This window comes from Durio zibethinus, chromosome 4 (genome assembly GCF_047325235.1).
Source record: "Durio zibethinus cultivar Kanyao isolate XHJ-2024 chromosome 4, ASM4732523v1, whole genome shotgun sequence".
In the NCBI taxonomy this organism is placed as follows: Eukaryota; Viridiplantae; Streptophyta; class Magnoliopsida; order Malvales; family Malvaceae; genus Durio; species Durio zibethinus.
This window is the reverse complement of record NC_143165.1, coordinates 8,312,628-8,427,486: the sequence shown is the minus strand read 5'-3', so window position 1 is coordinate 8,427,486 and position 114,859 is coordinate 8,312,628. Positions and strand designations below refer to the sequence as shown.

General features: G+C 29.4%; 8 protein-coding genes and 2 pseudogenes across 22 annotated transcripts; 1 reads left to right on the top strand and 9 right to left on the bottom strand.

Moving 5' to 3' along the window:
* Positions 1-4,790: 4,790 nt before the first annotated feature.
* Positions 4,791-21,321, bottom strand: LOC111288351 (molybdenum cofactor sulfurase-like). Of its 10 annotated transcripts, none has more exons than XR_016341475.1 (22): positions 21,055-21,321; positions 20,789-20,887; positions 20,101-20,159; positions 19,686-19,846; positions 19,291-19,448; positions 19,007-19,133; positions 18,512-18,614; positions 18,366-18,411; positions 17,714-17,752; positions 17,484-17,640; positions 16,697-16,799; positions 16,139-16,255; positions 11,216-11,293; positions 10,993-11,094; positions 10,589-10,688; positions 9,604-9,714; positions 8,955-9,019; positions 8,159-8,310; positions 6,620-6,885; positions 5,705-5,841; positions 5,182-5,461; positions 4,791-5,096 (listed from the first exon to the last, which is right to left on the bottom strand). XR_016341475.1 is itself a non-coding variant. In XM_022879214.2 (22 exons), exons 1-22 carry the CDS (start codon positions 21,161-21,163, stop codon positions 4,986-4,988), a joined length of 2,511 nt encoding a protein of 836 aa, XP_022734949.1. In that variant the 5' UTR covers positions 21,164-21,321; the 3' UTR covers positions 4,791-4,985. The 10 variants fall into 10 exon arrangements, 8 of the variants coding, with proteins under 8 accessions (XP_022734949.1, XP_022734950.1, XP_022734952.1 ...); XR_016341476.1 differs by having other exon boundaries at positions 5,182-5,465; positions 6,620-6,852; XM_022879214.2 differs by having other exon boundaries at positions 5,182-5,292.
* A 9,714-nt stretch (positions 21,322-31,035) lies between these two features.
* On the bottom strand, positions 31,036-32,617 carry LOC111287890 (scopoletin 8-hydroxylase-like). Its single transcript, XM_022878577.2, has 3 exons — positions 32,001-32,617; positions 31,551-31,902; positions 31,036-31,449 (listed from the first exon to the last, which is right to left on the bottom strand). Exons 1-3 carry the CDS (start codon positions 32,498-32,500, stop codon positions 31,198-31,200), a joined length of 1,104 nt encoding a protein of 367 aa, XP_022734312.2. The 5' UTR covers positions 32,501-32,617; the 3' UTR covers positions 31,036-31,197.
* A 16,168-nt stretch (positions 32,618-48,785) lies between these two features.
* On the bottom strand, positions 48,786-51,556 carry LOC111288239 (CASP-like protein F16). Of its 2 annotated transcripts, XM_022879041.2 has the most exons (4): positions 51,375-51,556; positions 49,680-50,162; positions 49,301-49,418; positions 48,786-49,198 (listed from the first exon to the last, which is right to left on the bottom strand). In XM_022879041.2, the coding sequence occupies exons 2-4, from the start codon at positions 49,910-49,912 to the stop codon at positions 48,926-48,928; spliced, it is 624 nt and encodes a 207-aa protein (XP_022734776.2). In that variant the 5' UTR covers positions 49,913-50,162; positions 51,375-51,556; the 3' UTR covers positions 48,786-48,925. The 2 variants fall into 2 exon arrangements, with proteins under 2 accessions (XP_022734776.2, XP_089615509.1); XM_089759383.1 differs by lacking the exon at positions 51,375-51,556 and having other exon boundaries at positions 49,680-50,377.
* Positions 51,557-51,659: 103 nt separating this feature from the next.
* Positions 51,660-52,767, bottom strand: LOC111288523 (ATP synthase subunit delta, chloroplastic pseudogene; annotated as a pseudogene).
* A 144-nt stretch (positions 52,768-52,911) lies between these two features.
* LOC111288524 (putative glutathione S-transferase) lies at positions 52,912-54,374 on the bottom strand. The gene is made up of 2 exons (XM_022879441.2): positions 53,879-54,374; positions 52,912-53,517 (listed from the first exon to the last, which is right to left on the bottom strand). The coding sequence occupies exons 1-2, from the start codon at positions 54,191-54,193 to the stop codon at positions 53,173-53,175; spliced, it is 660 nt and encodes a 219-aa protein (XP_022735176.2). The 5' UTR covers positions 54,194-54,374; the 3' UTR covers positions 52,912-53,172.
* Positions 54,375-55,994: 1,620 nt separating this feature from the next.
* On the bottom strand, positions 55,995-57,243 carry LOC111287968 (glutathione S-transferase U25-like; annotated as a pseudogene).
* A 17,375-nt stretch (positions 57,244-74,618) lies between these two features.
* LOC111287021 (putative glutathione S-transferase) lies at positions 74,619-77,146 on the bottom strand. The gene is made up of 2 exons (XM_022877169.2): positions 75,269-77,146; positions 74,619-75,099 (listed from the first exon to the last, which is right to left on the bottom strand). Exons 1-2 carry the CDS (start codon positions 75,497-75,499, stop codon positions 74,755-74,757), a joined length of 576 nt encoding a protein of 191 aa, XP_022732904.2. The 5' UTR covers positions 75,500-77,146; the 3' UTR covers positions 74,619-74,754.
* A 200-nt stretch (positions 77,147-77,346) lies between these two features.
* Positions 77,347-78,729, bottom strand: LOC111287020 (GLABROUS1 enhancer-binding protein-like). The gene has a single exon (XM_022877168.2). It carries the CDS (start codon positions 78,707-78,709, stop codon positions 77,528-77,530), a length of 1,182 nt encoding a protein of 393 aa, XP_022732903.1. The 5' UTR covers positions 78,710-78,729; the 3' UTR covers positions 77,347-77,527.
* Positions 78,730-79,072: 343 nt separating this feature from the next.
* On the bottom strand, positions 79,073-84,647 carry LOC111287018 (ubiquitin carboxyl-terminal hydrolase 25-like). 2 transcript variants are annotated; one of them, XM_022877167.2, is made up of 8 exons: positions 83,790-84,647; positions 83,145-83,220; positions 82,930-83,022; positions 81,868-81,954; positions 80,727-81,775; positions 80,019-80,147; positions 79,611-79,746; positions 79,073-79,445 (listed from the first exon to the last, which is right to left on the bottom strand). In XM_022877167.2, exons 1-7 carry the CDS (start codon positions 84,452-84,454, stop codon positions 79,623-79,625), a joined length of 2,223 nt encoding a protein of 740 aa, XP_022732902.2. In that variant the 5' UTR covers positions 84,455-84,647; the 3' UTR covers positions 79,073-79,445; positions 79,611-79,622. The 2 variants fall into 2 exon arrangements, with proteins under 2 accessions (XP_022732902.2, XP_022732901.2); XM_022877166.2 differs by having other exon boundaries at positions 79,073-79,498; positions 83,790-84,645.
* A 3,220-nt stretch (positions 84,648-87,867) lies between these two features.
* LOC111287388 (glycolate oxidase 1-like) lies at positions 87,868-93,244 on the top strand. Of its 4 annotated transcripts, none has more exons than XM_022877914.2 (12): positions 87,868-88,026; positions 88,770-88,933; positions 89,033-89,157; positions 89,614-89,660; positions 89,794-89,871; positions 89,996-90,120; positions 90,253-90,319; positions 90,438-90,500; positions 92,042-92,111; positions 92,201-92,301; positions 92,381-92,485; positions 92,830-93,244. In XM_022877914.2, the coding sequence occupies exons 2-12, from the start codon at positions 88,797-88,799 to the stop codon at positions 93,019-93,021; spliced, it is 1,110 nt and encodes a 369-aa protein (XP_022733649.2). In that variant the 5' UTR covers positions 87,868-88,026; positions 88,770-88,796; the 3' UTR covers positions 93,022-93,244. The 4 variants fall into 4 exon arrangements, with proteins under 4 accessions (XP_022733649.2, XP_089615506.1, XP_089615507.1 ...); XM_089759380.1 differs by having other exon boundaries at positions 90,253-90,343; XM_089759381.1 differs by having other exon boundaries at positions 88,753-88,933; positions 90,253-90,343.
* Positions 93,245-114,859: the final 21,615 nt, after the last annotated feature.

Genomic DNA, 114,859 nt, shown 5'->3' with positions numbered 1-114,859 from the left:
TTTATTATTTTATTATTTTTTATTTTTTTCCTTTTTGTTCTTTCCTTATCCAGTTTAGTTTGACAAAAACATGAGTGCATTAAATGCACTATCGCTGAAAGTCCAAAATCTCAGCCTTCGCCACCACCGATAGTTGTCTAACACCCTGCCTAACTTGGTAGAATGGATTTCGACTTGAAAATATGATATTTGAATTTTAAAAAATATGGGATTTGAATATGAGAAAGCTCTATAAATAGAGCTTGATTCTAGCACCAAAAGATGAAAAGGATCGAAAGAATTACCAAAAAATTTTTAAAATAAAAAAAACTTTCTATAAAAAAAAAGATATCCGACAAAAAAAATTCAAAAAAAAGTAAAAAAATCTAGAAACACAGTCCCCTGGAATGGGGAACCCAGCACCTAAAGCCCCTACAAACAAAAAGAAAAGAAAAGTCAGTAAAAAAAATGAAAGTCAAAATAAAAAAAAAAGAAGGTTTGGTTGAAAGTTTGAAAGCCGATCTAGGCCATTTGAGATACTTTTAGGTGAAATCAGGCTTAGATTTGTGCTCAGGGGGAAAAGGAAAATTTTTTAAGAGTTTTTAAATTTTTTGGTGGTCGATGAAGGCGTTGACGACTGGTAATCGATGGCCAACACAACAGACGACCATCGATCGATTATCTTAGAGAGAGTCTAAGAGAGTAAAGGAGAGGTTTTTTTTTTTTCTGAGATAAGAAAGAAGTAACCAAAAAAAAATTGAGCTTTTTATAGAAACTGCCAAAGCCAAAATGATGTCATTTCAATATAGACCAAAACGACATTGTTTTAGCCCTTGAGGATCCACGCGTCAACCCGTGACCCTACTCGAGGTTCGTGCACCCGACCCAACGAGCCATCCATCCCTCAACCTCTTACCAGTCTAGCTGAATCGACCCAGATCGAATCGAACCATCCCCGAACTGCTGACGTCGAACCACCCTAACCAGACCAAACCGCTGGCGTCGGACCAAATCGCACGTTAATCGAACCTTTAATCGGTCCGATTCAGATAAAAAAAAATTTTTTTTAAATTTTTTATATATTATTTTTGTTATTTTATTATGATTCTTAATATTTGTGTATGTTAAAATGTTTAAATTTACCAAAATAAATTTTTGTTGTTTCTATAATAATAGTTAAGAAAAATAAATTATGAAATATTTAATAAAAATTTTTGATAATTTTGAATAAACTTTATAAAATAATTGGTAAAAAATGTTATAATTAAATAAAAATAATACAAAATTAATAAAAAATAAGAAAAGAAAAATTTTATCCGACGATGAGATTCAAAGATACTCTAAGTAGTGATGCCTACGAAATCTTTATGTGAGAAAATTTTTTTTAAATGCTACCAATGTATTGGAGTATTTATAAAAAGTTTTCAATACAATAAAATTTTCCTTTTTGTTAATAAAAAATAAAAAATAATTAATTTATTAAGAATAAAAAATAAAAAAAAAAAAAAAATTTCTCCGATGATAGGATTCTAAAAGTATTCCCAGTAGAGATGTTTTAAAAAATCCTTAGGTGAGAAGATATTTTTTAACTATTACCAGTGTATTGAAATATTTATAGAAAAATTTCAATATAATAAAAATTCCTTTTTTCTTCAAAAATTTAAATTAAAAATAAAAAATCAAACAAAACAATTAATAAAATTTCTAAAAAAAAGAATAAAATACATGCATCAACATATCAACATTTTGCATTGTATGCTTAATAAAGTTTTCGTGAAAAATAAATTCGAGCCTCTGAGGATGTGATTCTAAGGTATTCAGAGAAGCGATGCCTAAGAAATCTCTAGGTGAGAAAGAGTTCTTCCAATATTACCAACGTACTGAAACATTTTAAGAATTATTTCAATAAAAAAGTTCTAATTTATTTTTCTCGAATAAAAAATGAAACAATAAATAATAATATATATAAAAAAGCTAATAAATGAACAATTAAGGAAATTATTTTTCAAACACCGAAAATAAGATTGTTTTTATCAAAATAACGAATAACATGTAATTAATTGGTACCGTTTTAAATGGGCATTATGGGAGTGCTAATCATTCTTCACACATAACTAACTCCTGAACCCAGACTATTGCGTAGACCCTAAAATCATCATTGTAATAATTTTTTTAATTTTAAGATTTTATTAAAAGGATATGTTTTAATAAGTGACCAATCGCACCTAGCCAAAAAAATATTTGTGGTGACTCTTTTTTTTTTCAAATTTGTCGGACGAACACAAAATCGTTATGACATAGTGTATTATTAATAGGAGTCTACCAAATTAAAAAATCACTTTTAATATTGTTTAAAGTTCACATTTTTTTATGTATATATCATAAATGATATATGTATTTATGTATAATAAACACACTTATAAAAGTACAAATAATTATTAAATAGATATTTTCATGATATGAATTCAAATCAATAATCATATACTTTAAGGTCATATTTGATGCATTGGATTATTAATAAGATATGATGATAATCATCCTACATCATATTTGATTTGCATCTAAGAAGAGGAATATAGATTGCAAGAAGAATTAATATCCTCTTAACATAGGATTATTCAATCCTCCTCAAGTGAAAAAGATTATTTTTAATCCATGGGATTAAACTTACATGTCCAATTATACCTTCAAAAATTATATCAATAATTTAAATTGTATAAATTTTGAATAAGGATAATTTTGACAAATAAATAAATTATCATATCATAATCTTTACATACATTAAACATAAAATAAGATGATATTATTTAATATAATCTTATTCATACTATTATCTTATCCTATCATCTCATAATTTTGTATACCAAATATAACCTAAGTATGTAAACAAATAAAATAAAATGAACTATAACATTATTGTTTCAAAGAATATAATAATTGGTTAGAGAACTAACAAAGCTTTGATTATTTAATAAAATGTGCACAATTAATCAATTTTTTTACTATCAAAACACAAAAATATGTTAGAGCATTCTTAATTGAAAAAAATAAATTTATATTTTTCAAGAAAAAATCATAAAATATATTGATAATATAATTTTTAAATTTCACAAATGAAATTAGTAACAAGATATATATACCTTTTAGGCTTTAGATTATATTAAAAAAGCTAATTGAAAAAAAAAATGAGTGATGTGTTAATTTTTTAACCTGCTAGTAGAGATAAAAAAAACTCAACTAACAGTATATTAAATAATATATTTTCTTAAAGATTAATGTTTCTTAACAATAATGTCTTTGGTTTCATAAAATTATATTGAGTATTAAATATTTGAAATTAGATATAAAAAAAATAAGGATAGATCGAAATTAACTTGACTGTAGACCAAAATTAAGTAGAGTGTAGTATAGAATCAAACTATAGAAGATAAAAATAAAAACTAAGTTTAGTAACAATTCAATGGTACGTGAGATTATGTTTATAAAGTAAAGATTCATTTAGGCATTTTAATGTTAAGGTGTGATTGCATAAAGCGATTAAAAATATTATAATCAATCACTGCAATCATTAAGCATATAAGTGTATATTTATCATAAAAATAAAAAAATAAAACATACAACTTACCATAATACGTATATTATTCTGTTTTAGTAATTTTTTTGATAATTTAATTTATAATTTTGTATGAACTTTAATTTTAATTAATATAAAATAAATAAATAAAAAATATAAGTATATTTAAGGATTCATGATATGTAACATTAAAAAAGATAAAGAATAAATTAGATTGTATCTTGAAAATGAAAAATTATATGCTTTACTTAAGATAAAGTTAAATATTTTTGGGATATAGATCTTATGATCTAATAATTTAAACTAAAACATTTAGTAATTGAGAAACACAGAAAAGATTTTGTTTATGTTTTGTTTAATATCATGGACTTATAATATGTCACAATCCATAGGATAAGAAATGTGTTTATATGAATTTAATTGAATTATTACTTAAGAAATTTAACAAAAAAGAACTAAAAATAAAAATGTGAGTAAATTTAAATTAATTTTCGATAACAGATCCACCATATCCCACAAATAAAATTTTAATGTATTTTAATTTAATATAAATTTTATTTGTAAATTTTTAATTGATTTAAATTTAAATAACTAATAAAAAACTATTTATTTAATGACTAATAATCATTATTAAATAAATAAATAATGCTAGAAATTGAAATATATATTTGTTATTTTTTAAAAATTATAAAGGTATTTATGTTATTCATTTTTAATATTTTTAGATCTAAATTTAAATAACTAACTAATAAAAACTATATATTTAATGACAAATAATGTTTATTAAATAAATAAAGAATGCTAGAAATTTAAAAGTAAATTTGTTATTAAAATTCATAAGAGTATTTATATCATACACTTTTAAGACTTTTAAAATTTATACTTTTATATATAGATATAGATAGATGATATATATAGCTTATGCTGGCATTTAACGTGAAGAACACCTTCCTTGAAAGTGTCATGGATCTTGATTAAATGATACCGAGGTCTAATAAATCAAGCATCAGTCCAATGTTTTGTTGGAATTTCACCAAATTTTATAATTTAAATTTGAATAAAGGTAAACCGAAAATCTTGTCTTCCTATTCTTGTTTGGTTAGGATTCCAACATATCTATATATTTTGTCATGGATATTACTCAACCAAAATAAGAAAGCAACAAATTACTCTAAAACGATGATAAACTTACAGGAAAAGGCTATGCAATATATCCTGTTTCAACGGCAAATCAGCATATCCGCAAATTGTTCGTTATATAAAACAATAGCTGGCTTGGCAGTTAGAGCATTCGGGAATGACACTATCATTTTCAAAGCTGAGACCCTTGTTTAATGTTGTGAACTTTGTGTATCCCACTGTTCAGGGGTATGTAATATTTCCTACACATGTATGCTTCTACAACAAATAGGTTTTTCTATGTCCATCCCTTTCATTCTGAATTTGAGTGAACTTCCTCTCCCACTGTAAGCCACGAATTTGTATCCAAGCCAGCCCTATTACCAGGATCATACCTCAGCAAAATCCCAAATAAAATCTTCCCCTGAATCAATAAAACTTAATATCACTTGCATTGCAATTTGGAAACCAAGAAAGCAACAGATTTAATTTAAATTGCTATAGCTAACTTTCACTCTTCTGTACGATGCTAGAGTTGCCAAAGGTTCACTCGTCTTCTTCACTTGCCCTGTTTGATGATAAAAATTGATCATCTGGCAGCGGTTGCAACCACCTAAAGACTGAGCAAGAAATAGTTATTTAAGAAAGTCCACGTTTGCAGTGCATAATGAGTTTATATTTATTGGCTTTTTGTAAGCAATGCATATTCCTCCAAACTAGTAAAATAAATAAGGGCCAGCAGCTTCTTCCTTCACATAATCAAATTCCAATTTACTAGCTCTTGTCATTCTGCCTACCACCCAAATATAACAAAATACAAATATATAAGTTCGGACGGTATAGCTTGAACAGAAATAGAAATTACAAGGTATAGCAGAAACCGTAAACAGCAAGCAGTAATAACTTGAAGGGTTAAAAAAAATCAGTGCGCAGATAAGTAAGCCATGTCATCTAAGTCAGCCAAAACTCTTAATTTGCCATTCCAGATAATATAGGAAAGCAGGTAAATAACGTTAAAGGTGCAGTACTTACTGTAAAATATGTGTTCCCAATTTTAAGATTTCTCCATCCATCTTCAGCGTATGGTTCACCTCCAGATATGACAAGATTGGGCCGAAATCTCATTGGGTTGACATAAGCTGGGGCACCAACAGAGTGTTTTTGAGTATCTGGTAACAAAAAAATAGTTAATAGATGTAATATCACTTTAAAGAACAGAACGAAAATAATTTATCTTATAAAACTGATTTGCAAATCTCAGAATGGATTAGCATGAACACTGCAAAAAAGCTGTTATTTAAACAGACAATTATCCATTTCCTAACATAGAGATCAGTGTAGAATCTAAAATAGGAAGCGTGCAAAAGCTGTAAAAGAGTGTTACAGCATAATTAAAGGCAAAATGTATCCAATATAAATAACATCAAACAAAATGAGCCACATTAGTGTGACCGCTACATGTGTGTGTATATTTATGTATTTATTTATTTTTTGTGGATTGGAGGGGCAGTTGAATCAATCTAACATGTTGAAAATGATATCCCAGAACTTTTTTACATGCAAAAGTCATTTGGAAGGACAGATATCGATCAACCATATGGCACAAGCTAACATTCATTGATACAGGAAATTAAATTTGAGATTATAAGGAAGCTGTATGTGTCTTAAGCTCCTGTAGAGTGTAGAATTTCAAGGTTAATCAGCATAAAAGTCACAATAGTTAAAGTAGTTGAATGATTCTGATGCACAGTAAAATGCTGCCACAAGGAAGGTATAACCTACAATTTTGTAGCAAATCCCATCGAATGCTAAAATTTGCCAAAAATTTGAACATTTCATCACTGGGTTCCAGACATCCAGGAAGAATGATGTTCACTAAAACCATATTGAGTGAAAGCAAATTTCAGCTTCTTATGTGATAGTAAAAGAGTTAGTTGAAAACCATACTTGAGCATAGTCTGTTGTTGAGGTCAGATACACTCTCCTCAGAAATCAATAAGAACGGAGCTTCATTTGCAAAATTCACCCTGCTGTCCACATCTCTGCACATTCCCATACTTCCGTTGTTGCTCAAAGTAGAGCAATACTGGGAATGGCAACATCGCACTAAAGAGCAAGGTTGACCAACAGCATTACTGAACCATTGATCGATTTCATTTTCATAACATCGGACTTCATATCTGATGATCGAGAAATAACCATTATGCTGCAATCTTTGAAATGACAGTAATGGATATGATCAAAACATTACATCTGTTACATTAGGATTCAAGTATAAAAGAAAAGTATACAGACATTTCTATAGTGTAATTAATTTTCACTCCACCATTGGATATTTGCAATATCAACCTTTTCTTGAAAGCGTGTCTAAGTGTCACACGTTTATACATGTTGCCATATTGTTGCTCATACCAGAAAATGGGTCCATGCTTGATGGTCTTCCATTCTTGCAAATAGAATCAACACAAACTCTCATTTTTCACTGAATAGCAGCCTTAATATTTTTAGGAAACATCAATCAACTAAAAACCAGTTAAACTCAGAAGTTCTAATACATTTCAGCTCTTTTAATGGGGTTCGAAATTTGATTTTCCATACCCTTGCATAAGTTACCTCATGATCTTTAAGCAATTTCTGCCTTCAACATGACTACAACAAGCACTTTCTATAGCCTGTTTTCAATACACAATGACTTGGTCAAACCAAGCCTCTGCAGTTTCAGAATATCCCTGTTGAATGGCCTATTCGTTCCAGTCTGAAAAGCAAGGTCAGTTTCTTAAGTTAAGACTGTACTTGAGAGTTTTAACCTCATACATGTCACACTCAATTCTTTGTTGTCCCATATTTGACCTTTCCATAGAGGTCAGTTTCCTAAGTTAAGACTGTACTTGAGAGTTTCTACCTCATACACTTCACGTTCAATTCCTTTTATTGTCCCATATTTGGCTTTACCATATGGTAATTGAATGAGACTTCTCATAGATCTATCCAACCAAAGCGACAACATACATCAGACTCAAACAGCATCAACTTTTAGTCCTGGATTTCTTCTACCAAATACTTGTTTACTTCCAGTTGAAACAATTTCTAGTTTCTCATATTCTAGCCACTTCTCAATATGTAGGTCTAGAGAACTGTTTTTAAATGCAAAAATTAACAGAAATATCATGTAGACTAAGAATATTTGGAAAGAAATGCATCAAATTTAGAAGATGAGTTCAATAATCAACATGCATCTTAAAACATTATTAACCTGTGTATTCACTTCATAATACTGCAAGCAAAATTTAGGAAAATTGATGCAAAAAAAAATGGGATTTTTCAGAAGTTCTACCAATCCACCATTTTCCATAAATATATAACCAACAAGTACTTTCAACAGGAAAACTTTTGGAACTCAAAAAATAAATGCACATCACATTCCAACTAAATAACATAACTTAATAATTCCTATAAAAAATGTAGATTCATATGATCATATCACACCTTTGGCTATGCAAATAAAATTCTTCTTTCCCACAAAGATAGGAATCAGAGTCTACTTTGATCTGCAGCTTCCCTTCACAACAGGGTGACTCTACAGACAATATCTGCTGATTGAGGTCAATGAAGGTGCTAATGAGGGACATTTCCGGAACCTACAAAGCAAAATAGGATAAATTAATGTTTGATCTTAAAAACCAATCTAGAAAAATAAATTCCTTTCCAAAAGTAGATAGTACAATACATTAAGGTTTTTTTTTTTTTTTAGAAAGAAAACTGCTAAACAATCTTATAGAACAAATATTATAAGGCATATGTTGTACACAAGCCAGACATAATTTCACGTTGTTCTCGTACCAGGCTCCTTATCTTCATTTAGTTGTCCACAGTCATAATATCTTCAATAAATGGAATTTCATTAATCACCACATTCCATGTCAACCAAGTGAAGCAATCAAAATATCTAGTATCCGTTTATCCTTAAAAATGGAGAGTTTTTTAAGTGAATATAGGTCCATGCTATAGCTGTTGGAAGATGAATTCTTCTAACAGCTTATTCCAAGCTGCTCAAGCACCACCTATTTAATAGTTTTAGCAAGCTCAAAAAAAAAAAATAGCCATAGAATTGCTGAGTATTAAGTATCTCTAAGAAGAATATTCTTGGGGCAGGGTGTTAGCCATCTTATTGTTCTTCACATAAAATGCACCTAAAATATTAACCAATAATAAGGATAAAATACATAAAATTACAAAAACCAACAGCATGCACACAACTCTTCTAAGCAGAGAAACCATTCACCTTCTTTTGTGTAAGAATTTCTCCAGTCCAGCTTTTAAGAAGCCATTCTCGATCATATTTCAGACCTGGATAGAAGGGTAAATAATGAAAAGATCTTTTAGATCTACATCATAGGCAGGGAGAGAAATCAGCAAGCAAAAATCTTCTGTGCATGCATACACAAAAAGGACCAACGAGGGATTCAACTTCTAGATCTAAAATAGAAAAGCAATATTTATTTTTCATTCAAAGCATAAACAAGCTTGGAAGAGATGCAATACCTCATACTATGGAAAGTGTGTGTAGATTGCGATGGCTTCAATTTTAGGTTGAGGTATCATATTTTTATTCATTTGCCTACTCAATCCTATTACAATTAGGAAAATAGTAGGCCTCAACAGAACTAAATGATGCCATGGTATACCATTTTCAAAACAATGTAGAAATTTGTGTAAACATTATGATGGTAAGCAATCATAAAGATTAAATGTTATCACCATGGGAAATAACACAAAATTTAAAAAGAGAAACAATAACATACATACATAAAAAATCATCAACTTGGTTATAGACAATTCAGTTTGAGCTTTAGTTATGAATGAAAGGAAAGAAACAAATCATGATTGTTTAACCATATACTACTACAGAAGCCAATATCCTAGCCATATACCAGCACTGCTCAGAGGCCAACTTTGCACACTGAAACCTGCGCATGATTTTATTGGATAGATGGTGATGGACTTAAGGTAGCAACCAGAACTTGATAGTCGATTTTCAATGCCTGTAGTTCAGAAACAACAAAGTGTTATTCTGCTCAAGCAGAAAAGCCAATAGTAGAATATCGACATAAATTTTGTCATTTTGACAACATGGGACTCCACGCCACATGGTTAGAGTAACATTGATGCCACTGGCAACTTTAGGTACAAAATGATGGTAGAAACAGAAGGCCAATCCTCTTAGAAGAATAGAAAAAAGGATGTGATGCACCATGCAAAACTTAACTAACAATGCACAGCAGTCCCTGTAAAATGACACAAAAAAGTACAAGCATCACAGTTCCAAATAAAAAGATTAAATGATGAATTAACATTGAAAATCAGAAGACATCTAATAGTGTACTATATGATTGAGGAGAATCATGTGAGAATTTTGGGGCTATAAATGGTTTAAGAGAAATCATATAACTATGTCATTTGGAGACTATTTCCAGTGCAGGTTTTGTTATTGAGTGATGTAGCTCCATGCAAGGTTTTTGGTGTATCTACCATGGGCAAAAGTTTGGAAAATAGAATATTATTTTATTTTCTTTTACTTAATTTTCTGTGGCCTATAAATGGTTAAAAAGAAATCATATAACTATGTTATTTGGAGAATATTGCCCGTGCTGGTTTTGTTATTGAGCATTGTATAGACTTAAGATTTTCCCCACTCTTCCTTCACCATTCTAGCTCTTATCTATTATGTCTTATTTCTCTCTCCTCTTCTTTCTGTTAGCTCTATTCTGTTTATAGTAATATAAATACTTATGGTCTTTAAAATGAACTTATAGTTGTTAATATTATTAGTCTAATAACATTAAGTGACACTAGTTTACAGTGGAAATAATTTGCCAATCGAGCCATAGGAAAATATAGTACGAATCAAACATTAACCTTCAGTTGGATATGGATTTGACTTTGCTCTGAGCAGATATCCTTTCTTGAACTCACTTGGTATTGATACAAAGGAACTTCTTATAAAATCAATAAATTTCTGCATAGTGAGGAAAAAAAGCAACAACTGTTATTACGCACTATCAAACAGAATGAATGTCAGAAAGATCCAAAAAATATATCATAACATGTTATTATCTATGGCAACCATAACATGTTATATCTGAAAATCAACAGTCCTGACAGAAGTTCTAATCGATTATTTATTCTTTTAAAATGGGAAATTAATTCTATACTCCATGTGACATAACAGCTGATGAATGGATACAATAAAAGAAAAAAGACCTATTTTCCTGGAATAGAAATAAAGGGTACAACTCATAAGATAGCAAAGAAGCAACTACCTTGGCATCTTCATAAGTTGACATGTAACCAAAAGATACTCTAACAGCTCCAGTTGGTTTTCCATTTATTACATCATTGTCATCCCAGCAAACGTGCCCAGCCTGAATCCAAAGCAAGGCTCATTTTATTTCTTTCAACTTCCAGTAAAATCAACAAAGTCAATATAACTTAAACACTAAAATATGGCCCCACAATTATGAACCAACCAGAAGAAAGGGATACCTCTAGGTTAGAAAGAAGATCTGAGTGGGACAAGCCAAGATATTTTGCACAAGCACCAGGATTGCAAAAGCATCCTGTCTAAAATAAAACAGCACCAGTAAGACAAGAATTAGTCACTGAGCTATTAAAACGACCGCAGTCACTTATAGCTTTAATCTTCCCCTAGATCGACAATCACCAGTTTCCTAGAACATTGTATAAGCAGGCATCAGATAAATTGATACAATAGCAGAAAGCTAGAAAGTTTCTTCATGCTATTAAAAAACATTTTGTGGATATGAACGATATATAAAGGTGTTTGCATACTTTCTGTTACCCAACTACGGAATATATCAGACAGAAAAAAGGCACTTTGGCAAGCAAGCACTAAACCAGAGCACAAATCACTGTTTGCTTATGTGGGAAAACATTTATTTATAGCTGGTTGTAATTTTGTAATCTGTATATTTATATTTATATCTCTAAAATTAAGTATTTGTATCCCTAGAATTAAGGACAAAATATTAGAATAGACAATCCCTCAATTATAAGATCAGTTTTTAGGAAGATTTAGTTTCTTAGTTTAACCCCTAGTTAGTTGTATACAAATCTAAGGTTCTTGTATAATTCTTAATGAGCAGTTTCTTTCAATATACATTCAGTTTTAGTTTTCTACACAATTTTATTTCTTAGTTTTTCCACATGGTATCAAAGCTTTAGCCTCTTCTTGGGAAGCAAATTTTCAGCCTTCATTACTGACTTTTATTTTAGGCCTTCATTGCCGAACCCTGTTAAGGCCTTCATAACCATTCTATTTTTTCCTTCTTTAGCCTTCATAACTAAAAGTCATTTCTGGTTATATCTTAAGACTTGTTTCAGTTCAAAAAAAGATATCACTACCATCCAATTTGAAGAAGTGTCAACTGGAAAAATCATCGGAGTACTACAGATGTCTTAGAAACAAGGAGAGTTCGACAGAGAAGAGATTGAAAAGCTGAGAAACCTATTGAAAAGCCTATTGTGGTATGTTCCTTGGGTAAGGTCTCTAGTTCAGGTAAAGCTTCTGGTTCTCATGGATTAAATATTTCGGTTAAGCCTATTATGTGTTCTTGGGTCATTGACTTAAGAGCCACAGACCATATGACACATTCCTCACAGAAGTTTAGTACGTATACCCTGTATCCTAGTAATAAGAAAATTGTTGCTGCAGATGGTTCATATACTACAGTGGCAGGATTAGGAGATGTTCAAGTTAATCCCTCGTTTGTTCTTAAAAATGTTCTTCATGTTCCTGGATTGTCTACTAATCTGATATCTATATAAAAACTTACCAAAGATATGAACTGCAAAGTGACTTTTTATCCCTCTTATTGTGAATTTCAGGACCAGAGTTCGGGGAAAAGGATTGGACTTGCTAAGGAGAAGGATGGACTATACTATCTTGAGACATCAAATAACACAAGTAATATCAAGAATAGTTTACCTTTGTCATTTCTTTCTTAAAAATCTTCCAATAAAGACAAAATCTGGCTTTATCATTTTCATCTTGGACATCTTCTTTTAGAACTTTGAGAAACATGTTTCCATCTCTGTTCAAAGGATTAAACGTCGTAGATTTTCATTGTGATGTTTGTGAACTTGCAAAGCACGGACGAGTGTCTTTTGCAATTAGTAACAAAAGAAGTTCTACTCCCTTTTACTTGATTCATAGTGACATTTAGGGTCCCTCTACAATTCCGAATATTTCTGGTGCAAGATGGTTTGTTTCATTCATAGATGATTGTACCAGGGTCTTTTGGGTTTTTTTACTTAAATCCAAATCAGATGTGAATAGTGTATTTTTAAGCTTCCAAAAAATGATCCAAAATCAATTTGGAGTGAAAATCAAGAGATTTAGGTCTGATAATGCAAGAAACTATTTCAAAAAGAGTCGATCCACCTATTTCCAAAAGGAAGGGATTATCCATGAGTCATCTTGTGTTAACACTCCACAACATAATGGAGTGACAAAAAGGAAAAACAGTCATTTACTAGCCACAACCCAAGCCTTCCTTTTTCAAGAAAATGTACCCAAATCTTATTGGGGGGAAGCTGTTCTCACTGCCACACACATTATAAATAGGTTACATTCAAGGGTTTTGGGATTTAAAACTCCTATAGAACTACTCTCACAATTCTATCCCAACCTTAATACCACAAACAATCTCACACTTGAGATATTTGATTGTACATCATTTGTTCATGTTCACAGTCATAATAAGGGAAAGTTGGATCCAAGAGCGATTAAGTGTATCTTTGTGGGGTATTCATCAACTCAGAAAGGGTTTAAGTGCTATCAACCTCCTACCAAAAAATTCTATGTGTTTACAGATGTCACTTTTGAAGAAAGTAAACCATTTTTTACTCAACCTTATCTTCAGGGGGAGACTTCATTCATGGAAGATAAGGATAAAGACTTCTTTTTGCTTGATTTGTCCTCTTCTTCAACATTTTCACCCATTAATTCTTTTGAGTCGAAACATGTTTCTACTGAGCCCAAGTCAAACACTGAATTTGAGTTTGAACCCATTCCAAACATAGAAGATGTGACAAAGGATAATATTGTTCTTGATTCTATGAAGGAATTACAGATGTACTCAAGAAGGAAAGTTCTAGATCCCGAACCAGTGCCAGTCCAAGAACCTGATCCTAACTATGGAAATAAGGTAACTATAGCTTTTGACTTTGTTTCTCAAAATGAACATGAATCTCCTAAAACTATAACTAGTGATTATGATCTGCCTATTGCCATTAGGAAAGGAACTAGAGAATGTACTAAGCATCCACTATACCCAATCTCTAATTTTGTGTCATTTGAAAAATTCTCACCATCCCACAAAAATTTTCTTGTGAGCCTAAACACTATTTATGTTCCAACTACATTATCTGAGGCATTATCCAGTGAGAAAAGAAGGCAAGCCATGAAAATAGAAATAGAGGTCTTAGAGAAAAATAAGACATGGGAACTAGTAGAGTTGCCTAAAGGAAAAAATCCAATGGGGTGTAAATAGGTATTCACTGTAAAATACAAGGCGAATGGTACTGTTGAAAGGTATAAAGCCAAGTTAGTGGCTAAGGGCTACACTCAAACCTATGGAGTGGATTATCAAGAAACCTTTGCTCCAGTTGCCAAGATGAATACAGTTAAGATTTTGTTATCATTGGCTGCAAATTACAATTGGTAGTAAAATACAAGGCAAATGGTACTGTTGAAAGGTATAAAGCCAAGTTAGTGGCTAAGGGCTACACTCAAACCTATGGAGTGGATTATCAGGAAACCTTTGCTCCAATTGCCAAGATGAATACAATTAAGATTTTGTTATCATTGGCTGCAAATTACAATTGGCAGCTTCAACAATTTGATGTAAAGAATGCTTTTCTACATGGTGATTTGGAAGAAAAAATATATATGAAGATTCCACCGGGATTTGGAGGTCATCTAGAAGCAAACAAAGCATGCAAGCTGAAAAAGGCTTTATATGGCCTTAAACAGTCTCCTAAAGCTTGGTTCTCCTAAAGCTTGGTTCGGGAGATTTGCCAAAGTGATGCTAGCAATGGGATATAAACAGAGTCAAGGAGATCACACATTGTTTATTAAGCACTCTGATTTAGGGAGAGTCACAGTTCTATTAGTGTATGTTGATGATATAATTGTAACTGGAGATGATGAAAAAGAGAGAGAATCTCTAAAACAGTGTTTGGCTAGAGAATTTGAGATAAAAGAGCTAGGGAGATTGAAGTACTTTCTAGGAATTGAAATAGCTCACTCACGGCATGGTATTTTCATCTCACAACAAAAATATGTGATGAATCTTTTGAAAGAAAGTGGGAAGCTCGCATGTAAACCTGCAAATACCCCTATAGATCCTAATCATAAAATTGGAGAAGCTAATAAAAATGTTGCTGTAGATAGAGAGATGTACCGAAGATTAGTTGGAAGACTCATGTATCTCTCACATACTAGACCTAATATAGCATATGTTGTGAGTGTAGTAAGTCAATTTATGCATAATCCTAAAGAAGTGCACCTACAGGCTGTCTACCGTGTATTAAACTATTTGAAGGCCAATCCTAGGAGAGGTATCTTATTCAAAAGAAATTCGGGGCTAGTTCTAGAAGCATATACAGATGCTGATTATGCAGATTCAGTAACTGATAGAAGATCCACCTCAGGCTACTGCACTTTCTTAGGTGATAATCTTGTGACTTGGAGGAGTAAAAAATAGAATGTGGTCGCAAGATCAAGTATTGAAGTAGAGTTCAGAGCTATGGCTCAAGGAATTTGTGAACTACTATGGTTAAAGAATATCCTAGAAGACTTGAAAATCAAGTGGGATGGACCAATGAGACTCTACTGTGATAACAAGTCTGCAATAAGCATTGCACACAATCCTGTCCCACATGACAGAACAAAACACATTGAAGTAGACCAGCATTTCATAAAGGAGAAACTAGACAATGGGTTGATTTGTACACCTTATGTATCAACCAAGGGTCAACTTGCAAATGTGTTGACTAAAGGTCCCAGCAGTGCAATATTTCAAGAAATTATTTCCAAGTTGGGAATGAAAAACACCTATTCACCAGCTTGAGGGAAAGTGTGGGAAAACACTTATTTACAGCTGGTTGTAATTTTGTAATCTGTATATTTATATTTGTATCCCCAAAATTATGGACAAAATATTAGGATAGACAATCCCTCAATTATAAGATCAGTTTTTAGGAAGATTTAGTTTCCTAGTTTAACCCCTAGTTAGTTGTATATAAACCTAAGGTTCTTGTATAATTCTTAATGAGCAATTTCTTTCAATATACATTCAGCTTTAGTTTTCCAAACAATTTTATTTCTTAGTTTTTCCACAATTTATGCAGGCATGCTTGCTCTAGACATTTCTTAGAATTTACCCGTAGCTGAATTCCAGATAAGGATGCCAATTTTTCCACCTCCCGATATCCAAACCAAGAACCATCAGGTCTTTTCAGGTTCAATGAGACAATTGAGCCAGAGTCATGACTAGAAACCTACAAGAATAGTTGCAAAACATTTAGAACAGGTTAATAATTCCAGAAAAACAAAAAAGGAAAATACTAGAATAGAAAGCACAATCAAAGCACCTTATCCTTAAGCTTCATGCATCCAAACAGACCAGGGTAAGCAATTTAAAAAAAAAAAAATTATACTGGAATCCCACACAAAGTAATATGCATTACCCAACCGGAAATGGTGATTATGGAACTGTGCATATGGCAAGTATCCAGCTGGAATATTGAAATGCCTTATTAACAAAAATGTATTTTAAACAAAAACCAAGAACCAAGTAATACGTGCAGATTCCCATCTTTTTCTTTTTTTTTTTTTTTCTTTTAACATTTGGAGTACATTTGAAGCAGTAATAACAAGCTACAACTCACACTTACTTGGGAACATCGAGTTTACATACTGCTTTAAGTTATGTAACTAACCTTCAAACTAGTATTGTCATAAAGTGTGCAGACACTTTCTCCATTTTCATGTCGGAAAGCTAAGAGCTTCTTCTTCAAAAACATGGCAAGTGACATGATATGCCTAAAAGAGAATGGAAGAAGGGGAGGGGAGGGGGAAAAATACGTAAATTGGAGGCATCCATATAAATTACTTTAACATACTATGCAAAAAGAAAAGCTCTATTATTACTTATCTTAATAGGAAAAGGAAACAATAACATAATGTAAAAACAGAGGAAAACATAATATGGCAGAGACATTTATTTGTAACCCTCTCTGAAGAGAAACTTAATCACTTTCATCATGATCAGAAAATAAAATCAAGCACATTCCGTCATGGTTAACAGACTCAAAAAGAAAAACACAATTATAATGCTGCATATCCTACGTGAACTGTAAACAAAATAAATTCAGAAAAGCATGATCCATAAATATTTAGTTATCGGAGCAAACATGCCAACTCCAGCATTCTATATTTGATCAGAATCAAGTTATTGCAAGAGGAAAGAGTAATCAAACAAAGGACCATCATTGGCCAAAAAGAACAAAGGACTATCAAATACTTATAAATAACAATGTACAGGAGACAGAAACCCAATATACATGAACAAATAGAATAGTAAAGTCATGCAATAAGCTAATGGAAACATTCCATCAGGTGAACATGACAATGATATAAGATATATAATACAAAATACACTTAAACTTCATAACTCTTATAAAATCTTTCAAATTTTCACCATTATTGAAATCAATATTTTCATACCGGCACATTGCAGAGGTAGTGAGGGTATTAAATATTTTAAATCCATGACGGATAGATGCTATGCTAAGGAATGAAATGGTGCCATCCTCAAAATGCTCCTCAACACCGTCTCGTCTTCTGACAAAGTCAATGTCAGCAATTGAAGCAGCAACGGTACCTGTAAAGTTTATGGTTAACTAACAAAATAACTACAGCATATGTGACCATCAATAAGAATTATAGGTACAAACCTCCACTAAAATAGGTCTTCTTCAATAACTTAGCAGCATCTAAAAGGAAAAGAAAAGTAAAAAGGATATTAGAAAACCATTTAAAAACATTTTCAGTTCTTAAAATTTGATTTACTTAATCAGGATTTATTCTACAGATTATGAAAAGAAAAAGAAATATAAATTAATGAAATGCTGAAAAACATTGTGCAATGAAAATGATAAAACTCATTATATCCATTTCTTTCACAACTCATCTAAACTTTCCCTTTCCAGACAATTCAAGCAAGATCCAAGTTGAAAATCAAACTACTATTGTCAAGGGTGATCCATACTTTCAGAAACAGCAAAATCAGCCCTGAATGAATTGCCAACAAATGCATCATAGTCAAAACCATTCTAGACCTTTTATGGCAGGACGACCCCAGCTTAAAAAAAAGGAAGAGGAAAGTCTATGCTACAATAAAAAAAATTAAAAGAGCAAATCAATAGTGCTTAATGAAAAAAGATTCATTTATTATTATTATTATTATTATTATTACAAGCCAATTAGGCAGGCACAGGCACATAGCCACAATATCTGACAGGATCTATCTTAGTCTTGTGTACAAAAACTCCTAATACCACCATAAGGGAATAACTTCAGAAGTAATCTACAGACTCAACCACTTACCATTCCGAATTATTAGAGCACCAAGTCCAGTTGGATAGCCAAACAACTTCAGAATAACAATGCAAAGGCAAAACAGCATTCTGTAAGATTAGTTCCTTCTGAGTCTCAGCCACCAGTAAAGTCCGTGAAAGGTCTCATACGTATACCTTATAAAATGAGATTGCAACAAAATCCACAGGATAAATTGACAAATCTGGAGGTTGTGTTGCACAGCCCTTTGCAGCATCAATTAAGACCATCCAACGTCCCCTAATCATAAAACAGTGACGATTACCTAATCTATGCTACAGCAATGCATTTAAAGAGCATCTAAACTAAACTAATGAATAACCAGGAGAAAAAAAATTAATGGGGCAAAATATCTTATTACAACAGGATTTAATGAGCAAGGAAAGCTCATTTATCCATTACAATTCAATTAAAAACCAGCCAAAACAGGCCCCTTTGTAAATGTAAGTATCAAGTTTCCTTCAGATTTTGCCTGTTTTGGTTAACTTGAACTGTTTTATTTCATTATGGTTTGTGGGTTCCACATAGAAAATTGCATAGAAAGTGAAATTTTCAGATCAGGCTCCTGCTATTAGTGGTAAAAAGCAGAAAAATATGTTTTATACAAGATGCATGGTATGAAAACTACATACTTTGAATATGGAGAGCCTTTCAAAATTTTTTCAGCGTTTTGCTTAACAATATTCACCAAATCAAGACTAAATCTCACTCCAGAGAAATTGCACTCTGAGGGGTAGGCAAATAAATTATAAGCATCACCTGCAATAATAAAAAAAGAAATGAAGCTAAAGAGTGGTAAGGACTCCATATGATTTCCAAGGAAATGAAGCTACAATCATGAAATAATTATAATGATTATAATTTAAAAAGAAAGAAAACATGAATGTTGTTTTTGAAATATTTATCAAAATATTACCTGTAAGCTCCCCTTCCAAAACTTCAGCTTCATTTCTTCTCTGTACTGGATGCTGTGATACCTTAACTGAATTCACAGAGCTTCTAGATGCTCCATCCTGATCCACAGCCTCTTTTATATCTACTGCAAAGGCTGCAGCTCCTTGATTGAGAGCATATCTATAAATTACTAAGGACAAATAAACTCATAGATTCAAGATTACTACAAGAAGGAACAAGAATGTTGATCCTATTCAGCCATATAGTATACAAAACAAAATATAGTATAACTAATATCACTATGGAAATAAGATGAATTTAGAAAAAAAAAAAATCATAGCATGATTGGACTAGCCACTATATACACTTATACACCCAAAAATAGAAGTGGGCAAAAATAAAGAAGTGGTAGGATACTCTCTAATACCAAGTACACTATTATGATTTTCCATTGTGTACATAAAGGTGCTCTTACAGCTCCATGGAAAGTTCTCCCCTACAAGTTTCAATGCAGCTGTTGCCCCAGAAGTGAATATGCATTTATAATCCTTTGGAGAAGCATTGCAGTAATCAAGGACCTATATATCAAGGAAAAAAAAAGATAATTATTGATACCACAGACAATAAAAGATTATTAACTTGTGGGCACAAATCAAATTAGAGCACAACTACCCATATCTATGAACTACTCATTTAAGATTTCATAGATCATGGAAAACCAGGTTAATTGAAATCTATGAATTTTAAAACAGAACTGAGCAAAGAACGAAGAACAAGAAAAGAAAACAGAGTAAAGTAACTTTCATCAGTCTTGATAGCAAGTATATAGTACCTGTTGGCGTGCTTCCCTTACAATGTCACTAGTGGTTGAACTAGAATCACTTTGGCTATCTATATTCAGATTAAGGAATTTTCACTTGATAAAAGGTAGCCATAAAAGAAACCAAGTATGCAACAAATTTCCATTTAAAAAGAAAAGAGTATAAAAATAGTCAAGGAGAACATAAGATATAGGTCCATACAAGACCTCATATTTCTCAAGCACGAGTAAGACAATACAATATTGACCAAAACGGAGAAACAACAATAGAAATCTCTAGCTTTTCATCCAAAAACACTGACCATACCCAAGTTAATACATTGTAATAATCGAAACAAACAAACACAATACCGGATATCACCAAAAGGCTCATATTTTCTGGGAATGGGTGAGACAATACTGACCAAAAGAGATCAACAGAATCAATCTCTAGCTTTTCTTCCAAAAATACACCACCAACTACACGAATTAATGCATTAGTAAAATGGAAACCAACCAATGCAGTAGCAGATATTGCTAAAGGTTTTACGCTCAGTGCTTTAAAGAACTCAAGTCATGATCATTTGTAAAATCATTAACAGACAATATGGAAGATATTAGTCGAAAAGGAAGATATAGAATCATTGAATAAAACATAAGAACAGTTTGAATTTGACAGATTCAAAGCGAAACAATACATGTTTTGGAGCAAAGAGGATACGGGGATTTCCATAAACACTAGTAGTAAGATCTTTGAAGATAGCTTCCATCTGCAACTCGGAGTAAAGGGTTGCTCCGGCATGGTCCAAATACACAGTATCTATAATATCCAAAGCTCAAATAGCTAATCAAAGTATCCAAAGCATCAAAATTCCTAACTTTTCATTTTATCTTCTCAAAGTTCAATTATTTATTACTTGGCAACAATAAAAGGAATATAGATATCAACAAAAAAGGGGGAAATTTTCAAAGAAAAACAAAGTTGACCTTTTAATCGCTTGAACTCGGTGGCCCGAATTTCGTTGATGGTTTTTGGGCCGTTGGGATAACCGTAATAGTCACCGAATTCCTTGAGAAACTCTTCCTTGTCTTCCATTTGATAATAATAATAAAAAAGAAAAACTTTGCAGGGAACTTTCAGGCGGAGATGGCCATAGATAGCAATGTTGACCAGCAAAAGACTTGGATTGATGTGGGGTTGTCTGTCCTCGAGTTTCTTTTTTTTAAGGGAGAAGTTAAGAAATTTTTAAGATTGGCTCTAATATTTTTTTTTAACCTAATATATATTATATTACATGTTGCAAAGTTATCCAATAGATGTGTTGATATGACGTGAATAATCTCTTTTCATGATACATAATATTTATATTATATTATTTATCATGTAATTCTATTTAATAAATTATTTAAATTTAATATGTTTGAATAATTATATAAATTTAATAATTATTTAAATTTAAATCATAATCTAAAACATATTAAAATTTTTATATAAATTTTAAATTCAAACATATTAAATTATAAATTATCTTTTTTAATTTAATTATAATTCTAAATATATATAAGCTTAATAAATTTTTATTTGCTGTCAAATAATTTTATTTAATAAATTATATAAATTAAATATTTTTGAATAACTATTTAAATTCAAATTAAAATTTATCAAAAATTAAAAATTTTACATAAATTTTAAATTTAAATATATAAAATCATAATTTATTCATAGCTTTACATATATATATATATATATATATATCCAAAGTATATTATATTATAGGACATAAAATTATTGGACAAAATGTATTGATATAGACACATATGTAGATAATAACTCTTTATGACACATGGGATAATATTTATAGTATATTATTTATTAAGTAACTCTATTTAATAAATTATTTAAATTTGATATGTTTGAATAATTATATAAATTTAATCTGTTTGGATAATTATTTAAATTCAAATCAAAATCTATAAAATATTAAAAATTTTACTTAAATTTTAAATTCAAATATATTAAATTATAAATTATCTTTTTTTAATTTAATTATAATTCCAAACATATATAGGCTTAATAAACTTTTATTTGCTATCAAATAATTTTATTTAATAAATTGTATAAATTAGATATTTTTGAGTAACTATTTAAATTCAAATCAAATTTTATCAAAAATTAAATATTTTACATAAATTTTGAATTTAGAAATATTAAATCATAATTTATCTTTTCTTTTCAAATTTAATCATTGCATTACATATATATATATATATATATATATATTATATTACAAGATATAAAATTATCGAATAAGATGTGCTAACATGGATGTTATGTGGATAGTCTCTTTTTATGACAATAGAATAATATTTATATTATTTTATTTATTAAGTAATTCTATTTAATAAATTATTTAAATTTAATATGTTTGAATAATGATATAAATTTAATAATTATTTAAAGTCAAATCACAATCTAAAAAATATTAAAATTTTTATATAAATTTTAAATTCAAATATATTAAATTATAAATTATCTTTTTTTAATTTAATTATAATTCCAAATATATATAAGCTTAATAAATTTTTATTTGTTGTCAAATAATTTTATTTAATAAATTATATAAATTAAATATTTTTGGATAACTATTTAAATTCAAATCAAAATTTATAAAAAATTAAAAATTTTACATAAATTTTAAATTTAAATATATAAAATCATAATTTATCTTTTCTTTTCAAATTTATTCATAGCTTTACATATATATATATATATATATCTAATATATATTATATTATATAATATAAAGTTATTAGACAAAATGTGCTGATATGGACACCTATGCAGATAATCTCTTTTTATGACATGTAGGATAATATTTATATTATATTATTTATCAAGTAACTCTATTTAATAAATTATTTAAATTTTATATGTTTGAATAATTATATAAATTTAATATGTTTGGATAATTATTTAAATTCAAATCAAAATCTATAAAATATTGAAAATTTTACATAAATTTTAAATTCAAATATATTAAATTATAAATTATCTTTTTTTAATTTAATTATAATTCCAAATACATATAGGCTTAATAAACTTTTATTTGCTATCAAATAATTTTATTTAATAAATTATATAATTAGATATTTTTGAGTAACTATTTAAATTTAAATCAAACTTTATCAAAAATTAAAAATTTTACATAAATTTTGAATTTAAAAATATTAAATCATAACTTATCTTTTCTTTTCAAATTTAATCATTGCATTACATATATATATATATATAATATTCTAATATATATATATATATATTATATTACAGGATATAAAATAATCGGATAAGATGTGCTAACATGGATGTTATGTGGATATTCTCTTTTTATGACACGTAAAATAATATTTATATTATTTTATTTATTAAGTAACTCTATTTAATAAATTATTTAAATTTAATATGTTTGAATAATGATATAAATTTAACAATTATTTAAAGTCAAATCATAATCTAAAAAATATTAAAATTTTTTTATAAATTTTAAATTCAAATATATTAAATTATAAATTATCTTTTTTTAATTTAATTATAATTCCAAATATATATAAGCTTAATAAATTTTTATTTGTTGTCAAATAATTTTATTTAATAAATTATATAAATTAAATATTTTTGGATAACTATTTAAATTCAAATCAAAATTTATAAAAAATTAAAAATTTTACATAAATTTTAAATTTAAATATATAAAATCATAATTTATCTTTTCTTTTCAAATTTATTCATAGCTTTACATATATATATATATCTAATATATATTATATTATATAATATAAAGTTATTAGACAAAATGTGTTGATATGGATACCTATGCAGATAATCTCTTTTTATGACACGTAGGATAATATTTATATTATATTATTTATCAAGTAACTCTATTTAATAAATTATTTAAATTTTATATGTTTGAATAATTATATAAATTTAATATGTTTGGATAATTATTTAAATTCAAATCAAAATATATAAAATATTGAAAATTTTACATAAAATTTAAATTCAAATATATTAAATTATAAATTATCTTTTTTTTTTTAATTTAATTATAATTCCAAATACATATAGGCTTAATAAACTTTTATTTGCTATCAAATAATTTTATTTAATAAATTATATAATTAGATATTTTTGAGTAACTATTTAAATTCAAATCAAACTTTATCAAAAATTAAAAATTTTACATAAATTTTGAATTTAAAAATATTAAATCATAACTTATCTTTTCTTTTCAAATTTAATCATTGCTTTACATATATATAAATATATATATATATATTATATTATAGGATACAAAGTTATCGGATAAGATGTACTAACATGGATGCTATGTGGATATTCTCTCTTTATGACACGTAGAATAATATTTATATTATATTATTCATCAAGTAATTCTATTTAATAAATTATTTAAGTTTAATATGTTTGGATAATTATATAAATTTAATAATTATTTAAATTCAAATCAAAATCTATAAATATTGAAAATTTTACATAAATTTTAAATTCAAATATATTAAATTATAAATTATCTTTCTTTTTTAATTTAATTATAATTTCAAATATATATAGGCTTAATAAATTTTTATTTACTATCAAATAATTTTATTTAATAAATTATATAAATTAAATATTTTTGGGTAACTATTTAAATTCAAATCAAACTTTATAAAAAATTACAAATTTTACATAAATTTTGAATTTAAATATATTAAATCATAATTTATCTTTTCTTTTCAAATTTAATCATAGCTTTACATATATATATATATATATATTATATTATAAGATATATTATCTTATAAGATACAAAGTTACTGGACAGATATGCTGACATGAATACTTATGTGAATAGTCTCTCTTTATGAGATATAGGATAATATTATTTATCAAGTAACTATATTTAATAAATTATTTAAATTTAATATGTTTGAATAATTATATAAATTTAATAATTATTTAAATTCAAATCAAAATCTATAAAATATTGAAAATTTTACATAAATTTTAAATTCAAATATATTAAATTATAAATTATCTTTCTTTTTTAATTTAATCATAATTCCAAATATATATAGGCTTAATAAACTTTTATTTCTTGTCAAATAATTTTATTTAATAAATTATATAAATTAAATATTTTTGGGTAATCATTTAAATTCAAATCAAACTTTATTAAAAATTAAAAATTTTACATAAATTTTAAATTTAAATATATTAAATCATAATTTATCTTCTCTTTTCAAATTTAATCATGGCTTTATATATATATATATATATATATTATATTTATATGTGTAAGCGTCATAAATTTTTATTTGCTGAAATCAAAATCATAAAATGAAAATAAAGAGCTCATAAAATAAGAGCATCATCCCTTAACCAATGTTATTTTATTTGTTATTATTATAATTAGAAATTGAAGAACAAAATCTTTTTTTTATTTGATTATTATAGTTTATGAGTTTTGACATGAATAGGTAAAAATTAAAAAGAATAATAATCACATCATACTCATGAACAAATAAATTCATTTTATGCTTTTTATTCTTTTATTTCTTTTATTATTATTTCTTTAGTTTTAAAAATAAATTTGTGATGGTGTTGCGTTGTTTTTTCTTTGTTTTTATAATATATTATTATTTTTTTTAGATTTCAATAATAAAAGGAAAATAAGCACACATTTAGATTGGTTTCAATTAGGTAATAAATATAATTCATTATTTTTTTATATTCTATTTCTTTTTTTTTTTCCTCTATTTGTTTGTTTCTTTCAACTTTTTTTTTGGTTTTATTTATATTATATGATATAATTATTTAGATTTGATTTATTATAAAAAAATTGGTTCATATGTTTGTTTATATATATATATATATATATATATAGTTAAATTGGATATTTACTATGTATGAGTATAAGAGATTTAAATTATATATACGCTCTCAATTTACATATTTGGTCAAATCAAAATCTATAAAATATTAAAAAATTTACATAAATTTTAATTTTAAATATATTAAATTATAAATTACTTTTCTTTTTTAATTTAATCATAATTTCAAATATATATAGGCTTAATAAACTTTTATTTGCTGTAAAAAAAATTTATTTAATAAATTATATAAATTTAATATTTTTGGGTAACTATTTAAATTCAAATCAAACTCTATCAAAAGTTAAAAATTTTACATAAAATTTGAATTTGAATATATTAAATCTTAATTTATCTTTTTCTTTTAAATTTAATCATAACTCTCAATATATATATGTGTGTGTGTGTGAACTTAATAAATTTTTATTTACTGAAATTAAAATCTCAAAATAAAAATAAATTCATAAAGTGAATACATCACCTTCTAACCAATGTTATTTTATTTGTTATTATTAGAATTATAAATCGAAGAATACAAATTTTTTTATTTGACGATTATGGTTTATGGGTTTTGACAAAAATGGATAAAAGCTAAAAAGAATAATAACCACATCATACTCATGAATAAGAAAATTCATTTTATGCTTTTATTATTTTTATTTTTAATTTTAAAAATAAGTTTGTGATTGTGTTGGATTTTTTTTATAATATTGATTTTTGTTTTTTTTATATTTCAATAATAAAAGGAAAATGATAGTATATTTGGCTTGGTTTCAACTAGGTAATAGATATAATTCATTACATTTTTATATTATATTTCCTTTCTTTTATTATTTTCCTCTATTTGTTTCTTTCTTCAAACTTATTATTTGGTTTTATTTGCATTATATGATATATGCATCTAGATTTGATTTATTATAAAATAAATTGATTCATCTGTTTATATATATACATATATATATATAGTTAAACTGGATATTTGCTATGCATAAGTACAAGAAATCTAAATTATATATAATTCTTAATTTGTATATTTAGTTTATATTCTAATCAAGGTTGTTAATATTGTACAAGATAACATTTTGATTTAAAAAATAAAAAGTATATACCGATACCAATTGTTTCGGTATATTATTTCAGATTTTTCGATTTAGTACAAATATATTTATAAACATATATGAACTTGTACATTATAATATTATTAATAATCTACAAAATAAATATCCAATATATTCAAAAATCAAATAAATAAGTTTAAAAGCATAAGAGATAATATCATAAAATTTTCATGATATTTTTAAACACTTAATATGATCATATAATATTTAAATAAATATTTTCATATAAATATTAAGATAAAAACAAATAGATAAAAAACATTAACTAAGACTTTATGATTGTTAAACTTTATAAAAAGAGTATAATTATTTTCTTGAAAAAAAATTGAAATACTTATAAACTTTGATTTAAAAAAATAAAATATAAAAAATAAAAAACTCAACCTTTAAAGATTATTTTGTTAATTAATTTTATTTTTATTAGGTTAAAAATAATTAAATAACAAAAAATAAGTTAAAAATTACAAAATATATTTCACATTTACGTACTAATCAAAACATGCTATTTCATCGAAATTCACAGAAATAAGCTGAAACTAACAAAAACAACTATTATTACTCGGTACTAAATTCGATATAAAAAGTCATCCTTAGGTGTATCATATTTTAGTATAATTGAAGCGTATCAATCGATACAACCAGTACCGAAATGAAATTAGTAACTATGGTTCTAATAAAAAAACAACTATGTATGTTAAAGTACATATGTAAAAAAATAAGAACTAAGAAAAAGCAAATGGTTTTGAGCAAATTAATAATTATGTTTTGTAGTTCAATCATATATTATTATTATTATTATTATTATTATTATTATTATTATTATTATTATTATTATTATTATTATTTGATGTTTTATTTTTTGTTTAGTTTTATAAGATTTAATAATTTAAGAATATTTTGCTAATATAAATGTCTTTTACAATTTAATCAAATGATATATTTTTTTATATATTCATATCAACATATAAACAATTATTAATCTTGACTATTTTCTTTCTAATAAGCCAAAGTAAAATTTTATTAAAAGTACTGAAATTGTTATAAATATCCAACCATAATTAAGAGTACAATAAAGCACGAAAAGAATATAAACCCTAAAAAAATTGTACCAACATCATATGAGGAATCCAAAAGTGTAGATAACAACGTTTTTAACACTAAAAAAAATATATATATAAACCAATAATAAAAATCTTGATTATTTAAAACTGAACTTTGCTTTTTTGATCGAATAAAAAAAGTGAGTAGCAAAATTTTTATTGTTTAGTAAATGAATTGAAAAAATAATTTTTATGAAAATTTTTTTTTATAATTCTTTGAAATTTTACAAAAGCTTTGACTTTGGAAAAGTATTATAATATGTATAAATTCTTATTTAATTGTATCTTAACACTTATAAATGTATGATTATATATAATAAATCAATAAATGTTTGCATTTTTTTATCAAAGTAATATAAAAAAAAATTAAGATTAATAAATTTATTTTAATTATTAAAAATAATAAAAAAATCCCTTGCACGGCACGGGTTAAAAAACTAGTAACTATATATTTCACACATCATGTACGTGAAAATAAAAAAAAAATTGAAAAAAAGAAATTATATTTAAAAAAAACTTTATCTAAGAAAGTCAACTTATGCATAGTTTTTTCTTTTTTTTTTTTTTTTGAAGGAAATTATATGATGTGTGATTTAGTGTTTTAAAAAATTGATCCACATATATACCCTTTAATTGTATTTTATATTAACATTAATTTGTTTTAATTTTATCAATGAATTGATATTCATTTAACTTATGATATCAACTTCAATGCTTTAATTAATATTTTTTATAAAATTATAAGTATAAAAAAATTACAATCACAATCATATGTAACATTCATATAAAAAAATCACTTAATAAAATATATAAGCCAATCAACAAATCAAATTATAACTAAACAAATTATTATAAAAAAATTGATAGTTAACAATAAATTTTTATATAATGCTGAAAATTTTTAAGATACAAAAAATTTGTAACCATTTTAATATATATTATAAATGCAATTTATAAGTAACGTGTAATATTATAGTTTTATGTTGTGAAATGGTTTTTGATAATAAAATCTATAACAATATATTAAAAATAGCCTCCAAATTAGTTACTATTTACTACAATTTTGCGTCAAGTGTCACATAATGATTGACTTTTTTTTTTTTTTTGGTTGGTGAAAAAAAAAAGGAAGAAGAATTTAGATAAAAAAAAGTAGATGAAAAAAGAGATTGAGAAGAATCTAGAAAGGATAGTTATTAAGAGTTTGGAGACTATTAGTGGTTGTCTCTTGCCATTAGGGTGTTGCTGGATCTAACTTTGGGAAAGCAATGGCAACGTCGAAAGCAACGGATGATGAAGAAACGGCATTTTGTCAAAGGAGGAGTTCCTGCTCCCACTTATAGTGTTCTTTCTCGACCAATCAATTCTCAGGTTTTTTTTTTTTTTTTTGGGTTTATTATGATAGTTGACAATATTTTAAATTGCTATTTTTTTTAATTTCAATGTTGAATTTTGAATTTCTTTTTTTTAAGAAAAGAATAGATCCTCCACCAAATAAAAATCATTTTTTACAATTTATATGACAAAATGAAAGTAAAAATTGCCAATTCCAAGTGTCTAACAATTTACGTTAAATATTGTTTCGCAATTAGCAAGATAAGAATTTTAAATTTCTTTGATTGTCAAGCTAGAAGTTGAAAGCAATGTCGTAGGTGGCAAGGCTTACTTTCATCTTTCACCTCTATGCTTGATGTGTTATAATTTTTTAATAAGTGAGTTACTTTTAATTAATAATTTTAATATTTAATAAAATAAGTTTATAAATTTAATTCTAATATGAGATAATTATGAAAGTTCCAATAGTTAATTATGATCACTTACGTATGAATTTTACACGTCTTATTGAATAATCTAATTTGATGGTTATGTTGGCCCGATAAATCTTTGATGTAGAGGTTTATATGGATTTAATGTAAATTGATTAAGGTCTCTTATTTATTTTTAAATAACGATATCTACCCATTAAAAGTCGTTAGTAAGAGAAGAGCGAAAAAAAAAGACTTTGTTTCTTCATAAAATTGTAGTTACTTTTGCTTGACGATTATGTCTATTTAAACAGATACACAAATAGATTGATTGGTATTCTAATACTTACATGTGATTTTGAGATTTAAAGAGTATTATACTTACATATAATATTAGAGCCTAATTATGTGATATTAAAACTCAAATTTATATTTTTAAATTTTGAGATGAAATTTTGTAATTGACGCAACTCTAGCTTTTCGATTTTATTTTTTCAAATTTAATTTGAGCCTCTTGGTCTTCTCTACGAGAATATTGAAACCATATATGAAATGTTTCTTAATTCATTTTGTAGAGTAATTAAGAAATCAAAATTTAAAAATTTGAGTTCAAGATTTGAATGAAATTCAAGGTTTTTTAAAATATCAATGTTTTACGTATTTAAACTCGAATTGATTCTTGAATATTGTTATACATACGTTTTAAAATTGAAACGTGTTTTAACTATAGGTTAGAAAAGATAAACTAGTAAACAAGGTTGCAGCTCTTGAGAAATTGGTGACAATTTTGACAAGGTATATTTCATTCTATACATGTTACTTCATTCTACTTCATTTTTATAGATGCTTTGCTTGATTATCGAGTAGGCAATAAGAATTCACACTTTAGTAATAATTTGAGGTTGTACTCCCGCAACGTAGTGCGGGCAATTATCTAGTATAACTTATTGTAAGGTGATGCAAATGACAGAATCACAAAAGTATTTGCAACAATTGTTAATATGTTTTTCTTGTAAGATATTGTTTTTTTTTTTCGCCAAGTATTGTAAAATATAGTTTAGGATAGCTTGTAAATGCTAACATAATACTTTATATTATTTTTTTACATAAATCATTATTTTATTATTTTATAAAGTTATTATTATTGTTATTTTACACCGGTGTATAAACCATTAATAAGTGCACCAAAAGGACATGCAAGCCAAAATCAAGTGAGGTACAAAATTTTCTGCATCAACATCAAGCAGAAGTAATTTGAGCAAAGTCAAGGGATTTCTTGCCATCATGTGCATTTCCAAAGAAGTTTTTCATGTAGTCTGCAAAAATGAATTCTTGGTAATGAGTCACTCCATCTTTCTCCACAACTTGAGGAAGTGGTGCAATTTTCTCTGCTGGTTTCGGGGCTGTAAATATTGGAATTGACACTCTTGATTTTGTGTTTGTGGTGCGAACTCTATGTTCTGCACTTTTGTACCTTCCATTACTTAGTATCTACATAAAAAAGAAAAGACATTGAAAAGTTAGTAACCTTTTTCAATATTCAATAAATTAGTATTTGATTGAGACTTTAAGGAGAGTTATTTGATTTGTACCTGTAATGTATCGCCAATATTGATGACCAAAGCACCTGGGATGGGAGGGATTTCTACCCACTCCCCTTTCTTGCCAATAATATTCTCTATGTCTTCCGCAACTTTCACGTATAAACCACCAATTCCATCTTGTAGTAAAATCGTAAGAGTACCAATGTCTGAATGGCGTCCAACACCAACGGTGAGGTCTGGATTAGGACATGTTGGATAAAAATTCATATTAACCATTTTCATGCCAATGAGTGCATCAATCTTTGAGTCATCTAGTTCGGCTCCAAGATTTCCCATCAAAATTTGTAGCAATTGCTTCACCATGTTCATCGATGTTTTCAAGTACTCAAGTGCCACTTCCCTGGAATGATGATAATTTGTTAAAGAATCAAAATTAATGGTAATACACATTATGCTATTTCTGAAGATGACCAATGAAAATGTATATTAATTTCTCACCTGCACTCTTTAGGCCATTGATCAAGAGCTTCGGCATCATTGGTATAGACCATGCTAATATAATCCTTCCACTCCAATGCTTTCTCTTTCTCTGGGACAAAGCTCGTCCCATACTTCACCAACGGGCTTGGACTCACGTCTTTGCGATAAACAGCCTTCTTTTCCGATGGCAGGGCAAAGAAGTTATGCGCCGCTGCCTTTAGCGTCTCCAGTAAATCAACAGGCACGCCATGGCTAACGAGTTGGAAGAAGCCAAGAGTTTCAGCAGCTGTGACAATTTCCTTGACCACTTCGTCATGGTCAGGTCCATTTAGCCTGGAGAAATCAATCGGTGACTGCTCATGTTTGGTTGCCTTTTGCTTGTCTATTCTCTCTTTTGGTGGTTGAATGTAAGCTTCTGGCACCTTTGATAAGCCTAAATCGACCATTCCTTTGACTCCGTTCCCATCTCGGACAACAAAGTTAAAAAGAGAGCTACCATCATCTAAACTTGGGGCCATTTTTGTGTAAGTTAAAATGTAGCTAGAACTTCTTTTGTATGTGAATTGAGAAGGTTAAAATTTGGTAAAGAAAACTGATAGTGCAGTGCAAGTACCAAAAGGAAGGCAGCTATATATATAGTAAGAGAGTTGCTGAAATTTCTAAATTGTGTTCAAACTATATAGATTGCCAAAGCAGTGGGAAAAAATTGGCTTCGTTTGACTCTTCCGTCCTATAAGAAGAAAGAACATAAAATATTTGGGTATACAATATTTGGGTATAAAATATTTGGGTAGGTAGCGGACAAATGTAGAAAAAAAAAACCCATTCCCCACTCAAGAATTCTTGTATGACTTTTGAATGGAAAATCATTACTTTGATAATTTCATTTGTCTTTCCCATAGCCCCAACGGCGGGACGAAGTGGGGTTGAACGTACCCATCACTCCCTATTGGCCTTTCCATAAATTAATTTCTCTTAATTAACCACTTTAACTTTCATTTTTTTTTTTTTTTGACTAAAAGGCCGGTATCATTAACTAATACTAATTTAATGCTAATAAAATAAAAATAATAAAATAATAAAAAGAAAAGAATCATCCTTTTTATATATATTTTCTCCAACTATGATATTATCATAAGTTTTATGCAATTGATTGAATCATATAAATATCTTTTAATGCAATATATATCGATGAAAAGATCTTGAAAACTAACAAAAATATAAAAATCAGGATCTTTCAAGAAATAAATTTCTATTCCAAAAGTGTCCACATCTTATAAATATCTCATACTAATATATTGATTTGGATGCAATTAGAGATTTTCTTTGGGGCTTCACCCTCGTAATTTTCTAACTCCTTTAACGTTTTTAACCGTTTATTAGAAAAATATCTTCAAGTCTTTCGTAACGTTTTTTTAGATAATCCAATACATTAATTTCAAAGTAAAATTTAAGAAACTTTCAGAGAATGATTATTGGTTTGAAAATATTAACAATAATCAAATTGTATGGAAAGAATCTTTTTTTCCTAATCTGAAAGGGTAATATGTATTTTATCGCCTTAGCTCCAATTTCTTAACTCCGTGTTGTGCTTTGGGAGAAAAGCAACAACTCGGTTGTTGCGCTGAGTACCGACCTCCCTTCTTTCTCACCTTTCGCCTCATCTTTAGAGTTTAAAGGAGCAAAATTACAATTGGAATAAACGTTAAAAAAACTTTTAAACAAAAATTTAATGATTTTTTAAAATTTTATTATAATTATTCAAATTTTAATTTTTTTATTTTAAATCAATTAAACTTTTAAATATCTATTTTTACTAAATTAAACTTAGATTGGACGAAAGCAAATAATTATTTTTTCTTTAACCAAAATTGATAAAAATAAATATTTAAAGATTTAATTATTAATTACAAAATAAACTATAAAAAACTTAGATAACTATTAAATCTTAGTTCTGAGACTTTTTTACCCTTTTATCAATTAAATTTCATGAATGTTTTAGTCAACCCATCATTAAGATGCTTACTAAATAAATTATTAAGATGCTGAATAAATAAAAAAAATTAAAATATTAAAATGGGTTCATTTTTTTCAACCTTGCAACATGCGCGGATGGTACCCTGCCCCCCAAGATTTTTGAAAATATTCTTTTTATTCATATATAGATATATATATATATATATATATATTTGTGTTAAATAAATTTAAATTAGAAAAAATTTTAATTTAGATTTTTTAAATTAAAAAGATAAAATTATATTAATATTTATCTATTTATTTTAATTACTAATCATAATTGACAAATATTTAAAATCGATTAATTTGTAACAAATATTAAGTCATAATTCATGTCAATTTTAAAAAAAATTCAATTTAACTTTTTAAATTCAAGTTTATATTGAGTAAGATAAATTAAATTTGAAATTTCAATTCAAATATTTTGAGTGTGATGCATAATAATGTGAAACATCAAAATTTATCTTTTTTGTCATAATTATGCCTTATTTTGATAAAAATTGAAAAATAAAAAATATTTTATCTCATTAATATATTGATCAAATTTAGTTTAATTCTTTTTGGTATCTAAATAACTAGTTGATTAAACGAATATTTTTAGCTATAAAAATCATCAAAATAAAACTATGAAATAAGATAGAATATGAGTTTTTTTATGAATAATTTGGTTGTCAACATAAAAAGAAATATTTAATTTCAGATTCAATTGTTGAAGATTTTATTTTATTTTTCAAAAAGAACATTGCTCATAATTTTAAATAAAATTATTTATTTGTTATATTTTATTTTTTATACTTTTAATTTGAGTTAATAAAATTTAAGATTTTATAAGTTTGTTATTTTTTTAATATATTATTACATTTATGTTAATAAAATATACAGCAGTATAACTCAAATGAAAAATATATAATTTTAAAATTTTAATTGACTCCCTTAAAATAAAACACTAAGATCTGTCACTGCCAAACAACATAAACACACGTTCGAATTTAAAGTTTATTTGACAGCATAATGAAAGAAAATTTTTCTTTATGGTGAAATTGTTTTAAGTTAGACCCCAAAGGGATCCACTAAAATTTTCAATAGTATACACTGATGTAGGCAGTAATATAAACACGAGTACCCAACCAACCTGAATTTGCCTCGTAATTAAGTTCACACGTAAGGTTGAAGATTTATTAAAATTTCTTACAACAACCATAAAAGTAGACTTTTTTTTTTCGAAGCTCATTTGTTTATGCTAGAAAATGGTCATGTAATCGTCATTAACAAGTTCTCAAAATGAAATGCATGTGGCCCATTAAAGACTTAAGAAAGTGCAAAAGTTAGCACAAAATTCACAAACAAAAGAAAAGAAAAGAGCTTGCATCTTCGTGGAAAGAAGTAGGTCACCACTAATTACCCTTTTTTGTTCCTTTGACACGAAAATGAAGCACAAGAAAAGTGAAAATCCCCTCTTGTCAAATTTGTTTTGATGTCTCATTAACTGTAACTAAGTTTAGTCAAGAAGAAGTTTGGTAAAAGAACACGTTTTGAGAAAAAGAAGAAAGAAAGAAATACGACAAAGAAAATTTGGTAGTTCAAATTTGTTGAGCCAGGGGGGAAGACTCAGAGTTTCTACAGGTTTTAACCCCAGTGACATGACAAGTTGGTAACATTGCAAATATGATGAAGGTAAAGAAAAAGAACAAAGCAGGACTTCGTATCAATGTGTCATTTTTGGCATTACACAGAACAAAGTGATACAACATACGAGGGGGTTTGAGACAAGCAGTCATATTAGCATAAACGGGTTGCTTGTTGAGGTAAGAAAACGTTGCAAACAAATAAAATAAGACATATTGAGAGATGGTGAAGATTGGAGCAGATTTTGAAATATTGACTGTAGTGGTAGATGGTGATAAATGATAAAGCAAGGTTGAGTAGAGAAAAGAATAAAACTAAAAAATGATTTAGAAAGAGAGAATTGTAGAGAGGATTGAGTGAATTTGCTAAAGCTCCAAAAGGCTCTCTATAAGTTGTGGAAACTCCAATTTATAGGTTTAGAGTTTCATATTTTCAATATTAAATAAAAATAATGATAAAATTGACATTTACAAAAGGTGTTAATGCATTGTCTAATGGGCATTTAATTAGGTTATGGTGATAACTATAATAAACATAAAGTTCACTATTTATTATGAAAAAAAATGAGAAACACTTGTACTTAAAAAAAATGTTAAAGAAATATCTCTTGACTATCTTCATATATAATTCATAAGCTAAACTCTCCTAAACATCCCAATAGTGAAGTTAACCCAAGAATTATGTCATATTTCGAGGTTATTTTCATTTGTTTCGGTGAAGTAACATTTGATGAAACATCTTTTGTAAAATAACTTTTAGTAAAGTAACTTTTAGTCAAAGAGCTTTTAGTAAAAGTGTTGGTATTGTTCGATGAATAGTTTTTCTAAGAAGGTGTTATTCGGTGAATGGTTGTTCTGTGAATAGTTATTTTGTAAAAGAATTGTTTCATAAATAGCTGTTTTGCAAATGAGTTATTTTGAATAACTGTTGTAGACACCCAATTTGATCCAAGCTCGGATCAATTGGGCCTAGCCTAAATGGGCAAGATGGGCCCATTTATTATTATTATTTTTTTTGTTTATTATTTTTTTTTATTATTTACTATTATTTATTAGTTATATTATTCTTTATATTACTATTATTATTATTATTATTTATTTTTGATTTTATCTTTTCTTGATTAATTAGGTGATAATGATTAGATTAATTAAAAATAATCCAAAAAAATGGTGAAAGTGGATTTGGACCTGAATTTGGGAGCTGACAGAGTTGGGATTGGATTCAAAGTTTGAATCTTAATCCCAAATGAAATTGGGATTGATCAAAAACTCTTCTGATCAATCCCTATAAATAGATGATGAAGCGTACAAAGAAAAAGACAATAGAAAGGTGAAACAGAAGCAAAAAATGTTTAGAGGCAGTTTAGAATTTTTAGAAAATTTTTTCAAATTTTTTGGAGTTTTTTTTTTTGGAAAATTTTTGAAAAATTTCTAGATTTCGAGCAATTTTTTGGGTCAAATTCAAGTTTTTCGATGACTTTTTCGACGAAAAACCCAATTTTTGAAGGAAAAACTCAAAAATCGATGAGAATCCTATCAGTGTTCTTTGCGGGTAGAGAGAGAGGGAGAGAAAATTGAGAGGAAAAGAGAGGAAGGAGAGAAGCATATGGTAAAAAACATGATTTTTTACCTTTTATACTTGCTCAAGACGACGTTGTTTTGACGTTAAATCAGCTCCGAGGATCCGCACATTTTTGTTTGGCCCGACTCGACCCGAGCGTCAACCTGTTTTTAATTCGAGTGTCAGTCAACCCCTGGAGTCGAGCCGTGCACTCTCGAGCTGCACCTTTAAGCCATTTTTCTTCTTGGAGTCGAGCCGATTCCAGCCGCTAAGCCGAGCCACCTTAAGGTTTTTTTTCTTTTATTTATTTATTTATTATTATTATTATTATTATTATTATTGTTGTTGTTGTTGTTGTTATTATTATCTCTAAATTAGAATTATTTGGTATTCCTTAAAATTTTTTTTAAATTTAAAATTTAAAATTTTAATTTTAATTTTAATTTTAATTTAATTTAATTTAATTTAATTTTTATTTTTAATGATTTTCCTAAAATAAAATTTCTAAAAAATAAAAAATATTTTTGAGGAAAAGTTGAAAGTATCAATTTTCCTTGAAAATAAAATTTAAGGAAAAAATCTTTTGAAGAAAAGTTGAATGTATCAATTTCTTTTGAACATAAAAATTTTCAAAAATATTTCGGGAGAAAGTTAAAAATATCAATTTTTTTGAAAATAAAAAGGTTAAAAAATATATTTTTAGGGAAAACTTGAAAGTATCAATTTTTCTTAAAAATAAAATTTCCAAAATAAAAATTATCAAGAAAAGTATTTTGAAGAAAAGTTGAAAGTATCAATTTTTCTTAAAATTGAAACTTCAAAAAAAATATTTTAAGAAAAAGTTGAAAGTATCAATTTTTCTTGAAATTAAAATTTTAGAAAAAAAAAATTTTTAAGGAAAAGTTGAAAGTATCAATTTTTCTTAAAAATAAAAATTATCAAGAAAAACATTTTAAAGAAAAGTTGAAAGTATTAATTTTTCTTTTACAAAAGCAATGAGTTTTTTTTTTTTTTTATGAAAAGAAAAAAGATTTATATCATTATTCCTTTTTTTATTTTATTTTATTTTTTTGATTTTTTTAATGTTAAATAATCCGACGATAGAGTCTCTGTAAGTGAATAGTAGTTTTCTTGTATACTTTTGAGGTGAGGGAATTTTTCTTAATTTTTTGTCAAAAGTATTAGAGTTAATTAAGAATAATTTTTAATAATTAATTACTTGATAAATTTTTTAAGGTTTATTAGATAACACGAATTTGAGTTGGCATCATCTTTTGATGGGCGTTGTGAGGGTGCTATAACCTTCTTCAGTTGTAACCGAACTCTCGAATCCTATACTGATTAGTATACCTGAACCTATTCTTTTAAGGACCCTTAAGCTTAAGTGTTCCATAAAAAGATAGATTCTTTAGGTGGCTAATCGCACCTAAACAAAAAAGATTGGTGGCGACTCATTAAGTCAATGTTTAGCGATAGATCCTCGGATCTAAACGTTATGACCGTTTGACGACTCTGCTGGGGATAAGTCAAGAATTAGGCCAACAAATAAATTTGTGTTATCCAAAAGCCTAATAAAATTGAACCTTTTGTATAGATTTTTTATTCATTTATATTTATTTACTTTGTTAATTATGTCATTTATATGCATGCGCATAACATGAGCTCTATACCCAAGCTTCGTCCTTTTAGGAAAGAGTAAAGTACCTATTGCTTTTGTGAGGTTTTAATGCCTCCGTAGTGGCTAGTGAAATACTCTCACTCAAATTGAATCTTTTCGTTGGTAGCCTGTGATGGTTGAGGATTTGATTGCCTTACTAGTTTGTGATGGACGATCATGTAAGAAATAATTTGGGAACCTTTAATAGTCAAAATCACCTAACCCTGCATATAATTCATCCTTAAGTGGCCAACCTTAAGATAGAACCATTCCTCCCCATCCATAGATACAACTTAAAATTAGGATACAAGAAGGAACAATTTGTATTTTGTTTATCTAACCCTTCTATTTGTTTAATTCTGTGAATCTGTAACATTTTCATATCATCATTTCATTATATGCATCATTCTCATGTTCACATTATCATTTGCATCATTCTCATATAGGAAGTATTTACCACTTATCAGTTATTGATAAATCAGATCTCTCACTTAAATCCATGGAAAGTCAAACGTAATCAAAGTTCGCATCAGTTCATTATGAGTCTGCTCATCAATTAAAAATCAAGTCAGAGGAAGGTCAAAGAAAACAAGAAAATTGTTTTCCTGAAGGGTTTATTTCATCATTGTCCAAGAGTTCATCTCGAGCTACAACAAAATGATCTAGCTGATGTAAGCAGTATCTGAAGATGCATGAGTATAATAAGGCAAAAGGCATTTGAGAATAAATATGGAGACATAGCATCACTACTCCAAGTGAAAGTGGATGATAATTTGATTAAAGCCATCGTTCAGTTTTGGGATCCTTCTTATAGATATTTCATTTTCAATGAAGCAGACATGATGCCCACAATTAAAGATTATATGATCCTACTTCGCTTCGATTTACCAAACCCAGACAAGATTTACTGGTCTAACAAGGTGGGCTATCATAAAAAGTTAGTGCAAATGCTTAGACTTAGTTTGCTTCAAGTCAATACATGTGTTAAGATAAAAGGTGAAAGTAAGGCTATTCCATAGAGTTTTCTTTGAGATTTCATCTAAGGATATAGATGATGATCAGGGGTTAGTGACTATAGCTATAGCTTTATATGGACTGGTGATCTTCCTAAAAGTCATCAGGTATGTTGATGTCACAATAATAGATTTTATGGATTAGTTAGCATACCAGGTCAATGCAGCACCAATCATTTTAGTAGAAACTATTCGTTCTTTAAACTTTTATGCAGAAATGGTAAAGGTCGATTCAATGGATGCTTACCGTTGTTTTATATCTGGATGAAGAGTCATATAAAATGTAAAAAAAATCAATTTTGTAAACTATACCTTCGTTTTAGCATATCAATCAAGGAGTTTTATTGTAGCACATGGCTTTAAACAAAGTCAAAAGAAGTATGAGTTTCTTATTTTTGAGCCCTTGATAGTTAAGAAATAGTTTGGAAAGCACCTTGGATGTGTCATGATACAGTACTATACAGTTGTGAAAATCAGTCGTGGGTGTTCCTATTAGGCCTATGGGGTTCTGTTACTTATGCCCCAACTTTAGTAAGAAAATAATCTAAATGTGAGCAGTTCATTCTAGAAACTTATGGACTTAATCAGTGAAAACTCTCTTTCACTAATAAAAGGGCATATGGCATGGTCGAAAGGGTTAAAAAGGCATGGAAGCAAACCACCAGGGTTAACCAATGGAGGCTTACTTATGATGTCACCCTAAAATATAGTGTGTGGCACGTAATGAGGGGAAATGACAATATGATTCTTAGTGAATAGTTAAGGCATCCCCCAAAGCCTATTCTTCAAGATTCTTTGCTTAAAATGGAAACAACTAAAAGAAAACTCCAATCCGAAAAAGATGAGTTGGAATAAGAAAGCAAGCGATTGAAGTTAGAAATGAAAAAATGTTCACGACTTTAAGAGCTAAAAATCCAGAGTCTCATTAAGCAAAAAAATTAGTGGAGAGCCTTATTTAATGATCTAGATATGACACATTTGTCAGTCACACCCAAGCTTGCTCGACTCTTAAAAAAAAAATTACTAAAAGCGAGGGTGCAAGAAGAATAAAAAGCTACTACTAAGGCACACAAACACAGTCAGATGCTACAAGAGGCAGTGGATCAATGCACAGTATAAATAAAAGCCTTGTCTGATGAATGCAGAAGGTAAGCTAAGCAGAATGAGCTATGGAAAAACATGTGCACTAAAAAATAAATGAATTGAAGGCATTTGTTCGATCGGTTATGCGTTGCCATGGATAAAGCATCAGAAATGGAAGAAAATGTGGAAGACTTGAAGGTTATGGTGTAACTAGTGGGAGCTCATGGGCGATGATTGCTAGATTTCTTAGACGAGGCATAAAATCATTACCAGCAAACTAGGAAGTTTATAAGGAGGCATTAAAAATAAGGAATGATGTTTAGCATTTTAGAATATTGCTTTGACTTTATTATGATGTAATTTTGAAATTTTATTTAAAAAAGTTTCAAATGGAGATTTCTTTTATCAATATTGGCGATGTGGCAAATATTAGTATATTTTCGTGCATACATTTGCATATCATACATAGAATTCATAATTTCTAATAATCATATAATTATGGTACTCAAGGTTCAAGAATAGCTCCATCCAGTAAAAATCTCACTCATCTATACAACACTAGAGCTAGAGCCAGATAAATGGAGCAAAAAAATTCTCACCGATTTGAAAATTTACAAAAAAGCACAGAAAAAGATTGAAAATGAAAATTTTAGATGCTCTCAACAAGTTAAATAAGGGAAAAAGAGTAAAAGAGAACACAAGCCAACAAGGTCTTACATTACAAGAAATGATTGACCCCTTATACCCATATGATTTTGGTCCACCTCAAGCTCAACCTACACAAGAGGCCCTACCTCAACAATTTACATATCCTACATATCTTAGAATACCATCTGTCTCTAATTTAGGACATTACCATAGCTATGTGAATCCTGTCTTTACTGAAAAAGTAGTAGAACCAATCCAAGTTCCAGATTTGGATGAACTAAAAGGAAAAGAGAAGGAAAAGACAAATGTGGTAGAATCTTAGGAAGATTCAAAAATTAGTATGCTTGAATAAATGTTACGAGTTGTAGAAAGAATTAGGTTTTATGGTTTTGTCGATGCTGCTGGGCTATGCTTAGTCCCAGATATGGTTATTCCACCAAAGTTCAAAGTACTAGAATTTGAAAAATATGATGGTACAAAGTACCCTAAGACTTATATCACCATGTACTATCGGAAGATGACAGCCCATGCCTATAATAAAAAATTATTAATGCATGTTCTCTAATATAGTCTTATTGGCTCTACTGCTAGGTGGTATGTCCAGCTGAATGAAATCGTATTCATTCTTGAAGTGATATGACCCATGACTTCATCAGTCAATACCGACATATCATAGACTTAGCTTTCGATCACTTTTCTTTATAAAATATGAAAAAAAAATGACTGAATCATTCAAAAAATATGCCCAGAGGTGGAAAGACATGGTTACTTAGGTGCAACCTCCTTTAACTGAAAAGAAAACTATAGTACTGTTCATCAGCACTCTAAAATCTCCATATTATGAAAAGATGATAAGAAATGCAATCAAGAATTTCATCAACATGGTGATTTCGAGAGAAATTATTAAGAGTGTCATCAAGAATGACAAGTTTAAAGGAAGAGAAACTAAGAAGATGTTTGACAATAAAGAGATCGAAACTCAAGCTATGAGTTTTGACAAACAGTTTAGGGGTTATCAATCCTATCCACTATAGGGTTACTCCTCGTACTATCCAACTGTGAATAATTCTTCATCCTACCCATACCAGTTCATACCACAACCATCTTACCCATCCACATACCAACCTATTTTTAGCCTCTTAGCTTTCACATATAGCCTTAACATTCAACTTCCAGCAAGATTCCAAACTCTTTCTGCTAACCCAACAAGCATGAGAGCAATGGACTATTCGAGAAAAGTTTGTATTTGATCCAATCCACATGACTTATACGGAGTTATACCGAGAGTTTTATAATAGCCACTTGATTGCCCCTATCTGTGTGAAACCGCTCAAGCCACCCTATCCCAAGTAGTATGATCTTACATCCCACTGTAACTATCACTATAGAATTATTGGCCATTTCACTAAAAATTACACTACTTTGAAACATAAAGTGCAACAGTTAATCAATAATGAGATGATAAGTTTTGATAAAAAATGAGTAACAACATTTAATTTTAGTGGCAATCTATTGCCTAATCACAATGTCAATGTTCTGAGTGAAAATTAAGAACACATTGATCAGAAAAAGCCTAAAAAATTACAATGAATTGAGGGACAAAATGTGAATAAAGATCCTTCACCTGATTATACAAGGACATACTTTTGAAAATGTTGTTCAGGCTGTTGGAAGCTACTTGTCATTTTAAGATTTCTTTCATGTTAGTGTTAGGAATTCTTTTTTGCAGTAGGATTTCATTTGTTATCATTTCAATAAAAGGTAATTTAATGCATTTCATTACATTTTCTTTTTCATTCAACTACTATTCTATGCTTTGTCACATTTCATAACTTTTATTCCCATTCTTAAATTTCAAACGATGACCATTTAGACAATGATAGTAATAATTTTGGGATTTAATTTTGAGAACTCATTCACATTGATTTAAGAAGATTATTTCAGCAAAAAAAGTCAGCTGCTAGCAGATGTGAAATTAATATGACTAAAAAAAATGTAGTATCTTATAAAGATTCATGAGCTTATTTTTGTTTAATAGATGATGTTCAAAGAAAGCATTCACATTTGAGATAAAAATGGCCATTTTTTTTTTAAAAATCATTCATCGTTACTCCTTTGAGCTTATTATAATTTTTTTTAAAGAACCCTACCTAAGGATCATTCTCTATCCTAGGGGTAATTTTTGAAAAAAAAAAGAGCCTAAAGATCATAAAAGATCTTAAAAAAAAGAAAAAAAAGAGAAAAAATGAATGCCATAACAAGTTGGGACAAAGTAATGAGAGTCTTTTTGTGAAAAATGAGATGAAAAATGAAAAGTAGTGAAATAATGTGGAATGGGGCAAAATGCCAAGTTACAAAATGATCTTTTGGTTTTGAACCCTTTAAACACATGTTTTGAGCCTATTTTATCTATTTTTTTTGTGACCCCTCGCAATGGCTTACATTATAATTTTTAAAAATTCATTTGGATCAAATGTGAGTGCTTAAATTGAATGATCATATATTGGGTTAAAGCATGCTCGTGATGGAATGATAGAATTATGCTTCATTGCTCTAGAGATTGATATGAAAGAGATATCCATAATGGGTGAAAGAATGAAGAAAATGAAAAAAAAAGGAAAAAAAATAAATGAAAAAAATGAAAGAAGAAAAAGAAAAAAATGACAAAAGATGAAAGAAGAAAAAGGAATACTCAAATTAAAAACTCAAAAGAGCGATTTGGGTAGACAAATCTTTAAGCTAAAACTTGGATGAACAATTCAAATATATAGAAGATCAAAGCATCTAAAAAGCTAGGGCAAAGTTTGATGAGCTCAAAATGATTTTGACAGTCAATGGAATGAGTTTTTAAAAAAAAAATCTTGGATTAATGTTCAAAATTGTCTGAATATACTACTCATCCCAATGACATGCATCCAATTTGTTTCTTTCTCCATTTGTTTTTGTACCAAATTTGTCTTCACTGATTACCTTTCTCCTAATTCACCTAATGCTCTTTTATTTTCACATCTCTTGAATGAATCAAAAAAATATATGATTGCATTATCTCTATCATGATTTGAAATGATGATGAATGATTGATAATGTGCATAAAAGATTCTTACATTTCTTTGAAAGAAATCCAAGATGATAAGGTAAAAATGATGAAGAGATGGCATAAACTTGAAAAATGACACATGGGATGGCTAAATGATGAACATGTGGATGGATTGCTTAACAAAATAGAGGGCAAAAATCTAGAAAGATGTGATCCAAAAATGTATATGGTGATGGATTGGCTGACATAACTTATGAGTTGTGGTCAAATTATGAGAATAATATAGGTTAATGGGTGAAATTTATGCTAAAATTACTAGTACTGAAGAGCTTTTGAGTCATGATTAAATGATATGGGGCAGTGGATAGAACTTGTTTTGGAATTGTTAGTGTTGAGAGGCTTATGAATGATGATCAAGTGATGAAAATGACAAGGATCAATTGATGAAACTTATTCTAGAGTGCTAAGAAGCTAGGGTTGGAAAAGAAATATAAGAGATGATGGAGTCTTGAGGACCATATTACCACGTTTTGATTAGAATTTCATGACATTGACATCCATATTACATGCATTACGTTTGTATTGCTGTTTGGAGATTGTTTGAAACTTCAATTTGGATATGCATTTGCATCAGCCAGTAAGCATTTGGATTATGGCTTAGAATATGGCATTATGAGAATCTAGGTTGTTGCATTTATATCATTGATCATGACATTTAGTACACATAAAGTTTTGACTTTGGTGAAGGTTTGAAGCTCATTTGAAAAAAAGTTTTGAATATTAAATAAGAATCTTTAAATCTTTGAGGTGTGAAACCCAAAATTTATCGAATGTGAATCTTCGAACTCAAATGAGAATCTTTAAGATGTTTTTAAATGAGAATCTTTGAGGTGTGAAACCCAAAAGTTATCGAATGTGAATCTTCGAACTCAAATGAGAATCTTTAAGATGTTTTTAAATGAAAATCTTTGAGGTATGAAACCCTAAAGTTCGTTGAATGTGAATCTTCAAACTAGAATGAGAATCTTTGAACTTTTGGATGTGAATATCTAAAATTCAAACAAAAAGCTTTGAACTCAATTTTTGGATGCAAATCTCTAAATTTTTGAGTGAGAACTTTTGAACTTTGATGTGAAACTTTAAGTTTTATTACATGTGAGCCTTTAAACTCGAATGAGAAGTTTAAAACTTTTGGATGTGAATCTCTAAAATTCAAATGAGACTCTTTGAATATGGATGCGAGTCTTATAATTTGCGAATGTGAATCTTAAAATCTTGCAAATTTGAATTCTTGTGAAACCAAAATTTTAAGAATCAAATTTCAGTGAATTTTTGTAAAGTTGAAAGGTTTTTGTGAATTTGAACCTTTGACTTTTGAACTCAAATTACGAATCTTTGAGTTTTCATTACAAATTTCATCATACATGATTTATGATTCATTTGGTCATGATTGATAAGGAGCAATTTATTTTTTCAAAAGTCGTGGTTGCCTCTGTTTGGAGGAGCAATTTATTTTTCAAAAATGGTAGTGCCTCTATTTAGAGGAGCAATTTATTTTTCAAAAGTTTTAGTGCCTTTGTTTAGAGGAGCAATTTATTTTTCAAAGTTGTGGTGCCTCTGTTTAGAGGAGCTTTATTTATTTTTTCAAAGTCGTTAAGCCTCTGATTAGATGAGCTTTGTTTATTTTCCAAAGTCGGTGAGCTTCTGCTTATAGGAGCTTTGTTTATTTTTCAAAAATCGTTGAGCCTTTGTTTATATGAGCTTTGTTTACTTTTCAAAAGTCATTGAGCCTCTAATTAAATGAGCCTTATTTATTTTTTTCAAAGTCGTTGAGCCTCTGATTAGAGAAGCTTTGATCAAGATTTTAATAAAAAAAAACAAAAAGTGTCGAGTTGAGTCTTGAATGGGTATCTACGTCTTTACATAATTCATGTTTCATAGAAAATAGGCAAAGAGGGGCGACTGTAGATACCTAATTTGATTCAAGCTCGGATCAATTGGGCCTGACCTAAATAGGCAAGATGGCCCATTTTTTTACTTTTATTATTATTATTATTATTTTGTTTTTTTCATTTATTATTTATTTTTATTATTTACTGTTATATTATTATTTATATTACTATTATTATTATTATTATTTATTTTATCTTTTCTTGATTAATTAAATGATAATGATTAGATTAATTAAAAATAATCCAAAAAAAATGGTGAAAGTGGATTTGGACGTGAATTTGGAAGTTGACAGAGTTAGGATTGGATTCAAAATTTGAATCTCAATCTCAAATGAAATTGAGATTGATCAAAAATTTTTCTGGTCAATCCCTATAAATAAATGATGAAACATACAGAGAAAAAGACAACAGAAAGGTAAAACAGAAGCAAAAAGTGTTTAGAGGCAGTTTAGAATTTTTAGAAAATTTTTTTGAATTTTTTTGAGTTTTTTTTTGGAAATTTTTGAAAAATTTTCAGATTTTGAGCAAATTTTTGGGTCAAATTCAAGTTTTTTGATGACTTTTTCGACGAAATACCCAATTTTTGAAGGAAAAACTCAAAAATCGATGAGAATCCAATCGGTGTTTTTTGTGGGTAGAGAGAGAGGGAGAGAAAACTGAGAGGAAGAGAGAGGAAGAAGAGAAGCATCTGATAAAAAACATGATTTTTTACCTTTTATACTTGCTTAAGACGACGTTGTTTTGACGTTAAATCAACCCGGAGGATCTGCACATTTTTGTTTGGCCCAACCTGACCCGAGTGCCAATCCGTTTTTGACCCGAGTGCCAGCCGACCCCTGGAGCAGAGCACTCTTGAGCCGCACCTTCGAACTATTTTTCTTCCTAGAGCCAAGCCGATTCCAGCCGCTGAACCGAGCCACCTTAAGGTTTTTTTTTTTTATTTTCATTTTTTATTTGTTTATTTATTATTATTATTATTATTGTTGTTGTTGTTGTTGTTGTTATCTCTAAATTAGAATTATTTGGTATTCTTTAAATTTTTTTTAAAATTTAAAATTTAAATTTAATTTAATTTTTTTAATAATTTTCCTAAAATAAAATTTTCAAAAAATAAAAAAATATTTTTGAGAAAAAGTTGAAAGTATCAATTTTCCTTGAAAATAAAATTTAAGGAAAAAATATTTTGAAGGAAAGTTGAATGTATCAATTTTTCTGAAAATAAAAAGGTTAAAAAATATATTTTTAGGAAAAAGTTGAAAATATTAATTTTTTAAAAAAAAAAAATTTCTAAAATAAAAATTATCAAGAAAAATATTTTGAGGAAAAGTTGAAAGTATTAATTTTTCTTGAAATTGAAACTTAAAAAAAAAATATTTTAAGGAAAAGTTGAAAGTATCAATTTTCTTTAAAATTAAAATTTCAGAAAAAAAAACATTTTGAGAAAAAGTTGGAAGTACCAATTTTCCTTAAAAATAAAAATTATCAAGAAAAATATTTTAAGGAAAAGTTGAAAGTATCAATTTTTTTGTACAAAAACAATGAGTTTTTTTTTTATGAAAAGAAAATGATTTATATCAAAAGTTGAATCATTATTTTTTTTTTCTTAAATTTTTTTTAATGTTAAATAATTCGACGATGAAGTGTTTGCATGTGAAACAATAGTTTGCTTGTATACTTTTGAGGTATTGAAATTTTTTTAATTTTTTGCCAAAAGTATTGGAGTTAATTAAGAATAATTTTAAATTATTAATTACTTGATAAATTTTTTAAGGCTTATTGCATAACACGAATTGAGCTGGTACCATCTTTCAATGGGCGTTGTGAGGGTGCTATAACTTTCCTCACTCGTAACTGAACTTCAGAACTATGTTTTAGTTAATAGACCCGAATCTATTCTTTTAGGGACCCTTAAGCTTAGGTGTTCCATAAAAGGATAGATTCTTAAGTGACCAATCGTATCTAAACAAAAAAAATCGATGACGACTTCTCAAGCCAATGTCTAGCGATAGATCTTCGGATCTAAACTTTATGATAACTATTTCATGAACAGCTACTCCATGAATGAGTTGTTCCATGAATAGTTGTTCTATAAACAACGTTTGTAGAAACAACTTTGTTACTTGTTTTGAATTACCTTTACCATATATATGATGATATGATTCTTGTAAAATAATTTTAGAGAAACTTAAAAGAGATAAAACATTAGCAACCAAAATCAAGTATCTCCAACTACATAAGGGGAAAGAAAGCACATCAATACTGACCACCCGAGGTAGATATATTCTATAGGAAAGCTGTTTTCATTACAGTATCAGAATCACAGAATGTGGAAGTATAATTAAACATCAATATCAACAATGGAATACTGTAGTCTCAGCACTCTTGCTGGGGTAGTTCACAGGTGCATCAAACTTGCTGAAAAGCCTATAGGAAGAGATCAGTGACAGAACTGCATAGCAAATTACTACAACGAATGTGATGATTACTGATGTTGTTGCTTTATAACAGAAACAGGCAAATGTCCCACAAGCTGCACTCCAAGTGATAGCTGCATCTCCTTTGTTGCCCAGGTAAAGCACCTCGGTTGACACAGCACCAGCAGCCAGAATTATGTAAGTTAGAATCTGGAAATCAAAACAGATTAAAATTATGATGCTGAATTGCTGATTACTCTAGCCTGATCAGTAATTGATGACCGAATATGGTTTACTAGAAGTTTAATTGACCTGATCTAGGAGGAAGAAAGTCCAAGCTCGAGGCATTGTGGAGGGACGAGGCATGGCCGCAATAATTGCTGAAAGAAGGGAATAGCCTGCACATATGCCATTTGCATGCACCAAATACCTGTAAGGTGCAAAACCAGTTAACGATCGATGCCAAAGTTAAGGAATTAGGAACAGTTCCAGTGTTCTGTCTATTTCTAGAATGTTGGAAAATCCAACTTTAGCTTTTGTTTCCGTTTTCATTTTTTATTTGAGAAAAGGCAGATTCAAACTTAGCTCTTTGAACAAGAGAACATACATGCAGCTACAATTGATTAAAAAAAAAAAAAAAAGAATGATTGATCAACTAGTAAATAACAAAGTAGATGAATAGAATTAGTACCTGAATGCTCCAAGATCTGAGTAGGAAACAGAGCCAAACTCATTGGATTGAGAATTCTTGAGCATGACAACAAGTGCAGCAATACCTAAAGCCATTGGCACCAAGCGCAGCATGGTTTCAGCAGTTCGCATGCTGGTATTCACCTCTTCACTTTCACATCTTAACCACCCCCTCAATCCCATTGGGGACTTTGAAGCAGCAGCTAATCCATTTCCCTTTTCACTCTTCTCCATCCGATCTCTCGATTCTTCCTTCTCCTAATTTCCTTCTTTGTGTGAGAAATATGTAGACGTCAGTGCGTGAATACTTATTAATGGATTTAGGTAAGGTAGATGGTAAAATCGCTGAATGGCATTCAAGGCATGGCCACACTTTCCTAAGTGCATTGGATAAACCACCTTTCTCTCTCACTTTCCTGGAAAAATCATTGAATTGCATTCAAGGTTTGGTGTTGTTATCAAATTTGCATATTCATCTCCTTATCTGTGTCACACACAAATTTTTAAATTAATGCATCATTTTTTTTTTTTAACAAATGATATCGTAACCAGAAATACAAAAAAGGATTAAAAATATTGAAATTTGATTCATAAATTTACTTAATATCATATCTTCAAAGTGATTGTAGGAATCAATTAAGTTAAAACATAGTATTCAATTAATGCATAATTTCTTTTACCCTCCACCAGCACTTGTGTCAATTATAAGCACTAAATTCAATAGCTTCTGTTGGCCAAAAAAAATTCAATAGCTTCTTAACTTTCAAGTTCTTATCAACTAAATAGAATTGAATTTGGCATTGCTTTCTTCAAAACTATAGCATTCACCCTTTTTCTTATTTGGGGATCATTGATAGAAAACTCTTCTGTAATTTTGCATGGATCCTATTCAACCATCACATATAAATGTGAATTTAAATTAAAAAAAAGGATATAGTATGCCTTTACAACTACTATACTTAGTAAAACCTGGTGTTAAAGTTTTAACTAGTAACTTCCCAATTCAATAAAAACTGTCTACATCCTACTTTGCACCACTTCCTTTGTTTTGGTGTGGTTAATTGGTTTCGATTAAGGTTTCTGTAAGTCAGTTTCTGAGCACCCGGATAAGAGAAGAGCATCCACTGGTCTTGGCAACCATTTGATGGTTTGTAACTTGCTGAAATGTGTTCCAACAAGGCAACAAGGTTTTCTGAAATTTTGGACATAAATTATTGTTAGACTACCCTAAGTCTACACTGATTGAGAACGAGTTCTTCAGCGTTAGTCATCCTCAACATCTATATCTTTCATTTCCTCTCAATCTCTACCAATTAATTTCATTGCTGATGCATACTGATATGAGGACCATATTTCAATCTAGATTCCATGCCCAAGTAAATGAGCCTCTGCTTTCTACCAATTGCTTCTAAAGATGGATCAAACTACTAGTCCATATAATTTTGCCATTTGCCATAAGTTTCACCACCTCCACTTCATCATTTTCCTTGGTAGTTTCTCAGTTCATCAGAGTCTTTCTCTGTAAATTGATGCTCATGTTACTCGTACTTCTAACTTTTATCCTGATACTCGTTTTACACAACTCTTCATTTTACCTCAATACATGTTCCAAACTTCTTGAATACTTTAAATTTATGAGTATGAGCTTAGATCCCTTAAAATCAATGTAACAATTTTTCCTAAAAGCACAACATACCTGTTTCAGCCACTTACCGGAGTCTAACAGACATCTGATCCACAATCCATGTAACATAGATCACGGTAATGCTTTCTGTTCACTCGAGTATCTATTTTCACCTTGCCTTTCCTAATTAAATCTGATAGTATGAATTTCCCTGCTTCATTATTAATTATAGTATGCTTTCTGTTCACAGATTAACCGTCCATAATATCAAAACAATCCAATTAGATCCATTTAACCCCAAAAACACCCTTAGTTCTCCTGAATTAAGCAATCTTACTATTAGACAAACTTCATACATTTAAATTAAAAGTATCAACTCCAATTCCAATAATAACCAAAACAAAAAGGCTCCAAAAACAATTCTCAAAAAGAATACAAAACAGAAAAAAAGAAAGAAAATAATTCAAACTCAAACAACAAGTTGAATATCACCCAAATCAAGCTGAGCAGTAATTTACTCCAACTGTTTCTTAGCACTCGTATCAATCAATTTTGACCCTGAACTACCATACCTGATAGTAAACCCAGCTACCAAACTCGGGTCAATCACAGTTTTAATTCTAACATTCTTCGCACCAGTTAGCTTCTGCACCTGTTTAGCAATCTGTGCCAAATGCTGGGACTCCAACTTCACCACTGAACTCACCACAGCCAACTCCGTATCCGTCATCTTATTATAAACCATCTCAAACTCTTTAACAATTTCCTTAATAAGGTCAATCCTCTTGCAATCCACCAGGATGTTTAAAAAGATAACGGTGTGAGGTTGAAGCACGGAAGACTTGACTATTTCATCTAAAATCAAACGTTCTTTGAGAATGTCGATGGTGGGGTTGGCAAAGAATTCGAGGATTTGAGGGTCAGAGAAGATGTTTTCTACTTTTCGACGTCGGAGCTGGTGGCATCCAGGGTGTTGTTGGACTTGGTTACATCAGCTAAAGCTGAAGCGTAACTGGAAGCAGCTGTAGCTGACATTTTGGTTCCTGGAGAGGGCGAATGGTGGAGAGTTTAAGGGAAGGGAAGGTGGCTGAGAAAGAGAGGTTGAGAGAGGGAAGGGCTCTCGGAAGTTCGGAAGATGGGAAGAGCTTGAATTGAAGAGATATTGAAGTATGCTGAAGAGAAGCCATCGGCAGTTTGGGTTTGTTCTGCCTTGGCCCCTGGCAGAATAGGGTGGGAAGTGTTGTGATATAAGGGAAATTTGGAGAATAAAACTTGTGAGAATAACGGGTTACCTTGGACTGAAGAAGCAGAGCCGCTCATTGGATGTGGTCCACAAATATTTAGCAGCCTATTAATTGATAAACGTACAACTGCTGCTACTACTAAATGCGAAACAAATGACAACATGGAAAGTTTTTAATAAACAAAATTTGAAACAAGTGGTTGTTCATTTTGCAATTCAGTTTTCATTTTTTATAATAGATAAAAGATATTCTCAAATTTTATTTAAATTTAACTCTTGCAAGAATTACAGTTTCATTCTCTTGTGAAGGAGCCAAGGACAGCCAAGTTGAGAAAGAATTTAAAACAAGAATAAGTGTAAAAAGAATAACAGACAATAAAACATAGGAACTATATTATTTGCTTTACTTTTTAATAACTCCTACTTTCAAAACACAATCCCAAGCACAGCAAAGTGCTTAAACTATCTTTCAGAACAGGAAAAATAACATTCAACCCCAACAACACAGGACAACCAGGCACAACAAAGTACCCATTTATTTTCAAAACATAAAAATATGATAACTAAAAGTAGAATATTTTTCCTACACATAAAAAGAAACAGTACTCTGCATAGTCCCTCCACAATTTACTCAATTCCCAAGAATTTCTTCATCTGCAAAACAAAGCCATAGACCTTTTCTTGGTCAGGAAGAGACTTGGATACACTCTCCTTTTGCAGGCACCTTTTAGCCCATGCAATCAGCTTGGGACACTCTGCCTCAATGCCGACGTTTCCACACTTCTCATAGGTATAAAACCAGCTATAAAATGGAACGAGAACAACATCTACATAACCAAGATTTTCTCCACCAAAGTAAGGCTTATCTCCAAGTTCTACTTCCAACAGCTTAAGGCACTCGACAAATTCTTTCTTTGCTGCTTCCTGTTCTTCTCCGTTAGTTGTCCATATTTTCCTCCCAAGATCATAAATCTGCATTTTCATTAAACAACGTTTTAGGCACAACAGGGTATCAATTAATAAAGACTAAAATATTTAATAAGACAAATCATACTAATTTCAACTTTACAAGTTTAAGTCAAGAGACAACAAGAGGGGAATAAACAAGTGGAAATATAACAATAAAACATCAACAGAATGATTACGTTCCCTCTAAATAGTCGAAGGTAATAAAAATAATCATTTCATCCTGTCTCTATTGGTAATTGGAGGAATCGAAATTATAAGCAGTGTTTATAGTAACAGAAATCATGAAATATTCAAAGTCAGTCTGACCAAATCAAGAAAAGTTATAATTTTAAAAAAATAATAAAAAACAAAGAAAAGAAAGAACCTTCTTGTCAACAAAATCAGCCCAAAATCTAGCAATAGCTTTTTGGTAAGGATCAGAAGGAAGCAAGGGAGATTTATCATTCCAAGTCTCATCAATGTACTGAATCTGAATGAGTGATTCAGAAACAGGTTTACCATTGTGAATAAGGACAGGGATTTTTTTATGAATAGGATTCATGTGCAACAGCAAAGCACTCTTGTTCCTCAAATCTTCTTCCTTGTACTCATATTTTATCCCTTTCTCAGTCAAAGCAACCCTCACTCTCATCCCAAATGGGCTTGGCCAGAAATCCAACAACACCACCTCTTCTGCCATTCTGATAAACTAAACAAAACAAAGATTCAAAATCAACTGAAAACTAAAGCTGAGACCCGCTTTGGTTTAAGGTTTTTTTATGTCTGACCTGAAGGGTAGGTTGGGTGAATTTATAGACCAAAAAGTTTGAAGTTGTTGGGTTATTTTTTCCACACTAATAAAGTTTTGTTCTAGGACCTTCTTTAACTTAAGTGATATTCATATACTTTATTTCTTTTAATGAAGTGGCTTTCATGTACTTTATGCCATTGCTTACGGCACTAGTCTATAAATTACTATTTTAACTTTTTCAAATGTTCACCGACAGTTTTTCTTTTTAAGATAATGTATGGCTTATTGTCATGTAATTGCTTGCGTCATCATCAATTGTCATGTAATTGCTTGCGTCATCATCAATTTTCGCTCATCCATTACGTCTTTCATTAGTTTTTTGTTTTTTATATTCTTGGATCCCAAGAAAGGTTTTTTTTTCTCTTCCTCAATTTTTTTAAAATTTTATCTATTATATTTTATATTTGTTTATCATTGTTTATGTATTTTTAAAACTAATTAAATTATTAATTTTAAGTAATATACTAATCAATTTGATAAACTTTAGTATATTTGAAAAAATATAATAATTTTTTTTAAAAATATCAATCTAATTCATTCAAAATTTTACTTTTAAAATATTTTTCATGAAAATTAAATCATAATTGACAAAAAAAATAACGTTTTTCTTATCAGTTGGATATTAATTTTTATGGATTTGAAACATCTTTAAATAAAAAGTTAGATATTCAAATTAAAACGGGAGCAGTAATAAAAGTATCATGTGATGATAACGGGAGGAAGAGGCAGTAACAAAAAGGATGAAAAGGAAGCTAAGCTGGTAATTAAGCTAAGAATTGAGCCAACAGCTGCTGAATTTGGAGCTACAGTGACGCCAGAGAAGGTGGCAATGAAGATGCAACGAGAATTGTGGTGCGATGGTTGAAGTTGACTTGGAAGTTACTGATTGAGCCATATTTGTTTATGATTCTTCTGTGTTGTGCTGTTAAGCATTTTGTTATAGCAGCCGTCCATTTATTTTGCCAGCATTTTTACAATTCTGTTATATTCCATTAAGCATGTGCAGTGCTATATATAAGAAACGAGAATGTAACAGTCAGGCTTAGGAATGAAAAATTACAAAATTCTGCCTTCTCTTCTCTTGTTTCTTCTTCTCGTTTCATCTCTCTCTTTTCTGGTCTAATCTTCTTATTCTTCTTCTTACCTCCATTACTCTGGTTCATCAAGTCACAATCATTTTGTGACATATTATTTATAACAACTTGAATTATTTGACAAAAAAAATTCAATAGTAATAATGAACGTGGTTTTCTTTTAAACCACAATAAACATAAAGAAAATGAAGGGAAAAGGACGGAGCATGCAGCAGGCGATCGAGAGAATCAAACAGAAGAATCAGCTTCCAAAAGTTTAATTTGGATACGATTATCTTACGTACAAAATTTGGAAGAATCAGCTTCCAAGTTGTGACCTAATCTCAATTAATTATGGGATATATTCAAATTTGGATTTGCCAATTCAAAAGAGGGTGAACAGATAGTTAATTATAATGATCATAATTATTGAAACTTGGTTTCTTTTCACTCTTCTTTTGTATTTTGTTTTCGATGATCATTACATGTGCGGCAGTCCTATGGCTCAAAGGAGATCTGTTATCTGTTAGGCTGAGGGAAGCAACTAGGAGTGTACTTACATAGGAAGTCAGTGACATGGTTGAGTTGTCCAAAGGAATGAGTTTACAGTAGGCAAGTTTCTATATATAGCGGTTAAAAAGCAAAACAATTTTGATCATATCGTTTACTACAAGGTCGACTTTTAACCTCTTTTCTTCATTAATTCTGATAAATGTTTGTATGGACAATGTAACAATTTTGATCATATGTTAAGTTTGATTATGATCAGTGGCTTGACCTTGTTTTACTAATTCATATGCCCAGGATATATAAAAAAAAAAAAAACATTAAGCTATTTTTATTATTTAACAACTTTTATTGAAATACAACAAAATAACAAACCCCCATATTTATTGAAAGGCCTAAAAGGCTTTTAGTAAAGGGAAAAAGGGTAAACCACCTTAGTTTCCCTCAAATTTCTTCTTAAGCTCCATGAGGAAGCAATAAATTTTATGTCGGTCGACTTGGACACACTCTCCCTTTCCATGCATCTTTTAGCCCATGCAACCAGCTTCGGGCACTCCGCTGCAATGCTCAAGTTCCCACAGGTCTCCAATAGAAGGGAATCAATGCCACGTCTGTAAACCCAAAGCTCTCACCTCCAAAATAAGACTTGTCTCCCAGCTCTCCTTCCAGCAACTTGAAGCACCCAATTAGCTCTTTCTTTGCAGCTTCCTGACCTCACCTGTTGCTCCCCATACTAACTTCCCGCTGCTAAATATCTGCAAATTTTCATATTTAATGGTGAAACTTCTCAACTAGGTTAAAAGAAAAAAAAAAGAAAAAAAGTTTTTGTTAAAAAAATCAATCAACCTAAGAAGATAGCTAATAAGTTGTTAATGATAAGTAATGACAATAGCTAATAAGTTGTTAATGATAAGTAATGACAATGGTAGGAGCAGCAGAAGCTTGTAACCTTTTTGTCAACAAAGTCAGCCCAGAAGATGAGAAGGGAGCAGAGGAGACTTGTTTCTTCAAACCACATCAATGTATTGAACTATAATGAGGGATTCACAAACAGGTCTCCCCTTGTGTATCAACACTGGATTTTGCTTGTGAACAGGATTCATCTTCAGAAGTAAAGAACTTTTGTTGCTCAAATCCTCTTCCTTTGATTCATACTCTATTCCTTTCTCCGCCAATGTAATTTTCACCCTCACTGCGAATGGGCTTGGCCAAGAGTGCAATAGGATAATTTCATCTGCCATTGTTTTTCTGTTTGCTGTATTTTCAAGCTGTGGTAAAACAAGTGAAGATGTCTCTTCTTGTATAACCAAAATGAGACGGCGAGTGAATATTGTAGAATTCTCCTTTGATACATTTACAGGGCATTCTAGGGCTTCTTTTGGACTTATCAGACCCTGCGTCAGATTACTTAAATTCTTCCTTTAACACTATGTTTGGACAAGGAAGGCAAAGGAAAAGAAAAGGAAAATAATAGAAACAGAAAAAACTTTTATTTATTTGGATAAAATTTTAATTTAAAAAAAAAAAAGGTGAAAACTCATTAATTTTTTGTTTCTCTTGTAATCTTCACTTTTTTAATACCTCAATTTGGGAAAAAAAACTAAGGAAAAGAAAGTTGAAAAATTTTTATTTTTATAAAAAAACTATTATATTTGGGGAAAAAAACTAAGGAAAAGAAAGTTGAAAAAATTTTATTTTTATAAAAAAACTATTATATCAATATTTTTATTATGACATTGAATTTGATTATATAACTGACACTTTCTACCAAAATAATTTTTTTTATGAGTATTTTATATAATATCATAATTTATAAATATTTTATGATTTTTCAAATCTTAACAACAAAATAAGTTAAATTATTGTCAGAATAAATTAAAAAATTGAATTAAACACAAAATTAAGAGTAAATCAATAACTAGCTAATACATCTTATCATATTAAACATACTCAATTTTATTTAGAAAAATTTGTTTATACAAGTTAGGTAATATAAAGATATATTTGCATATTATATGTTATTTTATAAAAAGAAGTTTATAATTGAACAAATAATATTATAATGAATTATTTCCTTTCCTTTTCACTATTTATCCAAACAATGGTTATTAAAATTATTTTACTTTTCTTTCCTTTATTAATTTTAACTATCTAAACAAGGGATGTATATTTTCATTTCCTTTAAAAAATATTACTTTTCTTTCTTTTTCTTTCCTTTTCTTTCCTTATATATATATATATATATATATATATATATATATCCAAACATAACGTAAGATTACTGCTATTTATCTTTATCTTTTTGGGACTATGAGTTACATCATGGCTTTGGTGGTTAAGCCACATACCAGTTCTTGTTGTCACTAAATGTCCATGCCACAATTGGTTGCACTTTAATTCTTTTCTTTTTTTTTTTTTTTTTGGTTTCATTTTTCTCTTCTTATAAACAATAAAGTAGTATTACAAGTTGTTTTCTTTTGGTTTTTTTTTTTTAAAGGATAAGGTTAACATTAAGAAGCTGCTCACTCTTTTTCAAGAAGAAATTACTCATATGAGTTTTGACAATTTTATCCAATTAATATGGTTGAGGTCTACTCTTTCGAAATATAGCCTGGAAAGCTAATTCCACTTATGCAATATTCAACTTATCCAATGCTTCTCACTTATAGGACAAAGTAGCATTAATCATCCACTTGTGCGATTGTAGACATATAATTTTGTTCGAAATATTTTCACTTTAATCCAAACCCAAGTTTGACAACTGGGCCATAATAATAATTTTTAAGCCCATTACATGATCTATTTTTAAATACTCAAGGATGAGATCAAATAGGGGCTCCATGGTGAGGCCCATTTTATTCGCCCGAATGAATGTCAAATTAGCCCAATAAAAAAGCCTAATAAAAGATTTATCCTTAAAACCCATTAATAACCCATTATTATCCATTAAGAAAAACAAACACACAAATAAAATAATAGTAATAATAATAAATAAAAAATAAAAAAATTAAGTTAAAAAATCAAAAATAAGAAAATTAATAAGCCAAATAAAAATGATGAAGTCCAAATAACATAAAAGTCTTATTTGGCCTTGTTAAAGCTTGTTGAAAATAGCTAAGCCCATATGAAACAAAAAAGAAAAAAAGCCCAAGCATTTGACTTAGCCTTACATGCATGAAGCAAAAAAAAACCAACCAAGAATATAAAAAAAAATTGGTTGACTTAAAAACGGCAAAGAGAAAAATGCATGGTTTCATGGCCTGGTACATGGAGGCATTTGGTGGGAGAAAAAAATTGAAAAATAATAAAAAAGAGGAAATAGGCCATTCAGGGTTAGGGAAGGCAGATAAAAAAAAGGCATGGCTTGAATGGTAGAAAAGAGGAAGAAGTAAAACAAATAAAATAAAAATTGTAGCGAAAACTGTATGAAGGCATGCTGGAAAAAAAAGAAAAATTGAACAAAAAAACTAGGCACCAGACATGAAAAAGAAATTGACAAAAAAGAAGTTGGTGAAAAAAAAAAAGGGAAGCTACTGCTAAAACGAAAGAAGATGAAAACAAAAGAAATTGGGTGCAAGGAAGCAAAAGAAAATGGGTGGTCTGGGCATGAATTGGGAAATGTGGAGTAAAAAATAAAAAAGGTCGTGAGGTTGGGAGTGAAAAAAAAAGAAAAAGAGAGGTGGCTGGACACGCAGGGAAGAAATGAGAGGTATTAGAGCGTGAGGGAGGAAGAAAAAAATTTATAAAACCAAAGAGCTAGAGGAAAAATGGGAAATAAAAAAAAAGAGAAACCAAAATAAAAGTGAAGGCATTCGGGCTGACAGAGAGCAAAAAAAAATAAAAAAGAGGTGAACACAAACCAGCAGAAAAAAAACTTGTAATAATACATGAAAAAAATAGCAGAAAAATTGAACAAAAAAAGTAAAAATTTAAAAAAAAAACCAAAAAAGGTGGTTGCATGAAGACATGAGAGGAGATTGAGTAATGATGCCTGGTAGCAAAAAGGTAAAAAATTAGGTTCTAAAAAAAAGGAGAAAAGTAAAAAAAAAGTAATTTTTGGTTTGTTTTGTTATGAATAATGACTTAAATCCTATAAGAAATTTCTTTAGGATTGATTAGATATTACTTGATGGACAAGAATACTTACAGAAAAAAAGTTCTAAGAGAAAAAAAATATTTTTATAGGCAAGTTTATATGCTTATAAATAGGTTAAGTCTCTATAGGTTTAGATATGAGAAAAAGATCAAAAAGAGTTGTAGGATTTTATGAGATAGAACCCTATAGGACTAGCAGAGATTAACGTCTTTATGAGTGTGTATGTTGGAATGAACTATAGAAGACTGAGTAGGTCCACATAGATATGGTGTATGTGAGTGAACTAGAGAAGATTAAGAAAGTCCACATAGGTTTGGTACATAGGTGTATATGGGTATGTGTATGTTTGGGTTTAAAATAATTCATAGGACTAAAAGAGATTGAGAGGGTCTTATAGGTATTGATTATTAAGTGAGATTGATTTAATATATATTTGTATTTTTTTATAACTAGTGGATCTTTTTTTTCATCTGTATATGTAGGTTCGTTAGGTCCAACCATGTTAAATTGATGTCTCTTGTGCGATTGATTGATTTTTGATTTCAATGCCATTGGTGTGATTAGATTATGGCTATTTAGCCTAACATGTTCATCACGGTTTGTTGTATGCATGAGATTTGTATGTTTTGTCTCTATTTGTTTTTATGTTAAGAGCTTAGGTCTTTATTGTGATATAAGTTTTATGAATTTGTACAGTAAGAAACAAAGTTTTCTTAAAGCAAGTTGAACCCCTTGAAACCTTGGTAAAGAAGTAGCATAAACACAAAAAAGATGGTGGAATTTGGACAAGCTTAGGACTTTGGTTTTGTATTCTCGTATAAGAAAGTTTTAAACTTAGGTTCCATTTAGATGGGTGATAAAATTGGCTGCTGTGAGATTGAAAATAGTAATAAAATTTACTGTAGCAATGATTGAAAAAAAATTACTATAATTACGATTAAAAAAAAATTTAATGAGAATTTTATACCGACTTGACTTTACCGGAGTTAGCATTTGGATTTAACTACAGGTGTGGTGAGTTTAATCACATCACACCAGAGGTGCAGTGAAATCCAAACGAGAACTTAGTATTGGCTCCTCAAACTCTTTGTTATGAAAAAGAATAACTTCTTTAAAAAGAAAAATTTAGAAGCTTTAAAAACCAAAAAGGAAAGTAAAGGGTTTTAGGGAGTTTATTCTGGGAGAAAGTTTCATTTTTCACTGCCATAAGACACATTTGTCGGGTTTGATGTTCAAAGGATTTTTTTTTCTTTCAATAATGAAATGGTTTCCTAAATAGGAAAAAAATGGTTTGTGGGAAAGGGAAGTTTGAAGTTTATTTTTCTATTGGTTCATGCTTGATGTTCCTCAGTGGGGAAAATGTTTGAAATTTTTTTCAATTAATAAACAAAGGTTTAAATACATATAGTCTTTGTTTTTAATAAAATTTATTTTTATGAACGCACATCCATGCACATTTTTTTAATGTTGGTTAATTTTGATTATAATTTAAATTTAATGTATTTTTAATTTTATTGTTAATCAAATTTCAATGCCTATTCTAATTTTATGCAGTTTAATTCTTCATGAATTAATGTTTAAAAGAGATTTTAAATTTATTTTCAAATGGTAAATTTTATTAAAAAAAAAGAGCAAAACAAAAATAAAAACACAAACAAAAACAAAAACAAAAAAAAAAGAAAAGAAAAGAAAAGAAAGAAAAAACAAAAAAAAACTTTTGACTTCAAATAAAGTTGTTGTATTTGTCTTTGTCCTATTTCTGATCTTTAAAAATGTGTAAAGAGGGAGCTGTAGACAATAATTTTTGTCCGGATTAATATTTTTATGTTCCAAACTAATTTAGCTTTTGGGCTTATTTTTAAATTTTTATCAGATTAATTTAATATTGATATAAAAATACTTAATTTAAAAAAAGAGACAATGTTGCCATGCACGGCACCACTGAACCACTTACTCCAAATAAACCCCTGACACTTATAACATATTCAACCACCAGTTGCCTGAAGCACTAAAAAGCACTACTCCTAACAACCCCTAATGAAGAGAGGAAGACTGTTATTTTTAAGTGCTTATTCCTATTTTTTTCTTTTCTACCTTTTTCCTAGTAGATCCTAACAAAAACCGCACTTTCAGCAAAGAACCCATCCAGTCGAGTCTCCGAACGCACCTTATCAGATCCATTCTGGCCATTTATTACTTCTAGCCAAGACCCACGCTAGCACACACCCTTTACACATGAACAGTCCTCGACCAATGCCTACACCAAGCTAGCCCTTTACCTCAACACTGAACCCAAACACCTCCCAACCTCGTACCCAGTACCTAAACAAACCAGTCTCTTGCCCACACCTTAGTCGGCCTCCCACCAAGAACCATTACCCCAGCCAACTTCTGCCTAAGCCCTTTGTGATTTTTCACATCAGCACCTTTAGACCCAGTCCTTCATCAACCCTTCATAATATCTGACCACCCATCAAAAAGCAAAAAAAAAAAAAAAAAAATCCAAGAAAAACCAAACAAAAAAAAAAGGAAAAAAAATCAACAAAAAAACATAGTCCCCGTTGATCTGACGAGTAATGCAGCGCCATTGCGAAGTCTTTGTAACAAAAACAAAAAAATCAATTTAGCTTTTATATAAAAAATTTTGAAAATTTTTTTCAAGTTTGTTCGAACCCCTAAAGTTTGATTTAAGGCGTTTTGGTGAGATTTGGGCAAAATTGAGCTCAGAACGTTAACAGGGATGTCAAGGAGAGTTAGTGGTCGAAATTTAGAGGTCAAACATCATTGGTTGATGGTGACCAGTGATAAAGCACGACGATGATGATGATCAATCTTGCAGAAAACTGAGTTTTTCTTTAAAAGAGGAGAGAAAGCCTAAGAAAGAAAGAGGATAGAGAGAGAAACTAGTAGAAACAATGAAATAAAATTTTTTTTGACTTTATACAGCTGCCAAAAAAACAAAATGACATCGCTTTAAGTAAGAGGATCCGCACATAAACTTGGATCCAATCTGGGATTTGCGCGACCTGATCGAACCTCCTACCTTAACCAACCTCGATTGTTCTAGTTGGACCAGCGTTGGTTCAGGTAAGAAAAAAATTATTTTTTTATTTTTGATTTATTTATTCTTTATATATTATTTTTAATTGTTATTATTAGTTAAGTATGTTTAATTTTTGTTGGAGTAAATGTTTAGTTTTTTTGTTAATATTAATCATAATAGCAAATAACAATAAATAATAATAAATAAAATTTAAATTTTCATAATTTTAAATTTTATTTAAAAAAACTTTAAATAAACCTTATAAAATTATAAAATAATTATAACAATAATAAGAATGAAAAATGATTTAAAATTTTTTTTCTTTTTAAAACAATGATAAAATAAATTAAAAATAAATAAAAGATAATAATAAAAAAATGCTAAAAAAATTTAAAAATAAAGTGATAAAAAATTTTTCCTACCTAGATGATGGAAGGAATAAAACCTATCTTTAAAAATAATTTCACATAAATGTTAGGGAATTATTAAATAATAATAATAAAAAGAGAAATATATGAAAATTTTTAATTAATTTTCAAAAATCATACAAACTGAACTTGTTTCGAAAATCCACCTAGATATTAGAAATTTTTATAGATGTTAGCATTTTTAAAAAAATCAAATTTCTAAACTCTAAACCTCTAAATCCTAAAATCCCAAAATCAAAACTTTAAAATCATAACTCCAAACCCTTAAAACACTAAACTTCCAAAACCTTAAAATCTAAAGCCTAAACCTTCAAATTTCAAAATCAAAACCTTGAACCCTTAAAACCCTAAACCCTAAAATTCAAAAACCCTAAAATCAAACTCCAAAATCCTAACTTTAAAGTCCAAAACCCTAAACCTCGAAACCCTAAATTAAAAATTCATCAAAACCTTAAATCTAACCTAAACCCTAAAATCAACATGCAACCCTAAATTATCACCAAACCATAAAGCTTTGACCCAAACTCATGTCGAAAACCATTTTGAAACTCTAAATATACGTGTAAAAATATCTCATGAAGTGATTTATTCCTTAATGCTACCAAGCGATAGGGTATTTAGGAAACTTTATTTCATTAAGTTTTTCATACGAGTTTTTAATTTGCATTAATAATGAGATTGAAACAAAAAAATATATGTATAAAATGGGATCTTAAATATAAATAGTTGTACTTAAACTCTTTCTAGATGTTTGGGAGTCATGGTGGTCTCATTACATTTAAGAACCCGATTTCAAAATTGTATTTCACCATCATGCATAGCATTTATTGGCTTACACACGTCTATTTGCTATTGTTTGCACTTGTTTCGCGTATTTATGCCTTTAATGTTTTTTTCACTACCTAATGGTTCCATCATTTACTTTTTCGCACAAAATATTTTCTTTATAAATACTTACTTTAAAAATGTGAAGTTATAAAATAAAAAAATATTTTGAAGGAAATAATTCTTAGTACTTTACATAAATGTTGGAGAGTCACCAACAATCATCTTTTACAAAGAGTGTTATTTTCATTTTAAGGAATATTGTGTTAAATCTTAAGCGAAAAGAGTTATTTTAAATTTTGGCTAGATGTTAGAAAATTTTAAGATAATTCTTTAACTTAAAGATTTCCTCGATATTTCTAAATAAAGAGTTATAGCAAAAATTTATTTTCTTTTTTAAATGAAGGGAATTAGTATTAAATTTCAAATTGAAGCTATTTCATCCAACACTAAAAATAACGTATAATTAAGTGGTACCAATGTATAGGCGTTGTGGGGGTGCTAATCCTTTCTCACACATAACCGACTCACTAACCCAATTTTATTTTTTATAGACTGACAATTATCTTTTTAATAAACTTTAAACCTGTTTTTATAGTTTTATTTAAAAGATAAACTTTTGGGTAACCAATCACACCCTAAAAAGGATTGGTGGCGACTCCTCTTATCTTTTTTTGAAATTAAAATATTACGTCTAGCGATCCCAAAACTGTTATGATAACAACATAAGTAGATTTAGACCATTTTAGAGAAATCTGAGCTTGGATCTATGACAAAAAGGCTGAAGAGAGCTAGTGATAAAAATTTAGGGAGAAAAAGATATCAGATCGCAACTGCAATCGATAGGGGGTGACGATGGCACAATGATTGATCATCAAAATTTGGGTTTATCTTTTGGGGGTGGCCAACAACTTATTTTTTAAGAAAGAAGATTTTTTAGGGTTAGGAGATGAAATGAAATAAAAGAAGAAAAGATAGTAGTGTTTTATAGTAAAAAAAAAGAAAAATCGGTTAAAGACCCAATTCGGTCTAACTTGGTAGGGAGATCAAATAAGACCTAGTCTATTTACTGCTGACTAGACCCGACACCTAGTTAATAGCCATGACTTGTTCCAACAGAACCGCTATTTAACTGGTCAAAGCATCCGTGAACCGTTGGGAAGACTGCTCCAAACTCGTTTGAACCACCCAAAACCACTTTATACACCTCAGAACCACTTTGACCTAAAAAATTATCTTAAACCGAGTTGAATTGGTAAAACCACCCTTTGGACCTTTGACCTATGTTCACTATAGGCATTTTCAATATTTCATTTGTAATTTTTTATTTTTTTAACTTTTTGTTCAATTTTTAAAATACATTTTTATTATTATATTTTTGCTTTTTAGTGATTTTTTATTCTATTTTTATGAGAACTTTAATGGGGAAAATAAATCACAAAACATATTTAGAAAAATAAATGGTGAAAAATAAAATAATTGTCCATTGAAATTAATTTAAAATAATTAAAAAAATTATAAACTTAGAAAAAGTTGAAACTACCATTTTCTTCTAAATACTTTTAAAAAATAAAATAAAATGAAATGAAATAATAAAAGAAAAATTCCAAATAATAAACAAGAATAGGTAAAAATAATAAACAATAATATACAAATAATGAAATAAAAATAAAATCACAAATGGTGATTTTAATAATAATTTCTTAGAGAGGTATTTTCCAAAATTTTGCCAAAAGTGCTTGTAGGATTTTTGAAAATATTTTCAATAAAAAATAAAAAATATAAATATAAAATGATAAAAAATATATAAAATATCTAATAATAAATTGTTGAAGTACGTAAAATTTTCTTATGATGGGATAAAAATAAAGTCAAAGCGGTAATTTTATTGAAACTCTTAAGTGAGAAATTTTTCTAAGATTTTTCTAAACACATTGGAAATATTTGGAGAATTAGACCAATATAATTTTTACTTACCTTCATAATAATACGAATAATAAATAAATTTTTTGAAATAGATTAAAATTCTTGTTAATAATAAAATCAAAAGAAAGTCATAAGTGGTAACTTTTTTTCAAATTCTTAGAATCGTACCAAAAGTATTGGTATAATTTTTAGAAATGTTTAGGCAAGAGAATTATAATTTACTTTACTTCTAAAATATTAAAATAAATATGATGATGAAGCTCTTTCAAAGAAATAAGCGATTTCTTTTAATAGTCTTAAGATGAGAAAATTTCTTAAATTATGTCGAAAGTGTCAGAAAAAAGAGAATGATAAAATAATAAGTAAAGGACTAGTTAAACAAGATCATTTGAGGATCTTATAAAATTAATTGGTACCATCTTTAGACAGACATTGCGAGGGTATTGTAATATTCTCCATATGTAACCGAACTCTCGAATCCAATCATGATTTCATAGACCAAAAGATAGGATTGGTAGTTAATTATACCTCAACAAAAAAGATTGGTGACGACTCATATTTATTATGATTATCTATTACAAAATTATCATAGATTTATTATTAAATTAACCATGATTCATTATCAATTTATCATTGATTTATATTAAATTATTGGTCGTATTATTATGGAGATAAGTGAAAATTCTATTGTTTTAATTCTCAAAATATTTCTAATACGTTTGAAAAAATCTTAGAAAAATTTCTCACCTAGGAGTTTTGCTAAAATTACCACTCATGACTTTCTTTTTATCCTATCATAAGAAAATTTTATGTACCTCAATAATTTATTATTAAGTATTTTATATATTTTTAATCATTTTATATTTTTATTATTTATTTTTTATTGAAAAGATTTCTAAAAATCCTACTAATACTTTTGACAAAATTTTGGAAAATACCTCTCTTCGAAATTATTATTAAAACCACCACTTGTGATATTATTTTTATTTCATTATTTTGTTATTATTGTTTTTTATTTTTACTTATTCTTGTCTATTATTTGGAAATTTGCTTTTATTATTTCATTTTATTTTTTTAAAGTATTTAGAAGAAAATTATAGTTTTTCACCATTTACTTTCCTTTTTGTAAAGCTCATCTCCATTTTCTGTTGTCTCAAAAGATCCTTTTTGTAGAACTTATCTTTGTTTAAATCCTAAATTTTTTTGGATTTAGAAAGACTTCGGGGGATTCGGTGGGCGGTTGGTAGCTTGATTTCAACTGCCAGCCCTTCAACTGAGTTGAAAAAAATTTTTTGACTTTCTTTTTATTTTAAAATTAATTAATAAAATAATAACATATATATTTGTATAATAATTGAACCCAATAAACATGATCAAAATGTTTGAATAAGTTTAAATTGGACACATCAAAATCGCTCGCAAATGTAGTTCGAGGTCTATTTCAATCAATCTGGATAAAATTAGGTGTCTATAATTAATATTAAATTAATGTTAATTTAAGAATAAATCATTGATAATTTAACAGTATGTCACGCCTCGAGATCGAGACATAACACGGTTATATTAGTTTAAAGTAAAACCCTAAAGCAATACAAAGCTTAATCCATAACCATTGAAAAATGCTCAAATAAAATAAGGTTCTCAATAAGTAAAATAACTTAAAAATAAGTCTCCAAAGGTTTAAAGTCGAGTATTACAACTAAAAGAAACAATACTTTATAAAATCCTATTTTCTAAGTAGTTCTCCAATGCTCGATTCTTCTAGCTCCTCACAAAACTAATTATACTTATCATTCATATCATCTGTTAAAAAAAAATAATGAGCAAATTATAACTCAACAAGTATAAGCTCACATACTTTACTAGATCAAATATCATTTTCATACATATTATATAGATCATTCAAAACATTCATCAAATCATAATATCAAAATATTTCCAAAATCATCATTATGTCAAACATTTCGTAGATCATAAATCAATATCAAAACATGTCAATTCGTAAATCATTGCAAAAAAATGCAGCTATTCAAATATTGTAATCAAATCGAATCATGGATGAATCATTAAAAAGATAATCATAAATCATCATTATCATTCGTTTATTATTAGCTACGATTATTGCTATAACCCGTAACATTGGTCGTATCGATAATTTTATCATCATGATCATTACTAACTATTATAGACTGCTAGTTAGACCCTTACACTAACTACTATAATCCGTTAGCAAGGCCGTATGATCATATTTATGCTAACTACTATTACCTGTTAGCCAGGGCCGTAAAACTAGTTCTGGTGTTGGTGATCCCATTTCCCAGAGTTGTAAAAATGTAGTTATCATAAAATCATTCTTTAAATACAAATCATTTTTTCATTTTATTCGTAAGTATGATCCATCATTTATATAGAGAAATGCAAAATAATCATATGCTTGAACCTATTTTCATACATAAAAAATAATAAAATAAAATATTCATTCATTTAGAAACATACATATATACATAGGTTCGAAAATAAGTAAAGTGTGTAAGATTCTACTTACCTCCTTTTGATTCCACCACCTAGTTTTTCTCCCTCAATAATTAATGGCCTATTCAAGATAAGTTCAACATAACAGTAATTAATCAACTGATTTGAGATCACTTATACCAAAATAATTAAGTTAAACAAGAATTAACTCAAGTAATTAATTCTGGTAGCTTGCACTACTTTTACTAAAATGACTATATCTCAAGATATCGAACTCAAAATTAAAATCTTTTTAATGCATTAAAAATTAGACTTGATAAGCTTTCTAACCATGTATGGCCCATCTCGTGAATCCTTGTGGATTGATTATAACAATTTTTGTAATCCATATCAAATGCTGTTGCCAGATAGTCTGTATATTTTCTCATAAAAATTGCCTATTTCATAGAAAATTCCAAATTCAATTCCGCTTATCTTATTGGAAAGTAGACTCAATAAGCTTTCCAAAAATATATGGCTTAATCTGTAAATCCTTGTATAAAAATTAAGAGGAATTTCGTAATTCCTCCCTACTGATACTATTAGGCAGCCTGCATATTTTCAAGTAAACATTAAACTACTATCATAAAAAATTTAAAATTGACTTCCATTTATTTCATTGGAAAGTAAATTCAGCAAACTTTCCAACGATATATAGTAATCATTGCAGTATTTAATCATTTAATACAAAATATAACCTTAATCCATCACTGCAAACACCAGGGTTCATACGAAACAAAAATTTTCTTTTCTATTCCCATCAAATTTTTGTTTTCTATTTTTACAACAATAAAATCACATTACCAACTTTCTCAACACTTAATTAGACCCTAATTAAAGTCTAACTTATTTGCCCAAACTAATCTTGGAGAGGGATAATGAAAACTCTGAAATTTTTGGGTTTCTCGATTATAAATTACACCTAAAAACTTAACAATCAATATTCCAAAATTGAACAAAATTATTTACTCACCTTGACAAACAATTCTCCTTGTAAATTTTGTTGTTATCCTTCACTTGAAATCCTTCGATGTCTTTTCTATATAAAATGAAAGAGAGGAGAACTAAGTTTTATTTTTCCTTCAATTAATCGTCCACTGAAAATAAAATAAGTTAACCCTATTAAAAAAATTGGTTATTTATCAATAGGTCCTCTACATTTCTCATTCTTTATTAAAGAATCCTTTCACTTATAAAAATAAGTAAAATAGTCTATCTTTTTTTATGGGTATTACACAGTATATCATTAATATCTTAGTAGTAAATCGCTAATAACATAATATCAAATCTATGATAACTTAATTGTTAATGATTGATTTTTTTTTTATACTTGAAGTTGTCAAGAATTGAACCTTGGTTACTAACAAAAACGAAGTTAGAAATTTCATCTTAGGAGGCTAAGATAAACCTACCATAAACTTATTTAATAAAAAAATTTAGTCAAAAAAATTCTAAATTTCAATGAAAGAATAATGTTATTATATAAAAAAATTATCTTATATTAAAATTGAACATGTGCTTTCCTATAGGTATCTATTATTAAATATGTGATAACACAAATTTTATCAATAATTATCACAAGTGTATTAGATATCAAAAGGTTACTAAAATTACATCAAGAGATTATCAAAATTTTATAAAAAATTATCAAATTTGTATCAATGGTTACCAAAATTATATCATAACTTACCTACATTGTATCAAGGTTACCAAAATTTTATTAAAGGTTATCGAAATTAAAATTATATAAAAAAATATAAAATTTTACTTATATTATATCAAAATTAAAATTAAATTATTAGTATTTATCATTATTATCATAGTATTAAAAAATTATTTATTGAAATGAACTTAAAAAAAAAAAATTATACGTGTGTTATGCACGTACCAAACACTAATTCCATTAAGCATGTGCTATGCTATATATAAAAAATAAGAATCTAACAGTTAAGCTTATGAATGGAAATTTACAAAATTTTGCTGTCTATTCTCTTATTTCTTCTTCTGGTCTTATCTCTCTCTTATTCTTTTTCTTATCTCCATTACTCTAGTTCATCAAGTCACAAATAATTTTGTGACATATCATTTATAACAACTTGAATTATTTGACAAAAAACATTCAATATTAATAATGAATGTGGTTTTATTTCAAAACACTGTAAACACCTAAATTTGTGCGAGCAAAATTTTATCAGCTGTGAGGTTATTAAAATTTGACATAATTTAAAACCAACATTTCTTTAATTTTGAAAAATTTTCAGAATCGAAATAAGACCAATTTGACACAAACACCCTAAAGTCAAACTTGATCAAATAAAGTCAAATTTAGTCAAATGTGGTGAAAATCAGTTAAGTTAGATTTAACTCATGCCAATCTTCAAAATTCACAACTAAATGGGATTAATAAGGCTAAGAAATTTCTTTGATTGCATTTTGGAAAGGATAAAATTATTGAAATGCCCTCATGAGTATTTTATAATTTGACATTCTCGAAGTTGGATTTTCATGAAAACTTTCAGGTTACATTTAAATATTATTTTATTATTTTTTATGCATCAAAAATCCTAATCGTACTTCAAAATGTATGAAATTTCTAAAATACCCTTAAGGGTATTTTCATAAATTAATCTATCTGAAGTTGTTTTTTGTGAAAAGCTCAAGATTATGATTTTATGTTATATATTGATTTTTTATGCATTAAAAACCTTGATCGCACTTCAAAAAATATGAAATTACTAAAATACCCTTAAGAGGTATTTTTGTTATTTGACCTTCCTGAGGTTGGTTTTTTGCAAAAACTTTCATATACTAATTTCATATTATTTTAAGATTTTTGGTGCTTTAAAATTACAAAGACAAAGAAGAGATCATGGTTTTCTAAGAAATTACATAAAAAAGCAATAACTTTTAAAAAGAAAAATCAGTTATTTCATACTGTTTTAGTAGCACTTAGAGCTTCATTTTGTGCTGGATTCATCATATACCTTGATATTTCATAATCCTCGATCCAAGGGTGAAAACTGATTTTATAATGAAAAATAAGGGTAGATTCTTAGCCTTAATATGCATATCATGATCAAAGGCCATTATTCAATTGCATGAGATATTTATTCATCATTTAGGGCTGAATGGAAAAGGAGAAAGCTATTGGAAATTGGTGAAAAAAGAGGCAAAAAAAAGAAACAGGAATAGAAAAATTGGAAAGGCTTGTGAAGGTATAAATTCTGCTAGTTTTTCTCATTATATTTCATATCATTGTTTATAATTTTCATATTATTTATCTTTTAATTTTTATGTTTTTGTGAGAAAATTTATAGTTGTTCATCTTTTTAAATTCATGCTTTATCTAAGTTTTTAACCAACTAATCAATAATTATGTTTTGAAGTAAGGAAAAATTAAACAAACATCAAAATTCACCATTAACAACCATTAAAAGGTTTGGCCAAGCTACCATCTCCCTTGGTTGAACCTTTTCTTGGTCCCTTTATATGTTTTTCTTGCTTTAAATAAAATGTATGGGTGAATGAAGTCTTATGTTACTTGTTTAGTGCATGTTTACTTATTAGTTTATAGTTTGTAGTGTTTGGCTAGTATTTATGTTTTCATGGTTTTCTTTTTAGTTAGTGTGTTACATATTTGATGAAATTTTTTTTATGATGCAAATTCTTTCAAATGATAGTTTTATAAGTGATTGATGCATGTTTTAGCTAAATAAATATTGTACTTATGTAATTGCCATGGGGAGTATTTGGCCAAGCCATTCCCATGCTTGGCTAAAACTTCCTAGCTTATTTCATGGCCAAATGTTGGTTGTTCATCTTTGAATGCTTATGTTCTTGCTTTGTTCTTCATGTTTTGTACGTGTTTGATTAAATTTTTAATAAATAAAAATGTTAGATTAATAAACTTGTTGGTGATTTTATATTGTTTACATGTGTTTGAATTAAAACAAAAAAAAAAATGGCGGAACATGTCTTTAAATTTTTAAAACCCTTGGTGTTTAATTTATTATTGCTATATTTTTGCATATATACTTAGTTTTTAATATATTTGTAAATATGCCTAAGTTTATAATATGTTTGTTTTCATATATGATCTATGCCTTAAAGTTTACTTTTTCATTAATGGCATCTTGGTAATTTTTGTCACATTACTCCCATGCATCAAAGTTTGCATTTCTATGAATGGCATTTTAGTAATTCTGTTACATGCATAAAAGTTTACATTTTTATCAATGGCATTTTTGCTGATTTTGTTACATGCATTTTTATACAAAATCCTAAACCTCAAACCCTAAATCCAAACCCCAAATTTAAACCTTAAACTCTAAATTCAAACCATAAACCCTAAACCCTAAACTTAAATCCCAAGTCTTAAACCTAAACCACCCTTAATCCTAAATGTTAAACCAAACCCTAAACCTTAAAATCAAACCCTAAACCTTAAACCTAAACCCTAGCCTTAGACCTTAAATCAAAATCCTAATAATAAGCCTTAAAACCATAAACCCTAACTCTAACCCTAAACCAACCCCAAACCCTAAATCAACCCTCAAACCCAAAAACCATTTGATCCCATTTATGCATTCACATTTCATATTATTTTGTTGTCACATAAATTCTATAATTGTCATGCATTCATGCTTTATCATTCATTATCATGCATTCATCATATATTATTATGTTCATGTATTCTATACATATGTTTTATAAAATATGTCTTTTTTTTAAAAAAATATTTTCAAATAAGATGATATCTCCAGTAAATATAACATTTAAGAATCTGGTCTAAATATATGGAGACTCTTAATAGTTATTATTTACGTGAGATGTTATCTTAATTTTGTGAGATAATTTGAAAACTTATAAGTTAAAACTATTTTTGAAACTCTACCTAATTATAAGAAAGTGAAAAAAAAAGTCTTAAAACTTAAGACTTTTTCATTTTGAGGCAAAAATAAATGGTTTTTATTTTCATAATAAATAAAAAATGATTTGCTTAAAAAAAAAGGTTCAGCTTTGGAATAAACAAATGAAAGAATGGAATTAGTTTATAAACATCAAAATGGGATGATTTTTATCAAAATTTAAGGATAATATGTAATTAATTGGTACTGTCTTCAATGGGTGCTATAAGAGTGCTAATCTTTCCCATAGTAATCGACTCTGGATCCAACTCTGATTTTTGCATATCACAAAATGTTCTTTTAGTAAAATTTAAACTTGTTTTAAATATTTTATTAAAAGAACAAAAATTATGGGTGGCTAATCACACCTTAAAAAAAAATTGATAATGATTCTTTATTTTGATTTTTTTAAAAAATGCTTTTTAGCCTCCATTTTTTCATTCCTCGAGTTTGGTGTTTAGATTCCCAGACCTATACGTCGCGACAACCATAGAAAACATAAAGAAAATGGAAAAAAGACAGACCATGTAGCAGGCGATCGAGAGAGTCAAATAGAGGAATCAGCTTCCAAATTTTTAATTTGGATACGATATCTTACCTACAAAAATTTGGAAGAATCAGCTTCCAAATTGTGACCTAATCTCAAGTAATTATTAGATATCTTGATCTTTGTCACTCTCCTTTATATTTTGTTTTGGATGATCATTACATCTGGGGAACAGTCCTATAGTTCAAAGGAGACCTGTTATCTGTTAGACTGAGCGAAGCAATTCGGACTGTACTTACATTGGAACATGTTTGAGTTGTTTAAAGGAATGAGTTTGCACTAGGCAAGTTTCTGTATATGGCGGTTGACAAGCACAACAATTTTGATCATGTTGTTTTACTACAAGGTCGACTTTTAACCTCTTTTCTCCATTAATTCTGATAAATATTGTATTAAGTTTGATTATGATAAGTGCTCTGAGCTTGTTTTATTATTTCGTCTGCCCAGGATATAAAAAAATAAAACAAACATTAAGCTTTTTTTATTATATTTTAACAACTTTTATTGAAATACAACAAAATAACCAAACCCCATATTTATTGAAAAGCCTAGAAGGCTTTTAGTAAAGGGAAAAATGGTAAACGACCTCATTTTCCCTCAAATTTCATCTTAAGCTCCATAATGAAGCAATAAATTTTATGTTGGTCAAGCAGAGACTTGGACACACTCTCCCTTTCCATGCATCTTTTAGCCCATGTAACCAGCTTTGGGCACTCTGCTGCAATGCTCAAGTTCCCGCAGGTCTCCAATTGACAGAACCAACTGTAGAAGGGAATCAATGACATATCTGTAAACCCAAAGCTCTCACCTCCAAAAAAAGGCTTGGCTCCCAGCTCTTCTTCCAGCAATTTGAAGCACTCAATTAGCTCTTTCTTTACAGCTTCTTGGACCTCACCTGTTGCTCCCCATACCAACTTCCCCGTGCGATATATCTGCAAATTTTCATATTCAATGGTGAAACTTCTCAGCTAGGTTAAAAGAAATAAAATAAATATAAAAAAGGTTTTGTTAAAAAAAAAATCAATGAATCTAAAAAGATAACTAATAAGTTGTTAATGATAAGTAATAACCAATAGTGGGAGCAGCAGTTAAACTTGTAACCTTTTTGTCAACAAAGTCAGCCCAGAACCTGGCATTAGCCCTGTCACAAGGATGGGAGGGGAGCAGAGGAGAGTTGTCCCTCCAAACCTCATCAATATATTGAACTATGATGAGGGATTCAGAGACAGGTCTCCCCTTGTGTATCAACACTGGGATTTGCTTGTGAACAGGATTCACCTTTAAAAGTAGTGAATTTTTGTTGCTCAAATCCTCTTCCTTTGATTCATTCATAGTCTATTCCTTCTCTGCCAATGCAATTTTCACCCTCACTGCAAATGGGTCTGGCCAAAAGTCCAATAAGATAATTTCATCTGCCATTGTTTTTCTGTTCACTTTATTTTCAAGCTGTAGTAAAACAAGTGAAGATGTCTCTTATATAACCCAAATGAGACGGTAAATGAATGTCGTAGTAGAATTCGCCTTTGATACATTTCCGGGTCTTCCTTGGGCTTCTTTTAGTCTTATCAGACCCTGCGTCAGATTACATAAACTCTTGCTTACGGTTGCTGCTATTCATCTTTATCCCTTTGGGACTATGGGTTACATCGTGGCTTTGTTAGTCAAGCCACGTACCAGTTCATGTTGTCACCACGTGTCCACGCCTCAATTGGATGCGCTTCAATTCTTTTTGGTTACATTTTTCTCTTCTTGTAAACAGTGGAGTAGTATTACAAGCTTTTTTCTTTTGTAATTTTTTTTAGGATAAGGTTAACATTAAGAAGCTGCTCATTTTTATCTTCACAGTTTTATCCAACTGATATGGTTGAGGTCTCCTCTTTTGAAACAAGGCCCTGAAAAGCTAATTCCATTTATGAAATGTTCAAATTATACAAGGCCTATGTCATAATTTTATTTTCGTACTTGTAGGACAAAGTAGCATTAATCATCCACATCTTTTATCACCACCCCATGGCAACCCTTAGCAAAGATGAGGGCTTAACTTAAAATTTAATCCAATCATACGGCTTTATCATCATTCTACCAGAATAAAACCACACAAATTCAAACAAAATGACAATGGGACCATATGGTAGACTTCCGTTCACTTTAAAGTCATTGATTATTCTTCAGTTTGTCCATAAACAAGGTGTGGAAAACCTATTCCATGGTGCTCAAAGCAAGTACAATAATAGTCATAATGCTCAAATAGTTGAATGCAAGTCAAAAAACCCTCTATTCCCACCTTACTCAAATCACAATCCATTATACTACCATTGTGGTAATTATATTAAGCTCAGGATCCAGTGTATCTAAAAAGCAGAGAACTGGCAATCTCCTTATCTTTTTTCCCCAATTACAACAACTAATGCTAACACTCATTACATAGTTTTAGTATTTTCAGACAAATAAACAATCATGTCCAGCTATTTTCCTTTGAAAGCTAACTAATTAAACAATTCAGCAATCAAAAATTGATAATTCGGTGTGATAGTGATTTTTAATGCTGCTGTCATGCTCATAAAGGGTCAAGCTGATATAAAATTTCTTCTCACAGAAAAAAGAAAAGTGATAGATAGCACATTGTTTGTATCTAGTCGACATAGCTTTTCATGCCTTTTGACATGAAACCAAGAATTGAATGAATAAGTTGGAGGCTGATAAGAAAAGAGGAAATTGATAAAAAGTAAGAAAATTTTAGATAATTTTCTATTTCATATTGGCAAAAACTAGTCTACAATTTACAAATAACAGTTAAAGAATACCAGTACCAGCTCAACTTCTGACCATGACAGAGTAAAAGCTTCTCAAATTCCTTTTAATAAGGTTAGAACATAAACCAAGATGTCTAAGAAAGGAAAACTTTTATATGCTAAGGAGGTCAATGAAGGTGTCAAGCAATGATCCTAGGCTTTTGATGATAAGCTCCTAGCGTCTTCCAAGTCAGTCAAGAAGCAAGAGTTTTGAATCTGCAAAATGCTACCCAACTAATTAACACTGATATTTCCTCCAATTGCCTTTTGCACTAACTATTTAACAATATAAGAAGCAGTAAGGCGCACAAAAATTAGTAATATAAGAAGCAGTCAGGTAAACATCTATAAGATGACCTATAATCAAACATTAAGTAAATCCAACTATAACAAATTATGCTGAAAAGCATGCTTAAGCAGAAAAAAACAACTTCAGAAGTTACTCTCCATGGAAGAGATTAATATAACCCAAGTTACAAAAATGGTAAATCATAAAAATAAAATAACTAATAACCAACAAAATTTCTTTAAATAGCACATAAAAATATCATTACTTATTACAAGCACTCTATTTGTTTTCAGATTTGTAAAATTCCAGCATCAACTTGGCATGCTCCTTCACCAACTCAGTTCGTTGCACAAACAGCTCCAACTCAGCAATCTGCAATTTTCTCCACTTCTCCTCTAAAGTGGCCTTCTTTTCTCCCCCAACCATATCCAACCCATGCTTTAAAAGTTCCTCTTCCAAGCCGGCCACACCAAACCTCTTATCAAACAAACTACCCAAATTCTTAGAACTCTTCTTATCAACCTCCATTGGCTCTCCCCGTTCCACATTTTTCTCAGGTGAAGAAGGCAACTCTACTTTCACAGCAGTCAAAGCCTTGCTATTTGCCTTCGCTTTCCCATTGGACCTAGCAGACGACTCCACTTTTCCAGAAATTCCATCTTCGCCCCATATCATTTTTGACAATTTGAAAGCTTTCTGCTCATGGGGTTTTGAAAAAGTCCGATCCTCGCCCTTTTTACCTTTTCCGGCATTGTTTTCAAACTTTTTCTTTAACCTCCTAATCTTATCCATTAACTGAGCTTTGGTGACATCAGTATGAATTGATTTCTTAACAAAATCATAAAACACATTCATATCAGCAATAGGATCAGATTCATTTTGTGCAGAATAATCCAACATACCTTTCAACACAGCAATTTCATCATCTTCACTGAAGAGCCTCTGAAAAAGCTGCTTCTTTGTATCTTCTCCAGTCTTCTTTACCTCCTCAACAACAACAGTGGTAGCGGTCCCTTCTTCCTCGACTTTCTTCTTGGGCCGTTTCGCTTCCTTAGCTTCTTGCTCCGATTCAATGGGCCGCTTGGTTGAAGATGCTTTAACGGGTGAAGCCAAGGGCTTGGATCTGGTTTTTTTTATATTTGAAGTTTCCTCCATGGGTTTCGTAGCAATAGGCTTGACATTTGGAGTTGGCGTGTCGGATTCGGACTCGGAATCAGATCGGGATTCGTCAGATTCATCAACGGCAATGGCAGGGGCGAAAGTTTCGGGTTTTTTGGGAGGTGGGCTTTTCTGGGTTGTTGGAGTAGTTTGTGTTTTTGGCTCCTCCTCTTCCTCTTCTTCTTCAGAAGATCCTTCTTCTTCATCTTCGTCTCCTTCTTCAGAGGAAGTCACCTCTTCTTCTTCTTCAGATGAAGATGCAGCTGGTGGGTCATCAATGGGGTTTGATCGCTTTGGTGCCATCGAATTTCTACAGAGAAGAGGTTAAAAAAACTGCGTAGGGTTTTGGTAGGTTTGAGTTTGATAATGGTTTTATAGGGAAAAAGTGTGGAAAGTGTTAAGCGCAAAGTATTAAAAGGAAAAGGCTCATCCGAGTCCGACTCCGTCCGATTTGGATTTTGAAAAGAAACTTTTGGAATGGGCTTCTTGGATTTTGGGCCTCCAACCGAGATCTTGTCTGCGTTATAGCTAAGAAGAAATTAGGATTTCATCTCAAAAAATTAATTCCAAATAAGAAAAAATATACAAAGTTGGAAAGAATCTTTTAACAATTCCAAATGGAGGGGATGAACCGACAGAAGGAATGTGATAATTGGCAGTCAAAGATGAAGAAACATCGAAAATAGCATTTAACTCATTGATAGTATTACATACACCGGGTAACACCGACCACATTTTGGTGGCAAAATTGTTATGCTAACGAATGATGTTTTCCAAAATGTATAAATGCGTATCGTACAAAATGAATAAGATTCATCACTTCTCTCCCAAAAAACCACAACTTCAAGGTCTCCAAGATCAAAACTTTAGGCAATATTTGAACTCAGCACTTTAATCTCAAAATCACCGGTAGGTCACCTTCAAGCATCATGATGTTGCCATCCACAAATGATAATGTATGAAGAAGGCAATCTCTTGCCATTTTGCTGGAAGTCGCTCAAAGAGACAGGACTAACATACACCCAAAGATATTCTTTCACTGCAACACCAATTGGTAATATAGATTATAAACCGAGGTTTTGCGCTACAAGACTGCAAAAGGCATCGGCAAGAATACAAGCTGTTAGCCAAGAACTCACAACAATAATTATCAGAGTTCGGAATAACTGAATACCAAGAAGTGAAGGGTTACTTGATTCATTACCAGTTAAGTTGATCAAGGATCCAGAGATTCTCGTTTTGTTTGGCTAAAAGATAGGAGAAGTTTGATTAATTCCTCCTTCAGTGACTCGGGTATTTGTCGAATAAAGGTTGACTTCGCATCTACAATCAACTTCTTCCTGCATAAAAAGTAGTGAAGGAAATGATTCAAAGTTTCCTATTTATGAAACCTAATAATGCTGAAACAATATAACACTGTAATAAGATTAGGGGAGATTACTGACTAGCAAAATACAATACAAAATTATAAAATAAATGAGATTTGGGTAGTGCATCTAGCATAGGAAATAAAAGGCAATTTTTAATGTGCATAAATTCCTAAACAAAATCATGCACACTTGAAGTGAACATAGAATTAAACATGTTACATAACAGTTTAAGAAAGGCTTACTCTAAATCATTGCCACTAAGGGTGCTTCCAATCTCCTGCCTGTACAACTGCTTCCTCAAATACATGAAACTGTAAACATTATTGTACCAGCCACAAGACCGCAAAAATGAAGAAGCTTCTTTTCCCAACCTGGTAAATGTCTCATCAGATTGAAACATTCCAAAATAATAGAGTTAAGGTAATGAAAAAGCAACTTTTGACAAGTTAAACACAACCAGGAATAGCTCAACAGTAAAGAAATCAATTTTTTAAAACTGGGTAACTATTGTCAGATGCGGCAAAGCAAACAAGCAAAGACAACTATTTTGATATATTTATCAATAAAGCATATTATCAGACTACCAAGCATTTGGTGATAATGCAACTAATTAAGAAACTAGATTACAAAAGTGACTTGCTCATCTGTGCAAGTTAACAATAGCATGGAAGGGGGTAGAAGACGCCAGCTTAACAATTATTCCAAATACAAATTCAAAAAGTACTGGCATGACTAAATCCATAACTCCACCAGCTATGCCATTCCCTAGTTCCAACTAATTGATCTCCCAATTCAGAGAGATTTCAGGTATGCATAAACCACAATAAAACAATGATATTAAGAGAAAGAGAACCTCATAATCACAAATAACTACTATGCAGCACCTAGAGAGTAATCAGTATAAATTAGACCAAAGGCATCCTTAAAGAAAAAGAGAGAATGTAGCTTACATTTCTTTCATATTCTCAACTTCTGCACGAGATTCAGCATCCTGGGAAAGCAAAATACAGGATTTTTCCGTTTGCATGGAGAAATCACAGGAGTTTTCTGTTTTCTCTGGCCCTGAGTAAACACAGGAGTCTTGCAATTTTCTATTGGGCCCTGCGTTAACAAAGGGGTCTTTTGGTTTTGTCATTGGACCTGTGTTATCACAGGAGTCCTTTGATTTTCTCTTTGGCCCGGAAATGTCATAAGAGGCTTCTGATTGTCTCTTTGGCCCTAAGATATTACAGGAATTTTCAGATTTTCTCTTTGGCCGTGAGATATCACAAGAACCTTCTAATTTTCGCTTTGCCCTGGAGATATCAGAAGAATCTTCCGATTTTCTTTTTGGTCCTGAAATATCACACAAGTTTTCTGAATTTTTCTTTCGCCTTGTGTTATCACAGGCATCAAAAGGGGCAATATCAACCTGCCCTCCAATTGCCAAGCTCCTGGTACCATTAACTACAAACGGTTCTGATTTCATATAACTTCCATTTGCCAATTCCAATGGTCGGCTTTTTCCACTACCAACAGCATCAACTTTTCTACTCTTGTCAATACCATTCCTATTCATCAATGACAACATATGTTTCTCATTCTTCTCCATATGAATTGAATCCCTTGAAACTCCATTCACAGAGATGTTCAGAGTTTTATGGAAGTCAACTTTTCCATTACTTGTAACAGGAAGCTTTTTGGGACCAGGTTTTTCAGAAATATTGAATTTCGCCCATGGGCCAGAAGACAGTCCAACCTTATCCTTCGGTGAAGATTGTTCAACATAAGGTTTTGTTTGGAGAGGCTTCAATTGAACAGCTTTATGGATTTTAGATGCCATGCTTCCATTAGAATCACGTGGTTTAACTCCATTGGAAGAAAATGTGGCACTGAAAGACCCTGGCATTTGGTTAGTACGAGAGAAGAAAAGAATATAAACCTTCTCTGACAAGACCTCCTGCAGGGTTGAAAGTGAGACAAAGGAGTCATTGCAGCAATACCACCTGCCCATTGCATCCTTTACAAACAGTGAACTAATGTCAGTAACTAATCAACATTGCTGCATTGACCCATAAATATAAAGTAAAAGAAACCGGACAGCATAAGCACCTTGATATATGCATAATAATGTCCAGATTCTGGTGAGTATCCAGAGTGCACAATAGTACCAAATAGGTAATACTCTGGTTGTGGATCCTGTATTTAAAATAACAACATTACAAAATAAAAAAGACAGAATATAGGATATATAGCAGGGAACAAGTAGAAACCATTACTTTGTATGGTATTACAAAGAAAATTTTTTTCTGTATCAAATTCTATTTGGCAGAAACATGCAGAAATTACCTCAACCAAATCATGCACTCCTTGTCAATAACTACCATTCACTTTCCTTCCCCTAATGTAATGGTGACAAGACTTACTCAACATTAACACTTGGAGTTTTCATCTCTACGGTAAATTCCACCACAAATTATTCAAAGTTCAAAAATCATGGAGGTCTAGAGCTTAGTGTAAGGTCCACCACCCCACAGGGGCAGATCCATCCTTTTTCAAAGGGTGGCCATGGACACCTGCAAATATTGAAAATTAAGAAAATTTGAAGGAAAATTTTCCGGACACTCCCAAAAATTGAAAAATAAGAAAATTTGAAGGAAAAACAGCTTTTCATCAAACAAAATTGATAAATCCATCGAAAATTTTTTATAAATATTATGTGGACACCCCCAGAAAAAAAAAATATCCTGGATCCACCACTGCCACCCCATTGTAATATTCAGACTATTTGGATAAAGAAAACGGCAAATATTCACTAACACTTGGAGTTTTCATCTCTACAGTAACTTCCATAACAAATCATTCAAAGGTAAAAAAAATGGAGTTCTAGTGCTTAGTGTAAGGTCTACCTCCACATTTTGCTATTCAGACTATTTGGATAGAGAAAATAGAAAATATTTTTTTGATTATTGCTCATTGTCCTAGCAGTGTACATTATTGCTTAGTCATTCATTTATATCATCTTATAGAGAGCCATTATTAGTTAACTTGTAACCGCTACTATATCATTATCATCCACCAAGTTAAATTTAGATTATAGAATTCATAGAATGCTGCAAGTGTAACTTGTACCAATTAAACAAACTTATATGTTAAATTAACAACTTAACATACCTGGCTTGCTTTAGACATGAAGGTTGAAAGAACCAAAACTTCTTCAAATGTAATTAGCCTATCAATCTTCCCACCAAATATTCCCTCAAATCTCTGCCATAACGATCGAACAATCACTCCTTTACTCCAAAAACCAATAAAACAACTAACTTAAGCAACTGTAATATCAGCAATCAAAACCAAGATTAAGAGTTTAAAGAAATGCCATAACCTACCTTCAGTTGAATAACTAGGATGTTTGGTGCTTGACGTATAGACAATTGCTTCCTTGCAACCACCAATTTCTTACAACTAAACAAAAAAATTTTTAAAAAAAAAATCTCATTAAAAACACAATGAATAAGCAAAAGAAAAACCAAAGTGTTTAATCAGGCTCGATGTGATTGTTGCTTTTTCTCTTGCATTTTGCCTTTTTTTTTATCCTAAAAAGCCGATAATAGATTAAAAATGAACGAACGACTAAACATATAATACCAATTCTAACATAATCATGTAATATGAAGGTAAAACCATATATTTGTTATATAGACAAACTATATTACTATGTTTTTAAATTCTTCCTTTTCTTTTTTCCTTATGAAAGTAAACGCATGTATAAAAAATAACCAACAAACGACAACACATAAACAAATAAGGCTCCATTTGATTGCTACTTTTGCTACTTGTTTTTTGCTTCTTAAATGGTTGTTAAAGCAAAACAAAACCAAATTGATTAAAAATGACAATTCTATAAAATTCATCAATACCATTGTTTGCTTTTATTCCATGTCTAAAGCAAAAGGCAAGTAGCAAAAGCAACAACAAAATGATACCTAAATAAATAATACTAATAACTCAATAAAGTTGAAATTTGAGCTTACTTGTCACACTTGTACTTATTATGTTCATCCAAAATCTCAGGCTGAAAAAACTTATGCATAGCTTCTTTAAGTGAACCACTATTCAAGATATCAAGGCTAATATCCATAATCTCATCAACTTTATTTGACTCCCCACCACACCCCAAACACTTAACCTGACTTTGCAAAGCACCACCAAAGATCTCCTTAACTACGGTATTGCCATTCACCGCTTCTCCTCCTCCTCCTCCTCCTTCACTTCCCTTTCGCCGGAATTTCTTTAAACGCAGACACGTGTTGTGGCAAGCATCGATGACGTAGCGCAAGAACTCGTGCGCGTCCTCTTGTCGGCCGAACCGGAAATGCTCAGAGAAGATTTTAAGGCAGCTTTGGATCTTGGAAGGCGAGTCGAGGGTGAGATCGAGGGTTAAGGAGCGTGTAATCCAAGCCTCAAGAATACAGAAGGGGCAGTCACGGGGTTTCTTGGAGGCGGAGGCGTCGCAAGAGGAGGAGTGTTGGGAGCGGAGGCAGAAATTGGCGAGCGGTGGAGTGTAGGTGTGACACTGAAGAACGCTGTTGAGGTAACAAGAGTTGCCGAGGTTTCTTAAGCCTAAAGGAGGGCCTTTCTTGCGTTTTTCACTGAGTAGACTCGGCTGCCAAGTCATTTGTAACTCGACAAATCCCATCAACGGTGGTGCTCCTCCTTCGCCGATCTCTCATTGGACGGCCACACGCACCACCGCAATCGCATCTCCCTTAATTTTTTTTTTCACAGAAAAATTTGCTCTCAAAACAAATAAAAAATCCCCCTTTTTTTTTGCCTTTTCGAGCCTTTCAAACGTAGAAGAAAGATATCGCATGGATCCGTAACCCGTTGCTTTCATTTTTATTTTTTTTTTATAAATACATTTTTTCCCCCTCAATTAATTGGTCATCTAGTCTTGGTCAACGATTTTGGACTTTTTTCTGTTCTCTAAAGGACCGATTTTATGTTTTATTGGGCCTCACTTAAACCTGCTTCCCATCCAAACAATGTGGGTCTACAATTTGTGGTGGGCCCCCAGACAGAAACTTGACAAGAAAATTGGACCCATATTTCCAAAGCCCATTTAAGAATTAAAAATTTTGGGTAATAACCGGTTGGATAGAATTTGATTTGATTTTTCGAATATTATATAATTTATGAATTTTAAAATTTTTTTCTCAATCTAAATGATCATTTATTTGATCCAATTCGAATTAAATCAATTTTTTTATTCAGTTTAGTTTATTAATTTTTTAAATTTAACTTTTTTACTTTTATATATTATTTTAATATAAAATTTTAAATAATTAAATAGATTTTGATATAAAATTATTATTTTTAATTTAAAATTTTAAAATATATATATAAAACTAATAAAAATATATAGTTTGGTTTTTTTTTTTTAGTTTTTTCATCTCTTGATCCAAATTTCGATTCGAACCTAATATATATATATTTAATATCTAAATTTTATCTAAATCAAATAAAAAAAATCAATCTAAATCGAATAAAAAAATTAATATGAACCGAATACTACAATTTCGAATTGATTTTCGATTTTTTTCACTGATAATAAAAAACAAAGATGTTATTTCTATTCTGAAAGTAATTTCAATTAAAAACAACAATGGATATATATATATATATATATATATGAGGCTAAGAAGATATGTTATGACTAAAGAGATGATGACATGAGCTGCATTTCAATCTACTTCCATCTTGCTCATTTTCAGATAAGATTCGTTTCAAATAAATCCTAATTGAATTAGGTTCTTTGTTTGCATTTGAACCCTAAGTTTTTACCTTTATCTTTACTAGATTACCCTTCTAATATTTTGTGCTTTAATTAATAATTAGCATTAACTGTAACATTTCAAACAGTAATCACTATACAAGCCATGTAGCTAAGGACCAGTAATAGTGTGCAATTTCTATAGAGAGTAGTGTTAAGAATGATAACTCAAATCTCATAACATATCTGTTTGAGATTGATTAGATATTGTTTGATGGACAAGAAAACTTATAAAAAAAGAATTCTAAGAGAAAATAGATTCTTAAAAGATAAGTTTGACTTACAGAAAAAAAATTCTAAGATGAAAAAGATTCTTAATAGGTAAGTTTGCATGCTTATAAATAGGAAACGTCTTTACAATGTTAGGTATGAAAAAAAATGTAAGAGAATTGAAAGTTTTGTGGGATAGACACATCATAGGAGTACTAAGGATTTACGTTTTATGGGTGTGATATTTGAATGCTTGAGAATGGACTAGAAGAGATTGAAAGGGTCCACATAAGTATGATAAATAGGGGTACACATGGGTATATGTTTGTTTGTATTGAAAATATGCACATGAGCTTGTGTTTGTTTGGGTTGAGAATACTTCATAACACTAGAGGAGATTGAAAGTGTCTTATGAGTATTGATTGTTAAGTGTGGTTAATGATTTGATTTGTATATTTTTAATGCTCTACAATTAGTGGATTTTATTTTCCATCCGTAGACGTAGGTTAGTTGGACCGAATCATATTAAATTATTGTCTTTTATGTGTTTGATTCATTATTTGATTATCTTTCGTTGACATGAATTAGATTGGGGCTTTTTGACTAATAAGTGATATCAAAACTTTGGTGATCCCCAACAAGTGATATCAGAGCTAAAAGTTCAAGATGTGGGAAAAGCTAATGGTTTGAGTCATGAGAATGAGAGGTAAGCCCAAAGGAGCTCAATTCAAAAGAGGAGTTCAAGTTCATGATTTGATAGATTGATTTGTGTGAAGTGTGAAAACACTAAAGAGAAGATGATTGTAAGACTTTCATTGCAGGTAAAGCTAAGCATGTGTAGCATGAAGACAGATGTTTGATAGAATTTGAGTCAATGTGGAAATTGTTAAGAATAATGACTCAAATCCTATAACAGATTTGTTTGAGATTGGTTAGAAATAAAAAGACTTGCAGAAGAAGAATTCTAAGAGAAAATGGATTCTTAAAATACAAGTTTAACTTGCAAAGAAAGAATTCTAAGAGGAAAGGGATTCTCAATAGGTAAGTTTGCATATTTATAAATAAGTGCAGTCTTTACAGGGTTATGTAAGAGAGTTGTAGGGTTTTGTGGGATAAACACCACATAAGAGTAATGGGGATTTACATCTTATGGGGTGTATATATTTGAATATTTGATAGTGGACAAGAGGAGATTGAGAGAGTTCACATAGATATCATGAATGAGGGTACATATGGGTATGTATTTGTTTGTGTTGAAATGGTACATATGGTTTGTGTTTGTTTGGTTGAGAATACTCTATAGGACTAGAGAAGATTGAGAGTGTCTTATGAGTACTGATTATTGAGTGAGGTTAATGATTTGATTTGTATGTTTGTAATTTTTTACAATTAATAGATCTTGTTTCTCATCCGTAAACGTAGATCGGTTGGACCGAACCACGTTAAATTATTATCTCTTATATGTTTAATTTATTGTTTGATTATGCTTCCGTTGATGTGAATTAGATTGTAGCTTTTAGTCTAACAAGTAGGAGCACAAGAACAACAGCAAAATAATTATCCCTTTGCAAGTTCTTATTCGAGCACCATAATATAGATATTCTTTGCCACTCCAAAAGGAAATGGTTAGCTAGTTTGACCACAATGGACAACTTGTTAAGAATCTTTTATGTAAGAGAGGATGAACATAAAGAGATTGACTGCTTTAATTTGGAGTTTATTATGATAACTTCGTATAATTACAGCTTATATTGTAATTTCCAGTTTTGAGAGTTACTCACTTCTCTGGAATTTCTTGCTTTGTTATATCCCTTCATTATGCTAATCTTTTTTCCTATTCTTTTATTTATTTTTGGATGAGAAATGATAATAGAGAAAGAAAAGCTGTGAAACACACAAGGGGTATGTGGATGAGAGTCCGCCAATTGCTCTAACGGGATTTGGTCTGAAATTCTCACCTCCAAATGCTCATCCACTTAATTTGTATTTTCCCACGGTTATTTCTTTTCCCTTTTTTCTATATGGTTTATATGTGCTAGATGTTATAATATGTACCTCACTTTTTTTCTACCACCTTCCAAACTCATATATATAAACCCTTTGTTTTTTATTTTTACTTTCTTTTATTTGCAATCTGCTTCTTTCTCTTATGTTAAGATATATACTAGAGTTTACCTCTTAACTGGTTTCTCTGCATATACTCCGGTGCATAATCTTGGAACCCAGGGGTATGCTTTTCTCTACTTTATTTTATTCTCATTTCATTACTTTTCGGCTACAATTTTGTTATTACATGACTTGTTTTCGGCTCAACACCTTTCTCTGTGTACTTGTTTTATGGTTGTGTTTTTCAATTTATTTATGTGTATGTGTTCAATATCTTTCCTACTTCTTTTGCCCCCTTTCCTTCTTTTATTACTTTTATTTTTGGGTTATAAGTAAGATATATACAAAGAAACCAAGGGCCTAATAGCAAACCACAGCTTCTTGTATTTTCACTAACTCGGGCGGAGAGATTCTTGAAGAAAAGTACTAATGCTGAAAATTGTTACTTAATTTGCTTTTTATTTCTTTCTTTTGATATCTTTTTTCTAGCAACCCAATGGAAGAGCTTCAATATTTTTTTGTATTAGACAATTACTTAAAGTGTAGATAGGGTCCCAGAATAGTGGATTTCTCGCTTGTATAAGTATTATGGATATGAGAGTACGAGTTTGGCTGCTTTCATCATATGCTGTCAAACCTGGATTTGTATCTTATATATTTTATCCTGTCAATTGTTTTTTCTCCTCACTGTTGTTTTATTCATGCATTTGGAACTCTTTTATATAATATTCTTTTGCCGTAGTCTAGAACAACATTTCTCTAATTTTAAGTCCACCATTTGATTGGATGTTATCGTAATGAGTAAATCATCAGTCTTATTAAGTTCCTTCTGTCCCTGAAATACCAAGTACTAGACAATTTCCAGGCAGAACACTAAAACTTCACAGCAAATATGGAGATAACCAATGTCAGTGAGTATGATGCAATTGCAAAGCAAAAGTTGCCAAAGATGGTATATGACTACTATGCATCTGGTGCAGAGGACCAGTGGACTTTGCAGGAGAACAGAAATGCATTCTCAAGGATCCTGTGAGCTTTCTATCTGTTATTGCAAGACACTAGATTCGATTCCTTTCTGTCTAATTGTTTTCGCCTCAATTTCTTAAACTCTATTCCTATAATGCAAAGGTTTCGTCCTCGCATTCTTATTGATGTGAGCAAGATAGACATGACTACCGCTGTTTTGGGTTTCAAGATATCAATGCCCATCATGATTGCCCCAACAGCCATGCAGAAAATGGCTCATCCTGAAGGTATGGCACTGTTTTCTCAAAAGGATTATCCTCCTATATGTTGAACATTTATATTAGAATCAAGTTATTGGATGAGACAATATCAATTAAGAATAGCCAGGTTCTGTTCCTTTGCACATATATGCTTATGTAGACACTAGACAAACTAGAAAGCAAGATGCCTTCAGTGGATTAACCATTATTGACATCATTGTTTTTCCTTGTTACATAAGCACTTTCTCCAAGTATATCCCTATACCAAAAACCTCAGTTTTGCGGATTCCTTCTTGATAGATCTTATTGCATTTAAAAGGAGAGCTGTAATCGGATCATTACATCATGTGCATATCTGATCGGCTTTTATATTCTCATTAGTGCAGGAACTGATTTTTAAACATAATTATAATGAACCTTCATAGTTTCATCGAAAGCAATTTGATTGACAATTTAATAGTGAGATCCTTCAATTTGTGACAGGGGAGTACGCAACCGCCAGGGCTGCATCAGCAGCTGGAACTATCATGGTTAGGCTTCCAACTCCAACTTTCCATTTAATATTCATCCTTAGCTTATTTGATAGGGACACTTGTTTAACTGGAAGCATAACCTTTCATATTGTCAAAATATTGTCAAATGTTTTTATGCTCTCAATTTCAGACATTATCCTCATGGGCCACTTCTAGTGTTGAAGAGGTCGCTTCAACAGGACCAGGCATTAGGTTTTTCCAACTCTATGTAAGTTTAAATAGATATTTTGGTGTCCTATCTCTTAAAATTAATTGATTTATCTTTCTATTATTCATGGGGAATAAGTTTTTAGGCTTCACGTTGTAACTGATCTCTAATGTCAAATCTTCAGGTATACAAGGACAGGAATGTAGTTGCGCAGCTTGTGAGAAGAGCTGAAAGGGCTGGTTTCAAGGCAATTGCTCTTACAGTCGATACTCCAAGGCTCGGTCGCAGAGAAGCTGACATCAAGAATAGGTGCCATTGTCTCTCAAAAGTCTCAGTGTCCTCTTGAATCACAATTATTTCAACTTAGCAATAGATGTTCGGTTCTGTATATGTGTAAGTCTAAGTTATGCTCAATAATTCTTCCTTTCAATTCCTTTGCAGATTCACTTTAGCACCATTTTTGACATTGAAGAACTTTGAAGGTTTGGACCTGGGCAAGATGGATAAAGTATGTGATCCCGTTAATTGTACAGTTATAAACCTAGTAAAGAACCATGTAATCTTTCAATTCAAATAATGAGCTTTTGTTTACTCTAATATTTAATTTGTTCTTGCGAGCCACGCAGGCTGATGACTCAGGACTTGCTTCATATGTTGCTGGACAAATTGATCGTTCCCTCAGCTGGAAGGTATATATATGCATGACTCGATCAGGAGATTTTTTGGTCGATTTAAATCTATATGCGATACTTTGAATAGCAACCATATTTGATTTCTCGTGGCTTGAATATATATTAAAAAAAAAAAAGTTAAATCATCATCCAAACCTCTATTTTTGTTGCAATCAATTGAACTATCAAATATCTATATTTTTCACTCAATTGAGCCTTCAATTGAACAAAAATTGGTTAACAATCATCAAACATTTGTTAACAGGCATCACAGTTGTTAGGCTAAAAGCCTCCAATCCAATCAGATCAGCGGAAGCAAAATCAAACAATAAATCAAACACAAAAGAAACAAAAATTTAACGTGATTCGGTTCAACTAACCTACATCTACGGATGAGAAACAAGATCCATTAGTTGTAAAGAATTACAAACATACATCAAATCATAAGCCTCACTCAACAATCAATACTCATAAGACACTCTCAATCTCCTCTAGTCCTATGAAATATTTCAACCCAAACAAACACAAACCCAAACCCTTGTGCACCCTTTCAACATAACCAAACACATACCTATATGCTCCCATACATCATACTTATGTGGACCCTCTCAGTCTCCTTTAGTCCACTCACAAATAAACATACACACCCATAAGACGTACAGCCCCAATACTCCTATGGGGTGTTTATCCCACAAAACCCTACAACTCTCTTACATCTTTTTCTCATACTAACCCTATAGAGACTTCACATATTTATAACCATACAAACTTACCCATTAAGAATCTCTCTCATCTTAAAATTCTTCTCTTGTAAGTTAAATTTGCATATTAAAAATCTTTTTCCTTTTAGAATTCTTCTCTTGCAAGTCAAACCTACTTATTAAGAATCTCCTTTCTTTTAGAATTCTTCTTTTGCAAGTCTTCTTGTCCATCAAGCAATATCTTACAAATCCCAAACAAATCTCTAACAAATCCTAAACAAATCTCTTATGAAATTTGAGTCAATATTCCCGACAACAGTCACATGACCTCACTAATTTCCAAGGCTCAATTGGGTGAAAGTAAATGTTTGAGTTTCAATTTGTTGCAATAAAATGATAAGAGCTTATATGATAATTTAATGTCAATTTAGGGATTTTTTATATTTAAGCCATTTCTTATTTATAACGTTCAAGTATAGGGGAATGTAGACAAGAAAAATGTTCATTTGTTTTCGTGATACTGCTAAGAAATCTTGGAGTCTAGAGACATTTTTTGTCTAAGGGGAATGTAGACAAGAAAAATATTCATTTGTTTTCGTGATACTGTTAAAAACTCATGGAGTCTAGAGAGTTTTTGTCCAACAGCTTGGGAAAGATGAAATGTTATAGCTAATTTATCTATAATACACTCTAGAATTTTGGCTTAAATTCTTCAATCTGGAATGGTAGTAATGAGAATCCAAGCTATAGATTCTGCTGTAGATATTTGAACTGTAAACCATTGAGTTTATTATGATTTGGCTATGTCTGAAGATAATTTTAACGGTGCATTAAATGAATTCTATTGGCCATGTATAGGACGTGAAATGGCTTCAGACAATTACCAAATTGCCAATTCTTGTGAAGGGTGTACTCACAGCTGAAGATAGTAAGAAAAATTGAACTTCTTTGCATCTTGGGCCATTTTGGTAACAAATACTGATTTTTTTTTTCTAACTATCTATGTTTCTCTTGCAGCAAGGATAGCGATACAGGCTGGAGCAGCTGGTATCATTGTCTCCAACCATGGAGCTCGCCAGCTTGATTACGTTCCAGCTACTATCATGGCCCTGGAAGAGGTAAACCAATGCTTCATACTTATTTTTGCATGGGACAATGATACCAAAACAATATGTCTGACAAATTCTTAACTTCCAGGTTGTCAAAGCTGCACAAGGGCGGGTGCCTGTCTTCTTGGATGGTGGTGTTAGGCGTGGAACAGATGTTTTCAAAGCTTTAGCACTGGGAGCCTCTGGTATATTTGTAAGTATAAGACTGCCTCACGGAAAGGAATTCCACTTAGGCACATGAATAAGAAGTAACCATGCCCTCTTTTTAATAATTTTTGTATCTATAATCCATCTGAATGAAAGTACATTTTAATTTGGAAAATGGAGTATTTCTGTTGCAATAGTTGACAATACCGCTTCTGTAGTATGTATCTTATTATCTCCACAGAGTAGTTCTTGCTGTTTTAGCCCTAATATAGATTCTGTTCTTTGCCACTGAAATTGTCTTTTTAATTCTCCTTTAAGAAATAATCATCGTGCTATATTGATCACAATAGCTCAGAGTCAAGACTCATGTTGTAATGGTCTTAATCTCAGATAGGACGACCTGTAGTGTTCTCACTGGCTGCCGAGGGAGAAGCTGGTGTAAGGAAAGTACTTTCAATGCTGCGGGAGGAGTTCGAACTAACAATGGCGCTGAGTGGTTGTCGTTCACTCAAAGAAATCACTCGCGAGCATATCGTGACTGACTGGGACAGTCCACACCCTCGTCCAGTGCCCAGGTTATAGATGCATGGCTCAAGAGTATTAGCATCTGCTATGCATTATGGCATAAATTAATGATGATAGATTGGTTAATTTCACTTGGCCTTCTACAAACTGCCCTTTCTTTGAAACACAATGTTTCTGTTTCAATGAGTTAGAACTTTTGTAATGATGATCATGGCTACTGCTGCTTTCACTGTATATTGTTTCTTTAAGCATTTGGTAATATATAGTTTTTGCTTGTGAATATTTGGTTAAAGAAGTGATGGTTTGGAAGAAGGAAGCATAAATGAAGGCATTGGCAGGGTTTACCGAAAGAATTCTAACCATTGTTATATCTGGATCGATGATTTGCTCTAATCATAGAGCCAATTTCATACAGAAATGATGTTTTCAAAATGTATTTTGATGATTTGCAGCAGCACCAAAAATAAAGATTTAGGGAAATATGCAATTATGATCTTCGTTTGAATCCACCTTCTCTCAAACTTACTTGATCCAAAAAAAGTTTCAAAACTGATCCAAAAACGACAAGAACGGAATTGGTTTGGTGATACCTGCAGATACAGCATGGAAATTACAGGCTGCAGCTCTTTCATTTTCAACCCTCACCAATGGTTGTTTCGCATATTAACACCTAATATGAATAAAACAAAAGAAATTAAGCTGAATATTTTCAACTTATAAATGGTTCAAGGTACAAAACATTGAACAGATTGTTAGGAGCTGGAGCAAAAATTCCTGCAAACTGATCATTGCTCATGGCATACCTGTTAGAATTTTTCAATAGGTGAGCTATTATTAATTGATGATTTTAATGTTTAATAAAATATGTTGATAAATTTAATTTTAATATGAGACAAATATGAAAGCTTAAATAATTAATTGTGATTACTTATGAATAATGTATATCTTTTGATTGGGAGATTTTTAGGGTTTTAATATAAATTGACTAAGGTCTCCTCTTCATTTCTAATTAACGGTATTTACTTATTGAAAGCTACTAGTAAAAAAATAACAAAGAGGAAGACCTAATATCTTTAGGAATTAATATTACTTTCGCTTATCAATTATGTTTGTCAAAGTAGATACTCAATATGATTAAATTTGATGTTCTAATATTCACATATGATTTTTGAGATATAAGATTATGTTTACATATGGTATCAGAACCTAATTATGTGATATTAAGACCCAAAACTATGTTTTTAAATATTAATTTCACATTTAATTAAGTTTTAGGCAAAATCTTATGATTGTCATGATCCAACTTTTTTATTTTGTTTTTTCAAAATTGATCTGGGTCTTTTGTTCTTCTGTGGGAGAGGATTGAAACCATATATATAACGTTTTTTAATTTATTATATAATGAGAGAAATCAGGTTTTAAAAATTTGAGTTCAATATTTAAACTAAAGTTAAGATTTAATTAAAATCTTAATATTTTATGTGTTTGAATCTGAGCTGACATTTGAATATTGTTATCCATGTATTTTAAGATTAAACATATGTTTTAATTTCATGAAATTTGAGTTTTAATTGATCAATTAGGAATAAAAATCATAAAAAGCTTATATATAGGCTTTTTATCCAAAAACTTTGGATCAAATTAATATTGGTTCATGTTGTTTTGATGTAATTTAAAGCATGGGTTTTATAAATATATGTGTTAATTAAAATTTAGAGTATTTAATTACATTGAAACTCAAGAAAAACATGAAAAATGGAACAAAGAAAATCAAGTAACAAAAACGGATTAAGAATGGCTATAAATATGAAATTTTTTTGTTAAATTCATGGTGATTTATGTGTTTTTGAGGCAAATTGTGACATGGGTTTTGTAAATTTATGTGTTAATTGCATGTTTAAAGGTTTAAATGCAAAAAAAAAAGCGTTAAATTAACTTAAAAATTGAAATATATCCAAAACATGTCAAATTTGACCCATTTGGGTCGAGTTAAAACCCTAGAGATAAAAGATAAACAGTTCCAAGTCATAAATAGTATTGACTCAGTGAACAATATTGATTTAGCAACGTACCAAGTTAGTGAATGGTGTAGAATTAATAAATTAATCAATTTGGATTCATTCGGCATCCATTTTTTATGCCATTTGTTCATTTAGTTTCTAAATTTTACACCGCATTTATTTATTATTTTTATAAAATTTTTAAATGACATAAAATATTTATTATATAATATTTATGCATGATTAAATAATTATTATATTTTATGTATATGAATTTTGTTATTTATTTTATAATAAAATATTTGAGCATGCTATGATTCCATTTGAGGTATGTACTCTCTTTATATATTATTTAAAGTTTAGTACTCTTGACATAAAATTATATGCATAATTGAATAAATTTAGTAAAATTTATTTTTACTAATTTTTTGCTATTTTGGAAGGCAAGTTAGGTTTGAATTCCATGAGGTTTTGATATAGCTAGTATCAAATTGGTAATTTGTTTTATAATTTCATTTAATTATTAGATAATATTGAATTATTATTTATTTGAAATAATTAAAATTTAAAATTATTGCCTTAATTTTTTTTCCCATGAATATGTTGATACTATGTATCATTGTCAATTTATAAAATTTTTATTTTCGGTACATTATATATAAGAATAAAGATTTGAATGGAAATATTAAATTATATATAAAATTCAAGACATTTGGTTTGAATGCAATAAATTATTTTTTAATCTAGTGAAACACATTCAGTTTAAGTATCTCACGAGAAAAAAAAAATTCTTATAATGATCCATCGAGATACATATTAATTATTATTGTTTCACATAAAAGCAATCAATTTTTAATGATCTAAAGAGATATATCATAGTCAAGTATCTCGCAAGAATGGTGAAAATGCATACATTCAGTTAAGTATGCAAATTAAAATTATGAGCAATTTAAATTTTTTAGTATGAGAACTATAATTGGTTAATGTGGGTGTTTGGCCGCCAAAGTGGCTCATTCGTTGAAACTAACAAGATTTTGTCATATGCAAGAATGGAGGATTATCAAATTATCTTATACAATCGCCTACCTAAAAGGATTATTATGTTTGGTAATTTGGAGTTGACATGAAGCATCATGGTTGAGGATATATTAGTCTAGAAGATTTGTCTACCTAAAAGGAATAGACTTTTCTAAAACTAGAATATTTTCAGATTCACGTCATGTGAAAAGTCCTTAATTGCAAGTTATATTTTTTGCCCAAAAAGGAGTTTGTGATGATGCACTTGGACTTTTTAATTTAATTACAAATAACACATCATGAGCTAGTGCTATTTGAATGGATTGTTGCTCATATGTGAAAAGTTACATTTTTTTGTCTTGAATATTAAAGTTGATTTTGTGATAAAGATTAAGTAGCTCTAATTAAAAGGGATAAAAAAATAATTTAGAGCTTAATTAAGTCATAGGTGTTTTCTTGGACATAATCATTAAGTATTGAACATTTTGTTAGTTATTGTCCAATTGTTAAAATATTACATTTTGTGATAATAAAAGTCTTTTACTTGAGAGAATTTGTGAATACTTTAAATATTATTTAGTCATATGAATCCATAAAAATAATTGTCACATGCATGATTAATATATTTGTCATATTGTTTGTTCCTATATTATTGTCATATTATTTTTTGATGAAAGTGATTTTATGAAGGATCATGCTTATGTTAAATGTGAGATGTGAAATTAAGTTTGGTTATTTTGAAAGTATGTGTTATGTGTGATTGCCTTCATTTCTTTTTCCAATAAAACATTATAATCACATAATTATGATTCCAAATTTTAGGCATTAAGTTTAAAACCTAATAAAGTGCATAATGTAATATATATTTTAGAAATTCGTGTTTTTCATGGACATATGAAACATATTATTAACTATAAATGATTTATGAAAGTCATTTAGATTTTATGCTAGTATGCTAAAATAGTGAGAGAGCATTGTTGTTAAAATTGTGTAATTATATTATGAGATATAATATGTGTTAAATAATTACATAGTGAATTTGTTTTACATAAATTATTAGACTAGCTTTTAAAATATTTTGCTTTTATAAAATACTTATTAAATCAAATATGCTCTAATAAGATATTAATTATTTTTTAATAATAATGTTACAATATGTTGAGAAAGTAGCAAGTAAAAATTTATTTCTTAATAAGTATTTGAGCATGTTTTTGGTATCATGAAACTGATAAATATTGCCATAAAGATTCTGAGTAATAAAAATAAATGAGTTAAGAAAGTAAATAGATATGAGTAAAAGTTTCAATTTATAAGAGTAGGCCAAATTAATTTTGCAAATTTCAATATGTTAAAGATTTTGATTGTTGTTAAGGCTTTATAAATTAACTTGCCTTAATTTTTTATATTGCAACTCATGCTTGGTGATTTTGAAAATATTATATTCCTAACATGAACATTAACAAGTACATGAGATTAATTTATACCATAATCCATTGTGTGTGTATGATAGTCTAAAAAAAATGCATTATTGACATTTATCATATACTATTATGTTGAAGATTTATAGTATGAAAATTATAGACTTTGTTGAATCTCATGTATAATATGTTTACATTATAAGATATTCTTTGTAGATAGTCAATTTTGATTTTGAAATTTTTTATAGTCGTGCTTGAAAAATTGAAATGCCATATAAATGTATTATTAATTATTAAGACAATTTACTTGGTAATATAGCATGCTAAGTGTTTATATTGATTGATATCATGATTATGGAATATGATTTGAAAATTTTTAAGGTGCATAAAATGATAATGAGGTATTCTAAATTTTAACTTTTAGTAATCTATAGAAATACATTTATATTAGTATCTCGCTTGGAGTAATCACATGTATAAATAAACAAAAGAAAATCAGTAGAACTAAAATGATAATAAAATTTCTTTTGTTGTTATAAAATGAAACAAGCATGATAGTCCAAATAGTTAATTGTAATCACTTACACATGGGCTTTGCACATTTTATTGGGCTAATGTGGTTTGATAATTGTGTAGGCCTTTAACCCAATAAATCTTTGATAGAGAGGTTTTTAAGGTTTTATATAAACTGACTATTACAACGTGTGGGTCCATGAACCCCACCGTAGGATGTAAAATTTTTGTCAATTGAAAAAAATACGAAGTTACCACCAATAAACAGAGTTGAGTTTGAGAATACGATTATGAGTGGAGATGGATTAGCACCCCCACAACATCCATTTAAAAACGGTACCAATCAATCATGTGTTATCTTTGGTGTTAGATAGAAGTGATTTCATTTTGAAATTTAATAATAATTTCTTTCACCTTTTTTTTTAAAGAATCAATTTTATTAAAAACCTTTATTTAGAAGTATTATGAAAATTTTTAAGTTAATGAATGACCTTAAAATTCGCTAACATCTGGATAGAATTTAAATATAACTATTTTCATTTAAAATTCACCACGACATTCCTTAAAAATGAAAATGACATTCTTTACACATGATAGTTATTGGTGACTCTCTAATATATAGGTAGAGTATCAAAAATTATTTCTCTTGGAATGCTCCAAATTTCTTTTAAATAATATTTTCCATAAAAAATCTTTATGCCAAAAAAAAAAGATGATATTATAATTAACTAAGAAACAATAGTAACAATTAAAAAAAGAGCACGTGGAATGAATGGAAATCATAATCTAAAAATGAATATATGAAAATGAATGTCATGCTAGATGATGAAATGCAATTTTATGATCGAGTACTTAAATATAAAAAGATCACCCAAACTTTTCAAACTCTAGGTAAATGTTAGGTGCAACTATTTATATTTAAGAGCTTATTTTTATTTATATTCTTTTATTTAATCTTGTTATTATTTTGGGTTAAGAAATTGTATTAAAAACTTAGTGAAATAAAATTTGTTAAATATCTCATCTTTTAGGCAATGTTTGTGAATAGGTTACTTCATATGAGATTTTGATAGAAATCCTTCATATCTTGGTATGGCTTTGGGTGTTGGCATAGGTCAAGGTTTTTGAGGTTTGAACACCTTTAAGGTCCAATTTAGTGTTGTGGGTTGGATTTAGGGTTTGGGTCCAATTTAAGATTTTGGTGGGTCATTAGGATTTTGAGGTTTCATGGTTTTACTTTTTTTGTTTTGATTTTTTTTTAGAAAAATTAGAATCATTAATAAGTAAATTTCCTCAAACACTCCAACATTTAGGGAAACTTTCAAAGCAAATTCAGTTTTTCAATTTCCTTTTTTCCTTAACAATTTTATATTAATGCAACATGAAGCAAAAAAATGATGCAAATGCAAATTAAAAATTAAAATAACCAATTTAAGCTATCTTATGCATATTTAATCCTGTACTATTCTCTTTCATTTCCTTTCCAAAATAAAAATTAAAAATGAAAGCAACTTTATTTATTATTTATCTTGAGAGAAAATTTTCCCTTTTTTTCTTTTTTTAATTAATTTTTAATTCTTTAATTCTCTAATATCTAAGTAGAATTAATTTTCAAAAAAACGATTTAGATTCTTTCCAACACCTAAGCAAGGTTTTCAAAATCTTTTTTTTTTTCTTTTATTTTTTTATAAACATGTTATTTATTATTTCTAAGAAAAATATTTTTTAGTAAAATAATTACTTAAATTCCCTCCAATATTCATTATTTTATATTTTATTTTTCAAACAAAATATAATAATTATCCTATTAGCAAATTTATATATATATATATATATAAAACAATAAGCATTCATAATTTTAATTTGCAAGCATTCATTTCCCTATAATTAAACTTATCCATATATAAAAATATATAAACATAATTAAAGTTTAAAAAGGCGAAAAGTTTTACCTAAGAAGCCTTCCACATTGTAGCCTAACATAGAAATCCACTAAACCTAAATGAGTTATGTAATTGGTTTTTTTTATTATTGACAGTGGGCATGGGTTTTGGTTTTGTTTGGTGAGAATTGGTTATGGGTCTCCCATTTGTGCTTTGGCTGTTAAAGCTAATTATGGTAAATTGTGATTTTAATGGTGTAGGAATTATATGGATCTAGTGGTAATGAGGTAAGGTTTGGTTGATAGGAGATGGGTAATGGGTAAAGGTTATTTCAGTGATGGCTCATTTTGGTGGTTAAGAGGGTTCTACGGTGGTTTCTATGGAAAGGAAACTTGGGCATTTGACTTGCTTGGATTGAAAGAAGCCTTCATTCTTTTTTTGTTGTGAATTTTCTTTCCTAGCTATTTTCTAGTCGAATAGTGCTATTGGTTTTTATCTGTGAATGGGTTATAACAGTCCAATGTTTAATTACTCCTTAGAGCTGTAGGTAATGGCCAATAGGGTAGTGGAGCAGGGTAATGACCAACAGGCTTTGGCTAGTGGTTACATGTATAGCTTGTCTTCTTGTTTTTTTTATTATTTTTTTTAAAGCAATTATAAGATAAATTCAATCAAAATTCTCAAATAATCCAAATCATGACATGTAAATTAAGTAAAAACAAAATTGAACAAACTTAAATCGATCCAGATAAAATTAAGTGTTTATAGTTGTCTCTCTTTGCATATTATTGAAACTAAAAAATAAGACAAAGATATAAATAATAATTTTGTCCAAAGTTATCGATTCAAAGTTTTTCAAAAGTTTTTTTTTTTTTGGATTCATAAATTTTAAAAGCTCGACAAACTTTTGAAAATAAGTTCAAAAGCTCTTTTAAGTAAAGGTTCGACGACTTTTGAAATAACTTTGAAAGCTCTTTTAAGTAAAAGCCCAACGACTTTTTGAAAATAAATTTAAAAGTTCCTTTAAGAAAAGACTCAACAACTTTTGAAAACAAATTTCTAAGCTCCTTTAGGTAAAGGCTCAACAACTTTTGAAAACAAATTTAAAAGCTCATTTAGGTAATGGCTCAATAACTTTCAAAAATAAATTTAAAATATTTTACCCAAAAGACTTAGAAACTATGCCTGGAGGTCTTATAAAATCTAGACATTTATGAATGCTCTTATCATTAAAGACTTCACAACTTTAAAAATTTAAAATATCATACCTAGAAGACTTAGAGACTACACTTAAATGTTTTACAAATCTCAACACTTATGAATGTTCCTCCTATTAAAGGCTCTATAACTTTAAATTTTTAATATATTATGCCTAAAGGACTTTAATACTATGTTAGAGGTCTTACAAATCTTAACACTTAAAAAAAATTCAGCTCAAAAGACTTACGAATCTTGTATAAAGTATTTAGATATTACACCAAGAGAACTTATGAATCATTTTCTAAAAATTTGCTTGTAAAAAAAGAAATATTCAATTTTTAAGATTTCTTAAACTTTGGATATTACCACTAAAGAGAACTCGGATATCACCATCGAGAAAACTTTAATGATATGCAAACATGAATATTTGGATTCATTACCAAAGGGAACTTGGATATCACCACCAAGAAAAATTTACAAATGTTTCGGATATCACCATAAAAGAAAACTCAAATATCACCACCGAGTAATTTTGAATAAAATTTGATGACAACATTTTCCTTAATTAGTGCCAATTTTATTAGGCTTAAAATCTAGGTGTCAGTTAATCTAGGCTTAAATCTTGTTGGTGCCAACTAATCTGAGCTTAAAATGCCAATTAAATTGAACTTAAAATTTGGATGCCAACTAATTTGAGCTTAAAGTGCCAGCTAAATTAAGTTTGAAATTTGGGTGCCAGCTAATCTATGCTTAAAGTACCAACTAATCTAAGCTTAGAGTGTTAGCTATTGGGCTTAAAATGCCAACTAATATGGGTTTGGATACGAACTAATTTGGGCTTAAAATGTTAACTACATTGGGCTTAAAATTTAGGTACCTACTAAACTGGATTTAGATGCCAGCAAATTTGGGCTTAAAGTGCCAACTAATCTAGGCTTAAAATACCATGATATATTGATCTTAAAGTGCCACCTAAACTTGGCTTAATTTTTATTGGTGTTAGCTAAACTGGGCTTAAATCTCATTTGTACTAGTTAAACTAGACTTAATTCTCATCTAGGTACCAACTAAATTAAGCTTAAACCTCATTTTTTTTTCAAAATTTCTTGACATTTACTCTTTATAAAAAAACTAAACTTGTAATCATATCTCATCTATTTCATTCATTTCTTCAATAACCTATTCTCTTTTGCAGATCAAATTATTTGCTCTTTCTTATTTTTCTTTTTTTTCCTTATGTTATACTTTTTTGTCTATTTTCTTGTTTTCTTTTCTTTTTTCCTTTATTTTTTCTCTTTTTTCCCAAACTATTTTCCTCTATTCTTTTTCTTGGCAAACTTTTTTTTTCTTATCTTTTGAACTGAGAGATTTTTGTTTTTTGGTTTTTTTTTTTACAAATTTTTTCTTCTCTCTCTTTTTTTTAATACTTTTTTCTCAAATACTTCCTTCTTTTTTTTCTCTCTTTTTTTTCTTTTCTTTTCTCTTTTTTTTTTTTACTAGCTAAAATGTTTTTGTTTTTTTTTCTAATATTTATAAAGTTGACAAACACAATCATGACACAAATATCTACTTCTAATCAAATAATATGAATGCAAATGTCTTTATGTGAGTGCAAGAATTCATATAATGACAAAACCTTTTCATGATGCAAATGCTTGTGATTTTTTCATGATGCAAATACCAATATTTTTTTTATGTAGATGACCCTACAATAATGCAAATGTGAATTTTCTTTCCTTGTTTTTATGATACAAATGTACTTAAGAAATGCATGACAAATTTTCTTACTAGCAATTTTTTTTCCATGATGCTAATGCCTCTTATGAAGGCAAATGCCAATATCATGCCCTAAAGATATAATTGCAAATTCATAATTCAAATTGTTTCTTTTCTTTTTCTCTTTATATCAAATATTCCTTGCAACCAAAGAACTGTATTTTACAAATGCTCATGCAAATGCAGGAACTTCATGATGTATGTGCCCCAATATAAATGTAAATAATAAAAATACTCATTTTTCTCAAAAAAAAAAATTCTTTCTCAATTATGCTTATTTCCCATTTCCAATCCAAGTAATGTTTCACTTTCTTCCCAAAATGATCTCACCTTACCATATTCCTATTCCTTCACTCATTCCATCTTGCTTCTTTATCAATTTTTACCTCTTTTGCTTTTGGACATATTCTCTCGATTTATTTTTTATTTTCAACATGCTTTCTTTATTTTTTTCATTTTAATGTATGCAACATGCAACATGTGTTTTGGACTTGATTGTGAAAATAAGAAAACACACCACTATTTCTAAAAACATATTTTTCTTTTCTTTTCTTTTCTTTTCTTTTTAACACCATCAATTTTTCAATGAAAAATATTTTTCTTCCTTAAATCTAAACTGGTCTAACAATTCATAAATCAATAATTTTTTTAATAAACATGATTTTCTTATTATTCACAAAAAAGAATGACTAGTTTTTTAAAAGTTTTCAAAATATTCAATAAAATTGCCCTATATAATTAAATTCCATAATCAAAATTAGTGCAATATCCAAATAAATGTAACTTTGGGAGTCCCTTGAAAATTGGCAATCCTTATTAGAAATAAAATAGGAGATGATTTTTTTTTTCAAATAGGTTAAATGGTTCAACACATTAAGGTTTTAGTTCTTTTAAGAAGGTTCAAGACTTGAAAAGCATAAAAAAAAATTTACTTTTCTATTTAGACTCATAAATGAAACATAAGTTTTTTCTAAAAAGCATAAACTCTTTGAAAACCAAACATGTTTGACACTTTTTTTGGTATCTAAATGTAACATTTTGATAGACGTCAAGGCAAACTAAGACAAGCTCAAAATTTGAAAAGTTATTTAAGGCTAAGGAAAGAATGCTCAAATTTTCAAGATCAATACTTTTTTATGCATTTTGAAACTTTTGGAACCTTGATATCTTCGAATCTTTCAATGGATTCAGGCTGCCTTTGGTTAGCATTTATCTCACTTAGTATCATAAGGGGCTTTAAAGCATTCGAAGTTTACTTTAAACTTTCATTTTATAGGGTTTTCACCATAAAGCTATACCCATCTTTTCTTTTTTTTTTCCTTTCCTTTTAGTCTTTTTTTTCTTTTTTTTTTATTCATATATCATACACTCAAGAATTCAAACTTATCCAAAATCAAATAATGGTCTAAACGAGTAATTAGGAAATAAAAAAATACAAAGAAAAAAGGTTTATGGGTTTTATAGCCATTCCTTAAAAAGAAACTCTTTAATTTTAAACATCTATACTTGATCCAATATAGGTTTTTCTTAGGATATAACGTAGGCCAAGGTTTGAAGTTTTCAAAAAAAGGGATATATAGACGTAAAATAAGTGTTTAAAGGTTATTCAAAGAAATGATCATTCTTTCATTTGAAGGATTTACTTTGGGGATGTTTGTCCTTTCATTTTTACATGTTTTCCATTTAATCATTTATTTCTTTTTCTTTTGTTCTTTTCATTTTTTTTGTTTTTTTCCCTTTTCTTCTTTCTTTCATTTTCTTTTACTTTTCTTTTTTTCTCATTTTTTTTTTCTTTTCCTTTTCTTTAAGTGGATTTAAAACTTCGAGAACTAGGTATTTGTGGGAACCTTTTATTAGGTATTTGCTCTTAGCACGTAGGGTTCCTTCTTGGACTTTACTATACTTAATCTCTAAATATATCTTTTTTTGCCTTCAATATAAATGATGATCCTTGATCAGGGTTTATTTAAAAAAAATTTATTAAGTCAAAGGGATAACAAGTGATAAATTTCTATATTTGTAAAATAGTGATGAAATATGACCATTTATGATCTCAAACACATTTACTCAATTTTGAAAAATGATTCTTTTCAGAAAAACAAGGTTTGAAGAAATTTTTTTCACAATTTTCTTTGTTTTGGATTTTCTTGGTCTTTTTAACTTTATTTGAACTTTCTGGTTTTCTCTTCTTGATCTCTAAATTTATTGAGATACATTTATTTTTGGATCCATTTCAATGTCTCAATGCATGACGTCACAATCAAAACTTTTCTTTCTCTTTCTTTTCATTTCATTTCATTTCATTTTTTTTCCTTTCTATTGTTTTGTTTTTTTTTTTTTTTTTTTTGTATGCCTTCATCACAATTCGAGAAGATTTTCCCATTTTGACAAACCATCCCTAATAAAGGTTAATATGAGAAAAGTGTCATTTGAAATGAACTCATTTAAAGTGTTAAATAATTCATGTCACTCCTAAAAAAAAAAACGAGTTAATCATAACTCAAGTTGTCTTAAAAGTAATGAAGTCTTTCTTTTTTGTCGATGTGCCTCACGACACTAGATAAGGATAATCTTGGGGTGGAAAACTAAAAGGTGGGTATGTTTTAAGTTATTTTAAAAGATTTGGAAGGCTTCGATTTTAAAATTTTTTGAAATTACAGCATAACCTTGTTACATCAAATTACCACATTTAGATTCTTAAAAAAATGTTGTATTTGCTTGATTTTTTAGAAATCCCAAATTTTTTTATAAATTAACTGTCATATTATTTATTGCTTAGAAAAAGACTATCACCTTTTTTACCATAATATGATCAAACAAAGTTCACCAATTCAAGTTTATGCCCCTTATAGGGTATAGCTGATGAACAAAATTATTTGAATGGTTTGGAACATGAGAGTGTTTAAAAAAATATGTGAAGCTATTTGATGAGTTTATCCTTAATAATAACAACCAATTCCCTCGAGACTCTTGTCACTTTTTATAAAAACATATATTTCTTTTTTTTCTTAAAGGCCATTTTTTTTTCCAGATTTTCACTTCCCGTTTTTATCCTAATTTTCCTTGATGATCTTTAAAACTTCTTATATAGGACTTTATTCTCAACAATTTTACATCAATTTTATTTTTTTTCATTTTTTTTTTCAAATTTTTCTCAAAAAAAGATTAGAAAAACTATAAACAATATTTATAAATCCAATCTAAGTAGTCAATAAATTATCATTTACAAAGTCAAAAATTAAAAGCCATTCACATTTTTTTTAAAAGAATCGCAATTCACTTTAAAAAATTTTGTAAACAAAATTATGTACAAAATTAGAGAGATTGAAAATCTTCTACGATCTACAACTATACTATTCATGTCCATAATGTTTTTTTTCATCTTAGATTTATTCATTTTAAGATGCTCAATCTTCTCCCATATTTAACTTTTCGAAACTCTTGCCAAACGAAAAATATGTATTTATCAAAATTAAAATAAATCTTTAATTGCAAATTGGGCCTTATTACAAAAAATGTATTTTGAGCCCAAAAATTAAAAGCCAAAAAATTTTAATTTTAATTTTACTTTTAATTCTTGTTTTAATTTTAGTCTTAATTTTGATTTTGGTTTTTATTGTTACTTTTTATTATTTTTAGTCTAAGAGTCAAAAAGTCAAAATAAAAAAAAAAAAAAGTGGGACTATTGTGAAAAAGGAAACCCGTGATTTAGTCTCGGATTTGATCTTGAGGCATAATTCCTGCAAATCAAATCGCAGAGAATCAATTCATAAAGAAATAAAATCACAATCATAGATTTGGGGAAATTACTATTTCCCAAATTAGAGAAGCATGAATCCCTATAAAGGATTCGAATCTGCAAGTCACGAGAGAAGGAAAAAGCAAGCAAACATGTATAGCATCAGTTCACCATTGCCTCAGATACCATCGCTAATCGTCCACTGCCTCTACCCACACTACCCAAATTCCACAATCATCAGTCGCCAGCAAATTCCCTACAAACATCATCATCCACCATTCATTAGCATCTTGACGACCACAGCAGCCATCACCACTTTACTATCTTCACCACCATTTCTGAAAATAGCCCCATTCAACAAAAGCAAAGCAACACAGAAGAGGAACTTAATCGACCAAGGGAGGTAATCACATAAAAGTAGAATCAAAAATAGAATTGGCCTCACATAGTCCTATGGTAAAGCAACTTCAAATAGAAACCAGCCATAAGCAGATATTCAACACGGAAGAATTTCAAGCAAAACCGAACCCATCCCGAACTCTTCCAAATAGAGAGCCATAATCACAGCACAACCATACCAAACCCATACGAAGCAAACACAAATTGAAAGCCATTAATCCCAAACTAAAACAAAAAATCATACCCACCCCAGAACCAAGCTCACAAGCAATCCAATTTCAAGAAGCAACACCTAGAAAATCATACAGAAAAATCGAAACTTAACCAACCCAGAATTGACACATTCAACATACACAAGATAGTGATCGAGGGTTTCAACCCATTAAACCCAAAAATCAACTAACTTGAACCCAAAAATAAGAACCCATTCACAATCACAATCAATTAGTAGCAATCCAAAATCATAAAAAGGCAAGAAGTTGGTAATAAAGGGATTTTTTTAAGGTTTCGATTTAGGTCTTGTTTTTGGGTTTTGTGGTAGGAAGTTTTTTTGTGGTTTCAACAGAGAGTAGTGGCATAGATGGTGGTGGTGCACGGCGAATTAACGCAGGATTCTAGTAGTGATATTTGATGGTTTCTAGGCTTGTTCATTTTCTTGTTACAGGTTCTTGGTTGTTGGAAAGTTTAGAAACTTAGAAAAAAGAGAAAGAGGAAAATAAGGAATAGTGAGATCAATAGTGAATCGACGTCGAATTCTAGGGAAAGGTCACTGGTGTTTGGGCTTTGTTCTTGAGGAAGAAGTTTCAGAGGAAAGTTGAAACTTTAGAGAGTAGCCGTGGGAAATAAAAGGGAAAAGATGATTTTGCTTTCTAACCTAAACAGCCATTCGGCAAGAAAAGTTTTGACCTGTGCTCCTGTTGACCCGTTTTAGGGTCTAGCCAAACTTAAACAATTCACCCAGCCCTCGTGAAGGAAAGTCTAGCCCAATCACAAGCCCAGGTCATCTAGCCCCTCATTTCAAGCTTAGGTCAAAATTTTGTTTGGGCCATTACAAGCTCAATTTGTTTTGAACCTCAACTGGGCTTGGTCCAGTAATTGGTATATATGTTTTTTATTTTCTTCTTCTATTTATTTTATGTTATTGTGTATTATGTAATTTGATTATGAATGTTTTAAAAAATATATAAAAATAATAAATTTAAAAAAATTAATTCATGATATTTTACTAAAATATTGAAGGATTTTTGTAAATTTTTAAAAAATATATTTTTGATTATGAATCATACCAAATTATTGGAGAACTCATTTAATTAAAATATAATTTTGCAATTCTACGAAATGATTGAAAATTTTAAATATTGAATTAAGTCTTACCAATCCATTGGAAGACTTAATGCAATTTTTATAAAAAAATAAGATAATAATAAAATTTTCAATTCTACCAAAATATTAGAGGATTTAAATTTTGAATTAAATCTTACTAAACTATTGGAATATTTAATGAATTTTCTTAAAGCAACTTTAGAAATAAGTTTTCAAATAAAATATTTTCATCAAACTATTGGGGGATATGCATCTAAGTAAATTTTACCAAACTATTAGAGGATTTTACTAATTATTTCTTTAAACAAAATATGTTAATGAATCCGTTGACAGAACCTCTTCAGAGTGAGACACTAGTCTTCATGAATACTCTTGAGGTCAAAAAATTATCTTAAATTACTACCAAACTATTAAAGTAATTTTAGGATCAATTTTCAATAATTAAATTATTTGCTAAAATTATAAAAATATTTTAATGCTTGGATAATTAGAAATCAAACTAGTATTATCTTTTGGATAAGTGCTGCGATAATGCTATAACCTTCCTTACATGTAATTATATTTCTAAACTTGAAATCTAGTTTCATGGACTAGAATCTACTATTTAAATATATCTAAGTCAAACTTAGAATTTCTTTTTAAATGAGATAGATTCAGTTAGAAAGCCAATCTCACATAAATAAAAAAGATTGGTGGCGACTCCTCAAATCTATGTTATCGATAGGTCCATGGATCTATACATTATGATAGTTTGGTGACTCCAATGGGGATAGTCAATAGTTAAGCTAGTAAATGATTTCTTATTATCCAAGCCTAATTTAATAAATTTGAGAAATTTTTTTATTTGTATTTATTTATTTATTTTTTAATTATATATGTTATTCATTTGCATATGCATAACTTGAGCTCTACGCTTGAGTTTCATTTTTAGAAGAGAGTAAAATACCTATGTCTTCATGAGATTTTATGCATTTACATGAGCTAATAAAATACTCTTACTCAAATTGAACTTTTTCTGTTTGTAGCATATGATAGATAAAAATTAGGGTACCTTACTAATCTGTGATAGATAATGATGTGAGGAACAATTTAGGAACTTATAGAGTCAATCTTAAATCACATATAGTGAGTTGTAATAGACTTAACCCATAAGTAGAGTCATGTCCTTCCCTTTGATAGAAATAATCCAAATCAGGTCCCATAGTTTTTGAGTTATGCACTAACTTGTTTCTTTCTTTCTTTATATTGGATGCTAACTTTGTTCTTGTTTGTTACTTTTTTAGGTTTTTAATTATTTATTTACTTATTTGTTTGTTTGTTTATCTATTTTCATTCATTTCATGCATCTTACTCATTCATAAATCATTATTTATTTATCATGTCATTGCATAATAGAAATATTTTGCTTATCTAGGGCAGCAATTCATAAAAGATAAAAGATCAATTAAAAGCATGGATCTAGGCCATAGAACTCAACCAAGAGAAATTTGGACATGGCCTATGAGAAATAAAAATGCAACTTACCAAGCTAGTGGAAAGGGTGAAAATCTTAAAGTAGTTCATTCTTAAATGTTCTCATCAACTCCAATCCGTATGTGCATTAAACAACCACTTTGTCAAGATAAAAAAGCTTCTCATAGTGCTAATACTGATCCAAGTCATGTCAATGCATCAGATGGCCCAAAAAAAGGCTAAGTAAAAAAAAAAGCAAAAAAGATAAGGTTTTCTAACCTTGCGCTGACTCTGCAGATCAGCTAATACCAAAATCCCCAACTGATTATTCCTAAACAAACGCTTTTGGCATCCTAAATAAGACTTATTCCTATTCAATCTCCACAGATTAGCCTATACTTATATATTTCCCTGGTTATGAATAATGCTATTCAAAACCTTATTACTTATCAACCTATTTAATAGCCAAGTTTCCCAATAAACCTTTGGGTGCATACACCTAGTTTTACTCCAAGACCTATGCTTGTAAATCAAATAACTACCTAACCCAAAAAATCATTAAGGCTAGGTGTGATTATCACTTTGAGAATATAAGTCATTCAACAGAAAATTGCCTTATTTTCAAACATAAGGTAAAAGGTTTAACTAGAGCTGCTACATTGAATTTTAGGAATAAATGAAAGCCTAAGATTGTTAAGAGGTTATTGCCTAATCATAATAGTTGAAGAACATATCCATGGCAGTACTAGGATCTTGAAGCTGAAGAATAAGACCATGCAATAGATTTTAGGATTTTTTAAGAAATGTTTTAGGGTGTTATTGTTAGAATAATTTTTAACTTTTAATTAAATATTTTTTTTCTTTTCTTTCTTATTATGTGATAGCACTTAATGCATGTATCCATTCATTCATATATAAATTTTTTCTTTCTTTTTGCATAAATTTACAGTAGACATTATCCTAATTCTTAATTATGATAGTAAAGGTTCAAGAGGCTGATCATCAAGGTAATTTATTTGCCACTCATGAAGCCAGAACAACATAGCCGAATTAAGAAATTTGAGAAAGCTCAAGATAAAATGACAAGAGATTAGACCCAGATAATGGAAATGTTAAAAAATTTGAATCGAGAGAAAAAAGTGGAAAAAACCCATATACAAGCATCCTAAGGCACACAATCACAATAAACACTACCTCTAGGGGCATACTCTTATCCCAAAATACCTTTAATAACTTCACCAGTTCCAGTCCTTGATGATTTGAAAAGCTAGAAAAACTTTAAGAAAGTTCATTTGAAGTAATAAAAGATTCATGTGCTCAAAAGAAGATGGATCTCATAGAGAAAAGACTTCGAGCTATCAAGAGAATAAATTTTTATGGATCTATGGATGCATTGGAGCTTTGTTTAGTGTTAGATGTGATTGTTTTGCCAAGTTCAAAGTCCTAGAATTTAAAAAATATGATAAGACTAAATACCTAATGACCCATATCACTTTGTACTATAGAAAGATGGTTGTCCATGCTTATGATGACAAACTCTTAATTCATATATTTCAAAATAGTCTTATAGGGTCTATTGCTAGGTGGTAAGTTCAATTAGATAGAACTCGCATCACTTCATGAAAATAATTGGTTAAAGCATTCATAACTCAGTACAAACACATTGTAAAGTTAGCCCCAGATTGATTATTTTTACAAAGCATAAGAAAAAAATGTTGAGAGAGATTGGGTAAACTCTGCAAGTGCATAGGCCGTACAAGTAATAATAGTGATAAAAAAATCAAGATGTTGATCCCACGAGGATTAGTTAAAAATATTCCTAAGCTAAATACCTTTTATCCCCATACTTTTCTAAAGTTGGCTCAATCAAAGATTGAACATGAAGTTAAACTAACTACAAAAATAAAACTAAAAAAAGCATCAAAATGAAAACTAAGTAAAATACAAAAAAAAAAAAAAAACCAAACTAAATATAAATGGGAAAATATAGTAACCTATTCTAAATGAAATCATATTTGAAATGAGCATTAAGAACTAAAATCACAAAATTCAATTAACTAGCCTAAAGCTAAACTAGAAGGAAAATCATGAAAATCGTGAGCTTAACAAGCAAGACAAAAGCTAAATTGCATTAAATTGAATACAATCAAAATTTATATTACAAAACTAGTTAAAAGACCTAAAGTAAAAATAGATTTGAAATGCAAGCAATTAAAGAAAAATGCAAAAGTTAAGCTAGAACATGAAAATCAAAAGTATAGCAAAATCTAAAAATTAGAAATGCAAACTAGAAATTTAAAATTAATTAATGTAAAATCAAATGACTATGAATTGAAGATTAACTGTACATTGAAGGAACAACAAGAGAAAAAAAATTAGAGAGAAATTACAAGAATCAATAAGTAAAAGTGCAAAACAAAAACTGCATTTGAAAGCTAGAAACTAATAATTCATGGAAGAAAAATTAGATCTAAAATCCTCTAGTAGGAATGAACTAAAATTGAACTAAAGCAACCTAGATCTATGAGTTTTCTACCTAAATCAATAAGAATATAACATGAATCAACAAAGAAATCAGCTCAATGAACTTAAATTCACAAACAATGTAGAATTTGAAAAAACAAAACATGTTCAACAAAATTAAAATAAGCAAGGTTACATGTAAAATTAAAGATCTAAAGAAGAAAAGAATGCAAACAAACTACCAAAGTGGAGAGCAATTCATGCCAAATTGCTTGCTCAAAATCGAAACTACATTTGTCACCTGCATTCAACAGAATCTTCCAAGCTTGATCTGAAAAGCTGTGGTGCGAATTTGGGACTAAATTTTTACTATGTTATAGCTTTATGAATTAGGAAATTATAAAAAAAATTTGAGCAAAACAAGCAAGATTTCAATGAGTTATGCTCTAAAAACCGCAGGTAGATTAGAATTGGCAGATTCAAAATTAGATTTGAGTGTAAATGAGAAATCAGTAGATTTGAGCTAAAAAACAAATTAAATGTAAATTTTATTGAAATATTCTGAAAGAACACTTAAAAAAACTTAAAAAACAGTAAAATTGCAATGAAATTTAAAGAAAAATACAAGAAATAAAGTGTTTGGCTACTAAGAAAATTTAAATGCAAAGAAAAAAGTGCAAGAAAGAAAAAAATTAAAAATCTAAATCCTAATCTAACACCATTTAATTGCAAGCCCTCTCGTTCTTTTTATAGGTAGAAGGGATATGCTTCAAGTTTAAAAAAAATTCTAGAATGATCTCTCAGTGCCTGAGGCCTTAGAGTCTTTTTCTTCTCCTGGTGCACACTGGCTCACACTAGTTTTAGTGCACTGATGTCTGGCATGGTTGCTTGGCTCATCAACAAGCTTACATTCTTCTTTCTTTCACGTATGATGGCTAGATTAAGAAGTCAATTTAATTACCAATTACAACTCTTGAAATTGCCACATCAGCATTCTTTTTTTGGCTCTTCAACCAGCTTGTACGCTTAACATCTTTGGTACTTTTCCCATGCACTATACATTATTCACCAATGTCCATCACTAACATTTCTTTGCTTCACTCATTTTTTTTTTTTGCATAAATTGCAAACATTTTATAAATGTATTTTATCCTACATTTTACTAAAAAAACTATAAAAATAATGCTAAAAAAAATTAAGTTAGAAAAATCAAGAAAACTCCTTCTATGTTAAGGTTGCATATTGACACTAATTCAGGCTATATGCAGTTATTGCATAAAAGATCTTCAAATTTGTATAACCAATGTTCAAAAATTTTCAATTCCATTATTTGTATTGACACAAGAGATAAATGTGCATTTAAGAGTAATTTTGCCAAAAATCCTAAGAAACAAGCCAAAATATATGAAAAATTACACTAAAAATGAGCATGAAAACATTAAAATTTTAGTACAATCAGAAAGCTTTATAGAATATGCTTAAAAGTAGAAGATACCTTTTTTAATAGAAAAAAAACTACAATCTTATTTATTAACACTCTTAAAGTTTCATATTATGAAAAGATGATTGAAAATGTAACAAAAAATTTTACTGACATGGTCATATAAAGAGAGATAATAGAGAATGCCATAAAAATTAGGAAGCTTAAAAAGGATGATGTAAGTGGTGTAAAGGATATGGGTGTAATGAGAATGAAAAAAAGACATGTTCAAGTTGTAATGTATGAAAAAAAACAAGTTTGAGGCTTTAACCCATACCCTTCTTATTAACCTTATTACCCTACTATAAATAACCTTTTTCAAAATCCTTATTTTCACCAGCCAACCCAACAATTAGTTTCTCACATAAATCATTATCCCTAGTATAATGCTCGACCATTGAATAATAAAAAAGGATCAAGAAACATTCTTGAAAAAATCCTAATTTTAATTCTAATTTTTTACCTTTACTAGTAAAGTACCAGTATTTTACCTAGTACTTTTGAAAGAAATTTTGAATCCATCAATAAAAGGTTATGATCTAAATGGTAAATGTGATTATCACATGAAGGCAATTAGGCACTCAACTGAGAAATGCAGGTAGTTGAAAAAAAAGATTGAAAGTCTCATCAATAATGGCACTTTAACCTAAGAGCTTTTTGAGCAATGAAAAGTTATTTTATCATAGGTTGATTTTTCTTTCTACATGAAGTCATTGGTTTCCAATGAGTTTTTATTGTTTGGGTTCCTACATATGCATGTGAAAAAAACTTAAGAAATTTGGTGATTACTATTAAGAATGCGAATCTTGAGCCATTTCCCTAAACATTTCATTTTTTTCAATTGAAAAATTAAAATCCTTAAGAATTTTTAAGGATGAAAGTTTCAAAACTTCACCATATTGTGACTATGATTTATTAATCTTCATTTGGACTATGAACAATGAGATAGTCGATTAATTTGTAAATCTTTTAAGGCAATCTCCTGAGTTTTTTTTTTTTTTTTAAATTTGATGATTTGATAAATGTTAAGGTTATTTCAAAATTTTTCACCACCCAAAATCCTTGAGCCATACTTTTCTAATTTGCTTAGTATTTTGGGCCTATGCTACATTCTTTTCCTTTTTTAATCCTTCATCAAACAATTCTCTATCTTCACATTGGGGTAAATTTATTGAAAAAGCTAAATTTACTTAATGTTGCAATAACTCTTTTGAATGATGAACATCCAGATG

What these genes read in the sequence shown, in the direction of transcription:
- LOC111288351 (XM_022879214.2), bottom strand. Translation starts at nt 21,163, where the DNA reads ATGGAAGACAAGGAAGAGTTTCTCAAGGAATTCGGTGACTATTACGGT. An exon ending in ATGACAATACTAGTTTGAAG is followed by an intron (nt 16,256 to 16,696) that starts GTTAGTTACATA and finishes CTATTCTTGTAG; the next exon opens with GTTTCTAGTCATGACTCTGG. An exon ending in AAATCCATATCCAACTGAAG is followed by an intron (nt 9,715 to 10,588) that starts GTTAATGTTTGA and finishes TCTGAACTACAG; the next exon opens with GCATTGAAAATCGACTATCA.
- LOC111287890 (XM_022878577.2), bottom strand. Translation starts at nt 32,500, where the DNA reads ATGGCCCCAAGTTTAGATGATGGTAGCTCTCTTTTTAACTTTGTTGTC. An exon ending in CAATGGCCTAAAGAGTGCAG is followed by an intron (nt 31,903 to 32,000) that starts GTGAGAAATTAA and finishes TCATCATTCCAG; the next exon opens with GGAAGTGGCACTTGAGTACT. An exon ending in ATATTGGCGATACATTACAG is followed by an intron (nt 31,450 to 31,550) that starts GTACAAATCAAA and finishes TTTTTTATGTAG; the next exon opens with ATACTAAGTAATGGAAGGTA.
- LOC111288239 (XM_022879041.2), bottom strand. Translation starts at nt 49,912, where the DNA reads ATGGAGAAGAGTGAAAAGGGAAATGGATTAGCTGCTGCTTCAAAGTCC. An exon ending in TCAGATCTTGGAGCATTCAG is followed by an intron (nt 49,419 to 49,679) that starts GTACTAATTCTA and finishes TGCACCTTACAG; the next exon opens with GTATTTGGTGCATGCAAATG. An exon ending in CTTTCTTCCTCCTAGATCAG is followed by an intron (nt 49,199 to 49,300) that starts GTCAATTAAACT and finishes TTTGATTTCCAG; the next exon opens with ATTCTAACTTACATAATTCT.
- LOC111288524 (XM_022879441.2), bottom strand. Translation starts at nt 54,193, where the DNA reads ATGGCAGAAGAGGTGGTGTTGTTGGATTTCTGGCCAAGCCCATTTGGG. An exon ending in CTGATTTTGTTGACAAGAAG is followed by an intron (nt 53,518 to 53,878) that starts GTTCTTTCTTTT and finishes ATGAAAATGCAG; the next exon opens with ATTTATGATCTTGGGAGGAA.
- LOC111287021 (XM_022877169.2), bottom strand. Translation starts at nt 75,499, where the DNA reads ATGAATGAATCAAAGGAAGAGGATTTGAGCAACAAAAATTCACTACTT. An exon ending in CTGACTTTGTTGACAAAAAG is followed by an intron (nt 75,100 to 75,268) that starts GTTACAAGTTTA and finishes GAAAATTTGCAG; the next exon opens with ATATATCGCACGGGGAAGTT.
- LOC111287020 (XM_022877168.2), bottom strand. Translation starts at nt 78,709, where the DNA reads ATGGCACCAAAGCGATCAAACCCCATTGATGACCCACCAGCTGCATCT.
- LOC111287018 (XM_022877167.2), bottom strand. Translation starts at nt 84,454, where the DNA reads ATGGGATTTGTCGAGTTACAAATGACTTGGCAGCCGAGTCTACTCAGT. An exon ending in TCCTAGTTATTCAACTGAAG is followed by an intron (nt 83,023 to 83,144) that starts GTAGGTTATGGC and finishes TCGTTATGGCAG; the next exon opens with AGATTTGAGGGAATATTTGG. An exon ending in CTTAGTGGCAATGATTTAGA is followed by an intron (nt 79,747 to 80,018) that starts GTAAGCCTTTCT and finishes CTTTTTATGCAG; the next exon opens with GAAGAAGTTGATTGTAGATG.
- LOC111287388 (XM_089759380.1), top strand. Translation starts at nt 88,797, where the DNA reads ATGGAGATAACCAATGTCAGTGAGTATGATGCAATTGCAAAGCAAAAG. An exon ending in ATCGTTCCCTCAGCTGGAAG is followed by an intron (nt 90,501 to 92,041) that starts GTATATATATGC and finishes GGCCATGTATAG; the next exon opens with GACGTGAAATGGCTTCAGAC. An exon ending in TGTACTCACAGCTGAAGATA is followed by an intron (nt 92,112 to 92,200) that starts GTAAGAAAAATT and finishes TTTCTCTTGCAG; the next exon opens with CAAGGATAGCGATACAGGCT.